Genomic DNA, 144,179 nt, shown 5'->3' on the forward strand with positions numbered 1-144,179 from the left:
GATTTTCTTAGTAAACGCTCATTACTAGACGACCTTACCAAAAATTATACAAAATTTCACAAGAACTGCCATGCAAAATATACATCTTATAAACTGAGTAGATTACTAGAGGCCAGAAGCAGTCAAACAAGTACTGAACAAGCATGTGCAGCTGACCATTTTACTAAAGGTCTAAAGGTGAGACTATGAACTATGCTTCTTTTGTGAAGGTGAAGAAGGTACACTTCATGCAATTGCAACCAAGCCTTTGAGTGGCAATATTGCATCATTTGCTCCTCATAACTGGCCTCCCTGACAATTAACTCTCTCCACTCCAATCTATCCTCAATGCAGCAGTCTTCCTCACCAAACGCACTATGTCCACCTCCCCTCTCCTACAAGCCCTTCACTGGCTTCCCTTCCCTTTCAGAATCCAATTTAAACTTCTCACACTGGCTTACAAAGCCCTCACCCACTCCTCTACCATTTACATCTCTGACCTTATCCCCCTCTACACTCCCACCCATTCTCTTTGCTCTGCTACCTTCTGATTACTTCCTCCCACTACTACCTCCAAGATTTTCCACGTGCTGCTACCTTACTCTGGAATTCTTTACCTCTCCCCCTCAGACTCTCCACCTCTCTACAAAACTTCAAATGGGCTCTTAAGACCCACATCTTTACCAAACCCAGCCAAATCTCATCCTAACCCTCTGTTCCATTCTCACTGTCTACTCCATATGTGTCAACCCTGTCTTTCTGCCCCTCCCATTTAGAATGTAAGCTCTCATGAGTAGGGCCCTCCTCCCTCATGTGCTTATCCTTTTCTTACTTTAATAATCCTCAACTGCCCCAAATCCTGCAGTTATCGGCCACCCTGATACTTATCTCAGCGTCATCTGCTGATGTAAATGTGTTTAGTTACCCGGTACTTGCCTTATATTGTCTTCAACTGTAAGTTGCTGTTTTCCTGTTTTGATCATTTGCTTATGTATTCTGTAATTGGGTGCTGCGGAACCCTTGTGGAGCCATATAAAGAAAATATAATAATAATAATAATAATAATAATTATGCATTTGCAACCATTCTTCAAGATCAGCACATTTTGGCTAAAATGAGTGAAGGAGACTTAATTGCAATTGAAGCAAAATACCACAAGGAATGCTTGAAAAGGTTCCGTAACAGAAAGCGTTCTTTAGAAAGACACAAGCAAATCAATTTAATAGTAACCAAGAAATGTTTGCAATTGCATTAGTTGAACTTACATCATATGTTCAGGATGCAATTATAGACAGTGAGGTGATTCTAGTATTTAAATTAGGAAGCGTGATTGAACTAATTGAAAATAGCTTGAAACAACTTACTGGAGAAAAGACAAAAGCACACTTGACTCATGTCAAAGACAGACTACTTGAGGACATACCCTAAGTGACAGCTTTTAAAAAAGGCTGAGATGTTTTGATCACTATGAGGGAAGGTATGGGTGAAGAAGTGCAGAAATCTTGCGAGTTTGATGCAGAAGTTGACATCATGAATGCAGCAAAATTGATCAGAAAAATATGTTATTGTCATTGGTAAAAAAATGCTTTTGTATGGCCCGAATAGTCAACAGCAGTTTGATAACTGTCGAAGTCAAAAATATTACATAAAAAGAACATACAAACAACACACATATAAGTCGCTATACTTGCAAATACGCGCAGCGAGCACAGCAATATATGGTAACACACGCATTTACATGGACATGCCACAGAGATGGATTCAACACTTATTTTCATACAGTACATAATTATAATACTATCAAGCGCCAGACATCATGATGATTTAAAATTATATAATGAAGTAATGTCATGTATGTGTATTATTTGAAAGAAGCAAGATAGACCTGTCATATTTACTATTAAAGCAACCAGATTAATGTGTAGATTCATTTGATACTTGTTATTAAGTTGTAGGACATTGCAACAAATAATTATGATTAAATGTATAAAAGCTAAAATCACTTTTATTAGAACAATAGATATTCCAAACAGGTAGTGGACAGGAAGCTCAGGCCAGTGCTTTGGATGTCTACAAGGCTGAACCTGATTAGCATGTATAAAGAGACTAGTGACTCATCATGAATGAGTAAGTTCCCTCCCCCAAACTAGATAACACATTACTGATCACACAGGAAGGCAGTTGCTGTTTTGGACTAGACGATGATGGAGTTATTGCCAGATCAGTTCCTGTATTTATTTGCTGTGAGAGAGATATTAAGAGGAGGATGCATGAAAGATATGGTAATTGTATCGCTGGCCTGTAACTGTAACTGTATGTAACTGTATGTAACTGTATGTTTTAACTGCTTACTGTGTGAGTGTAACCATGTAACTATAGGTATACTGTACATTGTAATATATATTGAATCCATATCCTTTTAATAACAAATATATACATCAATGAGCTTTGGAACTCAGATAATGTGTGGGTGTATTGTTTTCTCTTATGGGATGCAGTGTTTTGCGATGTACAGCGCACTTTTATCGTATATGGTAATAAGATGCACCTGGTGTCTGCAGTATATATTAGAGTGGGCATTTTAAATATTTGTGAGAAAGCAATTTGGTATTCACATAACAGTGGTTGATAAGAGGCGGTAACAATAGCACAACTTATCAGCTACAACATGAGCAAGAATGTTCTAACGGGTGATAGAGTGCGTCATTAATGCTGCAGAGAAACACCTTTTCCCATGTACATATCCATGTTCTTACATTCTTAAACAAGAAAAAAGAATCTAGTTGTCAAGTTACATATGTTTGGAGTAGGAATATCATATAATAGGGTTTTGCAAATTTCATCTGATCTGAGTCATTCTGCTTGTGAGTATTATGAAGAAGTAGGCATTTTCTGTCCTCCGCCACTTCAAAGAGGGATATTTACCACAATAGCAGTTGCCAACATATACCATAACCCTTTTTCCATAACGTGAATCAGTTCATTTCACGGAACAGCAATAACTCTCTAACAGCTTTTTTATATTGGGTGAAGGTGAAATAGAAAGGTCACAAGAGGTCTCCCTGAAGAAAATGTCGATCAGCACATAACGAAATGTGCATTGGTACCCATGTACAATGCTTTGTCAATGTACTAACTGTCAAAATTAAAATTAAAGCTCTAAAGTTAAAACCAGTGTTGATAGTGGTGATGATTATGCTGATGGCACTGAAAACGTACTGTTTGTTTTGTTGCATTGTGACAACTCTTGTTGTAATCATAGAGGTTTTTTACTCCTAAATCATTTTAGTATATGTACTTTACTACCATAAAAATACAATTAGAAGCAATTGGTATTTAACTTGTAATAGTGTAAGCATAGCAAAATTGTTTTGACAAAAAAAATTCAATCAGTAGCTCTCATAATCCTTATTTTCACACTATTTTAACGAAATAACCACCATTTTCAAAAAGGCGATCATGATCTTTGGGCCCTATCTAAAAATGTATTTGTAAACAAGTGTAGAAGAAGTAGGGAAAGTATCATGCTTTCTTCCAGAAATGCACAATTGTAAAAGTTTTACCCACTTAATCACTGTACTACTGGCATACTTGACTACATCATGATCAATCATCACAATATTTCATCCATACAAGTATATTAAAAGTTAAGTTATAACGATGTGGTCCTTAATCTGACACTGACGCACAAACTTTACATTCCTCTTCCTTAGAGGGAGCTGATCCCAGATGACTATAGGCAATTCTGCTGAGAAACAACTCCTCTCACCACAAGATACAGTATATATATATATATATATATATATATATATATTTATTCACACACACAAACATGTGCACACACCCCATATATGTTTTCACTTTCATTAGGGGTTCACCAAACTCCAACTTGCCTCTGGGTGAGAGGGATGAACTTACACCCCTGAGCACATCTATGAAAACATTGCCCCACAGCAGTTTATTAAGCTATATGGCCCCATAGAAACTGAGAATGTTTTCTTTTGTCAAGAACTAGAACAGAGGCACGAGGGCAGTACAGGGAATATGAGGTTGAGTACAGTATGTATGTAGTGGAAGGCAGGTAAATGAAGGAAGGATTTATTTTTCAATGTAATTGTTTGATTGACTAAGAAAATGTATGAGGGAGAAGGGGGTAGTATGGCCAGCAGGCCAGCCTCCTAATATTTGTGTTTTCATTCTTTAACCCTTGTCAGGAATCCTTGACTATTACCACTGCTTTTTAGCTGTTGTCGTGAATCCTTTGTTTTTAACATCGCTCATTACCCCTTGTTCAGAATCCTTAGCTACTAATATTACTTTTTAACCCTTTTCAGGAATCCTTAAATAATAATAATGTTCTTCAACACTTGTCAGAAATCTTTGGCTATTAACATTGCTCTTCAATCATTTTTAGGAATCCTTGGCTATTGTATTAACATTATATTCCTTTCTGGTTAAAAATGTGTTTCAAATTTGTCATGTGATATAGCAATACCCAATAAAATATTTTTCTATGCAAAATGGCCATCCCAAAAGCCCCCAAAATACAGCCCATTATGAAAAGGAAAGTGGTGCAAGATGGAAAGATTCTTGGGCCTTCCCACACACCTGTATTTTGTATATTAAAAAGGACATGCACAGTTTAACAAACCAAGCACTTCAGTGAAAGGGACTGCCACTTCTGTGACTGAAGTGCTTGGTTTGTTTGGCCCCAACAAAATATTTTTTGGAAGAACTAACCCCCAATCATTAATGAGGAGGTTGATGATGAGGGTGTTGGCAGTGGAGATTGCATGTGCTGGTCCAAATTGCTGGTAGCTGATACTGGACTGTATGTTATTATTTTACAAATTATAATTTTGTAAATTTATTAATGAAGTACAGTGCCTGAACAACAACACACATCATTTCTTTTAACACTGAAGTAAGTGGCAGTGGTACCTACTGAACATTTTAAGTACAGTGCCTGAATTTTTTCTGAACACACATTTAATTTTTTATGATGCCCTTAATCACAGTCACAGTATTATTAACAGGTACAGTAGCCCTTAATCACACTGCAGCCCACACAGAGGCATCACCAGGTCTGGTAACACCTGGTTCAAACTCTGTTGCCCCCCTCATTGCCAAAAAGTGACATGAACTAAATTAAAGGGGTGTGGCCTCAGCAGCAATACTGGTGACATCAGTCAGGGGGCACCCCAGCATTCCACGGAGATGCTGGGCAGCCCCCATAGATCAGCACCTGCAGTGTCGGCTCCACCTCTATGGCAGGAGCCAAACGGTGAAGGAGAATGTCACACTGTAGCACCCAGTTCCTGTCACTATGGCAAAGCTGGCTTTTTGGTGTCACCATCAGAGGTGTACCCCCTTCTGATGCCATTGAGCCCACAACCATTCACTGATGACACAAAGGAGTCTATTTACTAAGCTTTGGATGGAGATACAGTTAATGGAGATAAAGTATCAGCCAATTGGCTCCTAATTGCCATGTCAAAGGTTGTGTTTGAAAAATTAGTTAGGGGCTGATTGGCTGGTACTTTATGTCTGTCCACTTTATCTCCATCCAAGGCTTACTAAATAGACCTCTGAGTCCAAGGGTGACAGTTTCCCTCTGCCCTTAATCACAGAAACAGTTCAGTAGCTCTAAGTAAACCCTCACATTATCCCTTAATCATGCTGCAGCCCACCCCACACCCTCTGCCTCTAGTGTTCTGTGTGAAATGGCACATAAACCAAGAGTAAGGGACTTTTATTGAATCCAAACCACGCACGAGATCCGACGCTGGAAGAATAAAGTTTTGCTTCATTTTCTCATACCTCCTAGAGGATGTTGGGGTCCACTTTAGTACCATGAGGTATTGACGGTTCCACAGGAGCCAAGGGCACTTTAAGACTTTTCAAGGGTGTGAACTGGCTCCTCCCTCTATGCCCCTCCTCCAGACCTCAGTTTACAAAATGTGCCCAGGCAGACTGGTCACATTCCAGTTTCTCTGAAAGCCTTTATATTAGGTTTTTTATTTTCAGGGAGAACTGCTGGGAACAGTCTCCCTGCTTTGTGGGACTTAGGAACCAACTTCCTGAATAGTTCCATGGCTCTGCTTCTGGCTGACAGGACACCATTAGCTCCTGAAGGGTACTGAACTGTAGCTGCTCACTCCTACAGTCCGCCGTCACCCCCCTTACTGAGCCAGAAGTCAAAAGACAGGTGAGTGTTTAAGAAGAAGGATCTTCATTGTGACGGCTGAAAGGTACCGCGCAGTGGGTGGGAACGCTGCGCGCCATGCTACCCGGTAACAGAGGCACAGCAGGGCGCGGGAGGGGGGGTGCGGGGTGCGGGGGGCTCTCTGGGCAGCATGAAACCTACTAATAACTGGCAGACACAAGGACATAAGTTGCTGAGGCACAGTCCTACCCCCGCCAGTATAAATATTGCTATTGAAAAATCTGAGGGGAAACGCACCATTACGGGGGAGGGGCTTCCCCCTCAGGAAGCCAGCACACTGCTCAGCGCCATTTTCTCTCATTCCAGGCTGCAGAGAAGAACACTGGTCCTCCTCCACTTCTGAACCAAGTATCAGGGTGTAAAACCGGGAGGGGGGGGGGGGGGGGGGGGGCACAGTGTAATTTGTGCTATAGTGTGAAATTATCATTTTAAAAGTGCTGCAGGTCTGTGGGCATATTGTGTTTCACAGAATATTTATCGCTGGCGCTGGGTTGTGAACTGGCAAATCCTATCTGTGTCCTTCTGACAGATTTTACTGTGGGTCTGTCCCCTATAAGTCCCGGAGTGTCTGTGGTGTGGTTGTGCATGTGTGTGACATGTCTGAGGCAGGGATCTCTTCCACTGAGGGAGCCATTTTAGGGACACAGAGTTGTAATGTGGTGGCACTGCTGGCACACCATGAGCCTAAATAGGTGAAAGAATTACGTGATAGTGTGAATCATATCAGTAAGACATTAGATAACTCTGAGTTTCATGCAGACAATTGGAGAAAATCATTGGAAGATGTGGTTTTTAGTGGTTCTGCTTTTTCATCCGTAGGCGACCCCTCTGGGTCACATAAAAAACCATTTGCACAAATAGTACAAACTGATACCGAAACGGACTGGCATTCAATACATGATTGTTGCTATAAGAGAGGTTTTGGAAGTTACGGAAGCCTCTCCTGTACCTCAGGAGAAGGTTTATTTTTATAAAGAAAAGAAAATTAATGTAATTTTCCCTCCTTCTCACAAGCTAAATACTCTCTTTGAGGGAATTTGGGTAAACCCTGAAAAGAAATGTCAGATTCCCAAAAGGATTGAGGTTGCTTATCCTTTCCCGGCAGAGGACAGGAAAAGGTGGGAGTCACCCCCAGTTTTAGACAGTGCCCTGTCACGGTTAACAAAAAGGGTGATTCTCCCTGCACCTGGGATGGCTTCACTAAAGGAGCCGGCAGACCGCAAGTTGGAGACTACGTTAAAATCTATTTATGTGGCCAATGGTATGCTACTCAGGCCCACCATTGCTTGCGTGTGGGTGAGTAGTGCTATCGAAAATGGTCAGATAACTTGTCATCTGAAATTGACATGATAGATAGAGACGAGAGTCTCCTAAAGTTAGGTCATATCAAAGACGCTGCTGCATACATGCTAGAAGCCATGATGGATATTGGGCTTTTAGGATCAAAACAGCTACCATGGCGGTCTCGGCACGGAGGGCATTGTGGATTCGCCAGTGGAATGCTGATGCAGATTCTAAAAGAAATATGGAGGCTCTCCCGTATAAATCTGAGGCCTTGTCTGGAGATGGGCTGGATGCGTTGGTCTCTGCGGATACCGCAGGTAAGTCGACATTCTTGGCTAATGCTCCTGCACCGGCGAAAAAGACACATCACTCTCAGATGCAGTCCTATCGGCCCAACAAATACAAAAAGGCCAAAGGTTCCCCCTTCTTTGCAGGTAGAGGGAGAGGAAGAGGAAAAAAGTCTGCAGCGTCTTCAGGATCACAGGAGCAGAAGTCCACCCCTGCTTCTGCCAAATCGGTAGCATGACGCTGGGGCTCCCTTGCGGGAGTCTGCTCGGGTGGGAGCACGTCTGAAACTTTTCAGTCAGATCTGGGCTCAATCTGGCCTGGACCCATGGGTTTTGCAAATAGTGTCCCATGGATACAAGCTGGAGTTTCAAGACGTCCCCCCATGCCGATTTTTCAACTCAACCTTACCAGCTTCTCTTCCAGACATAGAAGTAGTAAACAAAAAATACAAATTTGTGCTGCGCTCAATCCTGGTGATTGTAATGTGCTTACCCCTCAATTTGTTATCACTAATTGTCTGTATGGTTTTAGGTACAATATAACCTACGCAGGAAGGTGATATATGAGACAATAGCTTTTATAGTTGACCAGTGTAATTTATAAAGTATAGTGTATACCAGATCGTGGATGAAATAATTATGTGTCAACTGTATTTTTTAAATGCTGAGCTCCGTTTATTTATGAAATTTAGTCCAGTATTGTCCATATCATTTCTTAATGTCACCCTTTCTTAATGCGGCGTCCCGCATGCAAGTTTCACCAGATTCTACTTGGTACAGTCTTTTGAGTACTCAATTGCTTCTGCAGTAATACTGTAAAAAGTACTTGAGTCTTCACGGTGTGGAGCACTCAATGTTCATTCATATGGTACACAGACACAGTGGTTTCCTCCGGACTGGCTTCCTCCTCTCACCCTGGCTGTCCGTGGTACGTCCTGCTTCGGACGTTCCCCGTGCGCCAGTCGGTTCGATTGAGCAGCCTGTCTGAGGCAAGGGAGTCCGGGGGGCGCTCTACAGAGCTGCTCACCAGGCTAACCCCGCCTCATACGGACACTCACCTGTTGTCTTTTCCCGATGATGACCCGAGTTCCGACACCGACTTCTTCCGAAACGCTTATCTCTAACAACAATTAAAGGCAATGTAAATACTTAATGTGTGCAGTACAGAAAAAAAGAGAGCACGAATCGCAGAAAGTCTTATTTCTGCAACACATTACTATTATTAGATTACACCAGAGCTGAAATCAGCACAATAGTTTCATGCCAACGACATTTACATCCATGATATCAGAGGCTGCTCTATGTGTAGTATAGAAGCCTCAAAGCAGTCACAGCTACTTGCTCAACATAGCCCATCTTTCTGTGTCCAGCATAGCCCACAAAGTTCTATACATTCCCCCCCCCACACACACACACACGCACACGCACACACACATACACACACATACAGCCTAATATGCTTCATCTCAATCACAGTCCAATGCCCTGTGGTTATGAATGAATATTACTGCAAATCAGCTGATTTCCAGATTACGTTAAATTCCTTTCACCAATACTCACATCTAACACTATTCTTTTTAAATGCAAATCAGATCCTAGTGGTTTTTAGGACTTTCAGAAGATGCCATAAAAAAAAACTAAGTATTTATCTTAAAAACAAGCATAAAACTTGTTACAAGTTGCCACTCTGAAAAGTCTTGATAGTTTAAAAATTAATTTGTAACAATTTTAATATGATAAGATCTGACTTCAGGATACAATACTAACCATATACTGTACAGTATTAAATATTTAGTTTCTTTAAACTTCATAGATAAAAATGAATGAATTACTTACATTTTTTTACCCCTCTGTCTCTGTGGACGTTATTTTGCATAAATAAAGAACATCAGTTAAAATGGCCATATATTGTATTTCAGGGAAGTGATCTGCACTTTTACTTTCTAAAATAAGCAACATCCTGTTTTGTAAATTGTGAAAAACAGTTCGTAGTCATTAGTTTTCACAGGAATTAGATTGCTAACCATCTTTGTCACACAGTCCTAGCTAGCTGAGAAATAATTTCCAGATTTATGGTTTAGACCAGCGGTTCTCAAACTGTGAGCTGTGGCACCCTGGGGTGCCTCCAGTAGCGGATCTTGCCATGGGCAAGCAGGACCTGGCATTTTAATGTAAAAGAGGTATCAGTGTGCATGGGAATTGTCAGATCCGAGTATTTGTCAGATCTGCAGAATATATCTGTCACGATTTTATGCACATTGGGGCAGATGTATTTAGCCTGGAGAAGTGATAAAGCAGTGATAAGTGCAAGATGATAATGCACCAGCCAATCAGCTGCAATATGTAAACTGACAGATGCTGATTGGCTGGTGCGTTATTATCTTCCACTTATTACTGCTTTATCACTTCTCCAGGCTTAATACATTTGCCCCAATGTTACCTGTTTCAGGTAATGGCTGGAGTCCACCGTCTCAACTTGTGGCTGGAATGGAGAAGGCATTAATATTTGATGTTACTATTACTGGTTTTTTAAGTCTATTGACATTATGTACTAATGCCTTTGATTATCTTGTATTAGGACATCCAGTGTTAGGATCTGTGTTATTTTCATGTAAAGAATACTTTTTCCTGTCGCGTCTCTGTTACCATGGTGATAGGTTCACACCGGCGATACGCTCGTACGGGGTGACGTCATCGGCATGAGACACTGAACGGGAGTGTAGTCGCGGAATTCGGTGAGGCCACACGCAGGGAGATGGTAGAAAGGTTGTTTTGATTATCCTGACGATAGTGTTAAATAACACCGAAACGTTGATATACTGTACCTGTCGTTTCTCTGATAGTTTTCTGTGTTGAGTGCCGTACCTCTGGATGTATATGCTTTACTTGTGTAGGCACCACTAAAGGTATCTACTTGTGCCGGACCTATGGTGAATATATATATATATATATATATACACTCACACATCGGCTGTGATATATTTAATGCAATATTGCATATGTGGTATAATACTATAACCTATTAAACACAAGATCATTTTCTGATTCATCCAGAAGTGTCCTCTGCTCCTCTCTGCCATATTAATTCAATAAGACAACTCTATTAAGCACAAATCCCCTCCGTTTCTTGGTATTGATGTTTGGTTTCTTTAATAAGATTCGTCATAAAACAGAACACATGCAAATATTCACGTCATGTTATACACCGAGAAGAAACAGAATACATTAGGGTAGCCAATCCAGTGCATTTTTTCAACCCCCCTCCCGCGCTGCCTAGTCCGCATAATTTACCTTCATCCGGATGGGAGGAAAGGTGAATCCACCTCCTGCAAGGAGGTGAGGTGCGGGCGAGTGCAAGTCTGGGCGGCTGGCTGCGCAGCGTGACCTCTGACTTCATGTCACACTACGCACAGCCGGGAGCAGGTATACAGGGAGCCGGGAAGCGTCCGAGTCTCCGGAGGATGCTTAAAGACGCCCGGCATTGAAAAAACAAAGGGGTTTACTAATCCCGAAATCCCCGGAATGAGAAACCCCAATCCCGGGAGAATGAATTACGGACAATTTTTTACCCCTCCGTCTCTGTGGACGTTATTTTGCATAAATAAAGAACATCAGTTAAAATGGCCATATATTGTATTTCAGGGAAGTGATCTGCACTTTTACTTTCTAAAATAAGCAACATCCTGTTTTGTAAATTGTGAAAAACAGTTCGTAGTCATTAGTTTTCACAGGAATTAGATTGCTAACCATCTTTGTCACACAGTCCTAGCTAGCTGAGAAATAATTTCCAGATTTATGGTTTAGACCAGCGGTTCTCAAACTGTGAGCTGTGGCACCCTGGGGTGCCTCCAGTAGCGGATCTTGCCACGGGCAAGCAGGACCTGGCATTTTAATGTAAAAGAGGTATCAGTGTGCATGGGAATTGTCAGATCCGAGTATTTGTCAGATCTGCAGAATATATCTGTCACGATTTTATGCACATTGGGGCAGATGTATTTAGCCTGGAGAAGTGATAAAGCAGTGATAAGTGCAAGATGATAATGCACCAGCCAATCAGCTGCAATATGTAAACTGACAGTTAGATGCTGATTGGCTGGTGCGTTATTATCTTCCACTTATTACTGCTTTATCACTTCTCCAGGCTTAATACATTTGCCCCAATGTTACCTGTTTCAGGTAATGGCTGGAGTCCACCGTCTCAACTTGTGGCTGGAATGGAGAAGGCATTAATATTTGATGTTACTATTACTGGTTTTTTAAGTCTATTGACATTATGTACTAATGCCTTTGATTATCTTGTATTAGGACATCCAGTGTTAGGATCTGTGTTATTTTCATGTAAAGAATACTTTTTCCTGTCGCGTCTCTGTTACCATGGTGATAGGTTCACACCGGCGATACGCTCGTACGGGGTGACGTCATCGGCATGAGACACTGAACGGGAGTGTAGTCGCGGAATTCGGTGAGGCCACACGCAGGGAGATGGTAGAAAGGTTGTTTTGATTATCCTGACGATAGTGTTAAATAACACCGAAACGTTGATATACTGTACCTGTCGTTTCTCTGATAGTTTTCTGTGTTGAGTGCCGTACCTCTGGATGTATATGCTTTACTTGTGTAGGCACCACTAAAGGTATCTACTTGTGCCGGACCTATGGTGAATATATATATATATATATATATATACACTCACACATCGGCTGTGATATATTTAATGCAATATTGCATATGTGGTATAATACTATAACCTATTAAACACAAGATCATTTTCTGATTCATCCAGAAGTGTCCTCTGCTCCTCTCTGCCATATTAATTCAATAAGACAACTCTATTAAGCACAAATCCCCTCCGTTTCTTGGTATTGATGTTTGGTTTCTTTAATAAGATTCGTCATAAAACAGAACACATGCAAATATTCACGTCATGTTATACACCGAGAAGAAACAGAATACATTAGGGTAGCCAATCCTGTGCATTTTTTCAACCCCCCTCCCGCGCTGCCTAGTCCGCATAATTTACCTTCATCCGGATGGGAGGAAAGGTGAATCCACCTCCTGCAAGGAGGTGAGGTGCGGGCGAGTGCAAGTCTGGGCGGCTGGCTGCGCAGCGTGACCTCTGACTTCATGTCACACTACGCACAGCCGGGAGCAGGTATACAGGGAGCCGGGAAGCGTCCGAGTCTCCGGAGGATGCTTAAAGACGCCCGGCATTGAAAAAACAAAGGGGTTTACTAATCCCGAAATCCCCGGAATGAGAAACCCCAATCCCGGGAGAATGAATTACGGACAATTTTTGCACAAAATGCTGGGATTCCGCCAATCCTGATTCCGGGATTGGCCACCATAGTTCAAATGACTGAATTCATCAAAATTACAAACAGTATGGTTTCCCAATAATTATATCTGCTTTGTATTTTAGATCAAAAAGCAAATTAAAAATCTATAGTATGTATCAAATTATGCAAAAAGACAAAACATTGCGCTAATGTAAGGGTATAAAGGAAAGACGAGACTGTAATGACATTTTCCTATCATACAATGTATTAGTTCCGGTGTGAGGTCCTCAAGTATATATGGCAGGTGATAGACAACCTGTCCTCAGTAGACTGTAGTTGTACGAAACGTAAGTGTATTATTTATTTTTCAAACGTTGACATTTTCATATTCTGGAATTGCGGCTCCGATCCTTCCTGTGACTGTGATTACAGACTGTAAGAAAACATTAGAAATGTTGAACTGTACGGTATTTTTACTGCACGATGATGTGAGATAGAAAAACATTTACGGAACCATTTCTTGTGTAATTTTTAGTTTTATATATAGATGTTACAGCACCTACAATGGTCCTCTATACCCACTGCTGGGTTACGCTAACACAATCTTGGCGAAGTGTTAGCTTACAGTGAAAATCTAAGCTTGGCAAACTAATGTCACCTAACAGAAAGAAGTCTGTGGAGATGGCGGTAGTAAGTGTTGTAATATGAGGTACTGCAGGAGAAATCAGTGATGTATTTGTGGTAAACCTCATGCTAAATTATACCAAGCACTGATGTACGGCCTGTTTCAGGTGTAGACAGTACTGCAATGGCAATAGGAGACGTCAGTGGAGCAGCAGGAGCGATAATATCCAAATGCTTTTCTTAGCCTTTTCTTTGTGAAACAGATAATAAGGGGCATATTTACTAATGTGTGATTTACAAATGTGGGGATGTTTCCCACAGCAATAAATCAGATTATAGCTATTATCTTCTAGAAGGTGCTAGATAAGGCAGAATCTGATTGGTTGCTATGGTCACCTTTTTTTTTGTAAACCCACACTTTAGTAAATATACCCCTACAAGTGATTCAATATGAGGTACTACAGGATAAATTAGTGCTTGATTGTGGTAAACCTCACGCTAAACTATACAAAGCACTGAAATATGGCCTGATTCAAAGGTGGAGAGTACTGTGATGGCAATAGCAGTACTGCTATCCTGCTGTGATCAACTTGGAATTACCCCCATTATAAATACTATAGATTTTTGGGGGTAATTCCAAGTTGATCGCAGCAGGATTTTTTTTAGCAATTGGCCAAAACCATGTGCACTGCAGGGGAGGCAGATATAACATGTGCAGAGAGAGATAGATTTGGGTGTGGTGTGTTCAATCTGCAATCTAATTTGCAGTGTAAAAATAAAGCAGCCAGTATTTACCCTGCACAGAAACAAAATAACCCACCCAAATCTAACTCTATCTGCACATGTTATATCTGCCCCCCCTGCAGTGCACATGGTTTTGCTCAATTGCTATCAAAAATCCTGCTGCGATCAACTTGGAATTACCCCCCATGTGCACTGCAGGGGAGGCAGATTTAACATGTGCAGAGAGAGTTAGATTTGGGTGGGGTGTGTTCAATCTGCAATCTAATTTTCAGTGTAAAAATAAAGCAGCCAGTATTTACCCTGCACAGAAATAAAATAACCCACCCAAATCTAACTCTCTCTGCACATGTTAGATCTGCCCCCCCTGCAGTGCACATGGTTTTGCTCAATTGCTAAAATAAATTCCTGCTGCGATCAACTTGGAATTACCCCCAATATGCATATCCTTATCTTAGCCTTTTCCTTGTGTGTCAGTGTGCAACAGGGAGTACAAGGGCCGAGATGTCCATTATTAATATCCATCAACACTATCAACAGCCTATGGGCTCCCAAATAATGGGTACCTACTTTGTACCTGCAAAAGCAAACATATTTTTAGGGTTCTAGGAAGAACATACTATTTGGAAGGAAAATAGATTTATTAATAATATCGTAATGTGGTATAGGTTTATAGATGATATTTTATTTATATGGGAAGGAGAAAATACAGAGTTATACCGCTTTTAGACCTACTGAAGTGGCGCAGTTGGGAGCCTGATATGGGATCTACCCAGCTGCGACCCTCGTCACCCCCCATTTAGACCGGAGTTACCAACCTGACATATTGCCGGGTTGGTGACGTTGCCGTTGACGCAATGGGGGCGGTGCTTGGAGGTCACATGATCTCCAAGCACCGCCCACTCATACACTGTAAACGGGAAGCCGGGTCATGCGATAAGGCTCCCGCTTACACTGAACAGTTTGCCGGGTTGAACACTTGTTCGACCCTGCAAACTACCCGAGTTGGAATACAGGGTCACTCGACCCGGATTATTCCAGCTCTGCCCTTTTACACAGAGCAGCAACACGGGTTATGCACGTTCATGTGCAATAACCCGTGTTATATGCTGCCGGTGTAAAAGGGGTTTTATGCACATTTTGTGAAGCATTAAATGATTTTAACATATATCTTACTTTGAATATTAGTCAAAAAGAAGTTACCGTCCAAGATCTGATCTTACAAAGAGATTTTAATCATCTACACACAAAAATTTTCAATAAACCCACTGACAGTAATGTATATATTACAGAAAAGAGCAATCATTACCCTACATGGGAAAAGAATATTTCAAAAAGACAAATGAGAAGAATTTGAAGAAATTGTGCAGATTTGGAGGATTTTAAAGAACAAGTAGGAGACCTATAATTAAAAAGGTTAAAGGTGGCAATAGGATATTCAGAAAATATATCGGATGACCCAATAAAAGAAATGATGGAGATAGATAGAGACATGCTGCTATTACCTAGAGATAACAAAACTGAAGAGAATAGAAATATCTCCCTTTTATTGCGACTTATAACGCACAGTATAAACAGAGAAAATAATTAATAAACATTGGTATTTATAAGAAAAAGACTCTGGTTCAGAAGACTATCATCTCCCATAAAAACAAATAAATTTATAAAAAAGCAAAAAATGTAAAAATTAGATTGGTTAAGATTATAATACTCCCAAAGAGAGAAGAAACGATTAAAACAAAAAGTTTCATCACTGTGGATTGTGCATTACGTGCAGGAACCATCAAGGATGTAGAATGTAAGCTCTCACGAGCAGGGCCCTCTTCCCTCGTGCTTATCCTTATTCTTACTTTAATAATCTTCAGCTGCACCAAATCCAGCAGTCTTCTACCACCTGATACTTATTCCAGTGTCATCTGCTGATGTAACTATGTTTATTTACCCTGTACTTGTCCTATACTGTCATCAACTGTAAGTGGCTGTTTTCCTGTTTGATTATTTGTTTATGTACTCTGTAATTGGGCGCTGCGGAACCCTTGTGGCGCCATATAAATAAAGGATAATAATAATAATAATAAAAGGACAAGCGAATAAAACAGTACAGTATGATTCCACAGTAAAGAGTTTAAAATGCAATATAACCAGTTCTATCACATATCACAGTAGCAACTGTATATATTTAACCAAATTCTAGACCACTCAGAGGTAGATGAAGTGAACATCTTAATATAAAAAAACAGTTTGAAAAACACTCACTGTCCCTTCATTTCAAAAAGCATCATTCAATCAATCTCAGGTAAAAATATTAAAAAAGTGATGAGAATTAAATTAGTTAAAAACATAGGAGAAAAGGAACATAGATACTAGCCTAGCACAGATAGAAATTAAAACTGTCTTTTAAATGAAAACATTACATACTATTGTTATGAATATGGATTTTGAGTTAGAATATTTTTTTAATAGTTTTTTGCAATTGAATTATGAACCTGATTTTTATGTATATTTTTCTTATATATCTTTATATTACATAGTATATGGCTGTTGTATTGTCTCTGCTCCTTATACGTTTTAAGAAACCCTCATTTAAGAGGAAGATTTCTATGAATTTCTAAGAATTTTTACAGCAATCACATATTCTTACACATCTGTTTTAACCAATAATAAATGTATATACTATATATTTATTTTATATTATTTTATAAAGTTTTATATATTAACGTTAGATTTTAAATCCTCTTTTAAGAAGAATGTCTAATAATATGAAGCTCTTGCATCACTGAGTTATTTTAAATACATCCATTTATATACAATGAGTTCCGAATTGTGTTGTACCATTGGGGAACGCATGAGCAGAAGTTGAGTGATGCACTCAGAGTAAAGTAAAGGAAGTGCATTGCAGATGCTGGAACACATAGTACAGCAAATGATGGGAAGTGGGATGAGACACTTCCTGTCCTGGAATATAGAGCACACGAACCTGTGCGTTCCAGGGCAAAGGAAGGCACAGAGTAAAAATATAAAGGGAAATAATAACGGTGATCCACTTCCAGTCAAGGAATCTGGAAGTAACCAGCTTGGAACACATTTAAGATTAAAGCCAAAGAATAAATATGTTTTGATTGATTACGGTATTAGAATATTACTGCGTAGAGCTAGTCCTAAATGTCTATATATCGGATGTATTTAACATGTTGATTTTGTTAAGTTCAATCCCTTGATGGGTCCACCAATTACAAGCCAGGAAAGGGGATAAATAGAACGCTAAACTCAGTAGCCCAGTACATATTGATAAAAGCTCCAAGGAGTTGAAATGTGCTGGTGAATTGAAGGAGGAGAGCAACCAACCCAGAGCAAGACAATTATGGTGGATTTCCATTCCCAGAAAGTACCTGATTATTATCCAAAAGCTTGTATTAGTGTCCATTATACACCATTTTATCTTGTACGCTGAATTGCCTGTAGATTTTAATTCTTTCTTGAATGAACGGTGTTACACTATCTTTAGAATTCCTGTCTCCCTCTATATAAACCTGAGTGGAAGGAATATTACTACAAGATGGAGAATAAATCAAAAACACATTGTAATTGGATGTACAGTATTCTTGGGACTTCTTATGTGGAGAATATGGGCTATCTGAGATTCTAGGGTTCAAAGAAGGAGACTGATATTCCTTTTATTTGTGGATGAGGAACTATTTTGAATTATATTGTACTGTATTATCAGATAATGTGGTGGGGATCATTCGTCACCAAACTACCGTTTCTCTTTATATAGATTCATTGTAGTGTTTTCAGGTGAATGCCAGGTTTACAGCCAGACCTCATTTTGAAGCGTATTGCTTATATGTTTATTTAATACCATAATTAAATGCATTGAAAACTTTCTGGATATATATTGGAGTTGGCCCCAGGTGGAGTTGACAGAGTGACTGCTATTGCAATCTGGTGAGATTGTTATTGTTTACTCACTATCATTTTATATGCGATCTTAGTTACCCATTTCAATTGAATTATTCAATTATTCTATCTTCCGTGTTTTTAGACCTTTTCAATTAACATTTTTAGATAATCAATTATCCATTTTTTCTGGTCCAGTGAAATCAGTCATATAGTTATATCTCATATAGTTTACAAAGCTATATTTGCATTGTTTATTTACAATTTGATTTCTTTATATTCTTTAATTATTTCTGTTTTTTATGTTTATATTTTATTGCCCACCAAAAGATATTTTATCTACTAGCAACCATTTCTTTCTAATTTGTAGTACGTTTCCAATCTGATGACACAAGCTGCGACACACTAAACGCTAGTGCATGCAATATGGCTGGAAGTCACAAAAGTTTGAGAGATATTTTTAGAGAACATTTAAACCAGTGTTTCCAAACCTCGGTCCTCAAGGCACACTAGCAGTCCAGGTTTTAAGGCTATTCATGCTGAAGAACAGGTGCTTAAATCAAGTAAATGAGGTACAAATTAGTTCACAAGAGTTGAAGTGTGGCTAAACATAAAACCTGGTCTTATAGTGTGCCTTAAGGACTGAGGATAGGAAACACTGATTTAAATGCTATCTTGAAATCTCCCTCTTAAACTTGTGTGACTTCCGCCCATAGAGCTCAGAGGGGTGCACCCTTGCTGGTGTATCAATGGGCTGAGGTTGAAGAGACACTGATTTGAAGACTTGAAGTGTGAGGTAGGATCTGTCATGCACGGCAAGCAGAGCCGTAACTAGGTGTGTGCCGATGGTGCCTTGCCCATAGCGCAAATGCACTGAGGGTGCACCATCGGGCATCACACCTGCTAGCTCTGAGCCCAGACTGCTGAAGGCGGCGCTGCCTGTGTCCCACTGACGACAGTGCCGTCCGCCCGTGTACCTCTGAAACCACCGCCCGCCCGGACACAACCGTGTCCCACTGAAGCCACCGCCACCCGCCTACCTGTGTTCCGCAACTTCCTCTGAACTTGAAGCCACCACCGCCCACCCGCCCGCCTGTGTCCAGCTGAAGCTGGCGGCTTCAAGTTCAGAGGAAGTTTTCAAGCCGCTGCGGCGTCTGTGTGACAGGTAGCCTTCTCAATGGCCCAGCGGCAGCCCGGCCCCCCTCCCCAGCAATTTGTAAGCCGCTGCCGACCACAAGACCCCTGTGGCTGAAGCTGCCTACGCCCGCACTCCCGCAGCAGCACATAAGTGACTACACTACACTACACTTTATTACACTATACTTCACTACAGTACACTACACTATACCACAGTACACTTCACTACACTACACTACACCCTAAGGGTAGGAGGAGGGGGTGTAAGGGGGGTGGTCTGCCTGCCTTTCTGTGTTAAAGGGGGACTCTGCCTGCCATAATGTGTAAAAGGAGGACTCTGTCTGCCATAATTTCTAAAAAGGGGACGGTGTCTGCCGTAACGTGTAAAAAGGGGACGCTCTCTGCCGTAATGTGTAAAAAAGGGGACGTTCTCTGCCGTAATGTGTAAAAAAGGAGACACTGTTGCCGTAACGTGTAAAAGGGCGATGCTGTCTGCCTTAATGTGTAAAAAAGGGGATGCTGTCTGCTGTAATGTGTAAAAATTGGGACACTGTCTACCGTAATGTGTAAAAAAGGGGACTGTGTCTGCTGTAATGTGTAAAAAGGTGGACGCTGTCTGCCGTAATGTGTAAAAAAAGGGGACTCTGTCTGCCAGAATGTGTAAAAAAGAGGACGCTGTCTGCCGTAATGTGTAAAAAGAGGCTGCTCTTTGCAGTAATATGTAAAAAGGGAACGCTGTCTGCCGTAAGGTGTAAAAGGGCAGTACGGATGGTGTAATGGTTAGCATTACTGCCTCACAGCACTGAGGTCATGCGTTCGATTCCCAGCATGGCCCTAACTGTGCGGAGTTTGTATATTCTCCCCGTACTTGCGTGGGTTTCCTCCGGGTACTCCGGTTTCCTCCCACAATCCCAAAAATATACTGGCAGGTTAATTGGCTCCCAACAAAATTAACCTTAGCGTGAATGTGTCTGTACGTGTGGTAGGGAATATAGATTGTAAGCTCCACTGGGGCAGGGACCTGATGTGAATGGGCAAATTTTCTCTGTAAAGCACTGCGGAATATGTGTGAGCTATACAAATAACTGGTAATAAATAATAAATACATAAAAGGGGCTCTACCTGGTGTAGTGGTGCTACTGTGTGGCGTAATTTGAATAATGGAGACTACTGTGCACCATTATATGAATTGGTATTATTTTGTGGCCACACCCCTTTCCCATTAAGCCACTCCCATATATTTTTTGCACTGCCACCGGTTTAGGGGGTGGGGTCGCCGGTGCCGTTTCTTGCACACAGCGCTAAAATGTCTAGTTACGGCACTGATGGCAGGAATAACAGGTTATCAGAGAAGTGGCAAAAGTTTTGTAAGCAGCAAAGCGCAGATCTCAGGCACATCTAAGGGGGCACTTAGACAAGTATTTTTAGATGAGGGTAATGATGTATGATTAATTATGAAATCACTTTTTTAATTTGGGGATAGTATAGCTTGGTATGCAGTCAATTTACCTACGCTCAAAATCCCGACAACCATTGACCAACAGTCAAAATACTGTCATGGTCAAAATACCAACATGGTCAAAATTCTAACATTAAAAATGTCGACATGGTCAAAATACCGACATTTAAAATGTCAACAGGTTAAAAAGACAACATGATTTTTTCATTGAAACCGATTTGTTCATACTTTACCATCCCAGTGGACCTGAAGGGAGAATATAATAGTGTGCTGAGCGCAGCGAGGGGATGCGATACACTTATACGGTGTCCAGGTCAACCTATGTCGACCTACACACCAATTTATTTATTTTTTAAATCGTGTCTACTTTTTGACCTGTCAACATTTTAAATGTTAGAGCTCTAACAAAGAGCGAAATGTGCATAGGTTTAGCCATGCCCGCTAATGTTTATGTGTAGAACTCTAAGCTCCTAATCTAATTACCAATGTACCGCACATTAATGTATTAGTTACATACCTGAGAGGACACATGTATACAGAGGAAGTGTCACCCGAGATTGCTATGCAGAGTGATATGTGATTGTGGGTGGAGGGCAGCAGTGGCAGATGATTACATCTAGGCTGTCAGAAATGTGTATCGTGATGTTAAATATACAAATCATGCAGAGTATGCCAGTTGGTGGGCTTCATATATAAGAGAGCAAATCCACCTCTACACTGACTGTAATTTACTTTCTGACATAGCCAGCTCTTCAATAACCCAAGAGTGCTGGGGTGATTTAACAGGGATTAACGGCTGATTACAACCCTCATCCCCATAGATATATACAGAATACAACTGCAAAATCATTGAATTTATATATAAAAAGTGTGAGATGAGGGGATCTGCAAATTTTATCCCCCAGTACTCATCCTGTATATAAGAAGCAGTCATATATTATATCACTGGAGGGGGGACACTTCCATATTATTTTCATGTTTTAAAGAGCAGGAAGCAATCACTATTTATTTATGTGCAGCATAGGAAGAAGAATTTATACTGACACATAACAGCAACAATTGTTGCCAGTCACAGCATGTAAAGCAACATGTGATTGAAATTCACTACTGCCAGAGGAACTTATTGACACAGTGTTAACAATATATACAGAGCAATGGGAGATTGAAACACAATACTGTCTATAAATAAATGAATATAAGCAGATATAGTAACAACATTGAAACCTGGACAGAAAGTGTTATTTATCATATTCATTTCTTTTCACATTGCTACATGTAATTGGAGTGCGGTACATTTGGAAGGAACACATTGTTCAGATATAATTTAGTATTAGGATAGCACACAGATATTTATCGGGTGCAGACACATAAATAATTGGAGCCTAGAATCTTTATACTCATTATAAGAGTGACATCAAAGATATTAAATACAATAGGCGGCACACAATTTGGTTTTAAGAAATGTAATTTATTTTTATTTTCACACGAGACAGAAATCTGTCTAATAAACAATTCTTCTTTTCACGTTTTTCTATTTCTATATAAACATTTTTTTAATATTTTGCTTTGTGTGGCCTAATGTTTAGGCCATTATAATACTATATGGGATATTATGAATAAAGGATGACATTCCATGTGGGTATTGGTACTTTATGTTTGTAATAAAACAAAAACACAAATTTTTAATTATTAAAATAAGAATATCATAAAATAGATCTATAAAAAAAAAAAAGTGGGGGAGAGTGCACCTAGGTAAACTGATCTCTGCCACAATTTTTCTTCATTGTATACATTTTCAGATCAGTAGGTAGCACCAGCACTAAAATATCAATATTTGAATGGAAATTTAACGTTTAACCCCTTGTAGCAATATTCACTCATCTAATATTGGTTCTGGTGCAGGATTTTTTCTTTGTTATATCATTAATGTGTTTTAACCTTCCTCTTTTTCTGTACAATATATTGGTAGCCACACTCACATTCCAGGAGGTAGTTTTCACCTTCCATTCACATGAGATGTGGTGCTCAATTTGATAAATCTTATTTGTTTGACTTGATTTAAATTCAGTTGTTAGTTTGGAACTTTTCTTCCTAAGTTTTTGCAGGCTGCAGACAATAATGGCGCCCTTTTGTTATGCCTGTTTTTTCGTGTTTTCATTGGTAATGTAACGTCTTACTAATTCTTGTTGAAGATTCTTGCCTTTTTTTATAAATAATGTTTGGCTTATTTGGAATGAACGTTTTGAGTTTATCATCCATTAATATTATGTCCCAATTTTTATTGTACGATTGGGTAGAAGTTTTTGTTTTATGTACAGATACTGTATATTGTAATCTCCTTAATTGCCTTTCAGGTATGTTTGCTACCCATTTTCTATGGTGGTTACTAGTTGTTTGTAATATGTTGTTCCCATCTACCTCTTTAATATAAGTTATTGTGTGTATTTTACCTTTATTGATGATTATCTCTAGATCAAGAAATAAGACTTATTCTTTGTTATTTTTCAAATTTAAATTACTACTTGTTTGTTTTTGTTTTGTTTTCTCTCCAACTCACAAGTGCTTATACTGCCTTTTATCTACTAGAAATATAGCTTTTATATTTTAACTGGACATTAACAATATTTTTATTTCTATTTTATATTTTTGCCCATATATACACGGTTGACTCACATTATTATAACCACCTCCTACATTTGTTGTTGGTAGGCGATGAAGTAACACCTGCTGTGATTAAGTTTAATGCAATATTATAGTGTAGACTTGATAAAATACTATAACCTATTAAATACGAGATATTTTTCTGATTCATCCAGAAGCGTCCTCTGCTCCTTTCTGCCATATTAATCCAATAAAACTACACTATTAAGCGCAGATTCCCTCAGTTTCTTAAATTGAAGTTTGGTTTCTTTAATAAGATTTGGTAAAAAAAAAGAACACATGCAAATAATTATGTCATGTCATAGACAGAGAAGAAACAGAATACAGTGACGTTCAAATGATTGAATACATCAAAATTACATATTCCCAATAATTATATTTGCTTTGTATTCTAGAACAAACAACAAATGAAAAATCTATAGTATGTATCAAATAATGCAAAAAGGAAAAACAGGTGTATTGCACTAATGTAAGAGTATAAGGGAAAGAAGAGAATATAATGACATTTTTAATATCAGACAATGTGTTAGTTCTGGTGTGAGGGTTTCAAGTATATATGGATTGTGATAGACAACCTGTCCTCAGTATACTGTAGTTGTACGAAACGTGTTTTATTTATTAATTTATTTTTCAAACATTGACATTTTCATATTCAGGAATTGCGGCTCTCATCCTTCCTGTGACTGTGATTACAGGCTGTAAGAGAAAATGAGAAATATTGAACAATATAGTGTTTTTACTGCATCATGATGTCAGGTAGTAAAACATTTAAAGAATCATTTTTGTGTCATTTTGACGTTCATCTACAGATGTTACAGCACCTCACCTACAATGGTCCTCTATGCCCACTGCTGGTTTCAGCTAACACCATCCTGGGGAAATATTCGCTTATGGTGAAATTCTAAACTTCATAAACTAAGGCCACCTAACACAGAAGTCTATGGAGATGGCGGTAAGTGGTGTAATATGAGGTAGTGCAGAAAGAAAGAAATCAGTGATTGATTTGTGGTATACCTTATGTAATATTATATCACGCTCTGACATAGGGCCTGATTCAGAGCTGACATTACTGCGATGGCAGTAGTAGTGGGAGCGATAAAATGTGAATGCTAATCTTAGTCTTTTCCTTGTGCACTAGCATGCGGCAGAGAGTTATTGGCATATTTGCTAACGTACATGTTTATAACAGTGGAGATGTTTGCCATGGCAACCAATCAGATTATAGCTATTATCTTCTAGATAGAAGGTGCTAGATAAATGCTAAGTATAATATGATTGGTTGCTATGGACAACACCTCCTCTTTAGTACACTCACGCTTTACTAAATTTACCACTACAAGTGCTGAGATGCCCATTTTTAGTGTCCATCATCACTTGCAACAGCCTATAGGATGCCAGACCCTTGATAAAGGTGGTTACACACCAAAACAGCTGTTGCGATGGGGATCTGACTACATGCGGTTCCCACTGCCTGTGCCTTGATGCTGATACATATTGTAATGATATGTTGTTATTGGATGGTGAAAGAGACAGCATTATGTTAAATCAGCCATTTTGTATAATGGCAGCCATTCAAGATGTATTTCAAGCTATTTTTTATAGGTTTATAAGTAATGCTGACATTAATATGATATATGCATGAGACCCTTAGCCCTAGCAACCTGTATAAGAAATATGCACTCCAACATATTGATAATGGTCAAAGATCAGCTCAGGTGCATATATGGGTTATTAATCCTACCTATCCTAGTTTATTAAGTGAATTTTTGTACTTGCATAAACAAAACTTATTGATAAGAAATAGTAGCTTGTTAGAAAGATAATTTTTAAGGGCAAGCAACTCCCTATTAGCTTGTTAGGCTAATAAGCCTAAAGAAATTCACTCATGCAGATTTATAGTTGCTAGATAGTATTTTTTTGGGGCAAGATTCCCAGATATTGGCAAGACACCCAGAAAAAGACCTTCAAGAGTTTTGAAGGAATTAGAACAGTTTTAAATATAAAATCATCTTTATAACTGTTGTAAGCTTTGTATTTAATAACTAAAAGCATGTATAATGCTATATAATAAGTTTCAACCCAATAAGCAGTTATGTGATTTTACGTTTCATAATTTGGTATTGATATTTGGTATAATTAATGAACAGAGCCAGCTATATGTTAGTATATGTAATTTCCTTAAATTAATTACATAGATATTTCTGTGAGAAACTATTTGTTAAGAGCAATATGATTTCTCCAGCTGCAGTCACAAGGACATTTAGTTAACTCCCAGGCTAAGATAAAACTTTAATTGCATGATGAGAACATTAAAGGAGTATGTTTTGGAATGTCCCGGTGACAATGGAAAGAAGGCTTTCAAGATTAATGTCCAGATGACGATAAGAGAAAGGCCTTCTCATTAAATGAATGAGCAAACAGTGATGAGAATATATATACAGGAATGCTATAATTGGTTTCATTAAATCATTGTTTATCTTTGCACATGGTGTACTTTGATTGGCTAACACACTGCCATGCCGTTATTCCTTGTTCATTTGTGTATAAATAAAGGCTCCTAAAGCAATGAGTCAGATCAGAAATGATTTGCTGAGCTTCTATCTCCTGTGTGTTGTCCAATTATTTCTGGTCTCCAGCCGGCTGCTAAGTACAGAACCACTGACTGATGTTCAAGGGTATTAAACAGACGACCAAAGGATGTTGATATACGGAGTCTATCTCCCACAATGGCTTTGCTTGCCCATAATTAAAGGCATTGATAAGTTTTGGGATATATATTGGAGTGACAGTTTTTGCTTTCTCATGGGCCTCTGGTGGTGTTGATATTTTATTGGCCACCAAAAGATATTTTATCTACTGGAAACCATTTCTTTGTCATTTTTGTAAGTTTCCAATCTGATGACGCAGGCTGTGACCCACAAAACACATAATTTAGCTTAGTTCCATGTAAACTGTCAATTTTATGATCTGATACCAGTGCAAAATTGGAGAAATGCATACAGTATTTCAGCATTGATCAGAGACTGATACATCAGCAAGGCTGTACCGGTGTGATCAGTTTGGGAGGAAGTCACATAAGTTTTAGAGAGATTTTCGGAGAGTATTTAAAACCGTGTTTCCCAATATCAGTCCTCAAAGCACGCTAACCTGGAGCGTCACTTACCCCTATGACACCTGCTGCAGCGGTCAGTGATCTATGCGCGTGCCTGTAAAAAGGGTGTGTGGCTTCATGGGAGGGGGCATGGCTTCTCAGGCTGGGGCACGGCTTTAGATCCTGAACCCCTTTTTTATCACTCCGGGTATCCAGAAGATGTGGGTTGACTAAGGAGACTGCTGTGGCTGCAGTACCAGCTCCTACACAGTGACAGAAGCCGGGTGCTGCACGTAATGTGACAGTCACAGAGCAGGAGCTGGCATTTCGGTGTCAGCCCTTGGCAAGTGACAACTGGTTGCGGCCTGCACCCTCATAGTGATGCCACTGACACTAGCACTCCATGTTTTAAGGATACTCATGCTTAAGTACAGATGCGTAAATCAAAATAAATGAGGTACAAATTAATTCACGTGTTCAAGTGTGGGTAAACTTAAAACCTGGCCTTATAGTGTCCCTTGAAGCTACACGCCCTGTTTGCATGTGCACGCATAGATCACTTACAGCTGCACCAGGTGTCATAGGGGTAAGTGACGCCGCTAGTTAGTGTGCCTTGAGGACTGAGGTTCGGAAACACGGATTTAAATGCTATATGAAAATCTCCCTCTTAAACTTATGTAACTTCCTCCCATACTGCTCACACTGGTGCAGCCATACTGATGTATCAATGGGCAGAGGTTGAGAAGCACTGATTTAAAGACTTGAAGAGTGAAGTAGGATCTGCCACGCATGACAGGAATAACATGTTATCAGAGAATTGGCAGAAATGTTGTAGAAGCCAAAGCGCAGGCACATCTAAGGGAGCACTACGACAAGAATGTTTAGATGAGGTTAATGATATATGATTATGTCCATGTATTACTATTAATTTTAATTAAATCGGTTTTCATTTGGAGATAATATAGTTTACCATTCAGCCAGCAAAACAAATAAGTATTACATATTTCCTGTACAATCATACAGTATCTAATGGTGTAATTACCTTTAAAGTGTCATAAGGAGTTGACATACCACTTTTCACTAGATCCGTGTATGTGGCTTCTTGGAGTTCTGTGGTCTAAAAAAATATTTAAATGTCAGAATTAAGTATTGGGAGAATTTGTTCTCAAAAGTACTGTAAATGAGCTAAAGAGCAAAGTAGGGGGGTAATTCCAAGTTTGTTCGCAGCAGGATTTTTGTTAGCAGTTGGGCAAAACCATGTGCACTGCAGGTGGGGCAGATGTTTGCAGAGAGAGATAGATTTGGGTGGGGTGTGTTCAATCTGCAATCTAAATTGCTGTGTAAAAATAAAGCAGCCAGTATTTACCCTGCACAGAAACCTATAATCCACCCAAATCTAACTCTCTCTGCACATGTTATATCTGCCCCCCCCCCCCCCCCCCCCTCCATCCTGCAGTGCACATGGTTTTGCCCAACAGCTAAAACATTTCCTGCTGCGATCAACTCGGAATTAGCCCCTATGTACGGTACAATGCAAAAGGGACCTTTCAAGGTGATTGGTATTGGCCGACAGCAATATGTTCAAATCAATCTAAATAAAGTACCCTTTGCTATGCATGGAATACATTCACACCTCTCCACTTGCACAGAGCACTACTGTAATGACGAACCATTAACCAGAACTTATAGACACAATGGCCCAGATTTCTCAAGCCTTGGAGAGTGATAAATTGCATTGTAATAAAGTACCAGCCAATCAGCTCCTAACTGCCATGTGACAGGCTGTAATTGAAAAATTATTGGTTGGTGCTTTATCACCATGCAATTTATCACTCTCCAAAGCTTGATAAATCTGGGCCAATGAATGGTCCACAATGTCCTCGGTTACCTACGGAAAATAATGACGAACTAAAGGTATAAACTGCATGGGAACATTGCTGCTGGGATTCTATTGTATTCCAAGCCTGACAAAAGTTGAACACATTCTGTAAGACCATTGACTAAGTTGGTCTGTTAAAGGCCTATAAGCAAGATAGTACAGTGACCAACCAGATTACAGGAAAGAAACATATAATAAAACATACATATAATAAAACAATGGTGCGTGGAGGTATGGAAATAAACTGAAACAAAAAGAAGAGAAGGAAAAGGAGTGAAGGGGAGGAGGAGGAAGTGATTATAGCCGCTACAAGTAAAACTCCTTGGTAGGCCTGCAGAGATCCAGGGAGGATTGAGAACATCTGTCACACAATTTGTGACATTTAGGCAGAGCCTTTCGGCTAGTGTAAATATATCGCTCATGGTGCTCGCTATTTATAAATATCTGGCGGATCAGAAGCACACCATGAGCAAGCAATATATAAAACTTTGGCTACACTGCACATGCCCAGGACATAGCGGTAGACAGAAGCATTGAATCATTCCTTAATATCCACGCTGAATAAGCACAATTTAACCTCTGCAGGTAGAAGCCTCAGGAGATAGGTTGTATAACCAACCGAACCAGCAGCTAGAAATCGTGAACCCCCTGCACACTCTGTACTCCCCCCTGCACACTTTGGACGGCGCTGGTAATTTATCACGCGATCTTGGGCTGTGTACAATATAAGCTTAACAGTTTGATGGTGCCAGCACCCGATTGGTCACAGGCATTTATTGCTTTGCTGCCAATAAATCAGATTTGAATGACTGAATGAGACACACTACTGTTGTATTCATTGCTTCACAATTGTTTCATTATATCACAATAATGTATAAATGTTTGCTATCAGTAAGTACATACCTCATTGCTTGGTGACTGCTGACATTTGTTCTTTCTGTTAAAAAATATAACACGGTAAGTAAGGGAACATTGTATTGCATCTCATTAGGATAAATGTTTACCTGTCACCTACATACAGGGGTAACAGTCAGATTGTGGGGCAAATCAGTATCATGGAAGCAGCATATATAGTCAATATAAATTAATAACAGCAATTAGACATGAACTCTGCAATCCTCTAACTATAAGTTTAGGCTACAAAATTCTGCTTCCTCCATGTTCAGTCAATGAATAAATAGTATGAATGGTCAAACAAGAATCTCCTACTGTATGATCATTCCTTTAGAATGTAAGCTCTCACAAGCAGGGCCCTCTTCCCTCATTTGCTTATCCTATTCTTACTTTAATAATCCTCAACTGCCTGCAAATTCTGCAGTTTTCGGCCACCTTGATACTTATCTCAGTGTCATCTGCTGATGAAGTTATATTTAGTTACCCTGTACTTGTCCTGTATTGTCTTCAACTGTGAGTCACTGTTTTCCTGTTTTGATTATGTGCATACAGTATGTACTCTGCAATTGGGTGCTGCGGAACCCTTGTGGTGCCATATAAATGAAGGATAATAATAATAATAACAATAATCAACACTTCACAAAAATTACCAGACCTGTGAGGGCCACACATCAGGGTACCAATCACTGACCAATTGTCAGCCAACAATGATTGGCATTCCATTGGGCACTGTATAAAATCCCAGATTTGCCTACTGTGACCATTATTTAGTCTGGATTGTCTAATCGTAGAATTCCAACATGCTGGTTGTAGTATGTACTGGTTCAGGACAAGAGAGGACAGTATCACTTTAATCACGTTAGCACAGGCAGCAGAACCTTGGCCCTCATTCCGAGTTGATCGCTCGTTCTTTTTCATCGCATCGCAGTGAAAATCCGCTTAGTACGCATGCGCAATGTTCGCACTGCGACTGCGCCAAGTAATTTTGCTAAGAAGATAGGATTTTTACTCACGGCTTTTTCTTCGCTCCGGCGATCGTAGTGTGATTGACAGGAAATGGGTGTTACTGGGCGGAAACACGGCGTTTTAGGGGCGTGTGGATGGAAACGCTACCGTTTCCGGAAAAAACGCAGGAGTGGCCGGAGAAACGGGGGAGTGTCTGAGCGAACGCTGGGTGTGTTTATGACGTCAAACCAGGAACGACAAGCACTGAACTGATCGCACAGGCAGAGTAAGTGTGGAGCTACTCTAAAACTGCTAAGTAATTTGTGATCGCAATATTGCGAATACTTCGGTCGCAATTTTAAGATGCTAAGATACACTCCCAGTAGGCGGTGGCTTAGCGTGTGTAACTCTGCTAAATTCGCCTTGCGACCGATCAACTCGGAATGAGGGCCCTTGTTCCTTGTATGAATGTTCTAGCAGAGTATACACCACAGGGGGACACTCTCACCCTACAACTTCTCATTTCCAGAACCTGTGTCACATTCATTTGACATTCTGTTCGGGAAGTTTAAAATCTATGTTACAACTGGATAAATCTGTCAATTCATATTATATCATATTATAATTAAAAAGAAAAAACTTTTTTACCTCAAACAAAAGTAGATAATGAGAAAAAACAGAAGAAGACATATTATTCCAGATATTGCCAAATAAACAACAATGTTTGTCTGTTCTTCAGCCTTTCCTGTTGGAAATATAAACGGAGATTAAATGATTCAATATAAATTTGAAATGTGATACTAAAAGAGCTGTTCCAATATAAAGGAGGCATAGTAAGATATGTTATTTTCTCATCAATGCTGGAAACATGAACAAAACTATTCCTGGGGGGGGGAGAAGGGGGATAAGCCCTTGTGTGATTTTCCCACACACACTTAGCAGTTAGTGTTGGGTAAATAATAATAATAATAATAATAATAATAATAACGCGGCATACCAAAATGTTGCATACCACAACAACAATCTATGAGGACACATCTGTAGTAATAGTTGCAGTATTGATCTTTACTGGCACACTACCGGTGAGTGCAAGCCATGTGATGATCATGTTGTAGTTTAATTGGAAGATCTTACCTACTGTAGGGGCTGGCAGACAGGTTAGTATTAGAGATGTGCACTTGAAATTTTTCGGGTTTTGTGTTTTGGTTTTGGGTTCGGTTCCGCGGCCGTGTTTTGGGTTCAACCGCGTTTTGGCAAAACCTCACCAAATTTTTTTTGTCGGATTCGGGTGTGTTTTGGATTCGGGTGTTTTTTTCAAAAAACACTAAAAAACAGCTTAAATCATAGAATTTGGGGGTCATTTTGATCCCAAAGTATTATTAACTTCAAAAACCATAATTTCCACTCATTTTCAGTCTATTCTGAATACCTCACACCTCACAATATTATTTTTAGTCCTAAAATTTGCACCTAGGTCGCTGGATGACTAAGCTAAGCGACCCTAGTGGCCGACACAAACACCTGGCCCATCTAGGAGTGGCACTGCAGTGTCACGCAGGATGGCCCTTCCAAAAAACACTCCCCAAACAGCACATGACGCAAAGAAAAAAAGAGGCGCAATGAGGTAGCTGTGTGAGTAAGATAAGCGACCCTAGTGGCCGACACAAACACCGGGCCCATCTAGGAGTGGCACTGCAGTGTCACGCAGGATGGCCCTTCCAAAAAACACTCCCCAAACAGCACATGACGCAAAGAAAAAAAGAGGCGCAATGAGGTAGCTGTGTGAGTAAGATAAGCGACCCTAGTGGCCGACACAAACACCGGGCCCATCTAGGAGTGGCACTGCAGTGTCACGCAGGATGGCCCTTCCAAAAAACACTCCCCAAACAGCACATGACGCAAAGAAAAAAAGAGGCGCAATGAGGTAGCTGTGTGAGTAAGATAAGCGACCCTAGTGGCCGACACAAACACCTGGCCCATCTAGGAGTGGCACTGCAGTGTCACGCAGGATGGCCCTTCCAAAAAACACTCCCCAAACAGCACATGACGCAAAGAAAAAAAGAGGCGCAATGAGGTAGCTGTGTGAGTAAGATAAGCGACCCTAGTGGCCGACACAAACACCGGGCCCATCTAGGAGTGGCACTGCAGTGTCACGCAGGATGGCCCTTCCAAAAAACACTCCCCAAACAGCACATGACGCAAAGAAAAAAAGAGGCGCAATGAGGTAGCTGTGTGAGTAAGATAAGCGACCCTAGTGGCCGACACAAACACCGGGCCCATCTAGGAGTGGCACTGCAGTGTCACGCAGGATGGCCCTTCCAAAAAACACTCCCCAAACAGCACATGACGCAAAGAAAAAAAGAGGCGCAATGAGGTAGCTGTGTGAGTAAGATAAGCGACCCTAGTGGCCGACACAAACACCTGGCCCATCTAGGAGTGGCACTGCAGTGTCACGCAGGATGGCCCTTCCAAAAAACACTCCCCAAACAGCACATGACGCAAAGAAAAAAAGAGGCGCAATGAGGTAGCTGTGTGAGTAAGATAAGCGACCCTAGTGGCCGACACAAACACCGGGCCCATCTAGGAGTGGCACTGCAGTGTCACGCAGGATGGCCCTTCCAAAAAACACTCCCCAAACAGCACATGACGCAAAGAAAAAAAGAGACGCAATGAGGTAGCTGTGTGAGTAAGATAAGCGACCCTAGTGGCCGACACAAACACCGGGCCCATCTAGGAGTGGCACTGCAGAGTCACGCAGGATGGCCCTTCCAAAAAACACTCCCCAAACAGCACATGACGCAAAGAAAAATTAAAGAAAAAAGAGGTGCAAGATGGAATTGTCCTTAGGCCCTCCCACCCACCCTTATGTTGTATAAACAGGACATGCACACTTTAACCAACCCATCATTTCAGTGACAGGGTCTGCCACACGACTGTGACTGAAATGACGGGTTGGTTTGGACCCCACCAAAAAAGAAGCAATTAATCTCTCCTTGCACAAACTGGCTCTACAGAGGCACGATGTCCACCTCATCATCATCCTCTGATATATCACCGTGTACATCCCCCTCCTCACAGATTATCAATTCGTCCCCACTGGAATCCACCATCTCAGCTCCCTGTGTACTTTGTGGAGGCAATTGCTGCTGGTCAATGTCTCCACGGAGGAATTGATTATAATTCATTTTAATGAACATCATCTTCTCCACATTTTCTGGAAGTAACCTCGTACGCCGATTGCTGACAAGGTGAGCGGCGGCACTAAACACTCTTTCGGAGTACACACTTGTGGGAGGGCAACTTAGGTAGAATAAAGCCAGTTTGTGCAAGGGCCTCCAAATTGCCTCTTTTTTCTGCCAGTATAAGTACGGACTGTGTGACGTGCCTACTTGGATGCGGTCACTCATATAATCCTCCACCATTCTTTCAATGGGGAGAGAATCATATGCAGTGACAGTAGACGACATGTCCGTAATCGTTGTCAGGTCCTTCAGTCCGGACCAGATGTCAGCATCAGCAGTCGCTCCAGACTGCCCTGCATCACCGCCAGCGGGTGGGCTCGGAATTCTGAGCCTTTTCCTCGCACCCCCAGTTGCGGGAGAATGTGAAGGAGGAGATGTTGACAGGTCGCGTTCCGCTTGACTTGACAATTTTCTCACCAGCAGGTCTTTGAACCCCAGCAGACTTGTGTCTGCCGGAAAGAGAGATCCAAGGTAGGTTTTAAATCTAGGATCGAGCATGGTGGCCAAAATGTAGTGCTCTGATTTCAACAGATTGACCACCCGTGAATCCTTGTTAAGCGAATTAAGGGCTCCATCCACAAGTCCCACATGCCTAGCGGAATCGCTCCGTGTTAGCTCCTCCTTCAATGTCTCCAGCTTCTTCTGCAAAAGCCTGATGAGGGGAATGACCTGACTCAGGCTGGCAGTGTCTGAACTGACTTCACGTGTGGCAAGTTCAAAGGGCATCAGAACCTTGCACAACGTTGAAATCATTCTCCACTGCGCTTGAGACAGGTGCATTCCACCTCCTATATCGTGCTGAATTGTATAGGCTTGAATGGCCTTTTGCTGCTCCTCCAACCTCTGAAGCATATATAGGGTTGAATTCCACCTCGTTACCACTTCTTGCTTCAGATGATGGCAGGGCAGGTTCAGGCGTTTTTGGTGTTGCTCCAGTCTTCTGTACGTGGTGCCTGTACGCCGAAAGTGTCCCGCAATTCTTCTGGCCACCGACAGCATCTCTTGCACGCCCCTGTCGTTTTTAAAAAAATTCTGCACCACCAAATTCAAGGTATGTGCAAAACATGGGACGTGCTGGAATTTGCCCATATTTAATGCACACACAATATTGCTGGCGTTGTCCGATGCCACAAATCCACAGGAGAGTCCAATTTGGGTAAGCCATTCCGCGATGATCTTCCTCAGTTGCCGTAAGAGGTTTTCAGCTGTGTGCGTATTCTGGAAACCGGTGATACAAAGCGTAGCCTGCCTAGGAAAGAGTTGGCGTTTGCGAGATGCTGCTACTGGTGCCGCCGCTGCTGTTCTTGCGGCGGGAGTCCATACATCTACCCAGTGGGCTGTCACAGTCATATAGTCCTGACCCTGCCCTGCTCCACTTGTCCACATGTCCGTGGTTAAGTGGACATTGGGTACAACTGCATTTTTTAGGACACTGGTGAGTCTTTTTCTGACGTCCGTGTACATTCTCGGTATCGCCTGCCTAGAGAAGTGGAACCTAGATGGTATTTGGTAACGGGGGCACACTACCTCAAGAAATTGTCTAGTTCCCTGTGAACTAACGGCGGATACCGGACGCACGTCTAACACCAACATAGTTGTCAAGGCCTCAGTTATCCGCTTTGCAACAGGATGACTGCTGTGATATTTCATCTTCCTCACAAAGGACTGTTGGACAGTCAATTGCTTACTGGAAGTAGTACAAGTGGGCTTACGACTTCCCCTCTGGGATGACCATCGACTCCCAGCAGCAACAACAGCAGCGCCAGCAGCAGTAGGCGTTACACGCAAGGATGCATCAGAGGAATCCCAGCCAGGAGAGGAATCGTCAGAATTGCCAGTGACATGGCCTGCAGGACTATTGGCATTCCTGGGGAAGGAGGAAATTGACACTGAGGGAGTTGGTGGGGTGGTTTGCGTGAGCTTGGTTACAAGAGGAAGGGATTTACTGGTCAGTGGACTGCTTCCGCTGTCACCCAAAGTTTTTGAACTTATCACTGACTTATTATGAATGCGCTGCAGGTGACGTATAAGGGAGGATGTTCCGAGGTGGTTAACGTCCTTACCCCTACTTATTACAGCTTGACAAAGGCAACACACGGCTTGACACCTGTTGTCCGCATTTCTGTTGAAATACTTCCACACCGAAGAGCTGATTTTTTTGGTATTTTCACCAGGCATGTCAATGGCCATATTCCTCCCACGGACAACAGGTGTCTCCCCGGGTGCCTGACTTAAACAAACCACCTCACCATCAGAATCCTCCTGGTCAATTTCCTCCCCAGCGCCAGCAACACCCATATCCTCCTCATCCTGGTGTACTTCAACACTGACATCTTCAATCTGACTATCAGGAACTGGACTGCGGGTGCTCCTTCCAGCACTTGCAGGGGGCGTGCAAATGGTGGAAGGCGCATGCTCTTCATGTCCAGTGTTGGGAAGGTCAGGCATCGCAACCGACACAATTGGAGTCGGACTCTCCTTGTGGATTTGGGATTTCGAAGAACGCACAGTTCTTTGCGGTGCTACTGCTTTTGCCAGCTTGAGTCTTTTAATTTTTCTAGCGAGAGGCTGAGTGCTTCCATCCTCATGTGAAGCTGAACCACTAGCCATGAACATAGGCCAGGGCCTCAGCCGTTCCTTGCCACTCCGTGTGGTAAATGGCATATTGGCAAGTTTACGCTTCTCCTCCGACAATTTTATTTTAGATTTTGGAGTCCTTTTTTTACTGATATTTGGTGTTTTGGATTTTACATGCTCTGTACTATGACATTGGGCATCGGCCTTGGCAGACGACGTTGCTGGCATTTCATCGTCTCGGCCATGACTAGTGGCAGCAGCTTCAGCACGAGGTGGAAGTGGATCTTGATCTTTCCCTAATTTTGGAACCTCAACATTTTTGTTCTCCATATTTTAATAGGCACAACTAAAAGGCACCTCAGGTAAACAATGGAGATGGATGGATACTAGTATACTTATGGATGGACGAGCGACTGCCGACACAGAGGTTGCTACAGCCGTGGACTACCGTACTGTGTCTGCTGCTAAGATAGACTGGATGATAATGAGATGAAATCAATATATATTATATCACACTAGTACTGCAGCCGGACAGGTAGATACATTTATTATGTAATGACTGATGACGGACCTGCTGGACACTGTCAGCTCAGCAGCACCGCAGACTGCTACAGTAAGCTACTATAGTAGTATGTATAAAGAAGAAAGAAAAAAAAACCCACGGGTAGGTGGTATACAATTATGGATGGACGAGCGACTGCCGACACAGAGGTAGCTACAGCCGTGGACTACCATACTGTGTCTGCTGCTAATATAGACTGGATGATAATGAGATGAAATCAATATATATTATATCACACTAGTACTGCAGCCGGACAGGTAGATATATTTATTATGTAATGACTGATGACGGACCTGCTGGACACTGTCAGCTCAGCAGCACCGCAGACTGCTACAGTAAGCTACTATAGTAGTATGTATAAAGAAGAAAGAAAAAAAAAACCACGGGTAGGTGGTATACAATTATGGATGGACGAGCGACTGCCGACACAGAGGTAGCTATAGCCGTGGACTACCGTACTGTGTCTGCTGCTAATATAGACTGGATGATAATGAGATGAAATCAATATATATTATATCACACTAGTACTGCAGCCGGACAGGTAGATATATTTATTATGTAATGACTGATGACGGACCTGCTGGACACTGTCAGCTCAGCAGCACCGCAGACTGCTACAGTAAGCTACTATAGTAGTATGTATAAAGAAGAAAGAAAAAAAAACCACGGGTAGGTGGTATACAATATTATATATATATTATATACAATTATATATATATATATATATATTAAACTGGTGATGATTATTAAACTGGTGGTCAGGTCACTGGTCACACTATCAGCAACTTGCAAGTAGTACTCCTAAGCAGACAATCACAATATATATTATACTGGTGGTCAGTGTGGTCACAATGGCAGTGTGGCACTCTGGCAGCAAAAGTGTGCACTGTACGTTATATGTACTCCTGAGTCCTGCTCTCAGACTCTAACTGCTCCCCACTGTCAGTGTCTCCCCCACAAGTCAGATAATACAGTCACACTATCTATCACTTCAGCAAGTAGTAGTACTCCTCCTAATGCTCCCCAAAATTACTACTGTGTCTCTCTCTACTGTCTCACTCTCTTCTCTATAAACGGAGAGGACGCCAGCCACGTCCTCTCCCTATGAATCTCAATGCACGTGTGAAAATGGCGGCGACGCGCGGCTCCTTATATAGAATCCGAGTCTCGCGATAGAATCCGAGCCTCGCGAGAATCCGACAGCGTGATGATGACGTTCGGGCGCGCTCGGGTTAACCGAGCAAGGCGGGAAGATCCGAGTCGCTCGGCCCCGTGTAAAAAAAACTTAAGTTCGGGCGGGTTCGGATTCCGAGGAACCGAACCCGCTCATCTCTAGTTAGTATGTGACTGAACATTGGAGGCACTTTCTGCTAATCAAGCACTGGATAGGAAGATCTGGGAATGGAGTGTTTTCTTCTCCTGGGACTAATAGTCTGAACCCCCGATTAGTAGAAAGCACTTCCATTGACTTTAGTGTTATCTGATGGCTTTCCTGTCAGAGTTAGTGCATGCCTCACGTTTACTGAGTGATAATACATTCTATAAGTCCTATAGTGTTTTGGAGATTAAATACATTGCATTATAATACTTTCTGATGCATATGTTGTTTGTCTTTTTGGGAGTATTTATCTCTACTGAACTAAAGTCCTGTGAGGAGTGTTACTGTAATGCATATTATTGCAATGTTTTGTTACATACTGTATATTTATAGTATCTTTATCCTACAATAATAAAGCTGCACTGATTTTACAGATATCCTGGCTGCAATTTAATTACCAACATTTGTTTTATATACCACCTGAATCATGTATCTTTGTGTCTGTCGAAGGTACTGTTCTTACCTCTCTGCTGGGGTGTGGTACAAAACTAGTGAATCTCAGATGAGAAGCAGACCAAGGGGGTCATTCCGAGTTGTTCGCTCGTTATTTTTTTCTCGCAACGGAGCGATTAGTCGCTAATGCGCATGCGCAATGTCCGCAGTGCGACTTCGCCAAGTAAATTTGCTATGCAGTTAGGTATTTTACTCACGGCATTACAAGGTTTTTTCTTTGTTCTGGTGATAGTAATGTGATTGACAGGAAGTGGGTGTTTCTGGGCGGAAACTGGCCGTTTTATGGGAGTGTTGGAGAAAACGCTACCGTTTCTGGGAAAAACGCGGGAGTGGCTGGAGAAACGGAGGAGTGCCTGGGCGAACGCTGGGTGTGTTTGTGACGTGAAACCAGGAACGACAAGCACTGAACTGATCGCAGATGCCGAGTAAGTCTGGAGCTACTCAGAAACTGCACAGAGAAGTCTTTTCGCAATTTTGAGAACCTTTCGTTCACAATTTTGATAAGCTAAGATTCACTCCCAGTAGGCGGCGGCTTAGCGTGTGCAAAGCTGCTAAAAGCGGCTTGCGAGCGAACAACTCGGAATGAGGGCCCAAAAACCAGGTATTACCAAGTTGTATGCAAGGCACCCACTACAGTACACCCTCACCACACTGGGGTGCCACATACAGTATACATAAAGTGTTATAGCTAAAACATTAGTTGATTGCATCTTTGTGGTTTTAGTTTGCTTGATTTCTCTCTGGTTGAGTCAACTTGTATTATTTTAATAATTTTGGTTTAATAGATTTATTTTTAGTGCTTTTGCGGTTTTTTTTTTTAATTATTATTAATTTCATGTTTCTTTACTTATAAAGTGTACCTGGCTGCTGTACTGTATATAGGGGGTAATTCCAAGTTGATCGCAGCAGCAAGTTTGTTAGCAGTTGGGCAATACCATGTACAGTGCAGGGGGTGCAAATGTAACGTGTGCAGAGAGAGTTAGATCTGGGTGGGTTATTTTGTTTCTGTGCAGGGTAAATACTGGCTGCTTTATTTTTACACTGCAATTTAGATTTCAGTTTGAATACACCCCACCCAAATCTAACTCTCTCTGCACATGTTACATCTGTCCCACCTGCAGTGCACATAGGCCCTCATTCCGAGTTGTTCGCTCGCTAGCTGCTTTTAGCAGCATTGCACACGCTAGGCCGCCGCCCTCTGGGAGTGTATCTTAGCTTAGCAGAATAGCGAATGAAAGAGTAGCAGAACTGCTAATAAATCATTCTTTGCAGTTTCTGAGTAGCTCCGGACCTACTCACAGATTGCGATCAGCTCAGTCCGTTTAGTTCCTGGTTTGACGTCACAAACACGCCCTGCGTTCGGCCAGCCACTCCCCCGTTTCTCCATACACTCCCGCGTTTTTCCCTGACACGCCAGCGTTTTTTAGCACACTCCCGGAAAACGTTCAATTACCTCCCAGAAACGCCCCTTTCCTGTCAATCATTCACCGATCAGCAGTGCGACTGAAAAGCGCCGCAGGATCCACAGCAAAACTGCTAAGTTTTAAGTTAAATAACTAAGCGCATGCGCCCTGCGTGCCTTGCGCATGCACAATTAGCAACAAATCGCAGCATAGCGAAAATCGTCAACGAGCGAACAACTCGGAATGACCCTCATGGTTCTGCCCAACTGCTAACAAATTTGCTGCTGCAATCAACTCAAAATTAGGCCCATAGTACAAAAGGCATCTTATTGGAATTATTGACTAACATCTGATCTACACCACCTCTAGGGATGAGGAAAATCAGATCATACAGTTAGTCTAAAAATAATATGGTTTCATTTAAATCACATTTTTTATGTTTAATCTTCATTTTGCGTTGGCTTTTCAATTTCTCTGGCTCTTTTGCCTCTTCCTAATAAACATTTTGGGGTTCATTTACTACAAGTGGACACTTTTTGGCATGTTTAAGCCCCAAATATAAAACACAATGATTTTAAAATCCAAGAAGTTTTGAATTTAACAAACCACTTCTTGGCATTTAATCCCCTCCGGGGTCTAACAAAATGCTTTTGGATTTACTAGGCTAAATTGTGTCCATAAAATGTGTAACTTGCTTTCAGAACAACTATGTTAGTTAAAAGCTTGAATTGATTTAAATCTTTCAACTCATTAGTATGGTGTGGTATATAATATACACACTGTCTAGATAGACAGTAATGAATTTAACCAAATATGATTGACATGCATTAGGTCAGCAGGGTCCATCAGGCAACCGGAAAGAAAACTGGAAGAAAGAAGGCAGGAGGACAGGGGCAGGAAAAGTTCTGAAAAAACTAATTGAGGTGGGCACAGGAGCTGACATGGGTGTGCCACTCTGGGACTTTCCCCCTTCACTGGGTCACAGACTATCTCCTCCACCCCTTGATGTGGGATGTAGACTGTTCACCTGGGCCACCCAGGTAAGCAGCCTATGTCCTGGGGTGAGGGGGAGAAGCCTATAATGCGGTGGAGGGGGGAAGCCCCAGAGTGGCAGCCCAGTAGCGGTTCCTGCGCATGCCTATGTGCACAGATTGTCATTTACGCCCTAAAAAGAGCAGTAGAATATAACTTTTTCATGTTATTAGTCACGATTTGTTGTAGTTTTCTGCTAAAATGCAGTAGGCGAGGTGGATAATGTGCATTTTGCAACAACAATATCCTATGATGATAGTTAGGTAAAGTGAGGGATCCTTGCTGATATACTTCCACTTCAGTGTGAATAATGTATAAATTAATTTTGAACAGTAAGAGATAAACAACATAATGGGCCAATGAGAGCTGAGAGGGGCTTGGGTTACTGGTGGGGAGGTGTGGCCAAACCCCGGAGGCATGTCCATGACCCCTCCAAGAAGAAAAGAAAAAAAATACTATGAGGCAGCTCTGCGCAACATTTGTCCCCCTCAGCAGCTGACTATGGGGGTCATTCATATCTGATTGCTGCTGTGCGTTTTTGCACATCGGGCGATCGGATCCGAACCGCACATGCATCTGAGCCGCAATGCGCACGCGTGTCGGGCAGCTATAATGGGCATCAGCTGTCAGCGACGGTACGGTGCGAAGGACCCATTTGCACAGGTGTTTACAAGGGGATCGACAGGAAGAGGCCGTTTGTGAGTGGAAACTGTCTGTTTTCCGGAAAAACGCAGCCGGGCTCAAGTGTTTTCAGGGAGGGTGTCTGGCATCAGCTTTGACCCCAATCAGTAGTATTCAATTGCACTGGAAGAGTAAGTCCGGGGCTGCGCAGAGACTGCACAAACTGATTTTGAGCAGCTCTGCTACACATAGGATCGCACACTTGCACAGCGATAATACACTCCCCCTGGACTATCTGATCGCAGGACTGCAAAAAACGCAGCCCAGCGTTCAGATCTGAATTAGGCCCTATGTCTCCTCCTGCAAGTATGAGTTTAGTGAATCAGTAGTACCCCAGCATTCCATCCCTCTTGGTGCCCGTGCTTGATACTAACCTTGAATGTAGAAATCTGCAGATGAGGAACTCCCTACATTGTTTTGTGCAATGCAGGAGAACATTCTATAGTTCTCCTCAGCTTTGATTACAAATGTGCTTTGTCCAGTTTTAATTAGTAACAAAGTTTTGTCCTTCATCCAGTAGTGTCACTCCCTTAATGCTTAGTGTTACAGTGCTGCCAATCACCTGCTCCCAAACACTTCTAAGGTGAGAATTGTGGGAACGGCGGCTTTGTGGCTAACCACAAGGTTAATAGAGGTCAATCACAAGATTGAGCAAATCCTTCTGCACCGATTGTTGGGAGGAGTTGGTTAAATCAAGAGTTTCTTACTACTGAAATTTTACATTTTGTAAACCTCTAGTACACGTTCTTTCAACGAATCAGCTTTGAGATAACATTTATCAATTGCATTCTATAAAATGTTAGGTACAAGCTGGTTAGTTGCTATGAGCAACTTCTTCACTTGTCCGCTTTTACTTTATTTACTTTTATTTTTTTTTTATTTTTTTAATTCACTCCTGATACATCAGCCCCTTATTTTTTATGTTTTTTACAGTTGGTTCAAGCAATAGACATTCTCTGCATGCTCCTGGATTACTGACCTTCAATGTAGACCTCTTCAGAGGGGGAACTCCCAGCCCTGTTGTGTGCGATACAAGAGTAGATTCCATTATTCTTTTCCGTTTTGATTACCAGTAGGATCTGTCCGGTTTCATTTGGTAGCAAAGAGTTATTCTTCATCCAGCTGTAGTGCGTCACGTTGGGTCTGCTGCTCAGGAAATCACACTTCAGCTCAGTGACTCCGTCTTTGGGTTCAGATTGAATAATGTGAACTTTGATAGGAGCATCTACAGAGCAGAAACAGAGTTAAGGATATCACAACACACAATCTAATTTAGAATACACAGAAGTTTTTAGTTGAAGATTTCTAATCTACATCAAGATACTGTAGAATTAAATTGTCCTGTTTCTACTTTATCATTATTTTTTATTTCACGTCTGCTGTCATCTCACCATGGGGGTCATTCCGAGTTGATTGCTAGCTGCATTTGTTCGCAGCGCAGCGATCAGGCTAAAAAACGTCAGTTCTGTGCATGCGTATGCGTCGCAATACGCACGAGCGACGTACTATTACAACGAACTATGTAGTTTTGCACAGGGTCTAGCGATGCTTTTCAGTCGAACTGCTGGCTGCAGAGTAATTGACATGAAGTGGGCGTTTCTGGGTGTCAACTGACCATTTTCAGGGATTAAAAAACAGAAACTGGAACTGCGCTTATCATTCAAGTAAAGATTTTATTCATTCCCACAATAAAAAAAAATATATAAAATATATATACTTATGCAATCACCGGCCGGATTCCATATATTGCACGGATCAAGAATATAAAATTTAATGCCTCTATATCACATAGCTATTATGCAAAGAGAAAATTTCTCCTAAAAACATACATTAAAAAATTAGTGCACATATGGTCGTTCCACTGACTATAATAACTGCCCTTGGGTGACTCCTATAACATTACAGGCGTCCCTGCAATGTGAGGTATTTCGTCTACTGTCCGTTTGTTTCTATGACAGAAAAGAATTAGCAAAGTGTTGCTTCAGTCACTGGTTATGAACTGTCCCAAAGATCATAAGTCAGCAAAGCAGTATTGTTAGTGCAATTATGACAAGCTTGTAATATGTCGTTCCCTTTAGCACTAGGGTGTCACTGCTACCTCTGATTGAGATGTAATAAAACTCAGGTATGAAAGCGTACTCCCTATTCCCCCTTAGCACTGGGGTCCGGATGTCCGGGTACTGGGTACGTTAGTAAGTTAGTGAGACAGCATGCAAAGAATGACTGGCTGTCACTTGATGAAATGATTTAGCAGGCCGGCTATAAACTCACTTGTCCACATGCGCGTTTCTCCGCCTTGGTATGCCTTCGGCGGCTTCCTCAGTGTGTTTTCATGGAGTGTTCGGAAAAACGCAGGTGTGCCAGGGAAAATGCAGACGTGGCTGGGCGAACGCTGGGCGTGTTTGTGACGTCAAATCCGGAACTGAATAGTTTGAATTGATCGCAAGCGCTGAGTAGGTTTTGAGCTACTCTGAAATTACACAAAAATTTTTTGCAGGCGCTCTGCGATACAACTGTTCGCACTTCTGCTAAGCTAAAATACACTCCCAGTGGACGGCGGCATCGCGTTTGCACGGCTGCTAAAAACTGGTAGTGAGCGATCAACTCGGAATGACCCCACATGTATGTTGTAAAAAGTGACCACCCCCTGAATGCCTGATGTCATGATGATGCACAAATGACATCATTATGTTACATAAAGGGGGCAAGGCAGGCAGTACTGGTAAGGGCAGCACCGACCGGGGTGTCTGCTGTATAGGCTGCAGCGTGCCTCTCTGGAGGGTCTAAAGGATGTTCTTGTGCTGCTGTAGCAGCAATCCTGGCTGCTGCATGCCTTTTTAGGCAACCTGCTAGCCAGAAACAAGGGCTGTGGGTGGCAACAGTGCCGCGAACAGAGCACTGCACTATTTGTGTTGAGATACTGGTCTCACACCCTAGTTATCGCCCTGATTGTAGAATGTGTTAATTAACAGAATACCAGCAGAGTTTTCATGCCACTAAGGATGCTTGTAGAGGATATCCTGTAAAACAGTACAAGGCCTACTTATCAAGAGTGACTGATTTAAAAAAATAAAGTTCTATCATGGCTTATCACAACTTATTACATCTATAGAACATTTTTTTTCAGCCCAATGCATTGATAGTCCTACCTGCCAGTCACAGACACTACAGGCAGTCCCATTGGGAGGTGTTTCCTCCCGCCGGGACTGCACGACCAGGCAGCGAATAGCAGACAGCTGGCTTCCTGCTGAAAGCCACTCCCTGCCTTTTGTGAAGCCCAATCCGGCTTCTATGGGCTACAGCTGATGCAGACCACAGAAGCTGGGGTTTTGCGCATGCACAGTTGCACTGCAGCTTCTGCACATGCACACATCCCGGCACCTGCTAAATCCATTGAAATTCTTTCCTCACCGGGCACATGGGTTGCGACTATTAAAAGTAAACAGGAACTGCGTCTGGTAACTGACACAGCCAAACAACTTCATGACTGGTGCAGGCTGCTCAAATGTCTTCAGCATCTGTTGATAAAACAACTGACATTTGCTTTTATACTGGACCATGAGTTTGGATTTTCCCAAGTTTAAACAAGTAGCCGGTTGTTGATTTGTGGTTTATTTTTACACTGCAATTTTTAGATTTCAGTTTTGAATACATCCCACCCAAATCTAACTCTCTCTGCACATGTTATATCTGCCCCTGCAGTGCACATGGTTTTGCCCAACTGCTAACAAATTTGCTGCTGCGATCAACTCAGAATTCGGCCCAATGTTTGAGTCTAGAACTTCTTAATGGGCAAAAATCAAATAATTCACATACAAAAACAGATACATTTATTGCCGTTGCTCAAACTTTGAGTATAGGCATGGATCAGCTTTTCTTCTTATAACTTTTTTCCCCCCAATAAAGCTTCCTTCATTTTACAATTCTGGGCTGTTGCCAATTGCTTAAGACCAAAGAGGGATTTTTTTGTCATTTGCAAACAAGGAATCTGACTTTTAATTACAATTATAATCATAATGATAAGTGCTATCATGGTGAGACTTCAAAAAGAAAGAATAATGCTGATGCACACTCTGTAGTACCAATCACTGCTATTATAATTATATATATAATGACCTCTACAATCTAGGTGCTTGGCATACTTTTTGGCCAAAAAATATGGGCCCACCAACCAGCATCCAAGTGACCTCATCTGTTGGGTCCCTAACACTAAGTTTAATGCCATGGTCTCGGACCCCACCAATCACTGGCATATCTATAATGGGTGCACACGGGACCCTGGGTCCAGAGGGGGCCCACACCCCACACACTGCACCCATTTCTTCTATACTTACCTTTACGGCATCCATCAGAGACTGTGTGTGGGCCCCCTCCACTCCCGTAGTCGTCACTGTCGCTGCTAGCACACTGAGCGCTAGAGACTTTGGCATAGTTCCAGAGTCTACAGCGCATGCGCAGGACTCCGTAAAAATGGCGCAGATCCATTTTTTGGAGTCCTGCGCATGCGCTGGAGACTCACGGTGACGGCTACGGGAGAGGAGGGGGCCCACACACGGAGTCTGCACACGGGTCCCTTACTCTCTAGAAATGCCGCTGCCACCAATCCAGCAAAACCAAACTTCCCCAAGATACCACACTAGTAATAGGCTAAGGTGTTAGCTTTTTCTTCTTTCTTATTAATACTTACTATGTGTTAAGGCAGGGCTGGCCAAACCAGTCCTCGAGATCTACCAACAGTTCACATTTTCCAGACCACCTAGCTGGTGCACAGGTGTAGTCATTACTGATTAAGTTGTGCTGCATTCATTCCTAACTGACCATTCTACAGATCTCCAGGAGGCCTGGAAAACATGAACTGTTGGTAGATCTCGAGGACCGGTTTGGCCTGCCCTGTGTTAAGGAGTGTTACATAGGTTAGAGGTATTAATTTGAATGCTAATAAGTGTTATATTATAAAAAAAAAAAAAAAAAGGGTGCTGAACCAAGTGTTACAATGTGACTCCCAAAAGTGGCCCAGCCACACAAACTCAGGGGGTCCTGTGCCCCAAACTCATCCATAAAACTGTCAAATTGTATACATTTATTCAGGACATACCAACATGTTGCCTTTCCCAATCTGCAGTCTGTGAATGTTAGTGATCGTTACTAATTAAAACACCTAGGACAGGTGGTCGGGGTGCCAATCCAAGCTGAAGGAGTCTCGGCCTTCAAATGTACTATGGTGGTGATCGCAGCAGGAAATTTTTTAGCAGTTGGGCAAAACCATGTGCACTGCAGGGGAGGCAGATATAACATGTGCAGAGAGAGTTAGATTTGGGTGAGTTATATTTTTTCTGTGCAGGGTAAATACTGGCTGCTTTATTTTACACTGCAAATTAGAGTGCAGATTGAACACACCCCACCCAAATCTAACTCTCTCTGCACATGTTATATCTGCCTCCCCTGCAGTGCACATGGTTTTGCTCAACTGCTAAAAAATGTCCTGCTGCGATCAACTTGGAATTACCCCCTATGTACACTATATAGAATATATGAGGGAGGGAGACATTGGGCTATACACCCTAACTGCAAACATAATGAAAGGTGCTATAATGCTGAGACTTGTAGTTCCACACAGACAGAAATAATAATGCAGATGTACACTCTACAGTACCAAGCATTGCTAATCAGAATAATTATAATGAACTCTGCAATCCAACATAGAGCAAATTTGAGGTGTTTGGCATACTGTACTTTAATTAATACATCTTTTTCGAATCTGCATATGCTTTTTGCGCAAACATGCCCTTCCTCAGCTTGGTATACATTGCATCGGCCCTGTCCCACGACATAGCTAAGGGGTCTATTGACATTTTCCCGTACTTTTGTAGAAATTATGTATCAAGGCCATTCATTATAAAGGTAATACAGTGTCACGACTGAGGTTATTTGTGAACCCGGACTAGTACTGGACACTGGGTTTGGTCTTGAGCACAGTAGACAGAATTGGTCCGGCTTAGTGAATGATCCGCTCATCCAGACGTGGCAGTACTTTATGGGAAAGGTGACCAGCTATGGGTACTGGAACACTGGTGGTGGAAGCCACCAGTGCAATGGGTAGCTGGGTAGTCACCTAATGGAGAGTCACGTGACAACTGGTGAGTTGACGGAATGCTGGGAGGATCAGCAATGTAGGAAAGTCACAGATCGCTGGCTGGAACCAACGTGATAGCTGTCAATGAGGCTGAGGACAACAGCAGTACTTGAAGATGAAGCTGAGGATGTCAGTGATACTTGTACACAAAGCCGAGAATGTCGGTAATGCTTGTAGCAGAAGCTGAGGACGTCAGCATTACTTTAACCAAAGCTGAGAATGTCAGCAACATAGTTTTCCAGATGCTGGGGAGCTGAGGTAGTGCAATGGGGATTCCGTATGCTGTGCATTGCAGTGTCGGCACGGCTGGTTTCCCAGTAGCTGTGATGTGGTGGTTCTGCACAATGGATACTGCAATGTTGTAGACAGCAGCGGCAGGTTTTCCAGATACTATGGTGCGCTACATTGCGCAGCAGAGAACTGGAACCTGGCAAGAACCAGCAAAGTCTCTAAGGCTGCTAGGGATATAGGACTGTCCCTCTGGTTCTCTGGAGGACTTCCAGTGAGTCTGGAGATGCCAGAATGTAGTGGCAGCAATGGCCCTTTAAATCATCCAGGGAGTCAGGCAGTGCACGACATGACAATTACAAATGTTACTAGGGATATAGGATAGTCCCTCTGGATCACTGGAGGACTTCCAGTGAATCTGGAGCTGCCGGGATATAGTGGCAGCGATGGCACTTTAAATCATCCAGGAAGTCCGGCAGTGCGGGGGATGGTAACTTGCACAGAGTCTATTACCAGCAGGAGATTCTGGAGCTCACTCCAGGCTGAGAGACACCAAAGCACTGACAGCTTGCTAGTGCTTGAGACCTGGAACTTATACCCAGTGTTTACAGCTGAGTGGATGAGCGGCTCACTTGATGCGGAAGTGAATCCAGATTGGACCCTAGAAGGTCAGCTGACCAGAAACTGTCATGGCGACGTCCATAGCTAGTTTTGGAGGGAACTCTGGCATGGTGTGTGCATAGACAGGCAATAATGACCACAGGTCCTGAGAGCACAGGAAGGCATATCTGGTAACCACGGGACTTGTAGATGCTGGCACGGAAGTATAGGACAGCATGAGAATCCTCAATAATTGCTATGCAGGCACACCATGCAGAGACTTGCTGAGTTCTGAATTCACACAGAAGGTTAATCAATACAGATGCACTCGTTAGCAGAGAGTGAGCTCAGCACACAAAGAACTCATCCTACTGGTGAGCTGTTTATCCCAGACAGCAGAAAACATGCAGGTTACAGGACAGATGGCAGCGGTAAGTCACCAAATGATATGATTTTAGTCAGGATTGTGACATACAGGAGATATCATGGATATCTCCTGCTTACCTTTTTGGACAGTTCTGACCCAGTGCCCCCCATACTATTGTACGAGGACCTACATTTTCAGATCTCTCCACCCCTGTTTGGTTCCCTCTGATGACCATCAGGAGCTTAGTGTGCATACATAAACCCTAGTTCACACATGTATTAGCACTGCTGAGTCAGACTCAGCAGTGTAAACATTCACTGCTATGGAATTAGTAGAAGTGATAGGGATCGTAGGGGCGGCTTATGTTTGGATCAACTGACTCAGCACCAGAGCAATGTTGAGTTGTTCCAGCGTTTTAGTATCCACCGATGCTATTTGCAGCAAGTTGGATTCTAAATTAGCATGTTAGTGCTTAATGATAGGCCCCAAAATTATGTACTACTCCCCATAGTTGCAAAAATAGATAGCTGCATAAAAAAATCAAAAACAGTACAATAAATGATTAAATGCAAAGATGCCAACTGCTAAAAAAAAGTATTAATACCTACAACAGAATTACACAAAATTATGTCTGCTGTAAAAATAGAGTATATATACTGAATATGTATGTAAGTGCTGATTTTGTATACGTACATTGCACAGGAATCTCTGTTAGCGCAGACTCTCCACTACCCACTTCATTTATTGCAGTACAGGAATAGGGCTCCGTGTCCCATGTCACATTCTTCACTATGAGTATTTGTTGCCGGACTTGTAATTTAGCTTTATTCTTCCCTCTGTACCATTCATATTTAGATACGGCTGGCTTAGAGTTTCTGCTTCCGCATGATAAATGCGCATCACCTCCTGGTGTTAGAACAGATGTGACAGTCACACCTTTTGGTGGGACTGTGAACAAAAAAAGAAACACCTTAAACTGTGCTATCACAACAGTAACAAAGTCATTATGATGTTACATGAATTTAAGAATTATCCTCACAATATCAATTTAATATTTGTCCTTTATTTTTCATAAAACATCTTCTACCACAAATACTGCAGGTCTATTTCTGACAGAGAACAGGGGGTTATGGGTCGATGTAGATGGACATATGATTTATTTATTTTTATTATTTCTATTGATAAATGGATTTATGTAGCACATAAATTATTAATTAATCCTGCTCATTGCAGAAGGGAACAAGTCAGGCCCTCTCACTTATTGCAGACATGCAGCAGCCACATATCAATATTCCTAGGACACACCCATTTTTAATAGAACTCCACACACCGCAAAGGACAGCTCTTATAGGGAGAGATGTCCTCTGCTGGCATCTTCATGCATACAGCAATTAATAAATGCTGATATACATGCGATGAGTGGCGGGATCCATTGCTTTGATACTTTGATGCATCCCACCCAAGAAGAGATACAGAACACAATTTCTGTGCTGCGCCCAACTTCAAAAACAGCACTCTCCTTTCTCCTGCCATTTACCATCATCTTCTCTTCGTCAACATGTCCTACTACCCATGCTATTCACATATCCCCTAAGGCCTCTCTTGCTAATTATAAGCCTTCAGCACTTGACTCTCCCAGTTTCTCCTCTTTGTTCACCATTGCCACCATCTCCTGCCTTCCCATTGTCTACCTCTACAATTGTGCTCTCACCACTTCCCTGGTTTTTGCTGCACTATACAGTAAGTCACCATTAGATAAAGAAGGTCCCCTCCTCAACCTTGGCACCCAACCCTGACCCACTTTCTCCAAAATATCTAATACACAACTGAGTGTCTCTGGAAAAAGTGTCACTCCCTCACTACTTTAAGTCTCTCATCTTGTCATAGCACATCAGACACTGGCATTCACTTACCGGGTCTGGCAGTGCTAGGGTCCTGGGTGGTGGCAAGCAGTGGACAGGAAGTCCCTGATGCCCACTGCTGAGGTCTCTGATCCCGGATCCCCTCCTCTGGCTTATTTTCCCGTATGCGGCAATGCCTCCCACAGGGACACGCGCGTGTCGCTGTACCAGATTTAATGGGATAGGCGCGCCAAATGTCACATTGTGCTTGGTTCGAATTTTGAGTCTCTGAGCACTGAACAGTGCCAGAGTGTAGGCTCTAATACCTTGCTCCAATGTTGTCTTGTGCTACCCAGCGTTCTACCTTCCTGTGCTCCATTCCTGCCTCCTTAGTGCCTTGTTCCAAGTATCTGCCTTCCTTCCCTCTGCTCAGTTCTCAGTTCCTGCCATCCTAGTGTCTGCTACTGATCTACCCATCCAGCATTGACCATGGCTGTGTCAGTTATCTTCATGTTTAACAACTCACAGCAAATTATTATACAAGCTCCATACTTGGGAAACCAGGCAGAGTTCTGCATCCTGTGTTTTGGTGCAGCAAAGCTGAAATTACTTTGCGGGGGTCCCTGGTGAACATCACTAGCATGTTAGACTCCGCACCTCTGTATTGGGTCTCTGCCAATACCTAAAGTATGGGTTGCATCCTCAAACCACCAGAGAGTTTGTGACACATCTCCACCCAATCATCCAACCTAGTCCACCTTTGTTTGCCACCTTCACCTCCCTCCCGATTCCATGTACCCTCTCTACACTTGACTTTTCCACCCACATAACCACCAAAATAGATTCCATTCACTGTGGCATCTCCACTTCTGCCTCCCACCCCCTCAATAACAGCAATCCTTATCTACATTTTCTTCTTCAAGCTCTTCTCCTCTCCTTCCACCTGCCTTCTTGACTGTAAGCCCTCTCACCAGATCCTCACTCTCGATGCCTGCTCATCCATCACCCACCAGCTTACTCTATCCCTCACATATGGAACATTATCCTCTTCTTTCAAACATGGCCCAGTCTCTCCCATCCTCTCCCTTTTTTTTAAATACTGCCCATCTCTCTTCTCCACTACACCTCCAAACTTCTTGAGTAGGGTTATATATAAATGACTCACTTTGTTCCTCTCATTCCATTGCTTCCTTGGCCCTCTTCAATCAAGTTTTTGAACTATGTATTCAACCAATACTGCCATCACTATTACTGCATTTGAATCCCCTCCTATTACAAATACTTCACTCTGTTGGTCTTCATGAGTCAATACTTTCATTGTTCACCTCCAACTTGGTCAAATGCTCCTTCTCTGTCTCCACACCCGCCTCCACCTCCTCTGCTCTTCCAGTAGTATCCCCAAATCTCTGTGCTTGACCCCTTTCTCTTCTTTCTCTACAAATGTTTCCTCTGTGAGCGTCTCAGTTCTTTATTAAAAAACAGTAATGCAAATACATTCTAAAAGTTTGGGAATCATATAAATAATCACAAAATTACTTGATCCAGAACTATATATTATCCAAAACAATAGATCCTAATATTTTTATATTGGGCCTGATATAGGGGTAATTCAGAACTGATCGTAGATGTGCTAAATTTAGCACATCTATGATCAGTTTCTCTGACATGCGGTGGGACACCAAGCACAGGGCTAGTCCGCCCCGCATGTCAGGTCATACCCCCCCCCCCACAAGGGTGCAAAAGCATCGCACATCGGCTACGCTTTTGGCCCCGACGAGTAGCTCCCTGCCTGCGCAGCATAGCTGTGCTGTCAGGCGGCTACCCAGCATGTGCCGGGCCCGCCCCCACAATGGTTTGGACATACCTGCGTTGCTCGGACCGCGCCCCCGTAGCTCTTCCGTTGGCATGCCCCCTCCCACCCCGCGGCCGCCTTTGCCTGTGAATCAGGCAGAGGCGATCGCAGCCCTGAGATGCTGTTAGCACTCCACAAAGGGCTTCAGACTGCGGCCGCTGCAGTGATCCAGTCTGAACTACTCACTTAGAGGTGTGGGCAATTCCAATGCTGGGCATTCCTGGGTAGTGACTGGGAGGTGGCTAAATGATACTAGTTTTGCTGACAGATAACCTTCACCTACCATAGAGCAGCTCTGATAGTGTGAATGTTGGTGGCATCTAAAGACGTACCAGGCCATAGTATGGACAGTCCTTGCATATTCATTTGCACAGATGTACACAAGAGAAGGACTTTGTAGCTGCAATTTCATAAAGTCACAGACGGATGACTGCTATAAGATGCGCCCATATCTTCCTTCACCTCTGTGAATCAGGCCCAGCATGTTCAAACTGTGTTTTTGTCATAATTTACCCATAATACGTGCATTTTATGTTCAATATGATTTTTGCCTGGGATCTGCTATCACTGAGTAAATATACAGAACCCCATCATGTTTAAAATGTCAATTATCTTAATTTAGCCATAAAATACCTACATTTGATGATCATTAGAGCTTCATTCTGGATTCTTAGTCCATTATGATGGGTGGCTCTGCATTGAATGATTGTCCCATCATCCACATATGAAGGAATAAAAGTAAGTTCTGATACTTCTCTCCAGTTCCCTCCAGATAATGGTATTGATTGTCTATTGATCTGTCCAGGTTTGTTCCATTCTAGAGAAGGAGGGTTGCTGGCACACGTGTGATCTGCATAGCAACGGATAATGGTGGCAATTCCTTCCGTCATATCGCCAGACCCGCGTAGTACAGGCTTTGCTGGGGAATCTGAGAAATATTAATATAAATGTTAGAGCTAATTTCTCACAACTATTTATTTTTTAATTTTATTTAAATAAAAAAAAATGTAATCCTCTGTTACCAATAGTAACTCTTTTCTCCAGGGAACCCACCATATGATGTACATATTCATCATTATACTGACTAGCATACTGTATAGCCTGAACCTTTGCTGTTCTCTTCCAGTGTTGTGTGTTGTCACTATAGTAGGAAAGAATGAATGCTGGAGTTCTGGCTGAAAGATTGGAGCTATGTCAGCTATCCCCTTCCAGCCAATTAAGTATGACGGCTTCACTTGTGCCATAGCCAGATTATAAGGGGGATGCAGGGCATACTGTACCCCGGGCCCCCCTTTGTCAGGGGCCCCCCATCCAAAGCACACTGATATCACTAGCTTTCCCGCTTAGTGTGAGAGATGTGAGACAGAATGAGAGCAGGACAGTATGCATTGCAGGAAGAGACACAAGAATATCATGTTTCATGAGCTACCGACAGAGCTTTCTGACCAGAGGAGAGATGTGAGGGTGGAGAGAGCTGGGACACAGGGATCCCAGCTTCTCCTCCTCTCTGCCCGGGTGTCTGAGTACTGTGTAAACTTTTATTCAACTAAACCATTTGGATCTAAAGAAAGAGACACACACACAAAGGGGTACATTTACTAAGGTGGAAGATTTTTAGAACTGGTGATGTTGCCCATAGCAACCAATCAGATTATATCTATTATCTGCTAGAAGCAGCTAGATAAATGGTAAGTAGAATCTGATTGGTTCCCATGGGCAACATCACCAGTTCTAAAAATCTCCCACCTTAGTAAATTTACCCCAGAGAGTCCTCCTGGGTCCTGTCCCAGTGTGTAAGTAATACAGAGGCTGATGCTATTCTTGCATGTGACAAGATACCTTTTATTTTTCTATGTGTATTTTAAGGTTAAGTTGTCTTTGTTCCACTACAAGAACATTTTATAAAATAGTTATCTTTCAATTAGGTGGAGCTACTGTATAAACAGTACCCAGGTATTATTAAACTATTGTTTTAAAACTAATATACACCATTGGTTTAAATGTAATATACACAGTCTCCAGGGATCGGCAGCGCTGTGTCTATCACAGGTGTCGTGCAGCACACTGGACTCAGCATTCAGCATATCTCTCCTTTTAAGTCCACCCCCAGACTCCCATTGGCTAGGTTTCAATAGAGTCTGGGGGCGGGCATTGAAGGAGAGTGAAGTCGAATGCTGTGTCCCGGGGCAGTGGCGACTGTGATAGACACAGCGATTCTGCTCCCTGGGGAACTGCCGCCACTAACTGGATCCCTCCCTGCATTATGTAGTTGGCGCTGGAGCCACCGCGGAATATAACCACCTCTGAACCCAATTGAATAATAACACAACACACCATAGCTGGCAGAAAGAAGGTCCAGATTGTATTTATCACTTCCACATTGCTGGAGGCCCAAGAAAAACAATTGCAAACATACTATTCAGTTTGGTAATTGGGGTGTGGTACACCTACCCATCCCGTCCACTGGTAGCCACCGATGGGCACACCCAATTCAATGGACTGGGTTCTCCAATCCTACTCATCATGAAGTCACATGCGGTCACTCCTCACTCTCTAGCAATTCATCCTCCCATCACAGTGTTAACAAGGCGATTTGGGTATGTCTAGTTTGCAAAATGCATTTCCTGCTACAGCTAGGACCTTCCCCAGGACCCAGCCCACCACCAACTAGCTCATACTGCCCAACCTACGTAATAAGTCCTCAACAAACCAAAACAACATTCATTACAAAGAGAAAGCACATTCCTGAGCATTACAGTTTCTTTTCACAAGTCGTCCCCTTCCAGGTCTCCTCCTCTTTGGACCTCCTGTCTCTTTTGAGTAACTTTTAAACCTGCACTGTCTAGTCCATGCCCCCCTGCTCCTGCAGTAACACACGTCCTTGCTGTGACAAAAGCTATTCCTCAGACTCACCCAAGTCTACCCCCATTAATACAGTGCATATCTACATTGAGACCAGATAGCAGGTCCTCATCTCACAATATCTACAGACGAAAGGCAACAATAAAGGCAAGGATCTTTGCTATGTACTCAGTGGCGCTGAGAGAGGACGGGAGAGGGTACAAATTACCTGGGCCCAGGTCTGATGGAGGGGCCCAGTGGGGGCTCCTGGCCCCTTACCTGGAAACAGCATCTGCAGCTTCTCTGCTCAGCCCCAGGGACGTGCAGTCAGGGGAGGCAGTGCCTCATCTGTCATGCTCCCTATCATGCTTAGGGTTCTCATAATAAAAATGATTGGTAGAACACAAAGAAGATATGTATAACTTATAAGCATCTTCTTAGTATTAATGCAATATAGGTACAAATTACCAGAGTTTTAGGGCTCCTTCATTTGCAGGGAGAGATAGAGATGAGGCAGTGGCAGCTCAGCCTCATCTCTCACACTGTCAGACACTGCCTGTACAGATGGCCGGGGCTATACAGCGGCCAATCAGACCGCATAGAACAGAGAAATGTGAGGCATGACCCACAGTTGGGGAGTGTGTGAGCTCTAATGGGCAGCTCAGGTTGGTCATGTGACCAATGCAGGAAGGGAAGGAAGACAGACCCCGGGCTGAGCAGTGTAGCAGGGGAGGAGGGAAATGGAGACCCGCCGTGTCAGCAGCAGCCATCCGTGCGCAGTGACTGGGGTACGTAGCTGCCAGAACCTGGATTCTGTGTGTGTGTGTGTGTGTGTGTGTGTGTGTCATCTGTAGTGAGTGTAGGGACAGGACTCTATATGTGGGGCACCTGTAGTGAGTGTGGGGACAGTGTGTGTGTCATCTGTAGTGAGTGAGGGGACAGGTGTGTGTGAATGTGGCATCTGCAGTGAGTGTGGGGACAGGTGTGTGTGTGTGTGGCATCTGTAGTGAGTGAGGGAGGGGACAGGACTCTGTTTGTGTGTGTGTGTGTGTGTGTGTGTGTGTGTGTGTGGCATCTGTAGTGAGTACGGGGACAGGTGTTTGTGAGTGTGGCATCTGTAGTGAGTGCGGGGACAGGTGTTTGTGAGTGTGGCATCTGTAGTGAGTGCGGGGACAGGTGTTTGTGAGTGTGGCATCTGTAGTGAGTGTGGGGACAGGTGTGTGTATGTGGCATCTGTAGTGAGTGAGGGGACATGACTGTGTGTGTGTGTGTGTGTGTGTGTGTGAAGGAGAGGGGGCTGCTTCAGCGGCGCCTCCACCAATTACATAGCGCTGCTGCGGCTCCAGTACCCCTCCCTCCTCCACCTTCGCTGCTGCCCGGGAATGGATCTGCCTGCACGAGGAGCCTGACAGCCAGAGGGGAGAGATGGTAAGTCTCTCTCTCTCTCTCTTTCTCTCTCTCTCTCTTTCTCTCTCTCTCTTCTGTCTGCCACAATGTGTAAAAAGCGGGGTTGGCTGCCGTAATGTGTATAAAGGGGGACGCTGTCTGCCGTAATGTGTAAAAGGGGCACGCTGGCTGCCGTAATGTGTAAAAAGGGGGACGCTGGCTGCCGTAATGTGTAAAAAGGGGGACGCTGTCTGCCGTAATGTGTAAAAAGGGGGACTGTCTACCGTAATGTGTAAAAAGGGGACGCTGCCTGCTGTAATGTGTAAAAAGGGGACTCTGCCTGCTGTAATGTGTAAAAAGGGGGACTGTCTGCCGTAATGTGTAATAGGGGCTCTACCTGGTGTAGTGGCACTACTGTGCAGCATCATTTGAATAATGGAGACTACTGTGCACCGTAGTACGAATTGGTATTATTTTGTGGCCATGCCCCTTCCCCATGAAGCCACGCCCCTATATATTTTCCAGGCACCTGTGGCGTGCACTGCCCCTATCTTGTATATTCTCCCTGTGTTTGCATGGATTTAGTGCAGGGACGTAAGAGTTTAATTGTGTAGGGGTGAGACAGGCTCCTGGCACTGAAAGCCACCCCCATTTGTGTCTTTCCAGCCTCTGACATCACCGCACGTCACTGCTCAGCCCAGCACACGCTGCTGTGTGCTGGGCTGCAGTGTGGCCAGGGAAGTGCTTTTTTCTGAGGATGCATGGCCACACCTCCTGTGATTAGGCCATGCCCCCCCCTGAAAAGTACCTGGGCCCAGCCAGGCTTTCTACTGCCCTGGCTGGGAGGCATGCCATGCTCCTGTGAGTGCGTGCTTCTCATGTGCTAGACACCCTCCCAAAGAGGTGTGGCTATGCCCCCAGCATGCTGTGGTCACACCCCCTCCAGTGGGGGCACGGGTGCCCAGGAAGTTGTTGTACCGAGGCCCATGATTTCTCTTGGCAGCCCTGTATGTACTGTATAAGAGTGGGTACCTGCTTACAGGGCCGACAACAGAAATCTTGGGGCCCAGTACAGTGATATCACCGGGGCCCCCTCAGATTAATATATATATATATATATATATATATATATATATATATATATATTAAAGCACAACGGAATTTGCTGAGCTATAAGAAACTTTTAATAAATATATTTATTTATCTATACACATATATAAATATGTATATCTCTCCTTTCTCCCCCACACACACCAGTGTCTCCCTCTCTTCTTCTTCCCACAGACCCATGGCCGGACTGCCCATCTGGCACTTCTGGCAAATGGCAGATGGGCAGATGGGTCGATGGGCTTGTGGGCCAGATCTCCTCTCTGGCTGCTCCCTCGCCTACCCTCCCGTCTGACTCACGGCACACCTCTGACTTTAGTGCCCACACGCCTCAATACACCGTGCACGTCCTTGGCACACAACCTACACCGCCTACACTGCACTGCCCTATTTGGACAAGATGGCACACATCCTTGCCGGGCACTAGGTGGCATTTCCTTGGGGCCCCTCTGATCCTTGGGGCCAGGTACAGGTGTCCCTTTGACCCGCCCTCTCGCCAGCCCTGGCTGCTTAATAGCGGATGTAGTCACCATCCCTGCGGTCGGAATCTCGGAGGTGGGCATATTAACGTCGGGATCTTGGCGGCAGGGGGCCCATGACTATTCCCACTCATGGGTGTCCACAACAAACATAGAGAGGGCATAGAACCTGTGGCGAGTGTAGCGATCCACTGAGCCCAAAAGAGGCTTTATTGCGCTCGCCCCCCCCCCCCCCCCGCGCGCCACCATTCCGGCGGCCAGGATACAAACGTCAGTATGCTGACCGTCGGGATCCCGGCTGCCAGTCACACATACACAGCGCCTTAATAGAGTGTATGTGGAATTCCCACTAGAAGGCCCAGCACCAAAGTAGTATTGTTGTTAGTGTAGAGTATTTAGTATAAGGGGCCTAATTCAGACCTGACCAAAACTTTTCTCTAATCTGCAAAACCATGTGCACTGCAGGGGAGGCAGATGTAACATGTGCAGAGAGAGTTAGATTTGGGTGGGGTGTGTTCAAACTGAAATCTAAATTGCAGTGTAAAAATAAAGCAGCCAGTATTTACCCTGCACAGAAATAATATAACCCACCCAAATCTAACTCTCTCTGCACATGTTACATCTGCCCCACCTGCAGTGCACATGGTTTTGCCCATTAGAGAAAGATTTTGATTTTGCGATCAGGGGGTAAATTTACTAAGATGGGAGTTCTATTTAAGATGGGATGTTGCCCATAGCAACCAATCAGCCTCTACTTCTCATTTATCTAGCACCTTCTAGAAGATAATACCTGGGCCAGTATTTACTAAAAATCAGAGTTTGGCCGATTTGTGTGGTTTTTTTTTAAATCTAAGTCCCAATCCGGGAATTCACTAAGCACCAATCTCGCCAGTGTCTGGTCTATGCGTAATGGTTTGAATGACGTTCCGAAATACGAATGAATAGACCATCGTTCAAACGCGGCTGTTATTTCATAGAATACGGGAATTCACTATTCATTCGTATTTGGGTGTTAGTCTCTGATAGCTCAAATGCGGTCGTATTTTTTTGCGATTCGTTAAAAAAAGCGGCCAAAAAAATAGACCTGGGCCAATATTTACTAATATTCGTGTTTGAGTTTGTTTGTGTAGCGTTTAAACTCGTTTTGTATCGGGTGCATTTTTATGCAACTTTTTGAATCCATATACACAAAGTTACGAAGCAGTCGACTTTATGGTTTTCGTGTTTTCAGATGTCGATGCCAGTCGGTTTTTTTTGGGCACATTTACGGCCGTCATTGTCGTTTGCGTACGTGTTTTTGTTGTATATGCTGTTTTTCTTCCTAAGTTAAACGCGGCAGGGTTTTTATTTCCAGCGGCTGCATTTTCACTTTCAGTTTCGATTTTCATCCCCGTTCGTGATTGGTTGTGTTTCAGATGGTAGGAGTGTCTGTGCGCAACCATATCAATACGCCCCAAACCGTCCGCACCTCGTGGGTTTAGTTAGTGGTGAGGAGGAGGGAGGTTGTGCTGTGGAGGTAGGTGAATTTGTGGTTTGGTGAGGAGTGTTGGTAGCGATTTCTGAGTGTGGTATTGTGTTTGAAAGTCGTCTTGTCATTCTTGTTGTCTTGTGTTTTGTGGTTTTGTCTCATTTTTAGTCCAAGATATTTTTATTTAAAGTCCCTTGTCAGTGTTTGTGTGTGTGTGTGGGTGTGTGTGTGAGTTGTGTAGTGGTAGTGGAGGAGTGTGTTGTTTGTCTTTTTTTTTTTCCTGTGTTAACTGTTTAGACACACAATTATGTGTGACTCAGAGGTGGAGGGTTTGAGTGAGGGGGAGGAGGTCGGTCAGGTGGAGGAGGTGAGTGTTAGTGAGGTTAGTGAGGTGGAGGAGGTGGGTGAGGTTGCTGCAGCAGCCTCAAGTGATAGTGACAGTCAGAGTGCTCCGCAGCCATGTACCACTACTAAGACTGGTCGGAATGTAAAGTTTAGGTTTGATGAAAATGTGGCATTGGTGCGTGAGCTGATGAAGTATCAGAGGCAGCTATTTGGCCCTGAGTCCGCCAAGGTGCCAACACGGAGGAAGACGGTGTTGTGGGCGAAAGTTGTTGCTGCTGTCAATAGTGAGGGGGTGGTCAAGCGGACGGAGGACACGTGCCGCAAACGGTACTATGACATAAAGCGACGTGTCAAGTCCAAAATGGCCAAGGAGGCCAAGTCGGCTCGGAAAACCGGTGATGGGCAGTCTTATATTGCAAGATATCTGGAGTATGAGGAGCCCATGTGGAGTGTAATCCCTCCAGAAGTTGTCTCTGCAACCCATTTCCGGGATTCAGGTAGGCCCAGGAAGAATGGTGAGCATGAGTATTTGCCTTAACATTCTATGCTTTTTTTTCTTCTTTTTTTAAATGTGTGTCTTGTGACATTGCATATTACTCCCATCTTCAAGTGTGTGTCAGCCAATACATTGTTTTGGTTAATGTTTTATACAAAAGCCAATGTAACATCTTACTTTACTGTATGTCATGTGTTTTTCTGACAGATATTTTGCATGTGTAGTTTGGACTTGGTGTGTCTCTGAATTGTCCTGCAATAATTTTTTCCTTTTTGGCTTTTTTTTTTTAAATAAAATGTGACTATGTTTTATATTTAAGTGATCCATGTGCAATTTTTTAAAAACAGTGGTTGTCATGTTAGAGGCTGGTGTACTGGAAAGTGGTTTGGAAACCACTTACATGTGTAATGTCATCTTTAGATAATGTTAATTATTTCTTTTTTAAAACAGTTTTTTTTTTTTTACTTGTATTTGTACCGTGACACCACACTGCAGTGTAATTTTTATATAAATTGCGCAATTTTCTTTTTACTCATATAGTGGTAATGTGTCTTTGGATTGCCACATCACAGAGCAAATTATATATTGCATCTGTTATAAAAAGAAAATTGCACACTTTAAAAAAGATTTAAAAAAAAAACACATACAACTTCATTTTGTATTGGTTGGAAAAATATTTTCTTTTTGCTCATATAGTGCTAATGTGTCTTTGGATTGCCACATCACAGAGCAAATTATATATTGCATCTGTAATATTTTCCCAACCAATACAAAATGAAGTTGTGTGTGTTTTTTTTTAAAACTTTTCTTGAACTTGTGGCCTATGTCAGTGTCCTGTACATGTTTTCCTGTGTTGATGTTGCCATAGTGCATATGTGTTTTGGTCATTTAAAAAAATATATATATTTTCTGGTCCTTATGTTTGTTTTAAATAAAAAACAAGCATTTCTAAAAGAATAAATGTTTATAAGTATAATGGGTGGATGTATACACAATAGCATGATTTTTTTTTTTTATACAGTGTCTGAAAAAAGCAGCACTACTCGTCGGCCAGTAACTACTATCACATCTGATGATGATGATGCTGCGGAAGCAGGTAAAGTGTCCATTGTAGTATAGGGTATGCTTGTAAAGGAATGGGCATAACAAAATTGAACTTTCATTAAAAGGTCCGTCAAAAGAAGTATGGAGCAGCAGAAGTGGCACTTCTGTAAAACATCACCACAAAAAACCTGTGGCCGAAAAGAAAGCAAGGTGGTATGTCCCGGCACAAACACAGCAGGCTACCCCGTCACAAAGATTATCGTCCGTATGTTCTGTACCCCCACTCCAAATTTTGGACACACCTCCAAGACGTCATCCACACTCCCCTCATCTTGATTGTGAGTATCAAACTGAAAAAAATGTGTTCAATGTCAGAACATAATCCAAATCAGTCATAACCGCATTAAGTCAAAACACATCAAAAACTAAAATACTTACCGCAGTAAGAAAAAGCTGAAATTGAATCCAAGCTAAATGGCCTTGTCCACATCCAGTAATGATATGTATGTCCTCTTGAGCCATACAGTATGACATTGGGTGTAAGATGCTGCAACAAAAAAGCATGTTGGTTTGTTTGCAAAAAGTAAGTTTTTTTTCTCCATATTTCACATGTGTGCTTGAGGTAACATTGCCAAATACATATAAAAACATTACTATGTTTGTTTGTACAAAGCTATAAGATAACACATTATGTTTTCAAATGTGTTTTTATGGTGGAGTATGTGTGCGCTACAATAAAAATAAAGTGTTTGCTTTCCCAATTAAGTAACCAGACACACTTGCCTCAAACAGGCATATGTATGTATTTAAGCTATGAGTGATGATGTTGCTAGCCAGAATAGTTGAAAGCAACAGTGAATGACATGTGTTCCATGTGTAGTGTTTTTTAAACAGTTCACAAACATTTGGATAGTTAAAGGAGATTTGTTTAACATTTCAGCTTCAAGTCCTGGGAACAGCATCCCTCTGCAACAACACCAACACAGTGACATGGAGGAGACAAACATCTTAGAAATGCAGCCATTAATGCAAGGAATGAGCCCCCCAGCACCTGTGAGTACACCACCACAGCAAAGCACACCACCACCACAACACAGTCCAACAACACCAGGAACACAAGGCCCTGATCAGGTGTTTTGGACTATTTGGGCTAGATAGCAGGCCACTAATGAAGATTGCCTGCGTAAGCAGACACAAATGTTTGCAAGCCTACCATCTCACCTCAGAAGAATATCAAGAAATCAGAGTAGACAAAATGAACAAACAACCAGAATAGGAAATACCATGGAACTCATGCGTACAGACATTACACAGGTCATGGGCAACTTACAGCGCATAATGGAAGAACAGCACAGACAACAGCAAAGTTATATGAGCATTTTTCAAAACAATCAAAAGATTAATGAAAGTTTATTCCGAATAGTAGACAATCAAAATGCTGCTACACCTGAACTCAATGCCACCCTCACTAACCTGAATGAAACACTCAGATGCATGCACCAACAGCAAACAAGCAGCAGTTCTGGTACGACTACTCCAAATATCACGCCAGTCTCATCACCACCAAGACGGTCCACCAGAGCACGACAACATGACAGTGCTAATGGCAAAGGGCAGGACAAGCAGCCACCCAAAAAAACGTGAAAAATAACAAGTTAGACATTTGTGATAAGTAACTCAAAATAGTTAGCAAGTGATTTTGTTGCTAAAATAATATAACACTAAGCTCCTTGACCCTTTTTTCAACATCATTAATTATAAGTGGGCAACAAAAAACATAAATTTAGTATGGACATTTATTCATTACAATTTTGTTTTTGGTATTGGAGGAGGGAAATGTTGATGGAGCCACACATACATGTTATCAGGAAGTAAACTGACCACTTGATTTTTTTTCTAATCATTACTCTTTCTAGACTCCAATCATTCTCTTTGCCTGCAGACAATCCAAATTACAATGTTAGTGATAAATATCTTAGCAATTTTATCTATACAACATTACAAGAAGAACACAATTGAGTTGCGAAAAAAGCTTGTAATATGTTGCTTTTGTTTTGTTTGAAAAACATTGTCCAAATAAATGTCAGTATTGTTGGGACATGTTTGTGTGTTACAAATTATTAAGAATGTTTTTACACGTGATGCTGAAACAAATATTTAATTTTACAACAAAAAACACAAACTGTGTATAATAATGTATATGTGTGGCAAACTGTGTATTTACTTACACATCATCAAGTTTACAGCATCAAACATTAGGAAATAAATTATTCCTGATTACAGTAAGTTTGTGAGTCTTAAATATCATGGTGCATCACACATAGGGACACATGTATTCCTCAAGGCTAACATATTATATGTTGAGGAGTGATTTTTGGGAACACAGGTTCTCAAACTCGGCCCTCAGGAACCCACACAGTGCATGTTTTGCAGGTCTCCTCACAGAATCACAAGTGACATAATTAGCTCCACCTGTGAACCTTTTAACATATGTCTGTGAGTAATTCATACACCTGTGCTTCTACTGGGTTACGTGAAAAACATGCACTGTGTGTGGTCCTGAGGTCCGAGTTTGTGAACCTGTGCATTAGGACGTTACAAATAATGATAAAGTGATATGCTAAATGGATGATGTGGGCTTGTAAGAAATTAGCACTGCAAGTTTATGATCACTTATTTAGACTTAACGCATGCCACTCATAATCTGTTGTTTTGAGATTAAAAATACACACAATACACATGCGACATTTGTTTTTCATATAGCGAGGGTATGTTTGTATGTGTCAAGGAGACAGACACATTCTGAGTAATGGTTTTTGGTTAAAAAGCCAAAACATCTATTTATGATTACACAACAAATGAAATAAGCAAAACAAGCTTACCTTAGAAATAGCGATTGATGATCTGTTGCCTAACCTGCCTCTCTACATCAGTACTCCAAGTATCACCAGATGTCTCTAATTCCTCTGCTTGCTGGCTAATTCCTCCTCCTCCTCCTCCTCCTCCTCCTCCTCAACATGTGGCAGATGTTGTTGCAAACACATGTAATGAAGAAAGCAGCAGCAGAACACAATTTGAGTCACCTTGGAGGGACTATACAACAAAAGGCCACCAGACTTATCCAGACACCGAAACCTAGATTTCAGCACACCAAAACATCTTTCTATCACATTCCGTGTGGACTTATGTGCATGATTGTAATTGTGTTCAGCAGGGGTATCAGGTCGGGACAATGGAGTTAGAAGCCAAGAGAAACAGCCATATCCTCCATCACCTAAAAGACAGATATAGTAACGAGATTCATGTTAAGATACAGCAACACATAAGTAACACACTGTGGGGCAGATGTATTAACCTGTAGAAGGCATAAGGAAGTGAAAAACCAGTGATATGTGCAATGTAATAAAGGCAGCAGACAATCTGTTCCTAAATGTTCATTTACATATTGGAGTTGATTGGCTGGTGCCTTTATCACCTTGCACAGATCACTGGTTTCTCACTTCCTTATGCCTTCTACAGGTTAATACATCTGCACCTATATTTGGACAAAGTATACGCAGGCCTACACATATCAAATTACATACCCAGCAGCCATCCATCTGGCATTTGTCCATCCTCAAACTTATCAAAGAGGGATGACTGACTGAGGATGAAGGAGTCATGGCAGCCCCCAGGGTAACCAGAAACAACACTCATTATTTTGATATTTGCATCACAAACCACCTGCACATTTGTGGAGTGTTCGAAATGGCGGTTTGTATATATGTGCAGCCTGCCCCTAGGTGATCTTAGCTGAATGAATGAAAAGCAGGTCTATTTTTTTGCCGCTTTTTTAACGAATCCCAAAAAAATACGACCGCATTTGATCACTCAGAGACTAACACCCAAATACGAATGAATAGTGAATTCCTGTATTCTATGAAATAACAGCCGCGTTTGACCGATGGTCTATTCATTCGTATTTCGGAACATTGTCATTCAAACCATTACGCATAGTCCAAACACTGCTGAGATTGGTGCTTAGTGAATTCCCGGATTGGGACTTAGAAAACAAAACACAAATCGGCCAAACTCTGATTTTTAGTAAATACTGGCCCTGCTCTTTTCAGTCGTGTTTACATGTGTTGCAAATAAAAAAAATCACTCACACCTGAATTAGGATGCCTATAAAAGTATGTTAGGCCCATTTCAATACACCTGCACTCAGAAATGGCAGCAGGACTGTGGGCCAGTGATCTTTTGTGTGCTGTGGGATTCCTCAGACTCAGATATCAGCCTGTAAGTACCCAGGGCCAAGAAACTGAACATGGTCAGCAGGTTGTACAGGTTCCGCAGAGGCTGCACAGGCCTCGTTTTTTAAGGGGGCGTTTAAACTTGAACGCATTATCCGATGATCAGGTCATACAGATGTTCCGTCTAAATCGTAACAACATTTTCCATCTGTATGACCTTGTCAAACTGGGCCTAGACCCTGAGAAAGCACGCTCTCGCCCTGTCTCAGGCCTGCACAAACTCCTGGATGTGTTGCACTTTCTGGCTACTGGCAGCTTTCAGGCTGTGTCCGGGGATGTCATAGGAATCTCACAGCCCTCATTTTCAAGAATCTTAACACAGGTGATGTATACCTAATGACCTCTTCTGTTTTGTGTTTGTTTTAATTTCTCGGTGGCCAGTTCTGTCATAAAATCTCATGTTTATTGATCTGTAAAATGTACACACAGGTGTTGGCTGTTTTGCAGCCCCACATCGAGGCCTCAATCTGCTTCCCTACCCAGGAGTCTCAGTGGCATGCCGTCAGGGTAGATTTCTATGAGCTGGCTGGCATACCCAATGTGCTTGGAGCCATAGATTGCACGCACATTCAGCTGAGACAACCTAGGGGAAGGCAGCACATATATACAAACCGCCATTTCGAACACTCCATAAATGTGCAGGTGGTTTGTGATGCAAATATCAAAATAATGAGTGTTGTTGCTGGTTACCCTGGGGGCTGCCATGACTCCTTCATCCTCAGTCAGTCATCTCTCTTTGATCAGTTTCAGGACGTACAAATGGCAGATGGATGGCTGCTGGGTATGTAATTTGATATGTGTAGGGCTGTGTATACTTTGTCCAAATACAGGTGCAGATGTATTAACCTGTAGAAGGCATAAGGAAGTGAGAAACCAGTGATCTGTGCAAGGTGATAAAGGCACCAGCCAATCTGCTCCAATATGTAAATGAACATTTAGGAACAGATTGTCTGCTGCCTTTATTACCTTGCACATATCACTGGTTTTTCTCTTCCTTATGCCTTCTACAGGTTAATACATCTGCCCCACAGTGTGTTACTTATGTGTTGCTGTATCTTAACATGAATCTCATTACTATATCTGTCTTTTAGGTGATGGAGGATATGGCTGTTTCTCTTGGCTTCAAACTCCATTGTCCCGACCTGATACCCCTGCTGAACACAATTACAATCATGCACATAAGTCCACGTGGAATGTGATAGAAAGATGTTTTGGTGTGCTGAAATCTAGGTTTCGGTGTCTGGATAAGTCTGGTGGCCTTTTGTTGTATAGTCCCTCCAAGGTGACTCAAATTGTGTTCTGCTGCTGCTTTCTTCATAACATGTGTTTGCAACAACATCTGCCACATGTTGAGGAGGAGGAGGAGGAGGACGAGGAGGAGGAATTAGCCAGCAAGCAGAAGAATTAGAGACATCTGGTGATACTTGGAGTACTGATGTAGGGAGGCAGGTTAGGCAACAGATCATCAATCGCTATTTCTAAGGTAAGCTTGTTTTGCTTATTTCATTTGTTGTGTAATCATAAATAGATGTTTTGGCTTTTTAACCAAAAACCATTACTCAGAATGTGTCTGTCTCCTTGACACATACAAACATACCCTCGCTATATGAAAAACAAATGTCGCATGTGTATTGTGTGTATTTTTAATCTCAAAACAACAGATTATGAGTGGCATGCATTAAGTCTGGATAAGTGATCGTAAACTTGCAGTGCTAATTTCTTACAAGCCCACATCATCCATTTAGTATTTCACTTTATCATTGTGTGTAACGTCCTAATGCACAGGTTAACAAACTCGGCCCTCAGGACCACACACAGTGCATGTTTTTCACGTAACCCAGTAGAAGCACAGGTGTATGAATTACTCACAGACATATGTTAAAATGTTCACAGGTGGAGCTAATTATGTCACTTGTGATTTTGTGAGGAGACCTGCAAAACATGCACTGTGGGTTCCTGAGGGCCGAGTTTGAGAACCTGTGTTCCCAAAAAACACTCCTCAACATATAATATGTTAGCCTTGAGGAATACATGTGTCCCTATGTGTGATGCACCATCATATTTAAGACTCACAAACTTACTGTAATCAGGAATAATTTATTTCCTAATGTTTGATGTTGTAAACTTGATGATGTGTAAGTAAATACACAGTTTGCCACACATATACATTATTATACAAAGTTTGTGTTTTTTGTTGTAAAACTACATATTTGTTTGTTTCAGCATCACGTGTAAAAACATTCTAAGTCACAACTCAATTGTGTTCTTTTTGTAATGTTGTATAGATAAGATAGCTAAGATATGTATCACTAACATTGTAATTTGGATTGTCTGCAGGCAAAGAGAATGATTGGAATCTAGAAAGAGTAATGATTAGAAAAAATCCAGAGGTCAGTTTACTTCCTGCTAAAGACATTCTGCCTGGCTGGCAATTATTGTATCTGCAGGCAAAGGGAATGATTGGAATCTAGAAAGAGGAATGATTAGATAAAAATCAAGTGGTCAGTTTACTTCCTGGTAAAGACATTCTGCCTGGCTGGCAATTATTGTATCTGCAGGCAAAGCTAATGATTGGAATCTAGAAGGAGTAATGATTAGAAAAAAATCAAGTGGTCAGTTTACTTCCTGATAACATGTATGTGTGGCTCCAGCAACATTTCCCTCCTCCAATACCAAAAAAAAATGGTAATGAATAAATGTGAGTACTAAATTTATGTTTTTTGTAGGCCCACTTATAATTAATGATGTTGAAAAAAGGGTCAAGGAGCTAAGTGTTATATTATTTTAGCAACAAAAACACTTGCTAACTATTTTGAGTTACTTATCACAAATGTCTAACTTGTAATTTTTCACGTTTTTTTGGGTGGCTGCTTGTCCTGCTCTTTGCCTTTAGCACTGTCATGTTGTCATGCTCTGGTGGACCGTCTTGGTGGTGATGAGACTGGCGTGATATTTGGAGTAGTCATACCAGAACTGCTGCTTGTTTGCTGTTGGTGCATGCATCTGAGTGTTTCATTCAGGTTAGTGAGGGTGGCATTGAGTTCAGGTGTAGCAGCATTTTGATTGTCTACTATTCGGAATAAACTTTCATTAATCTTTTGATTGTTTTGAAAAATGCTCATATAACTTTGCTGTTGTCTGTGCTGTTCTTCCATTATGCGCTGTAAGTTGCCCATGACCTGTGTAATGTCTGTACACATGAGTTCCATGGTATTGCCTATTCTAGTTGTTTGTTAATTTTGTCTACTCTGATTTCTTTATATTCTTCTGAGGTGAGATGCTAGGCTTGCAAACATTTGTGTCTGCTTACGCAGGCAATCTTCATTAGTGGCCTGCTGTCTAGCCCAAATAGTCCAAAACACCTGATCAGGGCCTTGTGTTCCTGGTGTTGTTGGACTGTGTTGTGGTGGTGGTGGTGTGCTTTGCTGTGGTGGTGTACTCACAGGTGCTGGGGGACTCATTCCTTGCATTAATGGATGCATTTCTAAGATTTTTGTCTCCTCCATGTCACTGTGTCGGTGTTGTTGCGGAGGGATGCTGTTCCCAGGACTCGAAGCTGAAATGTTAAACAAATCTCCTTTAACTATCCATATGTTTGTGAACTGTTTAAAAAACACTACACATGGAACACATGTCATTCACTGTTGCTTTCAACTATTCTGGCTAGCAACATCATCACTCATAGCTTAAATACATACATATGCCTGTTTGAGGCAAATGTGTCTGGTTACTTAATTGGGTAAGCAAACAATTTATTTTTATTGTAGCGCACACATACTCCACCATAAAAACACATTGGAATACATAATATGCTACCTTATAGCTTTGTAGAAACAAACATAGTAATGTTTTTATATGTATTTTGCAATGTTACCTCAAGCACACATGTGAAATATGAAAAAAAAACTTACTTTTTGCAAACAAACCAACATGCTTTTTTGTTGCAGCATCTTACACCCAATGTCATACTGTATGGCTCAAGAGGACATACATATCTTTACTGGATGTGGACAAGGCCATTTAGCTTGGATTCAATTTCAGCTTTTACTTACTGCGGTAAGTATTTTAGTTTTTGATGTGTTTTGACTTAATGCGGTTATGACTGATTTGGATTATGTTCTGACATTGAACACATTTTTTTTCAGTTTGATACTCACAATCAAGATGAGGGGAGTGTGGATGACGTCTTGGAGGTGTGTCCAAAATTTGGAGTGGGGGTACAGAACATATGGACGATAATCTTTGTGGCAGGGTAGCCTGCTGTGTTTGTGCCGGGACATACGACCTTGCTTTCTTTTCGGCCACAGGTTTTTTGTGGTGATGTTTTACAGAAGTGCCACTTCTGCTGCTCCATACTTCTTTTGATGCACCTTTTAATGAAAGTTCAATTTTGTTATGCCCATTCCTTTACAAGCATACCCTATACTACAATGGACACTTTACCTGCTTCCGCAGCGTCATCATCATCAGATGTGATCGGAGTTACTGGCCGACGAGTAGTACTGCTTTTTTCAAACACTACATAAAAAAAAAAAAAAATAATCATGCTTTTGTGTATACATCCACCCATTATGCTTATAAACATTTATTCTTTTAGAAATGCTTGGTTTTTATTTAAAACAAACATAAGGACCAGAAAATAAAAAAAAAGAAAAAATGACCAAAACACATATGCACTATGGCAACATCAACACAGGAAAACATGTACAGGACACTGACATAGGCCACAAGTTCAAGAAAAGTTTAAAAAAAAAACACACACACAACTTCATTTTGTATTGGTTGGAAAAATATTACAGATGCAATATATAATTTGCTCTGTGATGTGGCAATCCAAAGACACATTACCACTATATGAGCAAAAAGAAAATATTTTTCCAACCAATACAAAATGAAGTTGTGTGTGTTTTTTTTAAAATCTTTTTTAAATTGCGCAATTTTCTTTTTATAACAGATGCAATATATAATTTGGTCTGTGATGTGGCAATCCAAAGACACATTACCACTATATGAGTATAAAGAAAATTGTGCAAATTATATAAAAATTACACTTCAGTGTGGTGTCACGGTACAAATACAAGCAAAAATAAAATAAAAAAAATGATTTAAAAATGAATAATAAACATTATCTAAAGATGACATTACACATGTAAGTAGTTTCCAAACCACTTTCCAGTACACCAGCCTCTAACATGACAACCACTGTTTTTAAAAAATTGCACATGGATCACTTAAATATAAAACATAGGCCCTCATTCCGAGTCGTTCGCTCTGTAAATTTCATCGCATCACAGCGATTTTCCGCTTAGTGCGCATGCGCAATGTCCGCACTGCGACTGCGCCAAGTAATTTTGCTATGAAGTTAGGATTTTTACTCATGGCTTTTTCATCGCTCCGGCGATCGTAATGTGATTGACAGGAAATGGGTGTTTCTGGACGGAAACTGGCCATTTTATGGGTGTGTGGGGAAAAACGCTACAGTTTCCGGAAAAAACGCAGGAGTGGCCGGAGAAACGGGGGAGTGTCTGGGCGAACGCTTGGTGTGTTTGTGACGTCAAACCAGGAACGACAAGCACTGAACTGATCGCAGATGCCGAGTAAGTCTGAAGCTACTCTGAAACTGCTAAGAGGTGTGCTAATCGCAATATTGCGAATACGTCGTTCGCAATTTTAAGATGCTAAGATACACTCCCAGTAGGCGGCGGCTTAGCGTGAGCAACTCTGCTAAAATCGCCTTGCGAGCGAACAACTCGGAATGAGGGCCATAGTCACAATTTATTTAAAAAAAAAGACAAAAAGGAAAAAATTATTGCAGGACAATTCAGAGACACACCAAGTCCAAACTACACATGCAAAATATCTGTCATAAAAACACATGACATACAGTAAAGTAAGATGTTACATTGGCTTTTGTATAAAACATTAACCAAAACAATGTATTTGCTGACACACACTTGAAGATGGGAGTAATATGCAACGTCACATGACACACATTTAAAAAAAAAAAAGCATAGAATGTAAATGCAAATACACATGCTCACCATTCTTCCTGGGCCTATCTGAATCCCAGACATGGGTTGCAGAGACAACTTCTGGAGGGATTACACTCCGCATGGGCTCCTCATACTCCAGATAACTTGCAATATAAGACTGCCCATCACCGGTTTTCCGAGCCGACTTGGCCTCCTTGGCCATTTTGGACTTGACACGTCGCTTTATGTCATAGTACCGTTTGCGGCACGTGTCCTCCGTCCGCTTGACCACCCCCTCACTATTGACAGCAGCAACAACTTTCGCCCACAATACCGTCTTCCTCCGTGTTGGCACCTTGGCGGACTCAGGGCCAATTAGCTGCCTCTGATACTTCATCAGCTCACGCACCAATGCCACATTTTCAGCAAAACTAAACTTTACATTCCGCTCCGTCTTAGTAGTGGTGCGTGGCTGCGGAGCTCTCTGACTGTCACTATCACTTGAGGCTGCTGCAGCAACCTCACCCACCTCCTCCACCTCACTAACCTCACTAACACTCACCTCCTCCACCTGACCGACCTCCTCCCCCTCACCCACACCCTCCACCTCTGAGTCACACATAATTGTGTGTCTAAACAGTTAACACAGGGGGAAAAAAAGACAAACAACACACTCCTCCACTACCACTACACAACTCACACACACACACACACACACACACACACACACACACACACACACACACACACAACACTGACAAGGGACTATAAAGACAAATAACTTAGACTAAAAATGAAACAAAACCACAAAATACAAGAAATGACAAGACGACTTTCAAATACAATACCACACTCAGAAATCGCTACCAACACTCCTCACCAAACCACAAATTCACCTACCTCCACAGCACAACCTCCCTCCTCCTCACCACTAACTAAATCCACGAGGTGCGGACGGTTTGGGGCGTATTTATATGGTTGCGCACAGACACTCCTACCATCTGAAACACAACCAATCACGAAGGGGGATGAAAATTGAAACTGAAAATGAAAATGCGGCCGTGGGAAAAAATAAACCCTGCCGCGTTTAACTTAGGAAAAAAAACAGCAAATACAACAAAGACACGTACGCAAACGACAATGACGGCAGTAAATGTGCCCCAAAAAAATGACTGGCCTCGACATCGGAAAACACGAAAACCATAAAGTCGACTGCTTCGTAACTTTGCGTATATGGGTTAAAAAAGTTGCATGCAAATGCACCCGATACAAAACGAGTTTAAACACTACACAAACCGACTCAAACACAAATATTAGTAAATATTGGCCCAGGTCTCCTCAGCTCCCCCCATCCCATCCCATGTCACCCCCTCCCCCTGCTTTTTATACTTTCCACCTGTCCCCAGTCCTCTTCCCTCGGTGATCTGTTTTGTTGCTGTGCTGGGCGCTGTTAAAAGGTTGAGTGCCTACAGTATGTCAGAGATGGGATAGATATTAGCCAATTATTCTATTGATATTTGATCATTTTTTAAATGCATTAAGAAAATGATAGTTGGGATCAGGGTCGGCTCCAGGCATGTTCCAATAGAGCGGCCGAACAGGGCGCCACACTTTATGGGCGCCGCTAGCTCTGGACACCATATTGGAGCCGTCGCTACAGCTGCAGTCCGCTCCCCTCCCCTCCCTGCTAACCGGCGCCGGCCCGTGAGCCAACTAGAGCTCGCGGTCCGGCAGCTGAGGCTGATTGGCTGCCAGACCACGAGCTTTGATTGGCTTGCGGATTGGCGCCTAACTGAACCTGTACATTGCCGCTGCCGCTGGAGGTTGAGGGCTCCTAGGAGAGGCTCAGGCTGCGCTCTCCTCCCTGCCCTCAGCCAAAGAACAGCAACCTCAGCAACAGACGCGCTGACCGGTGAGCTGCACGGGAGCAGGTGAGGGAGGGAGGGGGTGGATATCTGGCACTGGGGACATGTCTGGCACTGGGGCCTGGTGGCATGGGACATGTGTATCTGGCATTGGGGGCATATCTGGCACGGTGGGGGCATTTTTATATTTGGCACTGTGGGGACATATCTGGCACTGTGGGGGCATATGTGCACTGTGGGGGCACTTATGTATCTGGCACTGTGGTGGCACTTATGTATCTGGCACTGTGGGGGCATATGTGCACTGTGGGGGCACTTATGTATCTGGCACTGTGGAGGCATATCTGCACTGCGGGGGCATTTATGTATCTGGCACTGTGGGGTAATTTATGTATCTGGCACTGTGGGGGCATATCTGCACTGTGGGGGCACTTATGTATCTGGCACTGTGGAGGCATTTATGTATCTGGCACTGTGGGGGCATATCTGCACTGTGGGGACATTTATGTATCTGGCACTGTGGGGGCATATCTGCACTGTGGGGGAATTTATGCATCTGGTACTGTGGGGGCATTTATGCATCTGGCACTGTGGGGGCATATCTGCACTGTGGGGGCATTTATGCATCTGGCACTGTGGGATCACTTATGTATCTGGCACTGTGGGGGCATTTCTGCACTGTGGGAGCATTTATGTATCTGGCACTGAGGAGGCATATCTGCACTGTGGGGGCATTTATGTATCTGGCACTGAGGAGGCATATCTGCACTGTGGGGGCATTTATGTATCTGGCACTGTGGGGGCATATCTGCACTGTGGGGGCACTTATGTATTTGGCACTGTGGGAGCATATTTGGCACTGTGGGGGCATTTATCTGGCACTGTGGGAGCATATCTGCACTGTGGGGGCATTTATCTGGCACTGTGGGGGGTGGAGACATCTGGCACTGTGGGGGCATTTATGTATCTGGCACTGTGGGGGCATTTATGTATCTGGCACTGTGGGGGCATTTATGTATCTGGCACTGCTGGGGGGCATGTAATGTGTAGCTGGCACGGCTGGGGAGCATATCATGTAGTGTTCCCGCTAGGCGTCTGTGGCTAGGCAATGAGTCTCAGTGCTCTGCCTGGCGCAAAGTGTCTAACGTGCTCTGCCTGGCGCAAAGTGTCTAACGTGCTCTGCCTGGCGCAAAGTGTCTAGGAGGTTCTACCTGGTGCAGTGTGTATTAACTGCACTACTGTGTGGTGTAATGCGAATTGCCACTATTATGTGGCCACGCACTTTTCCCACGAAGCAACGCCCCTAAATGTTTGCTGCGCGCCGAAGGCGCGCACTGTCCATGCTTTACCACGTAGGTAGATGAGCACCAAGCATTACAGTATGTACATCATTTTGCCCTCCTAACTTAAAAATGTGCCCTCCCTGTGATCAGCACCCTGCCCTAAAAAGTGAACACTATCATGTGTAGCTGGCACTGCTGGGGGGCATACTGTGTGTAGCTGGCACTGCTGGGGGGTATATTGTGTGTAGCTGGCACTGCTGGGGGCATGTCATGTCTATCTGGCACTGCTGGGGGGTATATTGTGTGTAGCTGGCACTGCTGGGGGGCATGTCATGTCTATCTGGCACTGCACATTATGTGTATCTGACACTGTACAGGAGACATTGTGTGTAAGGAACACTACTGTGGCTGTTATGTGTAAGGCTGCTAATTGTGTGCGTAGAGGGGGTGTGAAAATATTTTTATTGATAGTCTAATAATATAAAGTTATGGGACCACGCCCACTTTTCCAGAGGCCACACCCACTTTTCCTGGAGAGCGCGCGCAAATGGGAAGGGGTGGAGGCGCTTTTACATGTTCTCGCTCAGGGTACTAGTAAGCCTGGAGCTGGCCCTGGTTGGGATCTACATTATAATTAGTTGCTATGGGCACCACTATTTATTTCCTGTACCAATGTTTAAACATATCACGACAAGCTGCCAGATATGGATTATGCAAATAAATGTTTACCTGCGACAGCGAGGTAAATTGTACTACCATTCAAGCTCTCCGCATTCCTGATGTGACTTCCTGCTACTCCTGGATAATAGTAACCTTCATCTTCTCTTCTCACTGGGTCTATCCTCAGAGTGCAGCTTCCTCCGGGTACCAATGAGGTTCGGTGTATGTAGTCATTTCTTACTAACGAGGATGTTCTGCTGTTAAATATCTCTATGTAATGTAGTCTATCATATAAATACCATACAATACTGGATCTCTCAGACTCCTTGGTAGGAAAATAAGAGCAGGGGATCTCCACACAGGAACCAATCAGAGCGACCATATTGGAAGGGAACTCCCATCTCTGACACAAGGAAACCGAGTAGAAGCCTGAAAGATACAATTTCCTTATAAGTAGATATTCATCATTATATATTTGGTGTGGTATATTACAGTATATCATTGTTGAAAACATCAACTTTCATTAGGTTGACATAACAATGTTGACATGGCCGTGATGTTTACAATGAAAGTCTCGACATTTTCATATTTTAGACATTGATCATGTCAGCATTCTGCATACTGACACTTATTTACATTAGGGATGAGCAGGTTCGGTTCCCTGAGAAACGAACCCTACCGAACATTACGACCTGAGCCTGGTTCCAAGGCCCGGCTCGGGACTTCACGCCAGACTCGGAAACCAGAACGAGGCAAAACTTCATCATCCCACTGTCGGTTTCTCACGGGTTTTGGAATCCATATAAGGAGCCGCGCATCGCCGCCATCTTCACTCCAGTCCTGGAGAGTGTAGCGAGAGGACGTGTCTCCTCAGTGTCTGTGCAGAAAAGTGGTGTGGTGCGTGGGGTTGCAACCTGCTCTTATGTGTCATTCCAGTGCTGTCTTGTGCTGCATCAGTCCAGTGGTGGTGTCGTGTGCTGCATCAGTCCAGTCACAGTGGTGGTGTACTGTGCTGCCATAAGTCCAGTGGTGCTGCTGTATAAGTCCAGCCCAGTGGTGCTGTGTTGTGCTGCATCAGTCCAGTGGTGGTGTCTTGTGCTGCATCAGTCCAATCACAGTGGTGGTGTCCTGTGCTGCCATATGTCCAGTGGTACTGCCGTATAAGTTCAGGGGTACTGCCGTATAAGTTCTGGGGTACTGCCTTATAAGTCCAGTCCAGTGGTGCAAGCCCGCCGCACGGGCGAAACGCGTCTTCTGTCCCGCTCGTCTGCTAACACGGACTGATCCCTTTGCCGCCTCCCGCAGCCTATACGTCTGAGCCGCCCGAGATGGTCACACTCTCCAGGGAAACAGGATCCGCATCGCGCTGGATTCCAGCCTCCGCTGTGGCACACTATTTATCGGTAATTAAAACTTTCCTGCACTTTACTTCAGAGACCACCGCAACAGGACATTAATACTTACATATCTTATCCTCATTTTCTAATTATCCATCAACGGTGTACCATGTCTCCCTTATATCAATGAAAGTGATCCAAACTTGAGTTTATTTACTTGTACAGCAACTTTGTTGCAAGATCAATATGTGGTAACAATGTTCACATTTTGATTAGGCATCTGTTCTCTTAGTTTATTTATAGCATTTTGCAACAGTATTTCATTGCAGTTTCAATTGGCATTTGTTATACTCAGTAACAACACAAAACCTTTTTTTCTTTATCTCTGTACCAATTGATACATTATATTTCTGTGCAATATCGGGAGTCCATTTAGTGTTGTTTATATACAACCCCAGGGGATCATTCACACCCTATCCATATATAATCTTTCTGCTCGCCATCTTTCTAGTCTTTTTTCTATCAGCCCCAGTTCTTATAGCTACCAATTAATAATCTAGTATCTTCTTTATTCTATTACTATAAACTGCAGTCTTGCTTGTAATCCCAGCAACGCACATTGGCCCTCATTCTGAGTAAATTGCTCGCTGACGTTTTTCGCTGCACAGCGATCAAGTGAAAAAGCGGCAATCAACTCGGAATGAGGGCCTTAGCCCTTATCCATACTTTTTGGGCACCCAGCAACAAAGTTGCTTTTTGTGAGTTCACCTATACTGGTAAAATTTACAGTATTCTTTGTGTGCTATAATCAGGACTTTTGCATCTCCAGTCTAGGACTCCTTAGTCACCATTACTCTCTTTCATGTCTTTCCTATCTTTCCGGACTCTCACCAATGATTTAGAGTTTCCCATCTCTGTCTAACGCTGGCAGCAGATCCATCTATCCTCTTCCCTCTCTACTCCCCTGTTGCCACTTTTTTCATTTTCTATGAGTTTGTGAACTCTAATCAGTTACTCCAGAGCGACAAAAAATCATCTGCGTACCACTCTACTATCATACCACACTGGAAACACCCGAATCCATCTGTTCTTGGAAGCTAATCAGTGTCGGGCTGAATCAGTACTCGGGTAGGAGACTCCTGAGGAAGATCCGGTTTAGTAGAGTATCTTCATGATCACCATGCCCAGTGTTTAACACTGACAGCAGATTCACACTTTCCTATTTTTTCTACTCTTATCCTACTTACTTAGGCGCTATATATATTCTTTTGATCATCAAATTTGTTAAAATTATGTATTGTGATCAATCTGTGAACATATTATATGCAGGATAATCCTCAACTAACTATTAAATCATGGCAGACAGCAGTTATCTGTAAACTAATACCAATCTTTATTGTTATTATTGTTGTTATCATTAATTTTGTTATCTTTAAACAATCAATCAAACTACTGATATATTTTACTATGAATTTAATAAAACTGAATTAGTTTTATATCCTTTTCATTATTCATCACTTCTATTGATTTTTCTATGATACAAAGAGTCACAAGAGTCTTCTTTTTCTCCTTCTGTGTCTGTACTGCCGTATAAGTCCAGTCCAGTGGTGCAGCCGTATAAGTTCAGGTATCCGGACTCCAGGTCAACAGCACAAAGGTTGACACACTTTAGGTCGACACCAATTGGTCGACACACCTTAGGTCGACATGGACAAAAGGTCGACATGAGTTTTTCACGATTTTTCCTTTTTTTGAACCTTTTCATACTTATCGATCCACGTGGACTACGATTGGAACGGTAAAGTGTGCCGAGCGAAGCGGTAGCGGAGCGAAGGCACCATGCCCGAAGAATGGCGAGTGAAGCGAGCCATGCGAGGGGAGAGGGGACGCGGTCACTAATTGGGGTTCCCGGTCACTCTACAAAGAAAACAACACCAAAAAAACATAAAAAACTCATGTCAACATTTTTCCATGTCGACCTTGTTCATGTCGACCTTATGCCCATGTCGACCTTTTGCCCATGTCGACCTAAGGTGTGTCAACCAATTGGTGTCGACCTTTGTGCTGTCGACCCTCAGTCCCAGACCCATAAGTTCAGGGATACTGCCGTATAAGTCCAGTCCAGTGGTGCAGCCGTATAAGTCCAGGGGTACTGTTGTATAAGTCCAGCCCAGTGGTGCAGCCATATAAGTTAAGGGTACTGCCGGATAAGTACAAGGGTACTGCCGTATAAGTCCATTGGTACTGCCGCTTAAGTTCAGGGGTACTGCCGTATATATGTCCAGTCCAGTGGTGCAGCCGTATAAATTCAGGGATACTGCCATATAAGTCCAGTCCAGTGGTGCAGCCGTATAAGTTCAGGGGTACTGCCATATAAGTCCAGTTGAGTAGTGCAGCCATAAAAGTCCAGTGGTACTGCCGTATAGGTCCAGTGGTACTGCCGTGTAAGTTCAGGGTTACTGGCGTATAAGTCCAGTGGTACTGCTGTATAAGTTCAGGGGTACTGCCGTATAAGTCCAGTCCAGTGGTGCAGCCGTATATGTCCAGGGGTACTGCCATATAAGTCCAGTCCAGTGGTGCAGCCGTATAAGTTCAGGAGTACTCCCGTATTAGTCCAGTCCAGTGTTGCAGCCGTATAAGTCAAGTGGTACTGCCGTATAAGTCCAGTGGTACTGCCGTTTAAGTTCAGGGGTACTGCCGTATAAGTCTAGTGGTACTTCCGTATAAGTTCAGTGGTACTGCTGTATAAGTTCAGGGGTACTGCCATATAAGTCCAGTGGTGCAGCCGTATAAGTTCAGGGGTACTGCCGTATAAGTTCAGTGGTGCTGTCCTGTGCTGTATATTATTTACTCCGAATAAAGGGGTTATTAATATTTAATCCAAATAATTTTTGCAGGGTTTGCCCTGTGTGATTTAGGGGTAAGCCCTTCTATGCCGCATATTGTTATATAACTCCGTTCAAATAAAAGGGTTATTTTCCAAATTATTTTTACTGGCTTTGCTGTGTGTGTGTGTGTGTGTGTGTGTGTGTGTGTGTGTGTGTGTGTGTGTGTGTGTGTGTGTGTATGGTTTAGGGGCACACTCTCCTGTGCCACCAATATTGTTATATAATTCCGTCCAAATAAAAGGGTTATTATTATCCAAATTATTTTTACAGGCTTTGCCGTGTGTGTGTGGTTTAGGGGTATGCTCTTCTGTGCCGCATATTGGTGGTCGTTCCGAGTTGTTTGCTCGTTGCCGTTTTTCGCAATGGAGCGTTTAGGTAGAAAATGCGCATGCGCATGGTACACAGTGCGCATGCGCTTAATTATCTAACACAAAACTTAGTAGATTTACACAAGCTTGAGCGACGTTTTTTAAACGCTCGAGTGATCGTAGTGTGATTGATAGGAAGTGGGTGTTTCTGGGCGGCAACATGACGTTTTCAGGGAGTGTGCTAAAAAACGCAGGCGTGCCAGGTAAAAACGCAGGAGTGGATGGAGAAATGGGGGAGTGGCTGGCCGAACGCAGGGCGTGTTTGTGACGTCAAACCAGGAACTAAACGGACCGAGATGATCGCAATCTAGGAGTAGGTCTGGAGCTACTCAGAAACTGCAAGGAATTATTTAGTAGTAGTTCTGCTAACCTTTCACTCGCTATTCTGCTAAGCTAAGATACACTCCCAGAGGGCGGCGGCCTAGCGTTTGCAATGCTGCTAAAAGCAGCTAGCGAGCGAACAACTCGGAATGAGGGCCTTTATTATATAACTCAGTCCAAATAAAGGGGTTATTATTATCCAAATTATTTTTACAGGTTTTGCCATGTGTGTGTGGTTTAGGGGTACGCTCTTCTGTGCCACCAAAATTGTGCCTGTATTACATCTGGGCAAATTCCAGCACGTCCCATGTTCTGCACATACAATTAATTTGGTGGTGCAGAATTTTTTGAGAAATTACAGGGGCGTGCAGGAGATGCTGACGGTGGCCCAAAAAATTGTGGGCCACTTGCGACATTCAGCCACTGCGTGCCACTCCTAGATGGGCCAGGTGTTTGTACTGCACACTTGGGTCACTTAGCTTAGTCCATACAGCAACCTCGGTGCACCTCTTTTTCTTCTTTGCATCATGTGCTGTTTGGAGACTAGTTTTTTTTAAGTTTCATCCTGTCTGACACTGCAGTGCCACTCCTAGATGGGCCAGGTGTTTGTGCCGCCCACTTGGTTCACTTAGCTTAGTCATCCAGTGACATCGGTGCAACCTTTTGGCCTAATAACAATATTGTGAGGTGTGAGGTGTTCAGAATAGACTGGAAATTAGTGGAAATTAATGTTATTGAGGTTGATAATACCGTAGAATCAAAATTAGCCCCACATTCTGTGATTTTAGATGTTTTTGTGTGCTTTTTTAAAAATCATCCAGATCCAAAACCAAAACCCGAAAGGGTGGTTTTGGCAAAACCAATCCAGATCTAAAACACTAGCGAAGATCCAGATCCAAAACACAAAACACGAAAATTGCCCGCCGCTCATCTCTTATTTACAGTAAAGTCAAAAAATTTTAAAAGTCTTTTAGTCTTCTCTCCCTGGGTGGGGTGTACGAAAGGAAAAATGCAGTAAACTGGGGGATTTACCGCCTGTTCAAATCTACTAACCCCCGGCCGCCCCCGTATTGATGCTGAGGGTATTGCCATCAGGGCCGGCTCCAGGGTTTTGAGCGCCCCGGGCAGGCGATGGGGGCGTGGCTTCATACAGGGGGCATTGTCACTTACGCCCCCTGTACAGTAGTAGCGCTGATGAAAGATGTGCGGTGCGCGATGACGTCATCGTGCACCGCACAGCAAAGGTCCTCTCCACGAAGGGGAACTAGACGCTTCGTGTCTAGTTCCCTTCGTGGAGAGGACCTTTGCTGTGCAGTGCGCGATGACGTCATCGCGCACCACACAGTAAACGTCCTCTCCACGAAGGGAAACTAGACGCTACGTGTCTAGTTCCCTTCACGGCGGGGGACAGCGGCGGGGGACAGCGGGCGGCAGCGGGGGGCACACGGCAAATCTGCAGCGGATCTTGCCCTGGTGCGGCGCCCTCCGGATGGCGCCGGCGCCCTCCGGAAGGCGGCGCCCCGGGCAAAAGTCCTGCTTGCCCGTGGCAAGATCCGCTACTGATTGCCATCTTTATATGGCGATGCGCTATAAAAGCCTATGGGCTTCTTTCCTCATCCCATCGTACCCCCCCCCCCCTGCCCAGTGCTGCCTCCGCTGCCCTACGGCGCTCATGCTGACCTCCCTTACCTGTGCCCTGTCAGCCTCCGGTGCAGCTCCATGATGCCCCAACCTCCTCCTGCACAACACAGCCATTTCTCCTTCCGGCTGCAGGGAGGAGGAGCCCAGGGACTCCCTGCACACGTCCCTCCTTATCCACAGCATGATTGAAATGCTTTGGCACTTGGGGAGAGGAGTGGGCGTCGCGAGCTTTGACCATCAAAACTGATGGTTGTAATGATGATCCGATACTGCATCCACGGACGCAGCAATCAGATCACAGATGCTGCCGGAAGGCTTAGTTTTCCTGCAGATACTTCCTGCTGCATTTGCATTTTAGTTGAACCGCCTGCCTCGGGCTGTGCAATACCTAACAGATCGGAATCAGGCCCTTAGTGACTGCCTGCCAAATATACTGTACATAGGGGGTAATTCCAAGTTGATCGCAGCAGGAATTTTTTTTAGCAGTTGGGCAAAACCATGTGCACTGCAGGTGGGGCAGATACAACATTTGCAGAGAGAGTTAGATTTGGGTGGGTTATATTGTTTCTGTGCAGGGTAAATACTGGCTGCTTTATTTTTACACTGCAATTTAGATTGCAGATTGAACTCACCACACCCAAATCTATCTCTCTCTGCACATGTTATATCTGCCTCCCCTGCAGAGCACATGGTTTTGCCCAACTGCTAACAAAGTTCCTGCTGCGATCAACTCAGAATTACCCCCATAGTTATTCTAACACATTAATCGGTTTTACCTTGGAAAAGGGTGAAGAGAAAAGCCTTCGTAACGCTCATCTTTTGCTATGCTTGTCAATGGCTTACACTGCAACTTTTGACCTACATACATTTCCTGTTTGTAAGAAAACACAAACAATTATTATAATTTTTTTGCACAATAATATCTTCATTCAACTAATTTATTTGTGCTGACATCTGCTATTTTCTTTAACCACTTAACTGCTGATTATTTTCTCTAAAAACCGCTCAGAAATTGTTGGGGGTTTTTTATGAGTGATTTAGGTGTGGAAACATGAATTTAACTTTATCCAAAATGATTTTAGTTAAAAAAAAAGCTACAAAAAATTGTTTTGAATTTTATTAAAATAAATATTTTTTCTCCGACATTGGAACATCGGTCAGGAAGATTGGTAACATCGGTAGCATCGCAACCATCACAACATTACTTTTTACACCCAAGACCAGGTACACAGAAGGGAAGAGGGTGGGGGGGGCTTTGGGGGTTGTTTTACACTTTCCCAGCGGCAGCTATTGTCTGCAGCCGCTGGTGATGAGGCATCCTGCCGTGCTGACCGGTCAGCAATGATCGAAAGCACGGCAACACTGATGGAGGGTGCGGCAAGGTCCCTCTGGCAGCAGCAGCGAAGGGAAGTTTCCCTTCCCGGCAGCTGCTAACACTGTTTATCTGATTGACTCATTGTAAGGGAGCTTGTATTTCAAAGTGTAGCTTGAATTTGTAAGTATATGTGAGTTGGAATTAAGCAGAAGCAGGAGCTGGAAGCTGAGTGAAAAGGAGGTGCAGTGAGCTGGAACAATTGCAACTGCTAAGTGGAGTATCGGTGACGCAGGAGAGGTCCCACTCAGAGGTGGCACTGGAGTACTACGGCTGCATAAAAGCGAAGGACCAAGGACTGCACAAAGATAGATAAGTATAAGTCAGCTTAATTATTGTATAAGTGAGTGTTTGCCCAGATTGTTTGTCTTCTACTTTTTCTTTTTGCTTCATTTTCTTTGAGAGTAACAGGGAGTTAGACCTTACAAACGGATGGTCTTCAGTATGCCGGCGGTCGGGCTCCCGGCGACCAGCATACCGGTGCTGGGAGCCCGACCGCCGGCATACCGACACTTATTCTCCTTCGTGGGGGTCCACGACCCCCCTGGAGGGAGAATAAAATAGTGTGGCGTGCGTAGCAAGCCCGCAAGGGGCTCATTTGTGCTCGCCACACTGTCGGTCTGCTGGTCGTCGGGAGGCCGGCCGCCGGCAGATCGTAGTGAACCCCTTACAAACAATATGGAAGGGGCTGTGATTGGGGACCTCACTCAGTGCATGTCATGGAGCTACCGGCCCAGTGTGATTACATCTGCACGAGGTGTATGCGAACGGTTGCCCTGGAAGCCCAGGCAACTGATCTAGAGCAAACCGTTACGCGACTGAGGGAGATTTACAATCTCGAGCAAAGTTTAGACAGAACGGTGGAGGAGTTGCAGGAGGGGTCACTGGTAGAAGAGGATGATCAGGTAGCTAGCTGGGTCACAGTTAGAAGGAAGAAAAATAGGGGGAGGCTCGACATCTCCAAACTATCAAACCCGAACAAATTTGCCCGACTGGACGAGGAATCGGAGGATGATAGTGAAGAAATTACGGTGCCGGAGGAGACTGCTCCCTCTAGCATCCAGAGGTGCGGTCTCTCTGGTGCAGATGGGATAAAAGATAGTGAGGTACCTAGTCAGATTGTGGTGGTAGGGGATTCTATCATCAGGAAGGCAGATAGGGCAATCTGCTGCCGGGACCGTGATCGCCATACAGTCTGTTGTCTCCCGGGTGCTTGAGTACAGCACATCGCAGACCGGGTAGATAGATTGTTGGGAGGGGCTGGGAAAGACGTTGGCACCAATGACAAAGTTAGCGGAAGGTGGGATGTCCTTAAGAAAGACTATAGGGACTTAGGAAATAAACTTAAGGCAAGGACATCTAAGGTAATATTCTCGGAATTATTACCCGTGCCACGCGCTAGTCCAGGGAGGCAGAGGGAGATTAGGGAGGTAAATGTGTGGCTTAGGGATTGGAGCAGGAAAGAGGGGTTTGTGTTCCTGGAACACTGGGCGGACTTCTCAGTCAGGCGCCATCTCTTTTGTCATGAAGGAGTGCACCTGACTGAGGAGGGGGCAGTAGTGCTGGGGGGAAGGATGGTTAGAAGGTTGGAGGAGATTTTAAACTAGGAGCCTGGGGGGAGGGTTTAGCTAGAAACTACGGGTCTTGCAGTGAGAATAGTGGGGATGGCGGTAGTAAATGAAATGGGGGAGAAGTTGGGGGGAGGGTGAGAGCAGGCCGTAAGATTACTAACATGGGTACTAAAATAGATTTTATCAAAGCCCTAACCAATGACGATTACAGGTCATCATTGCTACATAAGGTGAAAGATGTCCCTAACGCAAGGGAAAATACTTTTCTTAGTTGTATGTATGTAAACGCTAGAAGCATTACTGGTAAAAAGGGCGAGCAAGCAAACAGTATGATATTATAGACATTACTGAAACTTGGTGGGATGAATCTCATGATTGGACAGTCAATCTAGAGGGCTGTACACGGTTTAGGAGAGACAGACTAAATAAAAAGGGTGGAGGGTGTGTCTGTACGTAAAGCCATTTTTAAAACCTGATATGCGGGAAGATATTCAGGAGGAGACTAAATAAAAAGGGTGGAGGGGTGTGCCTTTACGTAAAGCCATTTTTAAAACCTGATATGCAGGAAGATATTCAGAAGGAGACTGTAGACACTGTCGAGACATTATGGGTAGAAATTGCATGCGGGGAAAAAGGAATAAAAAAGTTAGTATTGGGTGTATGCTATAGGCCGCCTGGTATTAACATATCTGATGAGGAATTGTTACTAAAGTAAATTGAAAGAGCAGCAGGAATAGGAGACATAGTAGTGATGGGAGATTTTAACTATACAGAGATAAACTGGAAAAACGATTCATGTGATGCTGCTAGGGGCAATATGTTTTTAAACACACTTAATGATAACTACTTAGTTCAACTAATTGAGGAACCAACTAGGTACAAAGCAATCTTAGACCTGGTATTAACAAATAATGGGTATTTGGTATAAGGTATTACAGTAGGGGAACCCATAGGAAACAGCGACCACAATATGGTCACATTCAATATCAGTTTTCATAAGCAGCCCTATACTGGCTCAACTAGGACTCTAAACTTTAGGCAAGCGAATTTTGAAAAGATGAGGGTATTTTTCAGGGATATTGAATGGGAAATACTACGGAGAAATGGGAGGTACTAAAATTCCTACTAGCTAAAAAGACTCTCAAAGTTATTCCTATGAGCAGCAAAAAAAGGAATAAAAATCATTAACCGATGTGGCTTAACAAAAAGATAAAGGAATTTATGGACAAGAAGAGGCGAGCATTTAAAAAATACAGATCTGACGGGGAAACAGAGTCATTTCAGCTATATTAAGGAATGTAACAAAATATGCAAAAAGGAAATAAGAGCGGCTAAAGTAGAAAAGGAAAAACTAGTAGCAAAGGAAAGCAAAGCGAATCCCAAAAAATTATTTAAATACATTAATAGCAAGAGATTAAAGAAGGAGAGTATAGGCCCTTTAAAAGACAAGTTGGGAGTCATAAACAAAAATAATAATGACATAGCGGACACACTAAATGAGTTTTTTTCAACAGTATTTACTAGAGAGGACCCAATTCAGGGACTAACACATGATCTCAATAATCAAAATATCCCACTGATAGGTACTTATTTAAGCGAGGAAGTAGTCTGTGACCGATTAAAACATTTAAAGATTAATAAGTCACCAGGTCCAGATGGTACTATTAACGCAAGGGTTCTAATGGAGCTTCACTCTGAACTTGCAAAACCGCTATTTTTGATCTTTAAGGATTCAGTAATATCAGGTATGGTTCCCAAAGACTGGCGTATAGTGGAAGTAGTGCCTATATTCAGAAAGGAAAGTAAAGCTGAACCAGGTTATTTATAGACCAGTTAGTCTTGGTTCCGGTATGAAAGATAGATAGGGGTATATTTACTAAGATCCCGATATTGACCGAGATGCCGTTTTTTCTTCAAAGTGTCATCTCTGTAATTTACTAAACTCAAATCACGGCAGTGATGAGGGCATTCGTATTTTTTTGGAAGTCAAACTAAAAAAATACGAATGAATACACCATCGGTCAAAACGCGGCTGTTTAAGTATGAATCTCGGTAATTTACTAAGAAGTGCAAAGCAGAAAAAAAAAAACACTGCCGTGAAAAATTACAACTCGTAAAAAAGTGCTAAAAAAAAACAGACCTGCTTTTTTGAGCCGTGATTGGATAGGCATGCACGGATCCATGAGATCCGTGCATGTATATCAGTGGGAAGGGGTGGGAAAGTGTTAATTTAACACAGTCCTGTAGTATTACTACTAAAAAAATACCCAAAAAAAGACATTACACACACACCTTGATAGTAAAACTTTAATGCATCCATCCACACCAACATACATACATACTTACCTATGTCCCCACGCAGGTCGGTCCTCTTGTCCAGTAGAATCCATGGTGTACCTGTTGAATAAATTATACCCCCCTACGCTTTTTGTCCCCCGTATTTTTGGAACCAGGACCAGGTGCAGAGCCCGATGCTGGTTGCTTAAATATGGGGGAACCCCTGTCATTTTTCCCCCCATATTTCTGCAACCTGGATCGGCTCAAAGAGCCCGAGGCTGGTTATGCTTAGGAGGGGGGACCTCAAGCAATTTTTTTTTTGTTTTACAGTGCTTATTTAAAAAAAAAAAAAATGAACCCCAGCATGGATCACACAGATCCGGCCGCGATTCATTGTGATAAAGTCGGCAGTGTTTTGCTAATCACTGCCGTAAAAAACGGGAAAAAAACACGAATGACATCGACATCGGAAAAAACGAAAATGCAGAATACGACAGCTTAGTAAATTAGTCGTAATAAATTCAAAAAGTTGCAATTTTACACTTTCGATGTCAATCGTGATTGAACTTTGACCTCAAACGGAAAATTACGAATGTTAGTAAATATACCCCATAGTGTCTAGTTAGACAGTCAATAGATAGACACCATGGGGGAAATTTACTAAGATTCGTATTTTCCAGATTCAGGTCAAAGTTCAATCACGAATGACATCGACAGTGTAAAATTGCAACTTTTTGAATTGATTACGACTAATTTACTAAGCTGTCGTATTCGTGTTTTTCTTTTGATCCGATGTCGATGTCATTCGTGGTTTTCTGCTGTAGAATGCAGCCGCGTTTGTTGTTTTGCGGCCGTGTTTTTGGTTTTTATTACGACTGCGTCACATGTCTGTTACGGCAGTGATTTTGAAATTGCGGACGCGTTTTTAGTCCTAAGTTTCGTTTTTGTCACGCGTCCGTGATTGGTTGTATTCGTGAAGGAGGAGTGTCTGTGCATATTACTATAAAACCGCCCCAAACACACCGCACCTCGTGGGTTTAGCTAGTGGAGAGGAGAGAGGAAGGTGTATTTGGAGTTGGTGAGTTTGGTGGAGTTTTTGGTGGATTTGGAGAGGAGTTTTGTGATTGTTGAGTGCTGTACTGTGTGTGTAAGTAGTCTTGTCATATTTGTAGTATTGTTTTTTCTCAGTTTGTCAACTTTTTTGTCCTTGTTATTTTTTTATTGTCTTTTGTCATTGTTTGTGAGTGAGTGAGTGAGTGAGTGAGTGAGTGAGCGTGTGTGTTGGCTGTGTGGTGTGTAGTAGTAGTAGTAGTGGAGGAGTGTGTTTTGTGTTTTGATTTTTCATTGTTTTTTGTCGTTTGTCCTCATGTCAGACTCAGAGGTCAGTGTGGTGGCGGAGGTTAGTGAGGTGGAGGCTGGTAGTGAGGTGGAGGCTGTTAGTGAGGTGGAGGCTGTTAGTGAGGTGGAGGGGGGTAGTGAGAGGGAGGAGGTTAGTTAGGAGGAGGAGGAGGGGGTGCCTGTTGCTGCATTCTCCAGTGATAGTGATGGTGTTGTGGCTCCGCAGCCACGCACCACTACCAAGACTGGCAGGAATATTAAGTTCAGCTATGCTGAAAATATGGCGTTGGTGCGTGAGCTGATGAAGCACCATCGCCAATTGTTTGGTCAGGATGCTGGCAAGGTGTCCTCCCGCAGGAAGTCTGTCCTGTGGGGGCAAGTAATAGTTGCCGTCAATAGTGAGGGTGTGGTGAGGCGGACTGAGGACACGTGTCGCAAGAGGTTCTATGACATAAAGCGGCGTGTCAAGGCCAAGATGGCCAAAGAGGCAAAATCTGCCCGAAAAACCGGAGGAGGCCCCCCTTTCCGGGCAACCTATCGGGAGTGGGAGGAGCCTGTGCGGGCATTGATTCCTGCAGAAGTGGTGTCTGCTACTCATGTCCGGGATTCGGACCGACCCACGCAGGATGGTGAGTTGGATTTGTTAAATTTATTTTTAAATGTCCTCTAAATGTTTTTTTTTTCAAATTTTTAAGGTTAAATGATGCAAAAATTGTTGGTCAGATATTGCAGGCCTATGCACCCTTAAGGTGTGTTTGTGTTTAGAAATTGCATTTTCCATCTTGGCTTGGCTGTATTTTTTGTTTAATTTTGCGCAAAAACAGGTGCAATGCCTGCTGGTATGTGTATTTGCAATAATAATTTTGCGATATTGCTTGGACATCGGTGTTGTATCTAATTGTATTTTTTAATATTTGATTTATTTACTTCCAAAAAAAGGTTCTAAAAAGTCCATTAAAAATTTTGATTACATTTGCAAGTAGTCAATCTATGCAATATCTGACGCATAATTCTCAAATGTAACAGATTTATTTGGTGCAACACCATGTACATTTTGATATACACCACAAATTAAGGAAGCACGAAGATCTTAAGCAGAAATTAGTTTAATTTAGAATACCTAATAGATGGTTACAGTACACTAAGGCTTTGCAGTTATAATTTTGACACAAAGCATGGTAATAATGTTTGCTCCACTTATTCAACAGTCCGACAGACCAGCCGGCCAGACAGGCCTCAGACAACTCAGGATGATGCTGGGATTGCAGGTAAGACTTCACTGTAGTCACATATTCTGCAAACACATAGAAGTACCAAATATTAATGTTTATATATTCTCATAGGTTCTGCTTCTGTAAGCCGACCTCCTGTAAGGCGCCCATCACAGGGCTCGGGCCACTTACCCAGGAGGCCAAGTAAGACAGTGCGTCTTGGCACGGAATCTGCGGCTCCAGCTTCCCCACCCAGGCGGCGCATTTCTGCAGTGTCACCCCAGCCACCACTGGCACTATTGGCGAGTCCACAGAGTGATGAGCCCCGATCACCTCAGTTATCTGGTGAGTCAAAACAGAAACTAAACACATAGCAAATAATCTACACAGTACAGTTACTATGTTGTGAGTTGTAGTTGAGATTACATGTTTGCCATAACAAGCAATATGATGTTACGTCTTCAATTGGTAAAGGTGCAAATGCTTAATTTTACAATGTCTTAGTGTTTGATATCGCCAACATCATTTTTAAAAACTAACATACATTTTGATAAATTTGGCCCACACACGTGCACATTAAAATAAATAAAAAAACAAACAAAAAACATTAAAAAAAAACACTCCACAACATTAGAGTGTTCACACATCTCCCCTGTCCGGTATGTAGACTGCTTACTTGCTCCGCTCCTCTGGACTATCCAGGTAAGCAGTCTATATCGTGGACAGGGGAGGTGACATAACACTGTAATGCTGTGGAGGGGAGGTAGTTAGGTGAGGATTACGCAAGTCTGTCTATGTGCACGCCTGTAATGGTATAGATGTTTTTTGCAAAAAAAATAATAATAAGTTTTGAAAAACATCTCTAAAAACTTGACAAAAGGAGTATTATGAATGTAGTAATGTGTAGAACTAGCAAATAATTTTTAAGAAAAATAAACATTGCATGTTGGCCACGCCATACAGAGCCCAGCTTGATGGCCGACGTGGACCAGCAGGGACAAGACCAACAGGCAACTTTCACACTGCAACTAACACCTGTTGACCCGAGCCAGCCAATACAGCTGCAGGATATACCCCAAGCCTCCATGAGTCCACAACTGGCACAAGCTCCACCCCAGCCACAAATACCAGATGACTTTTGGGCCAGTTGGACAAGCCAACAGGCCCAAAGCAATGGGTAGAACAAGGGGGGGGGGGGGGGAGGGTCGCACAGACCTATATAAATATTAATCAGTGATTATCAATAAGTCACACAGGGTCCTTTCCCATATATTTAAATCTTATTATATGTCTATCAATCAAATTCTATGGGAGGTGCTCCTGGGAATAAGTTATACACATGTAGAGACCAAAAGGAGAAAGGTATTCCCTATCATGGGCACACTCGGACCTTGTGACACAAAACTCAAAGTCAAATATCAAACTGACATTTGACCACTGATATTTAAAATATAACTTTTATTTAATATCTTAAAACATCTGCGAAAATATTGTGCATGTGAACTCAGGTGCAAAAGTGGTAAACAAAATGTGAAATAAAGTTAAAAGTTCAGTCACTGCTGCCTTTTCATATTTCACTCTCTCAAGTGTTTAAAATGTATCCATTTTTGTTGCAAAATAATCTTTTCTTTACTATGCTGTTGGAAACAAATTATCCTTTGAAGGTACCTCTGTGAGACTTATGAAGGACTAAATTGTCGTTCTTAGCTGACAGTCTCTCATTTATGGTAGTGTGCGCACCACTTTGACCATAGATTCTAATCACGTATTTTTGCCCTATGTGATATCTATAATAGATCCTTTATTGTGATTGTCTATCTCACAGAATATCCCAAGTAGCCCTCTATCATCCGCTTTCTGATTCCTAATGCAATATGATATGATGTGATTATCTTCTCCTATATTCGACTTTGCTGAGATCGTCAAATTGTAAATTTAATAACGTAGGTCATATACTTTATAGTGAGACTGAAATTGATTGCTGCAAATAATACTGCTGAATCAGTGGTCTCAGCGTAATGTGTGTTATGCTTATGATGATTTTAATTGTGTCACATGTATTTCTATCTCACCCACTGTGAGGATATAGCGATGATCTGTTATTAATGTGTTATATCATATACTATTATACCCCTTTTACACTCGCAGAAAAATCCCGGGATATTGCACGTGAACGCGCATCATCCCGGGATTCTTCTCAGTGTAAATGGGTACAGGGACAATTTCCCGGGACGAGCATCCCGGGATTTCATCCCAGGTCAAAAGCAGGGTTGGTCCCGGGACCGTCCCGGGAAGCTGGGTAGTGTGAAAGGGTCCGTCCCGGGATTCACTATCCCGGGACTGTTAAAAGGACTCGGATTGGAGCTTTCTTGGGCTCAGAAAAGCTGATGTCATCTTTTCTGAGCCCAAGGCCATTTCTAATGACATACTAATGCATTTGCAGGGATATCCCGGGATCAGTGTAAATGGGGCTGTCCCGGGTCGATCCCAGGTCTTAGTGCAGTGTGAAAGGGGTCAGTCCCGGGAAGGCATCCTGGGACGCATCCCGGGAAGCAACCCGGGAGTGACCCGGGAGTGCGAGTGTAAAAGTGGTATTATTTGATTATCCTTCTCTTGCATACCCCAGCTTATACCTGTTGGTTGTGGTGATAGTATGTTATTGGTACGTTATGTCATATAGTACTGTTAAAACTGGCTGGTATTTCAACCTTCTATAACATATTCCAGCTTGTACCTGCTGGTTATTGTTTGTATCTATAATACTATGTTCAACATCAAGAGTCCATATAGCAATCCCCTACAGGGTAGTGACACTATGCCCCACGCAGTTGTTAATGTTTTATACTCAAGCTAAGTTCCTAATAGGAACCAAAATGTTAGATAAGACGGCTACTTGTTTGTGACACGTTACACATTATCCATTGTATCATATATTACTATATGACATAACGTACCAATAACATACTATCACCACGACCAGCAGGTATAAGCTGGGGTATGCAAGAGAAGGATAATCAAATAATAGTATATGATATAACACATTAATAACAGATCATCGCTATATCCTCACAGTGGGTGAGATAGAAATACATGTGACACAATTAAAATCATCATAAGCATAACACACATTACGCTGAGACCACTGATTCAGCAGTATTATTTGCAGCAATCAATTTCAGTCTCACTATAAAGTATATGACCTACGTTATTAAATTTACAATTTGACGATCTCAGCAAAGTCGAATATAGGAGAAGATAATCACATCATATCATATTGCATTAGGAATCAGAAAGCGGATGATAGAGGGCTACTTGGGATATTCTGTGAGATAGACAATCACAATAAAGGATCTATTATAGATATCACATAGGGCAAAAATACGTGATTAGAATCTATGGTCAAAGTGGTGCGCACACTACCATAAATGAGAGACTGTCAGCTAAGAACGACAATTTAGTCCTTCATAAGTCTCACAGAGGTACCTTCAAAGGATAATTTGTTTCCAACAGCATAGTAAAGAAAAGATTATTTTGCAACAAAAATGGATACATTTTAAACACTTGAGAGAGTGAAATATGAAAAGGCAGCAGTGACTGAACTTTTAACTTTATTTCACATTTTGTTTACCACTTTTGCACCTGAGTTCACATGCACAATATTTTCGCAGATGTTTTAAGATATTAAATAAAAGTTATATTTTAAATATCAGTGGTCAAATGTCAGTTTGATATTTGACTTTGAGTTTTGTGTCACAAGGTCCGAGTGTGCCCATGATAGGGAATACCTTTCTCCTTTTGGTCTCTACAGGCCCAAAGCAATGCCAGCCTGACCGCACATACCCAACACCTTGCCAGTCTGCCCCATCATCTACCGCGCATTAGTCGCAACTCGGGCAGACTGATTGTCCAAGTAGGCCGAATCGCAACATCGATGGAGCAAATACGGGCTGACAACAACCAAATGCTGGCTCATTTAACGCGCATCATTGATGAGCAACAGCGCCATCAGCAGGCACTCGTACAACTCATTCAGCACAACCAGGTTGTGAATGAGTCTTTATCCCGGATTGTAGCCAGCCACACTGCAACCAACACACAACTTAATGCTAGCATAAATAATTTGAGCAACAACATAACATTGATGGCAGCTCAACAAGTTACCTCCAGCTCTGGAACCACGACCCCTATCCAAACGCCAGTAACCTCCCCTGTTCGGCGTTCCTCCAGAGCACGTGGCAGTGAGCCAGCACAAAGCACAGCACCCAGCACACACAAGCGGAAAAAATAAGACTTTTGACAAATGTGATTTACGCAATAAAAATTTAGATTTGCCAAACAAAAAACTTCCTGTGTCCGTCTCAAACATTGTATAAGCTGCTATGTATGTATGTATGTTTTTCATGGGTAATGACTGAAATAGTATTTATAACATAAACTAAGTACAATGTACACACCACTATAAACAACAAACAGTAAGTAACAAAACACACAATTGAAAGTATTGCAAAGTGTTTAGGCAAGGATAATTACATCCTACAAAAACTTACCAGAAAAATACCGCTGGATCACTTCTTGCCGTACCTGCCTCCCTACATATGTACTCACACTGTCACCAGATGGTTCTAACTCCTCTGCTTGCTGACTGCTTTCTCCCTCATCATGTGCCAGATGTTGACTTAAACACAGATTATGGAGAAAACAGCAGCAGAACACAATTCTAGTCACCTTTGAGGGACTATACAACAAAAGGCCTGCAGATTTATCCAGACACCGAAACCGTGACTTCAGCACACCAAAACATCTTTCTATCACATTCCGCGTAACCTTATGTGCATGATTGTAACTGTGTTCAGCAGGAGAATCAGGTTGGGACAATGGAGTAAGGAGCCAAGAGTAGCAGCCGTAACCCCCATCACCTGAAAAACAGATATAGTCAACATTAGTACATGTGTTAGATTATTCTTTACCCTACTCAAAACTAGAGTTTTTGGTTAAAAGACATACACACAAAACATTTTAAACATACCCAACAGCCAGCCATCAGGCATTTGTCCGGCCTCAAATTTATCAAAGAGCGATGACTGACTGAGGATGAAGGAGTCATGGCAGGCACCAGGGTAACCGGCAACAACACTCATAATTTTAAAGTTTGCATCACAGACCACCTGGACATTAGTTGATTGGGCCAGATGTCTATTCGTATATATGTATTGGTGGCCCCTAGGTGATCTCAGCTGAACGTGTGTGCAATCTATGGCCCCCAGCACATTGGGCATGCCAGCAAGCTCATAGAAAGCTACCCTGACAGCACGCCACTCCGACTCCTCGGTAGGGAAGCAGATTGAGGCATTAATATGTGGATCCAAGACATCCAAAACCTGAGTGGACATTAAACAAGCTAAGGTGAGTGTCATGTTAGGTATTCTATACAATACTGTGTAGTTTGTACTTACAGAAGCAACACTTAGACATAACCGCCTATGTATTTTTAGACTCACCTGATTCAAATATCTAGAAAAGGTGGGCTGTGAGATACCAATCACGTCGCCTGCCACAGCCTGGAAGCTCCCAGTAGCCATAAAGTGTAACACAGCCAGGAGTTTGTGTAGGCCTGAGACAGAGCGAGAGCGTGCTGTCTCAGGGTCTAGGCCCAGTTTGACAAGGTCATACAGGTGGAAAATGTTGGTTCTATTTAGGCGGAACATCTGTATGACCCTATCATCGGACAATGCGTTTAAGTTTAAACGCCCTCTAAAAAAACGAGGCTGGCGCAGCCTCCGCGGCACCTGGACAACCTGTTGACCATGTTCACTTACCTGGGCCTGATTCCTGGAAGCCTCATGGAGCAGTCTAAGGTATCCCACAGCAAACATAAATTCATTGGCACACACCACAGCCGCCATTTCAGAGTGAGAGAAATTCAAAATGTGCCTGGAACACTTTTATAGGGCCAAACATTCAGGTGTGAGTAATGGATAATTGAGTACACATGTAAACACGCTTTTCAAATGCTGGCGCGTTTTTTTTTAGGAATTTTTTACGATTTGTATTTTTTCGCGGCCGCAAATGCATTTTCACGGCAGAAATTACAATTACGAATGGTTAGTAAATGACCGAGATTCATATCTAAACAGGCGTATTTTGACCGATGGTGTATTCATTCGTGATTTTTACCTTGAACTTCAAAAATATTACGAATGACCACATCACTGCCGTGATTTGAGTTTAGTAAATTACCGAGATGACACTTTGATGAAAAAACGGCATCTCGGTCAAAATCGGGTGCTTAGTAAATTTACCCCCATATGTTAGATGGACATTAGGTCGACAGGTCAAAAGGTCGACAGGCCAAAAGGTCGACACGTCAAAAGGTCGACGTGGTCAAAAGGATGACATGGAAAAGGTCGACATGAAAAAGGTAGACACCATGTTTTTTGCATTTTTGTGGTTCGTGTGGATAGTTTTGTCATCTAGGACCCCCAATTGTAGAAAGGCATACCCTCGCGGGGCTCACTACACTCACCACGCTTCGGGCACGGTGGCTCGCTGCGCTCGCCACAAGGTTTATAACCAACTCTATGCCGACATGGATAGAGAAAGTATGAAATAATCCAAAAACATGTTACATTTAAAAAAAAACATTTGTCTATCTTTTTTATGTCGACCATTTTCATGTCGGCCTTTTGACCCTGCCGACCTTTTTACTTGTCGACCTTTTGACCATGTCGACATTTTGACCCTGTCGACCTAATGTCCATCTAACATATGGTGTTTATCTATTGACTGTCTAACTAGACACTGTCTATCTATCAAACGGATAGGGTTAGTCTTACTTCTATAGTGGGGAAAGTATTGGAAGGTATTATAAGAGATAGTATTCAGAAGTTCCTTGAAGTCAATAAGGTCATTAAAATAAATCAACATGGGTTTATGAAGGACAGATCCTTTCTAACCAACTTACTTGGCTTTTATGAAACAGTAAGCGCAAACCTAGATCAGGGTAAAGACGTGGATGTAATCTTTTTAGATTTTGCCAAAGCATTCGACACTGTACCACACATGAGACTTATCTACAAGCTACAAGAATCAGGGCTAGGATGCACTTGGGTCAAAAACTGGTTAGATAATAGGGAGCAGCGCGTTGTGGTTAATGGATCTTTTTCAAATTGGACTAAAGTGCTAAGTGGCGTGCCGCAAGGCTCAGTATTAGGTTGTTCAATATTTTCATTAACAACCTAACAGAAGGTCTAGAGAGCATGGTGTCAATTTTTGCAAATGATACCAAATTGTGTAAAGTTATAAATGCGGAGGGGGATAATGAGTTGCTTCAGAATGACTTAGTTAAATTAGAAGCTTGGGCAGCGAAATGGAGAATGCGCTTTAATACAGACAAGTGCAAGGTAATGCACTGTGGTAACAAGAACAAAAATAACACCTACCTACTAAATGGGGTAAAATTAGGGGATTCTGTACTGGAAAGGGACTTAGGTGTCCTCATAGATAGCAATCTAAGCAGTAGTACCCAAAGTAGGACTGCAGCAAAGGAGGTTAATAAGATATTAGCATGCATAAAACAGGGAATTGATGCTAGGGACGAGAGTATTACACTCCCGTTATATAAATCACTTGTGAGGCCACACCTTGAATACTGTGTGCAATTCTGGGCACCATACTACAAAAAGGATATCCTGGAGCTAGAAAAGGTTCGGAGGCGGGCAACCAAACTAATTAAGGGTATGAAGACGCTGGAATACGAGGAAAGGCTTGCAAGACTAGGCATGTTTACACTGGAAAAAAGGAGATTAAGAGGGGACATGATCAACATATACAAAAAAGGGGACAATATACAGATCTTGCACAGGACCTGTTTTTGGTTAGGTCAACACAGAGAACTCGTGGACACTCGCTCAGATTAGATGAGAGGAGATTACGCACAATACGGCGTAAAGGCTTTTTTACGGTAAGGACGATACGTGTTTGGAATTCTCTGCCTGAGGGAGTTGTAATGGCCGACTCAGTCAACACCTTTAAGAATGGGTTAGATAAATTCCTATGGATAAGGATATCCAGGGTTATGGGGCATAGTCACGCACTATGGTTATTATAATAAAGAGGGGTAAAATGTAACGGCAGTCATCAACATCAGACAAAATTTTATACAAAATAATCCTTCATAGGAGACCACAAATAGGTTGAACTCGATGGACAATTGTCTTTTTTCAACCTTAGATATTATGTTACTATATTACACACAGGGCTGGAAATATGTGTATATTGAATCATACTGATACAGGGGTGTATCTATAATGGGTGCAGGCCACTAGGTCCAGGGGTGCCTACATCGCAAACCTTTAGCTCATATTTTCAATACTGACATCTCCAGAGTCCCATGCCAGCAGCAGTGTGGCCAATCCCGGAATTGGGATCGGCTGCATACCGGTATTTACACCTAAAATTGTCCGGGATCTAATCCCGGGAATGTAGCGTCCAATCACGGACCTTTTTTTAGGCATTTTGGGGGCATGCCCAGCTCTCCCTGAGCAGCCCCCTGATTCCCTCCCAGCATTGAATAGATGTCGTGCACGTGCTCATGGCATCTATTCAGAGATCAGCGGCTGCTTTGCAGAGCAGCAGGTGATCAAAGAATCCCGAACTGCCCCCCCCCCCCTGCCCGCAGGACAGTGCGTCCCACAGGAGGGACAGCGGGACAGTGTCCAAACAGCGGGACTGTCCCGCTGAATTTCGGGACAGTTGGGAGGTATGCAATACCAGGACTGATAATTTTTCAATCCCGTTGCCCGGGGTTGGAAAAAAAAGGCCTGGGTTTGGCCTCTCCAGCCTGTATGTAGTGTAAGCTCCCCCATCCTGTACTGTGCTGTATGTAGTGTGTGCTCCCCCTCGCTATACTGTGCTGTATGCAGTGTGTGCTCCCTCCCTGTACTGTGCTGTATGTAGTGTGTGCTCACTCCCTGTACTGTGCTGTATGTAGTGTGTTCTCCCTCCCTGTACTGCGCTGTATGTAGTGTGTGCTCCCTCCCTGTACTGTGCTGTATGTAGTGCGTGCTCCCTCCCTTTACTGTGCTGTATGTAGTGTGTGCTCCCCCTCCCTGTACTGTGCTGTATGTAGTGTTTGCTCACCCTCCCTGTACTGTGCTGTATGTAGTGTGCTCCCCCTCCCTGTATTGTGCTGTATGTAGTGTATGCTCCCCCTCCGTGTATTGTGCTGTATGTAGTGTGTGCTCCCTCCCTGTACTATGCTGTATGTAGTGTGTGCTCCCCCTCCCTGTAATGTGCTGTATGTAGTGTGTGCTTCCTCCCTGTACTGTGCTGTATGTAGTGTGTGCTCCCTCCCTGTACTGTGCTGTATGTAGTGTGTGCTCCCTCCCTGTACTGTGCTGTATGTAGTGTGTGCTCCCTCCCTGTACTGCGCTGTATGTAGTGTGTGCTCCCTCCCTGTACTGCGCTGTATGTAGTGTGTGCTCCCTCCCTGTACTGTGCTGTATGTAGTGTGTGCTCCCTCCCTGTACTGTGCTGTATGTAGTGTGTGCTCCCTCCCTGTACTGTGCTGTATGTAGTGTGTGCTCCCTCCCTGTACTGTGCTGTATGTAGTGTGTGCTCCCTCCCTGTACTGCGCTGTATGTAGTGTGTGCTCACTCCCTGTACTGCGCTGTATGTAGTGTGTGCTCCCTCCCTGTACTGTGCTGTATGTAGTGTGTGCTCCCTCCCTGTACTGTGCTGTATGTAGTGTGTGCTCCCTCCCTGTGCTGTGCAGTATGTAGTGTGTGCTCCCTCCCTGCACTGTGCTGTATGTAGTGTGTGTTCCCTCCCTGTACTGTGCTGTATGTAGTGTGTGCTCCCTCCCTGTACTGTGCTGTATGTAGTGTGTGCTCCCTCCCTGTACTGTGCTGTATGTAGTGTGTGCTCCCTCCATGTACTGTGCTGTATGTAGTGTATGATCCCCCTCAATGTACTGTGCTGTATGTAGTGTGTGCTCCCTCCATGTACTGTGCTGTATGTAGTGTGTGCTCCCTCCATGTACTGTGCTGTATGTAGTGTATGATCCCCCTCAATGTACTGTGCTGTATGTAGTGTGTACTCCCTCCCTGTACTGTGCTGTATGTAGTTTGTGCTCCCTCCCTGTACTGTGCTGTATGTAGTGTGTGTTCCCCCTCCCTGTACTTTGCTGTATGTAGTGTATGATCCCCCACCCTGTACTGTGCTGTATGTAGTGTATGCTCCCTCCCTGTACTATACTGTATGTAGTGTGTGCTCCCCCTCCCTGTTCTGTGCTGTATGTAGTGTGTGCTCCCCCTCCCTGTACTGTGCTGTATGTAGTTTGTGCTCCCTCCCTGTACTGTGCTGTATGTGGTTTGTGTTCTCTCCCTGTACTGTGCTGTATGTAGTGTGTGCTCCCTCTGTACTGTGCTGTATGTAGTGTGTGCTTTCTCCCTGTACTGTGCTGTATGTAGTGTGCGCTCCCTCCCTGTACTGTGCTGTATGTAGTGTATGCTCCCTCCCTGTACTGCGCTGTATGTAGTGTATGCCCCTCCCTGTACTGTGCTGTATGTAGTGTGTGCTCCCTCCCTGTACTGTGCTGTATGTAGTGTTTGCTCCCTCCCTGTACTGTACTGTATGTAGTGTGTGCTCCCTCCCTGTACTGTGCTGTATGTAGTGTGTGCTCCCTCCATGTACTGTGCTGTATGTAGTGTGTGCTCCCTCCCTGTACTGTGCTGTATGTAGTGTGTGCTCCCTCCCTGTACTGTACTGTATGTAGTGTGTGCTCCCCTCCCTGTAATGTGCTGTATGTAGTGTGTGCTCCCTCCCTGTACTGTGCTGTATGTAGTGTGTCCTCCCTCCCTGTACTGTGCTGTATGTAGTGTATGCTCCCTCCCTGTACTGTGCTGTATGTAGTGTGTGCTCCCTCCCTGTATTGTGCTATATGTAGTATGTGCTCCCTCCCTGTTCTGTGCTGTATGTAGTGTGTGTTCTCTCCCTGTACTGTGCTGTATGTAGTGTGTGCTCCCTCCCTGTACTGTGCTGTATGTAGTATGTGCTCCTCCTCCCTGTTCTGTGCTGTATGTAGTGTGTGCTCCCCCTCCCTGTACTGTGCTGTATGTAGTGTGTGCTCCCTCCCTGTACTGTGCTGTATGTAGTATGTGCTCCTCCTCCCTGTTCTGTGCTGTATGTAGTGTGTGCTCCCCCTCCCTGTACTGTGCTGTATGTAGTGTGTGCTCCCCTCCCTGTACTGTGCTGTATGTAGTGTGTGCTCACTCCCTGTACTGTGCTGTATGTAGTGTGTGCTCCCTCCCTGTACTGTGCTGTATGTAGTGTGTGCTCCCTCCCTGTGCTGTGCAGTATGTAGTGTGTGCTCCCTCCCTGCACTGTGCTGTATGTAGTGTGTGTTCCCTCCCTGTACTGTGCTGTATGTAGTGTGTGCTCTCTCCCTGTACTGTGCTGTATGTAGTGTGTGCTCCCTCCCTGTACTGTGCTGTATGTAGTGTGTGCTCCCTCCATGTACTGTGCTGTATGTAGTGTATGATCCCCCTCAATGTACTGTGCTGTATGTAGTGTGTGCTCCCCCCATGTACTGTGCTGTATGTAGTGTGTGCTCCCTCCATGTACTGTGCTGTATGTAGTGTATGATCCCCCTCAATGTACTGTGCTGTATGTAGTGTGTACTCCCTCCCTGTACTGTGCTGTATGTAGTTTGTGCTCCCTCCCTGTACTGTGCTGTATGTAGTGTGTGTTCACCCTCCCTGTACTTTGCTGTATGTAGTGTATGATCCCCCACCCTGTACTGTGCTGTATGTAGTGTATGCTCCCTCCCTGTACTATACTGTATGTAGTGTGTGCTCCCCCTCCCTGTTCTGTGCTGTATGTAGTGTGTGCTCCCCCTCCCTGTACTGTGCTGTATGTAGTTTGTGCTCCCTCCCTGTACTGTGCTGTATGTGGTTTGTGTTCTCTCCCTGTACTGTGCTGTATGTAGTGTGTGCTCCCTCTGTACTGTGCTGTATGTAGTGTGTGCTCCCTCCCTGTACTGTGCTGTATGTAGTGTGCGCTCCCTCCCTGTACTGTGCTGTATGTTGTGTGTGCTCCCTCCCTGTACTGCGCTGTATGTAGTGTATGCCCCTCCCTGTACTGTGCTGTATGTAGTGTGTGCTCCCTCCCTGTACTGTGCTGTATGTAGTGTTTGCTCCCTCCCTGTACTGTACTGTATGTAGTGTGTGCTCCCTCCCTGTACTGTGCTGTATGTAGTGTGTGCTCCCTCCATGTACTGTGCTGTATGTAGTGTGTGCTCCCTCCCTGTACTGTGCTGTATGTAGTGTGTGCTCCCTCCCTGTACTGTACTGTATGTAGTGTGTGCTCCCCCTCCCTGTATTGTGCTGTATGTAGTGTGTGCTCCCTCCCTGTACTGTGTTGTATGTAGTATGTGCTACCCCTCCCTGTATTGTGCTGTATGTAGTGTGTGCACCCTCCCTGTACTGTGCTGTATGTAGTGTGTGCTCCCCTCCCTGTAATGTGCTGTATGTAGTGTGTGCTCCCTCCCTGTACTGTGCTGTATGTAGTGTGTCCTCCCTCCCTGTACTGTGCTGTATGTAGTGTATGCTCCCTCCCTGTACTGTGCTGTATGTAGTGTGTGCTCCCTCCCTGTATTGTGCTATATGTAGTATGTGCTCCCTCCCTGTTCTGTGCTGTATGTAGTGTGTGTTCTCTCCCTGTACTGTGCTGTATGTAGTGTGTGCTCCCTCCCTGTACTGTGCTGTATGTAGTATGTGCTCCTCCTCCCTGTTCTGTGCTGTATGTAGTGTGTGCTCCCCCTCCCTGTACTGTGCTGTATGTAGTGTGTGCTCCCTCCCTGTACTGTGCTGTATGTAGTATGTGCTCCTCCTCCCTGTTCTGTGCTGTATGTAGTGTGTGCTCCCCCTCCCTGTACTGTGCTGTATGTAGTGTGTGCTCCCCTCCCTGTACTGTGCTGTATGTAGTGTGTGCTCACTCCCTGTACTGTGCTGTATGTAGTGTATGATCCCCCACCCTATACTGTGCTGTATGTAGTGTATGATCCCCCTCCATGTACTGTGCTGTATTTAGTGTGTGTTCCCTCCCTGTACTGTGCTGTATGTAGTGTGTGCTCCCTCCCTGTACTGTGCTGTATGTAGTATGTGCTCCCTCCCTGTACTGTGCTGTATGTAGTGTGTGTTCTCTCCCTGTACTGTGCTGCATGTAGTGTGTGCTCCCTCCCTGTACTGTGCTGTATGTAGTGTGTGCTCCCTCCCTGTACTATGCTGTATGTAGTGTGTGCTCCCCCTCCCTGTACTGTGCTGTATGTAGTGTGCTCCCCTCCCTGTACTGTGCTGTATGTAGTGTGTGTGCTCCCTCCCTGTACTGTGCTGTATGTAGTGTGTGCTCCCCCTCCCTGTACTGTGCTGTATGTAGTGTATGCTCCCTCCCTGTACTATGCTGTATGTAGTGTGTGCTCCCCCTCCCAGTTCTGTGTTGTATGTAGTGTGTGCTCCCCCTCCCTGTACTGTGCTGTATGTAGTTTGTGCTACCTCCCTGTACTGTGCTGTATGTGGTGTGTGTTCCCTCCCTGTACTGTGCTGTATGTAGTGTGTGATCCCCCTCCCTGTATTGTGCTGTATGTAGTGTGTGCACCCTCCCTGTACTGTGCTGTATGTAGTGTGTGCTCCCCCTCCCTGTACTGTGCTGTATGTAGTGTGTGCTCCCTCCCTGTACTGTGCTGTATGTAGTGTGCGCTCCCTCCCTGTACTGTGCTGTATGTAGTGTGTGCTCCCTCCCTGTACTGCGCTGTATGTAGTGTATGCCCCTCCCTGTACTGTGCTATATGTAGTGTGTGCCCCCTCCCTGTACTGTGCTGTATGTAGTGTGTGCTACCCCTCCCTGTACTGTGCTGTATGTAGTGTGTGCTCCCTCCCTGTACTGTGCTGTATGTAGTGTTTGCTCCCTCCCTGTACTGTACTGTATGTAGTGTGTGCTCCCTCCCTATACTGTGCTGTATGTAGTGTGTGCTCCCTCCATGTACTGTGCTGTATGTAGTGTGTGCTCCCTCCCTGTACTGTGCTGTATGTAGTTTGTGCTCCCCCTCCCTGTATTGTGCTGTATGTAGTGTGTGCTCCCTCCCTGTACTGTGTTGTATGTAGTATGTGCTACCCCTCCCTGTATTGTGCTGTATGTAGTGTGTGCACCCTCCCTGTACTGTGCTGTATGTAGTGTGTGCTCCCCCTCTCTGTACTGTGCTGTATGTAGTGTGTGATCCCTCCCTGTACTGTGCTGTATGTAGTGTGTCCTCCCTCCCTGTACTGTGCTGTATGTAGTGTATGCTCCCTCCCTGTACTGTGCTGTATGTAGTGTGTGCTTTCTCCCTGTATTGTGCTATATGTAGTATGTGCTCCCTCCCTGTTCTGTGCTGTATGTAGTGTGTGTTCTCTCTCTGTACTGTGCTGTATGTAGTGTGTGCTCCCTCCCTGTACTGTGCTGTATGTAGTGTGTGCTCCTCCTCCCTGTTCTGTGCTGTATGTAGTGTGTGCTCCCCCTCCCTGTACTGTGCTGTATGTAGTGTGTGCTCCCCTCCCTGTACTGTGCTTTATGTAGTGTGCGCTCACTCCCTGTACTGTGCTGTATGTAGTGTGTCCCCCCCCCTCCCTGTACTGTAGTGTATGATCCCCCACCCTGTACTGTGCTGTATGTAGTGTATGATCCCCCTCCCTGTACTGTGCTGTATTTAGTGTGTGCTCCCTCCCTGTACTGTGCTGTATGTAGTGTGTGCTCCCTCCCTGTACTGTGCTGTATGTAGTATGTGCTCCCTCCCTGTACTGTGCTGTATGTAGTGTGTGTTCTCTCCCTGTACTGTGCTGCATGTAGTGTGTGCTCCCTCCCTGTACTGTGCTGTATGTAGTGTGTGCTCCCTCCCTGTACTATTCTGTATGTAGTGTGTGCTCCCCCTCCCTGTACTGTGCTGTATGTAGTGTGCTCCCCTCCCTGTACTGTGCTGTATGTAGTGTGTGCTCCCTCCCTGTACTGTGCTGTATGTAGTGTGTGTTCCCCCTCCCTGTACTGTGCTGTATGTAGTGTATGATCCAGACCTGTACTGTGCTGTAAGTATTATGTGCTCCATCCCTGTACTGTGCTGTATGTAGTGTGTGCTCCCCCTCCCTGTACTGTGCTGTATGTAGTGTGTGCTCCCCCTCCCTGTACTGTGCTGTATGTAGTGTGTGCTCCCTCCATGTACTGTGCTGTATGTAGTGTGTGCTCCCTCCCTGTACTGTGCTATATGTAGTGTGTGCTCCCTCCATGTAATGTGCTGTATGTAGTGTGTGCTCCCTCCCTGTACTGTGCTGTATGTAGTGTGTGCTCCCCCTCCCTGTATTGTGCTGTATGTAGTGTGTGCTCCCTCCCTGTACTGTGCTGTATGTAGTGTGTGCTCTCCCTCCATGTACTGTGCTGTATGTAGTGTGTGCTCCCTCCCTGTACTGTGCTGTATGTAGTGTGTGCTCCCCCTCCCTGTATTGTGCTGTATGTAGTGTGTGCTCCCTCCCTGTACTGTGCTGTATGTAGTGTGTGCTCCCCCTCCCTGTATTGTGCTGTATGTAGTGTGTGCACCCTCCCTGTACTGTGCTGTATGTAGTGTGTGCTCCCCCTCTCTGTACTGTGCTGTATGTAGTGTGTGCTCCCTCCCTGTACTGTGCTGTATGTAGTGTGTGCTCCCTCCCTGTATTGTGCTATATGTAGTATGTGCTCCCTCCCTGTACTGTGCTGTATTTAGTGTGTGCTCCCTCCCTGTACTGTGCTGTATGTAGTGTGTGCTCCCTCCCTGTACTGTGCTGTATGTAGTATGTGCTCCCTCCCTTTACTGTGCTGTATGTAGTGTGTGTTCTCTCCCTGTACTGTGCTGCATGTAGTGTGTGCTCCCTCCCTGTACTGTGCTGTATGTAGTGTGTGCTCCCTCCCTGTACTATTCTGTATGTAGTGTGTGCTCCCCCTCCCTGTACTGTGCTGTATGTAGTGTGCTCCCCTCCCTGTACTGTGCTGTATGTAGTGTGTGCTCCCTCCCTGTACTGTGCTGTATGTAGTGTGTGTTCCCCCTCCCAGTACTGTGCTGTATGTAGTGTATGATCCAGACCTGTACTGTGCTGTAAGTATTATGTGCTCCATCCCTGTACTGTGCTGTATGTAGTGTGTGCTCCCCCTCCCTGTACTGTGCTGTATGTAGTGTGTGCTCCCCCTCCCTGTACTGTGCTGTATGTAGTGTGTGCTCCCTCCCTGTACTGTGCTGTACGTAGTGTGTGCTCCCTCCATGTACTGTGCTGTATGTAGTGTGTGCTCCCTCCCTGTACTGTGCTGTATGTAGTGTGTGCTCCCTCCATGTACTGTGCTGTATGTAGTGTGTGCTCCCTCCCTGTACTGTGCTGTATGTAGTGTGTGCTCCCCCTCCCTGTATTGTGCTGTATGTAGTGTGTGCTCCCTCCCTGTACTGTGCTGTATGTAGTGTGTGCTCTCCCTCCATGTACTGTGCTGTATGTAGTGTGTGCTCCCTCCCTGTACTGTGCTGTATGTAGTGTGTGCTCCCCCTCCCTGTATTGTGCTGTATGTAGTGTGTGCTCCCTCCCTGTACTGTGCTGTATGTAGTGTGTGCTCCCCCTCCCTGTATTGTGCTGTATGTAGTGTGTGCACCCTCCCTGTACTGTGCTTTATGTAGTGTGTGCTCCCCCTCTCTGTACTGTGCTGTATGTAGTGTGTGCTCCCTCCCTGTACTGTGCTGTATGTAGTGTGTGCTCCCTCCCTGTATTGTGCTATATGTAGTATGTGCTCCCTCCCTGTTCTGTGCTGTATGTAGTGTGTGTTCTCTCCCTGTACTGTGCTGTATGTAGTGTGTGCTCTCCCTCCATGTACTGTGCTGTATGTAGTGTGTGCTCCCTCCCTGTACTGTGCTGTATGTAGTGTGTGCTCCCCCTCCCTGTATTGTGCTGTATGTAGTGTGTGTTCTCTCCCTGTACTGTGCTGTATGTAGTGTGTGCTCACTCCCTGTACTGTGCTGTATGTAGTGTGTGCTCCTCCTCCCTGTTCTGTGCTGTATGTAGTGTGTGCTCCCCTCCCTGTACTGTGCTGTATGTAGTGTGTCCTCCCTCCCTGTACTGTGCTGTATGTAGTGTGTGCTCCCTCCCTGTATTGTGCTATATGTAGTATGTGCTCCCTCCCTGTTCTGTGCTGTATGTAGTGTGTGTTCTCTCCCTGTACTGTGCTGTATGTAGTGTGTGCTCCCTCCCTGTACTGTGCTGTATGTAGTGTGTGCTCCTCCTCCCTGTTCTGTGCTGTATGTAATGTGTGCTCCCCCTCCCTGTACTGTGCTGTATGTAGTGTGTGCTCCCTCCCTGTACTGTGCTGTATGTAGTGTGTCCTCCCTCCCTGTACTGTGCTGTATGTAGTGTGTGCTCCCTCCCTGTATTGTGCTATATGTTGTATGTGCTCCCTCCCTGTTCTGTGCTGTATGCAGTGTGTGTTCTCTCCCTGTATTGTGCTGTATGTAGTGTGTGCTCCCTCCCTGTACTGTGCTGTATGTAGTGTGTGCTCCTCCTCCCTGTTCTGTGCTGTATGTAGTGTGTGCTCCCCCTCCCTGTACTGTGCTGTATGTAGTGTGTGCTCCCTCCCTGTACTGTGCTGTATGTAGTGTGTGCTCACTCCCTGTACTGTGCTGTATGTAGTGTGTGTGTCCCCTCCCTGTACTGTGCTGTATGTAGTGTATGATCCCCCACCCTGTACTGTGCTGTATGTAGTGTATGATCCCCCTCCCTGTACTGTGCTGTATTTAGTGTGTGCTCCCTCCCTGTACTGTGCTGTATGTAGTGTGTGCTCTCTCCCTGTACTATGCTGTATGTAGTGTGTGCTCCCCTCCCTGTACTGTGCTGTATGTAGTGTGTGCTCCCTCCCTGTACTGTGCTGTATGTAGTGTATGATCCCTCTCCCTGTACTGTGCTATATGTAGTGTATGCTCCAGACCTGTACTGTGCTGTATGTATTATGTGCTCCATCCCTGTACTGTGCTGTATGTAGTGTGTGCTCCCCCTCCCTGTACTGTGCTGTATGTAGTGTGTGCTCCCCCTCCCTGTACTGTGCTGTATGTAGTGTGTGCTCACTGTCTGTACTGTGCTGTATGTAGTGTGTGCTCCCTCCCTGTACTGTACTGTATGTAGTGTGTGCTCCCCCTCCCTGTATTGTGCTGTATGTAGTGTGTCCTCCCTCCCTGTACTGTGCTGTATGTAGTGTGTGCTCCCTCCCCGTACTGTGCTGTATGTAGTGTGTACTCCCTCCCTGTACTGTGCTGTATGTAGTGTGTGTCCCCCTCCCTGTACTGTGCTGTATGTAGTGTATGATCCCCCACCCTGTACTGTGCTGTATGTAGTGTATGATCCCCCTCCCTGTACTGTGCTGTATGTAGTGTGTGCTCCCTCCCTGTACTGTGCTGTATGTAGTGTGTGTTCCCCCTCCCTGTACTGTGCTGTATGTAGTGTATGATCCCTCTCCCTATACTGTGCTGTATGTAGTGTATGCTCCAGACCTGTACTGTGCTGTATGTATTATGTGCTCCATCCCTGTACTGTGCTGTATGTAGTGTGTGCTCCCCCTCCCTGTACTGTGCTGTATGTAGTGTGTGCTCCCCCTCCCTGTACTGTGCTGTATGTAGTGTGTGCTCCCTCCCTGTACTGTACTGTATGTAGTGTGTGCTCCCTCCCCGTACTATGCTGCATGTAGTGTGTGCTCCCTCCATGTACTGTGCTGTATGTAGTGTGTGCTCACTCTCTGTACTGTGCTGTATGTAGTGTGTGCTCCCTCCCTGTACTGTGCTGTATGTAGTGTGTGCTCCCCCTCCCTGTATTGTGCTGTATGTAGTGTGTGCTCCCTCCCTGTACTGTGCTGTATGTAGGCCCTCATTCCGAGTTGATCGGTCGCAATGCGAATGTAGCAGAGTTACACACGCTAAGCCGCCGCCTACTGGGAGTGAATCTTAGCTTCTTAAAATTGCGACCGAAGTATGCGCAATATTGCGATCACTAACAACTTAGCAGTTTTAGAGTAGCTTCAGACTTACTCTGCCTGTGCGATCAGTTCAGTGCTTTTCGTTCCTGGTTGACGTCATAAACACACCCAGCGTTCGCCCAGGCACTCCCACCGTTTCCCCGGCCACTCCTGCGTTTTTACCGGAAACGGTAGCGTTTTCAGCCACACGCCCATAAAACGCCGTGTTTCCGCCCAGTAACACCCATTTCATGTCAATCACAATGCGATCGCCGGAGCGATGAAAAAGCCGTTAGTAAAATTACTTTCTTCAAAGCAAAGTTACTTGGCGCAGTCGCAGTGCGAACATTGCGCATGCGCACTAAGCGGAATTTCACTGCGATGCGATGAAAAACACAGAGCGAACAACTCGGAATGAGGGCCGTAGTGTGTGCTCCCTCCCCGTACTGTGCTGTATGTAGTGTGTTCTCCCTCCCTGTACTGTGCTGTATGTAGTGTTTGTCCCCCCTCCCTGTACTGTGCTGTATGTAGTGTATGATCCCCCACCCTGTACTGTGCTATATGTAGTGTGTGCTCCCTCCCTGTACTGTGCTGTATGTAGTATGTGCTCCATCCCTGTACTGTGCTGTATGTAGTGTGTGCTCCCCCTCCCTGTACTGTGCTATATGTAGTGTATGCTCCATACCTGTACTGTGCTGTATGTATTATGTGCTCCATCCCTGTACTGTGCTGTATGTAGTGTGTGCTCCCCCTCCCTGTACTGTGCTGTATGTAGTGTGTGCTCCCCCTCCCTGTACTGTGCTGTATGTAGTGTGTGCTCCCTCCCTGTACTGTGCTGTATGTAGTGTGTGCTCCCCCTCCCTGTATTGTGCTGTATGTAGTGTGTGCTCCCTCCCTGTACTGTGCTGTATGTAGTGTGTGTGATCCCCCTCCCTGTATTGTGCTGTATGTAGTGTGTGCACCCTCCCTGTACTGTGCTGTATGTAGTGTGTGCTCCCCCTCCCTGTACTGTGCTGTATGTAGTGTGTGCTCCCTCCCTGTACTGTGCTGTATGTAGCGTGTCCTCCCTCCCTGTACTGGGCTGTATGTAGTGTGTGCTCCCTCCCTGTACTGTGCTGTATGTAGTGCGTGCTCCCTCCCTGTATTGTGCTATATGTAGTATGTGCTCCTCCTCCCTGTACTGTGCTGTATGTAGTGTATGATCCCCCTCCCTGTACTGTGCTGTATGTAGTGTGTGTGCTCCCTCCCTGTACTGTGCTGTATGTAGTGTGTGCTCCCTCCCTGTACTGTGCTGTATGTAGTGTGTGCTCTCTCCCTGTACTGTGCTGTATTTAGTGTGTGTTCTCTCCCTGTACTGTGCTGTATGTAGTGTGTGCTCCCTCCCTGTACTGTGCTGTATGTAGTGTGTGCTCCCTCCCTGTACTATGCTGTATGTAGTGTGTGCTCACTCCCTGTACTGTGCTGTATGTAGTGTGTGTCCCCCCTCCCTGTACTGTGCTGTATGTAGTGTATGATCCCCCACCCTGTACTGTGCTGTATGTAGTGTATGATCCCCCTCCCTGTACTGTGCTGTATTTAGTGTGTGCTCCCTCCCTGTACTGTGTGCTCCCTCCCTGTACTGTGCTGTATGTAGTATGTGCTCCCTCCCTGTACTGTGCTGTATGTAGTGTGTGTTCTCTCCCTGTACTGTGCTGCATGTAGTGTGTGCTCCCTCCCTGTACTGTGCTGTATGTAGTGTGTGCTCCCTCCCTGTACTATTCTGTATGTAGTGTGTGCTCCCCCTCCCTGTACTGTGCTGTATGTAGTGTGCTCCCCTCCCTGTACTGTGCTGTATGTAGTGTGTGCTCCCTCCCTGTACTGTGCTGTATGTAGTGTGTGTTCCCCCTCCCTGTACTGTGCTGTATGTAGTGTGTGCTCCCCCTCCCTGTACTGTGCTGTATGTAGTGTGTGCTCCCCCTCCCTGTACTGTGCTGTATGTAGTGTGTGCTCCCTCCCTGTACTGTGCTGTATGTAGTGTGTGCTCCCTCCCTGTACTGTGCTGTATGTAGTGTGTGATCCCTCCATGTACTGTGCTGTATGTATTGTGTGTTCCCCCTCCATGTACTGTGCTGTATGTAGTGTATGATCCAGACCTGTACTGTGCTGTAAGTATTATGTGCTCCATCCCTGTACTGTGCTGTATGTAGTGTGTGCTCCCCCTCCCTGTACTGTGCTGTATGTAGTGTGTGCTCCCCCTCCCTGTACTGTGCTGTATGTAGTGTGTGCTCCCTCCCTGTACTGTGCTGTATGTAGTGTGTGCTCCCTCCCTGTACTGTGCTGTATGTAGTGTGTGATCCCTCTATGTACTGTGCTGTATGTAGTGTGTGCTCCCTCCCTGTACTGTGCTGTATGTAGTGTGTGCTCCCTCCATGTACTGTGCTGTATGTAGTGTGTGCTCCCTCCCTGTACTGTGCTGTATGTAGTGTATGCTCCCCCTCCCTGTATTGTGCTGTATGTAGTGTGTGCTCCCTCCCTGTACTGTGCTGTATGTAGTGTGTGCTCCCCCTCCCTGTATTGTGCTGTATGTAGTGTGTGCTCCCTCCCTGTACTGTGCTGTATGTAGTGTGTGCTCCCCCTCCCTGTATTGTGCTGTATGTAGTGTGTGCACCCTCCCTGTACTGTGCTGTATGTAATGTGTGCTCCCCCTCCCTGTACTGTGCTGTATGTAGTGTGTGCTCCCTCCCTGTACTGTGCTGTATGTAGCGTGTGCTCCCTCCCTGTACTGTGCTGTATGTAGTGTGTGCTCCCTCCCTGTACTGTGCTGTATGTAGTGTGTGATCCCTCCATGTACTGTGCTGTATGTAGTGTGTGTTCCCCCTCCCTGTACTGTGCTGTATGTAGTGTATGATCCAGACCTGTACTGTGCTGTAAGTATTATGTGCTCCATCCCTGTACTGTGCTGTATGTAGTGTGTGCTCCCCCTCCCTGTACTGTGCTGTATGTAGTGTGTGCTCCCCCTCCCTGTACTGTGCTGTATGTAGTGTGTGCTCCCTCCCTGTACTGTGCTGTATGTAGTGTGTGCTCCCTCCCTGTACTGTGCTGTATGTAGTGTGTGATCCCTCCATGTACTGTGCTGTATGTAGTGTGTGCTCCCTCCCTGTACTGTGCTGTATGTAGTGTGTGCTCCCTCCATGTACTGTGCTGTATGTAGTGTGTGCTCCCTCCCTGTACTGTGCTGTATGTAGTGTATGCTCCCCCTCCCTGTATTGTGCTGTATGTAGTGTGTGCTCCCTCCCTGTACTGTGCTGTATGTAGTGTGTGCTCCCCCTCCCTGTATTGTGCTGTATGTAGTGTGTGCTCCCTCCCTGTACTGTGCTGTATGTAGTGTGTGCTCCCCCTCCCTGTATTGTGCTGTATGTAGTGTGTGCACCCTCCCTGTACTGTGCTGTATGTAGTGTGTGCTCCCCCTCTCTGTACTGTGCTGTATGTAGTGTGTGCTCCCTCCCTGTACTGTGCTGTATGTAGTGTGTGCTCCCTCCCTGTATTGTGCTATATGTAGTGTGTGCTCCCTCCCTGTTCTGTGCTGTATGTAGTGTGTGTTCTCTCTCTGTACTGTGCTGTATGTAGTGTGTGCTCACTCCCTGTACTGTGCTGTATGTAGTGTGTGCTCCTCCTCCCTGTTCTGTGCTGTATGTAGTGTGTGCTCCTCCTCCCTGTTCTGTGCTGTATGTAGTGTGTGCTCCCCTCCCTGTACTGTGCTGTATGTAGTGTGTGCTCCCTCCCTGTATTGTGCTATATGTAGTATGTGCTCCCTCCCTGTTCTGTGCTGTATGTAGTGTGTGTTCTCTCCCTGTACTGTGCTGTATGTAGTGTGTGCTCCTCCTCCCTGTTCTGTGCTGTATGTAGTGTGTGTTCTCTCCCTGTACTATGCTGTATGTAGTGTGTGCTCCCCCTCCCTGTACTGTGCTGTATGTAGTGTGTGCTCCCTCCCTGTACTGTGCTGTATGTAGTGTGTCCTCCCTCCCTGTACTGTGCTGTATGTAGTGTGTGCCCCCTCCCTGTACTGTGCTGTATGTAGTGTGTCCTCCCTCCCTGTACTGTGCTGTATGTAGTGTGTGCTCCCTCCCTGTATTGTGCTATATGTTGTATGTGCTCCCTCCCTGTTCTGTGCTGTATGTAGTGTGTGTTCTCTCCCTGTATTGTGCTGTATGTAGTGTGCTCCCTCCCTGTACTGTGCTGTATGTAGTGTGTGCTCCTCCTCCCTGTTCTGTGCTGTATGTAGTGTGTGCTCCCCCTCCCTGTACTGTGCTGTATGTAGTGTGTGCTCCCCTCCCTGTACTGTGCTGTATGTAGTGTGTGCTCACTCCCTGTACTGTGCTGTATGTAGTGTGTGTGTCCCCTCCCTGTACTGTGCTGTATGTAGTGTATGATCCCCCACCCTGTACTGTGCTGTATGTAGTGTATGATCCCCCTCCCTGTACTGTGCTGTATTTAGTGTGTGCTCCCTCCCTGTACTGTGCTGTATGTAGTGTGTGCTCCCTCCCTGTACTATGCTGTATGTAGTGTGTGCTCCCCTCCCTGTACTGTGCTGTATGTAGTGTGTGCTCCCTCCCTGTACTGTGCTGTATGTAGTGTGTGTTCCCCCTCCCTGTACTGTGCTGTATGTAGTGTATGATCCCTCTCCCTGTACTGTGCTGTATGTAGTGTATGCTCCAGACCTGTACTGTGCTGTATGTATTATGTGCTCCATCCCTGTACTGTGCTGTATGTAGTGTGTGCTCCCCCTCCCTGTACTGTGCTGTATGTAGTGTGTGCTCCCCCTCCCTGTACTGTGCTGTATGTAGTGTGTGCTCACTCTCTGTACTGTGCTGTATGTAGTGTGTGCTCCCTCCCTGTACTGTACTGTATGTAGTGTGTGCTCCCCCTCCCTGTATTGTGCTGTATGTAGTGTGTCCTCCCTCCCTGTACTGTGCTGTATGTAGTGTGTGCTCCCTCCACGTACTGTGCTGTATGTAGTGTGTACTCCCTCCCTGTACTGTGCTGTATGTAGTGTGTGTCCCCCCTCCCTGTACTGTGCTGTATGTAGTGTATGATCCCCCACCCTGTACTGTGCTGTATGTAGTGTATGATCCCCCTCCCTGTACTGTGCTGTATGTAGTGTGTGCTCCCTCCCTGTACTGTGCTGTATGTAGTGTGTGTTCCCCCTCCCTGTACTGTGCTGTATGTAGTGTATGATCCCTCTCCCTATACTGTGCTGTATGTAGTGTATGCTCCAGACCTGTACTATGCTGTATGTATTATGTGCTCCATCCCTGTACTGTGCTGTATGTAGTGTGTGCTCCCCCTCCCTGTACTGTGCTGTATGTAGTGTGTGCTCCCCCTCCCTGTACTGTGCTGTATGTAGTGTGTGCTCCCTCCCTGTACTGTACTGTATGTAGTGTGTGCTCCCTCCCCGTACTATGCTGCATGTAGTGTGTGCTCCCTCCATGTACTGTGCTGTATGTAGTGTGTGCTCACTCTCTGTACTGTGCTGTATGTAGTGTGTGCTCCCTCCCTGTACTGTGCTGTATGTAGTGTGTGCTCCCTCCCTGTACTGTGCTGTATGTAGTGTGTGCTCCCCCTCCCTGTATTGTGCTGTATGTAGTGTGTGCTCCCTCCCTGTACTGTGCTGTATGTAGTGTGTGTGATCCCCCTCCCTGTATTGTGCTGTATGTAGTGTGTGCACCCTCCCTGTACTGTGCTGTATGTAGTGTGTGCTCCCCCTCCCTGTACTGTGCTGTATGTAGTGTGTGCTCCCTCCCTGTACTGTGCTGTATGTAGCGTGTCCTCCCTCCCTGTACTGGGCTGTATGTAGTGTGTGCTCCCTCCCTGTACTGGGCTGTATGTAGTGTGTGCTCCCTCCCTGTATTGTGCTATATGTAGTATGTGCTCCTCCTCCCTGTACTGTGCTGTATGTAGTGTATGATCCCCCTCCCTGTACTGTGCTGTATTTAGTGTGTGCTCCCTCCCTGTACTGTGCTGTATGTAGTGTGTGCTCCCTCCCTGTACTGTGCTGTATGTAGTGTGTGCTCTCTCCCTGTACTGTGCTGTATGTAGTGTGTGTTCTCTCCCTGTACTGTGCTGTATGTAGTGTGTGCTCCCTCCCTGTACTGTGCTGTATGTAGTGTGTGCTCCCTCCCTGTACTATGCTGTATGTAGTGTGTGCTCACTCCCTGTACTGTGCTGTATGTAGTGTGTGTCCCCCCTCCCTATACTGTGCTGTATGTAGTGTATGATCCCCCACCGTGTACTGTGCTGTATGTAGTGTATGATCCCCCTCCCTGTACTGTGCTGTATTTAGTGTGTGCTCCCTCCCTGTACTGTGCTGTATGTAGTGTGTGCTCCCTCCCTGTACTGTGCTGTATGTAGTATGTGCTCCCTCCCTGTACTGTGCTGTATGTAGTGTGTGTTCTCTCCCTGTACTGTGCTGCATGTAGTGTGTGCTCCCTCCCTGTACTGTGCTGTATGTAGTGTGTGCTCCCTCCCTGTACTATTCTGTATGTAGTGTGTGCTCCCCCTCCCTGTACTGTGCTGTATGTAGTGTGCTCCCCTCCCTGTACTGTGCTGTATGTAGTGTGTGCTCCCTCCCTGTACTGTGCTGTATGTAGTGTGTGTTCCCCCTCCCTGTACTGTGCTGTATGTAGTGTATGATCCAGACCTGTACTGTGCTGTAAGTATTATGTGCTCCATCCCTGTACTGTGCTGTATGTAGTGTGTGCTCCCCCTCCCTGTACTGTGCTGTATGTAGTGTGTGCTCCCCCTCCCTGTACTGTGCTGTATGTAGTGTGTGCTCCCTCCCTGTACTGTGCTGTATGTAGTGTGTGCTCCCTCCCTGTACTGTGCTGTATGTAGTGTGTGATCCCTCCATGTACTGTGCTGTATGTATTGTGTGTTCCCCCTCCCTGTACTGTGCTGTATGTAGTGTATGATCCAGACCTGTACTGTGCTGTAAGTATTATGTGCTCCATCCCTGTACTGTGCTGTATGTAGTGTGTGCTCCCCCTCCCTGTACTGTGCTGTATGTAGTGTGTGCTCCCCCTCCCTGTACTGTGCTGTATGTAGTGTGTGCTCCCTCCCTGTACTGTGCTGTATGTAGTGTGTGCTCCCTCCCTGTACTGTGCTGTATGTAGTGTGTGATCCCTCCATGTACTGTGCTGTATGTAGTGTGTGCTCCCTCCCTGTACTGTGCTGTATGTAGTGTGTGCTCCCTCCATGTACTGTGCTGTATGTAGTGTGTGCTCCCTCCCTGTACTGTGCTGTATGTAGTGTATGCTCCCCCACCCTGTATTGTGCTGTATGTAGTGTGTGCTCCCTCCCTGTACTGTGCTGTATGTAGTGTGTGCTCCCCCTCCCTGTATTGTGCTGTATGTAGTGTGTGCTCCCTCCCTGTACTGTGCTGTATGTAGTGTGTGCTCCCCCTCCCTATATTGTGCTGTATGTAGTGTGTGCACCCTCCCTGTACTGTGCTGTATGTAATGTGTGCTCCCCCTCCCTGTACTGTGCTGTATGTAGTGTGTGCTCCCTCCCTGTACTGTGCTGTATGTAGCGTGTGCTCCCTCCCTGTACTGTGCTGTATGTAGTGTGTGCTCCCTCCCTGTACTGTGCTGTATGTAGTGTGTGATCCCTCCATGTACTGTGCTGTATGTAGTGTGTGTTCCCCCTCCCTGTACTGTGCTGTATGTAGTGTATGATCCAGACCTGTACTGTGCTGTAAGTATTATGTGCTCCATCCCTGTACTGTGCTGTATGTAGTGTGTGCTCCCCCTCCCTGTACTGTGCTGTATGTAGTGTGTGCTCCCCCTCCCTGTACTGTGCTGTATGTAGTGTGTGCTCCCTCCCTGTACTGTGCTGTATGTAGTGTGTGCTCCCCCTCCCTATATTGTGCTGTATGTAGTGTGTGCACCCTCCCTGTACTGTGCTGTATGTAATGTGTGCTCCCCCTCCCTGTACTGTGCTGTATGTAGTGTGTGCTCCCTCCCTGTACTGTGCTGTATGTAGCGTGTGCTCCCTCCCTGTACTGTGCTGTATGTAGTGTGTGCTCCCTCCCTGTACTGTGCTGTATGTAGTGTGTGATCCCTCCATGTACTGTGCTGTATGTAGTGTGTGTTCCCCCTCCCTGTACTGTGCTGTATGTAGTGTATGATCCAGACCTGTACTGTGCTGTAAGTATTATGTGCTCCATCCCTGTACTGTGCTGTATGTAGTGTGTGCTCCCCCTCCCTGTACTGTGCTGTATGTAGTGTGTGCTCCCCCTCCCTGTACTGTGCTGTATGTAGTGTGTGCTCCCTCCCTGTACTGTGCTGTATGTAGTGTGTGCTCCCTCCCTGTACTGTGCTGTATGTAGTGTGTGATCCCTCCATGTACTGTGCTGTATGTAGTGTGTGCTCCCTCCCTGTACTGTGCTGTATGTAGTGTGTGCTCCCTCCATGTACTGTGCTGTATGTAGTGTGTGCTCCCCCTCCCTGTATTGTGCTGTATGTAGTGTGTGCTCCCTCCCTGTACTGTGCTGTATGTAGTGTGTGCTCCCCCTCCCTGTATTGTGCTGTATGTAGTGTGTGCTCCCTCCCTGTACTGTGCTGTATGTAGTGTGTGCTCCCCCTCCCTGTATTGTGCTGTATGTAGTGTGTGCACCCTCCCTGTACTGTGCTGTATGTAGTGTGTGCTCCCCCTCTCTGTACTGTGCTGTATGTAGTGTGTGCTCCCTCCCTGTACTGTGCTGTATGTAGTGTGTGCTCCCTCCCTGTATTGTGCTATATGTAGTATGTGCTCCCTCCCTGTTCTGTGCTGTATGTAGTGTGTGTTCTCTCCCTGTACTGTGCTGTATGTAGTGTGTGCTCACTCCCTGTACTGTGCTGTATGTAGTGTGTGCTCCTCCTCCCTGTTCTGTGCTATATGTAGTGTGTGCTCCCCTCCCTGTACTGTGCTGTATGTAGTGTGTCCTCCCTCCCTGTACTGTGCTGTATGTAGTGTGTGCTCCCTCCCTGTATTGTGCTATATGTAGTATGTGCTCCCTCCCTGTTCTGTGCTGTATGTAGTGTGTGTTCTCTCCCTGTACTGTGCTGTATGTAGTGTGTGCTCCTCCTCCCTGTTCTGTGCTGTATGTAGTGTGTGCTCCCCCTCCCTGTACTGTGCTGTATGTAGTGTGTGCTCCCTCCCTGTACTGTGCTGTATGTAGTGTCCTCCCTCCCTGTACTGTGCTGTATGTAGTGTGTGCTCCCTCCCTGTATTGTGCTATATGTTGTATGTGCTCCCTCCCTGTTCTGTGCTGTATGTAGTGTGTGTTCTCTCCCTGTATTGTGCTGTATGTAGTGTGTGCTCCCTCCCTGTACTGTGCTGTATGTAGTGTGTGCTCCTCCTCCCTGTTCTGTGCTGTATGTAGTGTGTGCTCCCCCTCCCTGTACTGTGCTGTATGTAGTGTGTGCTCCCCTCCCTGTACTGTGCTGTATGTAGTGTGTGCTCACTCCCTGTACTGTGCTGTATGTAGTGTGTGTGTCCCCTCCCTGTACTGTATGTAGTGTATGATCCCCCACCCTGTACTGTGCTGTATGTAGTGTATGATCGCCCTCCCTGTACTGTGCTGTATTTAGTGTGTGCTCCCTCCCTGTACTGTGCTGTATGTAGTGTGTGCTCCCTCCCTGTACTATGCTGTATGTAGTGTGTGCTCCCCTCCCTGTACTGTGCTGTATGTAGTGTGTGCTCCCTCCCTGTACTGTGCTGTATGTAGTGTGTGTTCCCCCTCCCTGTACTGTGCTGTATGTAGTGTATGATCCCTCTCCCTGTACTGTGCTGTATGTAGTGTATGCTCCAGACCTGTACTGTGCTGTATGTATTATGTGCTCCATCCCTGTACTGTGCTGTATGTAGTGTGTGCTCTCCCTCCCTGTACTGTGCTGTATGTAGTGTGTGCTCCCCCTCCCTGTACTGTGCTGTATGTAGTGTGTGCTCACTCTCTGTACTGTGCTGTATGTAGTGTGTGCTCCCTCCCTGTACTGTACTGTATGTAGTGTGTGCGCCCCCTCCCTGTATTGTGCTGTATGTAGTGTGTCCTCCCTCACTGTACTGTGCTGTATGTAGTGTGTGCTCCCTCCCCGTACTGTGCTGTATGTAGTGTGTACTCCCTCCCTGTACTGTGCTGTATGTAGTGTGTGTCCCCCCTCCCTGTACTGTGCTGTATGTAGTGTATGATCCCCCACCCTGTACTGTGCTGTATGTAGTGTATGATCCCCCTCCCTGTACTGTGCTGTATGTAGTGTGTGCTCCCTCCCTGTACTGTGCTGTATGTAGTGTGTGTTCCCCCTCCCTGTACTGTGCTGTATGTAGTGTATGATCCCTCTCCCTATACTGTGCTGTATGTAGTGTATGCTCCAGACCTGTACTATGCTGTATGTATTATGTGCTCCATCCCTGTACTGTGCTGTATGTAGTGTGTGCTCCCCCTCCCTGTACTGTGCTGTATGTAGTGTGTGCTCCCCCTCCCTGTACTGTGCTGTATGTAGTGTGTGCTCCCTCCCTGTACTGTACTGTATGTAGTGTGTGCTCCCTCCCCGTACTATGCTGCATGTAGTGTGTGCTCCCTCCATGTACTGTGCTGTATGTAGTGTGTGCTCACTCTCTGTACTGTGCTGTATGTAGTGTGTGCTCCCTCCCTGTACTGTGCTGTATGTAGTGTGTGCTCCCCCTCCCTGTATTGTGCTGTATGTAGTGTGTGCTCCCTCCCTGTACTGTGCTGTATGTAGGCCCTCATTCCGAGTTGATCGGTCGCAATGCGAATGTAGCAGAGTTACACACGCTAAGCCGCCGCCTACTGGGAGTGAATCTTAGCTTCTTAAAATTGCGACCGAAGTATGCGCAATATTGCGATCACAAACGACTTAGCAGTTTTAGAGTAGCTTCATACTTACTCTGCCTGTGCGATCAGTTCAGTGCTTTTCGTTCCTGGTTGACGTCATAAACACACCCAGCGTTCGCCCAGGCACTCCCACCGTTTCCCCGGCCACTCCTGCGTTTTTACCGGAAACGGTAGCGTTTTCAGCCACACGCCCATAAAACGCCGTGTTTCCGCCCAGTAACACCCATTTCCTGTCAATCACAATGCGATCGCCGGAGCGATGAAAAAGCCGTGAGTAAAATTACTTTCTTCAAAGCAAAGTTACTTGGCGCAGTCGCAGTGCGAACATTGCGCATGCGCACTAAGCGGAATTTCACTGCGATGCGATGAAAAACACCGAGCGAACAACTCGGAATGAGGGCAGTAGTGTGTGCTCCCTCCCCGTACTGTGCTGTATGTAGTGTGTGTCCCCCCTCCCTGTACTGTGCTGTATGTAGTGTATGATCCCCCACCCTGTACTGTGCTGTATGTAGTGTGTGCTCCCTCCCTGTACTGTGCTGTATGTAGTATGTGCTCCCTCCCTGTACTGTGCTGTATGTAGTGTGTGCTCCCTCCCTGTACTGTGCTGTATGTAGTGTGTGCTCCCTCCCTGTACTGTGCTGTATGTAGTATGTGCTCCCTCCCTGTACTGTGCTGTATGTAGTGTGTGCTCCCTCCCTGTACTGTGCTGTATGTAGTATGTGCTCCCTCCCTGTACTGTGCTGTATGTAGTGTATGTTCTCTCCCTGTACTGTGCTGTATGTAGTGTGTGCTCCCCCTCCCTGTACTGTGCTGTATGTAGTGTGTGTTCCCTCTCCATGTACTGTGCTGTATGTAGTGTGTGTTCCCTCTCCCTGTACTGTGCTGTATGTAGTGTATGATCCCTCTCCCTGTACTGTGCTGTATGTAGTGTATGCGCCAGACCTGTACTGTGCTGTATGTATTATGTGCTCCATCCCTGTACTGTGCTGTATGTAGTGTGTGCTCCCCCTCCCTGTACTGTGCTGTATGTAGTGTGTGCTCCCCCTCCCTGTACTGTGCTGTATGTAGTGTGTGCTCACTCCCTGTACTGTGCTGTATGTAGTGTGTGCTCCCTCCATGTACTGTGCTGTATGTAGTGTGTGCTCCCTCCCTGTACTGTGCTGTATGTAGTGTGTGCTCCCTCCCTGTACTGTGCTGTATGTAGTGTGTGATCCCCCTCCCTGTATTGTGCTGTATGTAGTGTGTGCACCCTCCCTGTACTGTGCTGTATGTAGTGTGTGCTCCCCCTCCCTGTACTGTGCTGTATGTAGTGTGTGCTCCCTCCCTGTACTGTGCTGTATGTAGCGTGTCCTCCCTCCCTGTACTGTGCTGTATGTAGTGTGTGCTCCCTCCCTGTACTGTGCTGTATGTAGTGTGTGCTCCCTCCCTGTATTGTGCTATATGTAGTATGTGCTCCTCCTCCCTGTACTGTGCTGTATGTAGTGTATGATCCCCCTCCCTGTACTGTGCTGTATTTAGTGTGTGCTCCCTCCCTGTACTGTGCTGTATGTAGTGTGTGCTCCCTCCCTGTACTGTGCTGTATGTAGTATGTGCTCTCTCCCTGTACTGTGCTGTATGTAGTGTGTGTTCTCTCCCTGTACTGTGCTGTATGTAGTGTGTGCTCCCTCCCTGTACTGTGCTGTATGTAGTGTGTGCTCCCTCCCTGTACTATGCTGTATGTAGTGTGTGCTCCCCTCCCTATACTGTGCTGTATGAAGTGTGTGTTCCCTCCATGTACTGTGCTGTATGTAGTGTGTGTTCCCCCTCCCTGTACTGTGCTGTATGTAGTGTATGATCCCTCTCCCTGTACTGTGCTGTATGTAGTGTGTGCTCCATCCATGTACTGTGCTGTATGTAGTATGTGCTCCCTCCCTGTACTCTGCTGTATGTAGTGTGTGTTCTCTCCCTGCACTGTGCTGTATGTAGTGTGTGTTCTCTCCCTGTACTGTGCTGTATGTAGTGTATGATCCCTCTCCCTGTACTGTGCTGTATGTAGTGTATGCTCCTGACCTATACTGTGCTGTATGTATTATGTGCTCCATCCCTGTACTGTGCTGTATGTAGTGTGTGCTCCCCCTCCCTGTACTGTGCTGTATGTAGTGTGTGCTCCCCCTCCCTGTACTGTGCTGTATGTAGTGTGTGCTCCCTCCCTGTACTGTGCTGTATGTAGTGTGTGCTCCCTCCCTGTACTGTGCTGTATGTAGTTTGTGCTCCCTCCATGTACTGTGCTGTATGTAGTGTGTGCACCCTCCCTGTACTGTGCTGTATGTAGTGTGTGCTCCCCCTCCCTGTACTGTGCTGTATGTAGTGTGTGCTCCCTCCCTGTACTGTGCTGTATGTAGTGTGTGCTCCCCCTCCCTGTATTGTGCTGTATGTAGTGTGTGACCCTCCCTGTACTGTGCTGTATGTAGTGTGTGCTCCCTCCCTGTACTGTGCTGTATGTAGTGTGTGCTCCCTCCCTGTACTGTGCTGTATGTAGTTTGTGCTCCCTCCATGTACTGTGCTGTATGTAGTGTGTGCACCCTCCCTGTACTGTGCTGTATGTAGTGTGTGCTCCCCCTCCCTGTACTGTGCTGTATGTAGTGTGTGCTCCCTCCCTGTACTGTGCTGTATGTAGTGTGTGCTCCCTCCATGTACTGTGCTGTATGTAGTGTGTGCTCCGTCCCTGTACTGTGCTGTATGTAGTGTGTGCTCCCCCTCCCTGTATTGTGCTGTATGTAGTGTGTCCACCCTCCCTGTACTGTGCTGTATGTAGTGTGTGCTCCCCCTCTCTGTACTGTGCTGTATGTAGTGTGTGCTCCCTCCCTGTACTGTGCTGTATGTAGTGTGTGCTCCCTCCCTGTATTGTGCTATATGTAGTATGTGCTCCCTCCCTGTTCTATGCTGTATGTAGTGTGTGTTCTCACCCTGTACTGTGCTGTATGTAGTGTGTGCTCACTCCCTGTACTGTGCTGTGTGTAGTGGATGCTCCTCCTCCCTGTTCTGTGCTGTATGTAGTGTGTGCTCCCCTCCCTGTACTGTGCTGTATGTAGTGTGTCCTCCCTCCCTGTACTGTGCTGTATGTAGTGTGTGCTCCCTCCCTGTATTGTGCTATATGTAGTATGTGCTCCCACCCTGTTCTGTGCTGTATGTAGTGTGTGTTCTCTCCCTGTACTGTGCTGTATGTAGTGTGTGCTCCCTCCCTGTACTGTGCTGTATGTAGTGTGTGCTTCTCCTCCCTGTTCTGTGCTGTATGTAGTGTGTGCTCTCCCTCCCTGTACTGTGCTGTATGTAGTGTGTGCTCCCTCCCTGTATTGTGCTATATGTAGTATGTGCTCCCTCCCTGTTCTGTGCTGTATGTAGTGTGTGTTCTCTCCCTGTACTGTGCAGTATGTAGTGTGTGATCCCTCCCTGTACTGTGCTGTATGTAGTGTGTGCTCTCCTCCCTGTACTGTGCTGTATGTATTGTATGTTCCCCCTCCCTGTACTGTGCTGTATGTAGTGTGTGCTCCCCCTCCCTGTACTGTGCTGTATGTAGTGTGTGCTCCCTCCCTGTACTGTGCTGTATGTAGTGTGTGCTCCCTCCATGTACTGTGCTGTATGTAGTGTGTGCTCCCCTCCCTGTACTGTGCTGTATGTATTGTGTGCTCCCCCTCCCTGTACTGTGCTGTATGTAGTGTGTGCTCCCCTCCCTGTACTGTGCTGTATGTAGTGTGTGCTCACTCCCTGTACTGTGCTGTATGTAGTGTGTGTCCCCCTCCCTGTACTGTGCTGTATGTAGTGTATGAACCCCCACCCTGTACTGTGCTGTATGTAGTGTATGATCCCCCTCCCTGTACTGTGCTGTATTTAGTGTGTGCTCCCTCCCTGTACTGTGCTGTATGTAGTGTGTGCTCCCTCCCTGTACTGTGCTGTATGTAGTATGTGCTCCCTCCCTGTACTGTGCTGTATGTAGTGTGTGTTCTCTCCCTGTACTGTGCTGCATGTAGTGTGTGCTCCCTCCCTGTACTGTGCTGTATGTAGTGTGTGCTCCCTCCATGTACTATGCTGTATGTAGTGTGTGCTCCCCCTCCCTGTACTGTGCTGTATGTAGTGTGCTCCCCTCCCTGTACCGTGCTGTATGTAGTGTTTGCTCCCTCCCTGTACTGTGCTGTATGTAGTGTGTGTTCCCCCTGTCTGTACTGTGCTGTATGTAGTGTATGATCCAGACCTGTACTGTGCTGTATGTATTATGTGCTCCATCCCTGTACTGTGCTGTATGTAATGTGTGCTCCCCCTCCCTGTACTGTGCTGTATGTAGTGTGTGCTCCCCCTCCCTGTACTGTGCTGTATGTAGTGTGTGCTCCCTCCCTGTACTGTGCTGTATGTAGTGTGTGCTCCCTCCATGTACTGTGCTGTAAGTAGTGTGTGCTCCCTCCCTGTACTGTGCTGTATGTAGTGTGTGCTCCCTCCCTGTACTGTGCTGTATGTAGTGTGTGCTCCTTCCCTGTACTGTGCTGTATGTAGTGTGTGCTCCCTCCATGTACTGTGCTGTATGTAGTATGTGCTCCCTCCCTGTACTGTGCTGTATGTAGTGTGTGTTCTCTCCCTGTACTGTGCTGTATGTAGTGTGTGCTCCCTCCCTGTACTGTGCTGTATGTAGTGTGTGCTCCCCTCCCTGTACTGTGCTGTATGTAGTTTGTGCTCCCCCTCCCTGTACTGTGCTGTATGTAGTGTGTGCTCTCCTCCCTGTACTGTGCTGTATGTATTGTATGTTCCCCCTCCCTGTACTGTGCTGTATGTAGTGTGCGCTCCCCCTCCCTGTACTGTGCTGTATGTAGTGTGTGCTCCCTCCCTGTACTGTGCTGTATGTAGTGTGTGCTCCCTCCATGTACTGTGCTGTATGTAGTGTGTGCTCCCCTCCCTGTACTGTGCTGTATGTATTGTGTGCTCCCCCTCCCTGTACTGTGCTGTATGTAGTGTGTGCTCCCCTCCCTGTACTGTGCTGTATGTAGTGTGTGCTCACTCCCTGTACTGTGCTGTATGTAGTGTGTGTCCCCCTCCCTGTACTGTGCTGTATGTAGTGTATGAACCCCCACCCTGTACTGTGCTGTATGTAGTGTATGATCCCCCTCCCTGTACTGTGCTGTATTTAGTGTGTGCTCCCTCCCTGTACTGTGCTGTATGTAGTGTGTGCTCCCTCCCTGTACTGTGCTGTATGTAGTATGTGCTCCCTCCCTGTACTGTGCTGTATGTAGTGTGTGTTCTCTCCCTGTACTGTGCTGCATGTAGTGTGTGCTCCCTCCCTGTACTGTGCTGTATGTAGTGTGTGCTCCCTCCATGTACTATGCTGTATGTAGTGTGTGCTCCCCCTCCCTGTACTGTGCTGTATGTAGTGTGCTCCCCTCCATGTACCGTGCTGTATGTAGTGTTTGCTCCCTCCCTGTACTGTGCTGTATGTAGTGTGTGTTCCCCCTCCCTGTACTGTGCTGTATGTAGTGTATGATCCAGACCTGTACTGTGCTGTATGTATTATGTGCTCCATCCCTGTACTGTGCTGTATGTAATGTGTGCTCCCCCTCCCTGTACTGTGCTGTATGTAGTGTGTGCTTCCCCTCCCTGTACTGTGCTGTATGTAGTGTGTGCTCCCTCCCTGTACTGTGCTGTATGTAGTTTGTGCTCCCTCCCTGTACTGTGCTGTATGTAGTGTGTGCTCCCTCCATGTACTGTGCTGTAAGTAGTGTGTGCTCCCTCCCTGTACTGTGCTGTATGTAGTGTGTGCTCCCTCCATGTACTGTGCTGTATGTAGTGTGTGCTCCCTCCCTGTACTGTGCTGTATGTAGTGTGTGCTCCCCCTCCCTGTATTGTGCTGTATGTAGTGTGTGCACCCTCCCTGTACTGTGCTGTATGTAGTGTGTGCTCCCCCTCTGTACTGTGCTGTATGTAGTGTATGCTCCCTCCCTGTACTGTGCTGTATGTAGTGTGTGCTCCCTCCCTGTATTGTGCTATATGTAGTATGTGCTCCCTCCCTGTTCTGTGCTGTATGTAGTGTGTGTTCGCACCCTGTACTGTGCTGTATGTAGTGTGTGCTCACTCACTGTACTGTGCTGTATGTAGTGGATGCTCCTCCTCCCTGTTCTGTGCTGTATGTAGTGTGTGCTCCCCTCCCTGTACTGTGCTGTATGTAGTGTGTCCTCCCTCCCTGTACTGTGCTGTATGTAGTGTGTGCTCCCTCCCTGTATTGTGCTATATGTAGTATGTGCTCCCACCCTGTTCTGTGCTGTATGTAGTGTGTGTTCTCTCCCTGTACTGTGCTGTATGTAGTGTGTGCTCCCTCCCTGTACTGTGCTGTATGTAGTGTGTGCTCCTCCTCCCTGTTCTGTGCTGTATGTAGTGTGTGCTCCCCCTCCCTGTACTGTGCTGTATGTAGTGTGTGCTCCCTCCCTGTACTGTGCTGTATGTAGTGTGTCCTCCCTCCCTGTACTGTGCTGTATGTAGTGTGTGCCCCCTCCCTGTACTGTGCTGTATGTAGTGTGTCCTCCCTCCCTGTACTGTGCTGTATGTAGTGTGTGCTCCCTCCCTGTATTGTGCTATATGTAGTATGTGCTCCCTCCCTGTTCTGTGCTGTATGTAGTGTGTGTTCTCTCCCTGTATTGTGCTGTATGTAGTGTGTGCTCCCTCCCTGTACTGTGCTGTATGTAGTGTTTGCTCCTCCTCCCTGTTCTGTGCTGTATGTAGTGTGTGCTCCCCCTCCCTGTACTGTGCTGTATGTAGTGTGTGCTCCCCTCCCTGTACTGTGCTGTATGTAGTGTGTGCTCACTCCCTGTACTGTGCTTTATGTAGTGTGTCCCCCCTCCCTGTACTGTGCTGTATGTAGTGTATGAACCCCCTCCCTGTTCTGTGCTGTATGTAGTGTATGATCCCCCTCCCTGTTCTGTGCTGTATGTAGTGTATGATCCCCCTCCCTGTACTGTGCTGTATTTAGTGTGTGCTCCCTCCCTGTACTGTGCTGTATGTAGTGTGTGCTCCCTCCCTGTACTGTGCTGTATGTAGTATGTGCTCTCTCCCTGTACTGTGCTGTATGTAGTGTGTGTTCTCTCCCTGTACTGTGCTGTATGTAGTGTGTGCTCCCTCCCTGTACTGTGCTGTATGTAGTGTGTGCTCCCTCCCTGTACTATGCTGCATGTAGTGTGTGCTCCCCTCCCTGTACTGTGCTGTATGAAGTGTGTGCTCCCTCCCTGTACTGTGCTGTATGTAGTGTGTGTTCCCCCTCCCTGTACTGTGCTGTATGTAGTGTATGATCCCTCTCCCTGTACTGTGCTGTATGTAGTGTATGCTCCAGACCTGTACTGTGCTGTGTGTATTATGTGCTCCATCCCTGTACTGTGCTGTATGTAGTGTGTGCTCCCCCTCCCTGTATTGTGCTGTATGTAGTGTGTGCTCCCCCTCCCTGTACTGTGCTGTATGTAGCGTGTGCTCCCTCCCTGTACTGTGCTGTATGTAGTGTGTGCTCCCTCCCTGTACTATGCTGCATGTAGTGTGTGCTCCCTCCCTGTACTGTGCTGTATGTAGTGTGTGCTCACTCTCTGTACTGTGCTGTATGTAGTGTGTGTTCCCCCTCCCTGTACTGTGCTGTATGTAGTGTATGACCCCTCTCCCTGTACTGTGCTGTATGTAGTGTATGCTCCAGACCTGTACTGTGCTGTATGTATTATGTGCTTCATCCCTGTACTGTGCTGTATGTAGTGTGTGCTCCCCCTCCCTGTACTGTGCTGTATGTAGTGTGTGCTACCCTCCCTGTACTGTGCTGTATGAAGTGTGTGCTCCCTCCCTGTACTGTGCTGTATGTAGTGTATGATCCCTCTCCCTGTACTGTGCTGTATGTAGTGTATGCTCCAGACCTGTACTGTGCTGTATGTATTATGTGCTACATCCCTGTACTGTGCTGTATGTAGTGTGTGCTCCCCCTCCCTGTACTGTGCTGTATGTAGTGTGTGCTCCCCCTCCCTGTACTGTGCTGTATGTAGTGTGTGCTTCCTCCCTGTACTGTGCTGTATGTAGTGTGTTCCCTCCCTGTACTATGCTGCATGTAGTGTGTGCTCCCTCCCTGTACTGTGCTGTATGTAGTGTGTGCTCACTCTCTGTACTGTGCTGTATGTAGTGTGTGCTCCCTCACTGTACTGTGCTGTATGTAGTGTGTGCTCCCCCTCCCTGTATTGTGCTGTATGTAGTGTGTGCTCCCTCCCTGTACTGTGCTGTATGTAGTGTGTGCTCCCTCCCCGTACTGTGCTGTATGTAGTGTGTGCTCCCTCCCTGTACTGTGCTGTATGTAGTGTGTGTTCCCCCTCCCTGTACTGTGCTGTATGTAGTGTATGATCCCCCACCCTGTACTGTGCTGTATGTAGTGTATGATCCCCCTCCCTGTACTGTGCTGTATGTAGTGTGTGCTCCCTCCCTGTACTGTGCTGTATGTAGTATGTGCTCCCTCCCTGTACAGTGCTGTATGTAGTGTGTGCTCCCTCCCTGTACTGTGCTGTATGTAGTATGTGCTCCCTCCCTGTACTGTGCTGTATGTAGTGTGTGTTCTCTCCCTGTACTGTGCTGTATGTAGTGTGTGCTCCCTCCCTGTACTGTGCTGTATGTAGTGTGTGCTCCCTCCCTGTACTGTGCTGTATGTAGTGTGTGTTCCCCCTCCCTGTACTGTGCTGTATGTAGTGTATGATCCCTCTCCCTGTACTGTGCTGTATGTAGTGTATGCTCCAGACCTATACTGTGCTGTATGTACTATGTGCTCCATCCCTGTACTGTGCTGTATGTAGTGTGTGCTCCCTCCCTGTACTGTGCTGTATATGTAGTGTGTGCTCCCTCCCTGTACTGTGCTGTATGTAGTGTGTGTCCCCCCTCCCTGTACTGTGCTGTATGTAGTGTATGATCCCCCACCCTGTACTGTGCTGTATGTAGTGTATGATCCCCCTCCCTGTACTCTGCTGTATGTAGTGTGTGCTCCCTCCCTGTACTGTGCTGTATGTAGTATGTGCTCCCTCCCTGTACAGTGCTGTATGTAGTGTGTGCTCCCTCCCTGTACTGTGCTGTATGTATTATGTGCTCCATCCCTGTACTGTGCTGTATGTAGTGTGTGCTCCCCCTCCCTGTACTGTGCTGTATGTAGTGTGTGCTCCCCCTCCCTGTACTGTGCTGTATGTAGTGTGTGCTCCCTCTCTGTACTGTGCTGTATGTAGTGTGTGCTCCCTCCCTGTACTGTGCTGTATGTAGTGTGTGCTCCCTCCACGTACTGTGCTGTATGTAGTGTGTGCTCCCTCCATGTACTGTGCTGTATGTAGTGTGTGCTCCCCCTCCCTGTATTGTGCTGTATGTAGTGTGTGCTCCCTCCCTGTACTGTGCTGTATGTAGTGTGTGCTCCCCCTCCCTGTACTGTGCTGTATGTAGTGTGTGCTCCCTCCCTGTATTGTGCTATATGTAGTATGTGCTCCCTCCCTGTTCTGTGCTGTATGTAGTGTGTGTTCTCTCCCTGTACTGTGCAGTATGTAGTGTGTGCTCCCTCCCTGTACTGTGCTGTATGTAGTGTTTGCTTCTCCTCCCTGTTCTGTGCTGTATGTAGTGTGTGCTCTCCCTCCCTGTACTGTGCTGTATGTAGTGTGTGCTCCCCTCCCTGTACTGTGCTGTATGTAGTGTGTGCTCACTCCCTGTACTGTGCTGTATGTAGTGTGTGTCCCCCCTCCCTGTACTGTGCTGTATGTAGTGTATGACCCCCCACCCTGTACTGTGCTGTATGTAGTGTATGATCCCCCTCCCTGTACTGTGCTGTATTTAGTGTGTGCTCCCTCCCTGTACTGTGCTGTATGTAGTGTGTGCTCCCTCCCTGTACTGTGCTGTATGTAGTATGTGCTCCCTCCCTGTACTGTGCTGTATGTAGTGTGTGTTCTCTCCCTGTACTGTGCTGTATGTAGTGTGTGCTCCCTCCCTGTACTGTGCTGTATGTAGTGTGTGCTCCCCTCCCTGTACTGTGCTGTGTGTAGTTTGTGCTCCCCCTCCCTGTACTGTGCTGTATGTATTGTATGTTCCCCCTCCCTGTACTGTGCTGTATGTAGTGTGTGCTCCCCCTCCCTGTACTGTGCTGTATGTAGTGTATGCTCCCTCCCTGTACTGTGCTGTATGTAGTGTATGATCCCCCACCCTGTACTGTGCTGTATGTAGTATGTGCTCTCTCCCTGTACTGTGCTGTATGTAGTGTGTGCTCCCTCCCTGTACTGTGCTGTATGTAGTGTTTGCTCCCTCCCTGTACTGTGCTGTATGTAGTGTGTGCTCCCTCCATGTACTGTGCTGTATGTAGTGTGTGCTCCCTCCCTGTACTGTGCTGTATGTAGTGTGTGCTCCCTCCATGTACTGTGCTGTATGTAGTGTGTGCTCCCTCCCTGTACTGTGCTGTATGTAGTGTGTGCTCCCCCTCCCTGTATTGTGCTGTATGTAGTGTGTGCACCCTCCCTGTACTGTGCTGTATGTAGTGTGTGCTCCCTCCCTGTACTGTGCTGTATGTAGTGTGTGCTCACTCTCTGTACTGTGCTGTATGTAGTGCGTGTTCCCCCTCCCTGTACTTTGCTGTATGTAGTGTATGATCCCTCTCCCTGTACTGTGCTGTATGTAGTGTATGCTCCAGACCTGTACTGTGCTGTATGTATTATGTGCTCCATCCCTGTACTGTGCTGTATGTAGTGTGTGCTCCCCCTCCCTGTACTGTGCTGTATGTAGTGTGTGCTACCCTCCCTGTACTGTGCTGTATGAAGTGTGTTCCCCCTCCCTGTACTGTGCTGTATGTAGTGTATGATCCCTCTCCCTGTACTGTGCTGTATGTAGTGTATGCTCCGAACCTGTACTGTGCTGTATGTATTATGTGCTACATCCCTGTACTGTGCTGTATGTAGTGTGTGCTCCCCCTCCCTGTACTGTGCTGTATGTAGTGTGTGCTCCCCCTCCCTGTACTGTGCTGTATGTAGTGTGTGCTCCCTCCCTGTACTGTGCTGTATGTAGTGTGTGTTCCCTCCCTGTACTGTGCTGTATGTAGTGTGTGCTCACTCTCTGTACTGTGCTGTATGTAGTGTGTGCTCCCTCACTGTACTGTGCTGTATGTAGTGTGTGCTCCCCCTCCCTGTATTGTGCTGTATGTAGTGTGTGCTCCCTCCCTGTACTGTGCTGTATGTAGTGTGTGTCCCTCTCCCTGTACTGTGCTGTATGTAGTGTATGATCCCCCACCCTGTACTGTGCTGTATGTAGTGTATGATCCCCCTCCCTGTACTGTGCTGTATGTAGTGTGTGCTCCCTCCCTGTACTGTGCTGTATGTAGTATGTGCTCCCTCCCTGTACAGTGCTGTATGTAGTGTGTGCTCCCTCCCTGTACTGTGCTGTATGTAGTATGTGCTCCCTCCCTGTACTGTGCTGTATGTAGTGTGTGTTATCTCCCTGTACTGTGCTGTATGTAGTGTGTGCTCCCTCCCTGTACTGTGCTGTATGTAGTGTGTGCTCCCTCCCTGTACTGTGCTGTATGTAGTGTGTGTTCCCCCTCCCTGTACTGTGCTGTATGTAGTGTATGATCCCTCTCCCTGTACTGTGCTGTATGTAGTGTATGCTCCAGACCTATACTGTGCTGTATGTATTATGTCCTCCATCCCTGTACTGTGCTGTATGTAGTGTGTGCTCCCTCCCTGTACTGTGCTGTATGTAGTGTGTGCTCCCTCCCTGTACTGTGCTGTATGTAGTGTGTGTCCCCCCTCCCAGTACTGTGCTGTATGTAGTGTATGATCCCCCACCCTGTACTGTGCTGTATGTAGTGTATGATCCCCCTCCCTGTACTGTGCTGTATGTAGTGTGTGCTCCCTCCCTGTACTGTGCTGTATGTAGTATGTGCTCCCTCCCTGTACAGTGCTGTATGTAGTGTGTGCTCCCTCCCTGTACTGTGCTGTATGTAGTATGTGCTCCCTCCCTGTACAGTGCTGTATGTAGTGTGTGCTCCCTCCCTGTACTGTGCTGTATGTAGTATGTGCTCCCTCCCTGTACTGTGCTGTATGTAGTGTGTGTTCTCTCCCTGTACTGTGCTGTATGTAGTGTGTGCTCCCTCCCTGTACTGTGCTGTATGTAGTGTGTGCTCCCTCCCTGTACTGTGCTGTATGTAGTGTGTGTTCCCCCTCCCTGTACTGTGCTGTATGTAGTGTATGATCCCTCTCCCTGTACTGTGCTGTATGTAGTGTATGCTCCAGACCTATACTGTGCTGTATGTATTATGTGCTCCATCCCTGTACTGTGCTGTATGTAGTGTGTGCTCCCCCTCCCTGTACTGTGCTGTATGTAGTGTGTGCTCCCCCTCCCTGTACTGTGCTGTATGTAGTGTGTGCTCCCTCTCTGTACTGTGCTGTATGTAGTGTGTGCTCCCTCCCTGTACTGTGCTGTATGTAGTGTGTGCTCCCTCCACGTACTGTGCTGTATGTAGTGTGTGCTCCCTCCATGTACTGTGCTGTATGTAGTGTGTGCTCCCCCTCCCTGTATTGTGCTGTATGTAGTGTGTGCTCCCTCCCTGTACTGTGCTGTATGTAGTGTGTGCTCCCCCTCCCTGTACTGTGCTGTATGTAGTGTGTGCTCCCTCCCTGTATTGTGCTATATGTAGTATGTGCTCCCTCCCTGTTCTGTGCTGTATGTAGTGTGTGTTCTCTCCCTGTACTGTGCAGTATATAGTGTGTGCTCCCTCCCTGTACTGTGCTGTATGTAGTGTGTGCTTCTCCTCCCTGTTCTGTGCTGTATGTAGTGTGTGCTCTCCCTCCCTGTACTGTGCTGTATGTAGTGTGTGCTCCCCTCCCTGTACTGTGCTGTATGTAGTGTGTGCTCACTCCCTGTACTGTGCTGTATGTAGTGTGTGTCCCCCCTCCCTGTACTGTGCTGTATGTAGTGTATGACCCCCCACCCTGTACTGTGCTGTATGTAGTGTATGATCCCCCTCCCTGTACTGTGCTGTATTTATTGTGTGCTCCCTCCCTGTACTGTGCTGTATGTAGTGTGTGCTCCCTCCCTGTACTGTGCTGTATGTAGTATGTGCTCCCTCCCTGTACTGTGCTGTATGTAGTGTGTGTTCTCTCCCTGTACTGTGCTGTATGTAGTGTGTGCTCCCTCCCTGTACTGTGCTGTATGTAGTGTGTGCTCCCTTCCCTGTACTGTGCTGTATGTAGTTTGTGCTCCCCCTCCCTGTACTGTGCTGTATGTATTGTATGTTCCCCCTCCCTGTACTGTGCTGTATGTAGTGTGTGCTCCCCCTCCCTGTACTGTGCTGTATGTAGTGTGTGCTCCCTCCCTGTACTGTGCTGTATGTAGTATGTGCTCCCTCCCTGTACTGTGCTGTATGTAGTGTGGGCTCCCTCCCTGTACTGTGCTGTATGTAGTGTGTGCTCCCTCCCTGTACTATGCTGTATGTAGTGTGTGCTCCCCTCCCTGTACTGTGCTGTATGAAGTGTGTGCTCCCTCCCTGTACTGTGCTGTATGTAGTGTGTGTTCCCCCTCCCTGTACTGTGCTGTATGTAGTGTATGATCCCTCTCCCTGTACTGTGCTGTATGTAGTGTATGCTCCAGACCTGTACTGTGCTGTATGTATTATGTGCTCCATCCCTGTACTGTGCTGTATGTAGTGTGTGCTCCCTCCCTGTACTGTGCTGTATGTAGTATGTGCTCCCTCCCTGTACAGTGCTGTATGTAGTGTGTGCTCCCTCCCTGTACTGTGCTGTATGTAGTATGTGCTCCCTCCCTGTACTGTGCTGTATGTAGTGTGTGTTCTCTCCCTGTACTGTGCTGTATGTAGTGCGTGCTCCCTCCCTGTACTGTGCTGTATGTAGTGTGTGCTCCCTCCCTGTAGTGTGCTGTATGTAGTGTGTGTTCCCCCTCCCTGTACTGTGCTGTATGTAGTGTATGATCCCTCTCCCTGTACTGTGCTGTATGTAGTGTATGCTCCAGACCTATACTGTGCTGTATGTATTATGTGCTCCATCCCTGTTCTGTGCTGTATGTAGTGTGTGCTCCCCCTCCCTGTACTGTGCTGTATGTAGTGTGTGCTCCCCCTCCCTGTACTGTGCTGTATGTAGTGTGTGCTCCCTCTCTGTACTGTGCTGTATGTAGTGTGTGCTCCCTCCCTGTACTGTGCTGTAAGTAGTGTGTGCTCCCTCCACGTACTGTGCTGTATGTAGTGTGTGCTCCCTCCATGTACTGTGCTGTATGTAGTGTGTGCTCCCCCTCCCTGTATTGTGCTGTATGTAGTGTGTGCTCCCTCCCTGTACTGTGCTGTATGTAGTGTGTGCTCCCCCTCCCTGTACTGTGCTGTATGTAGTGTGTGCTCCCTCCCTGTATTGTGCTATATGTAGTATGTGCTCCCTCCCTGTTCTGTGCTGTATGTAGTGTGTGTTCTCTCCCTGTACTGTGCAGTATATAGTGTGTGCTCCCTCCCTGTACTGTGCTGTATGTAGTGTGTGCTTCTCCTCCCTGTTTTGTGCTGTATGTAGTGTGTGCTCTCCCTCCCTGTACTGTGCTGTATGTAGTGTGTGCTCCCCTCCCTGTACTATGCTGTATGTAGTGTGTGCTCACTCCCTGTACTGTGCTGTATGTAGTGTGTGTCCCCCCTCCCTGTACTGTGCTGTATGTAGTGTATGACCCCCCACCCTGTACTGTGCTGTATGTAGTGTATGATCCCCCTCCCTGTACTGTGCTGTATTTAGTGTGTGCTCCCTCCCTGTACTGTGCTGTATGTAGTGTGTGCTCCCTCCCTGTACTGTGTTGTATGTAGTATGTGCTCCCTCCCTGTACTGTGCTGTATGTAGTGTGTGTTCTCTCCCTGTACTGTGCTGTATGTAGTGTGTGCTCCCTCCCTGTACTGTGCTGTATGTAGTGTGTGCTCCCTTCCCTGTACTGTGCTGTATGTAGTTTGTGCTCCCCCTCCCTGTACTGTGCTGTATGTATTGTATGTTCCCCCTCCCTGTACTGTGCTGTATGTAGTGTGTGCTCCCCCTCCATGTACTGTGCTGTATGTAGTGTGTGCTCCCTCCCTGTACTGTGCTGTATGTAGTATGTGCTCCCTCCCTGTACTGTGCTGTATGTAGTGTGTGCTCCCTCCCTGTACTGTGCTGTATGTAGTATGTGCTCCCTCCCTGTACTGTGCTGTATGTAGTGTGTGCTCCCTCCCTGTACTATGCTGTATGTAGTGTGTGCTCCCTCCCTGTACTGTGCTGTATGTAGTGTGTGTTCCCCCTCCCTGTACTGTGCTGTATGTAGTGTATGATCCCTCTCCCTGTACTGTGCTGTATGTAGTGTATGCTCCAGACCTGTACTGTGCTGTATGTATTATGTGCTCCATCCCTGTACTGTGCTGTATGTAGTGTGTGCTCCCCCTCCCTGTATTGTGCTGTATGTAGTGTGTGCTCCCCCTCCCTGTACTGTGCTGTATGTAGTGTGTGCTCCCTCCCTGTACTGTGCTGTATGTAGTGTGTGCTCCCTCCCTGTACTATGCTGCATGTAGTGTGTGCTCCCTCCCTGTACTGTGCTGTATGTAGTGTGTGCTCACTCTCTGTACTGTGCTGTATGTAGTGTTTTCCCCCTCCCTGTACTGTGCTGTATGTAGTGTATGATCCCTCTCCCTGTACTGTGCTGTATGTAGTGTATGCTCCAGACCTGTACTGTGCTTTATGTATTATGTGCTCCATCCCTGTACTGTGCTGTATGTAGTGTGTGCTCCCCCTCCCTGTACTGTGCTGTATGTAGTGTGTGCTCCCCCTCCCTGTACTGTGCTGTATGTAGTGTGTGCTCCCTCCCTGTACTGTGCTGTATGTAGTGTGTGCTCCCTCCATGTACTGTGCTGTATGTAGTGTGTGCTCCCTCCCTGTACTGTGCTGTATGTAGTGTGTGCTCCCCCTCCCTGTATTGTGCTGTATGTAGTGTGTGCTCCCTCCCTGTACTGTGCTGTATGTAGTGTGTGCTCCCCCTCCCTGTACTGTGCTGTATGTAGTGTGTGCTACCCTCCCTGTACTGTGCTATATGAAGTGTGTGCTCCCTCCCTGTACTGTGCTGTATGTAGTGTGTGTTCCCCCTCCCTGTACTGTGCTGTATGTAGTGTATGATCCCTCTCCCTGTACTGTGCTGTATGTAGTGTATGCTCCGAACCTGTACTGTGCTGTATGTATTATGTGCTACATCCCTGTACTGTGCTGTATGTAGTGTGTGCTCCCCCTCCCTGTACTGTGCTGTATGTAGTGTGTGCTCCCCCTCCCTGTACTGTGCTGTATGTAGTGTGTGCTCCCTCCCTGTACTGTGCTGTATGTAGTGTGTGTTCCCTCCCTGTACTATGCTGCATGTAGTGTGTGCTCCCTCCCTGTACTGTGCTGTATGTAGTGTGTGCTCACTCTCTGTACTGTGCTGTATGTAGTGTGTGCTCCCTCACTGTACTGTGCTGTATGTAGTGTGTGCTCCCCCTCCCTGTATTGTGCTGTATGTAGTATGTGCTCCCTCCCTGTACTGTGCTGTATGTAGTGTGTGCTCCCTCCCTGTACTGTGCTGTATGTAGTGTGTGTCCCCCCTCCCTGTACTGTGCTGTATGTAGTGTATGATCCCCCACCCTGTACTGTGCTGTATGTAGTGTATGATCCCCCTCCCTGTACTGTGCTGTATGTAGTGTGTGCTCCCTCCCTGTACTGTGCTGTATGTAGTATGTGCTCCCTCCCTGTACAGTGCTGTATGTAGTGTGTGCTCCCTCCCTGTACTGTGCTGTATGTAGTATGTGCTCCCTCCCTGTACTGTGCTGTATGTAGTGTGTGCTCTCTCCCTGTACTGTGCTGTATGTAGTGTGTGCTCCCTCCCTGTACTGTGCTGTATGTAGTGTGTGCTCCCTCCCTGTACTGTGCTGTATGTAGTGTGTGCTCCCTCCCTGTACTGTGCAGTATGTAGTGTGTGCTCCCCCCCTGTACTGTGCTGTATGTAGTGTGTGCTTCTCCTCCCTGTTCTGTGCTGTATGTAGTGTGTGCTCTCCCTCCCTGTACTGTGCTGTATGTAGTGTGTGCTCCCCTCCCTGTACTGTGCTGTATGTAGTGTGTGCTCCCTCCCTGTACTGTGCTGTATGTAGTGTGTGCTCCCTCCCTGTACTGTGCTGTATGTAGTGTGTGTTCCCCCTCCCTGTACTGTGCTGTATGTAGTGTATGATCCCTCTCCCTGTACTGTGCTGTATGTAGTGTATGCTCCAGACCTATACATTGCTGTATGTATTATGTGCTCCATCCCTGTACTGTGCTGTATGTAGTGTGTGCTCCCTCCCTGTACTGTGCTGTATGTAGTGTGTGCTACCCTCCCTGTACTGTGCTATATGAAGTGTGTGCTCCCTCCCTGTACTGTGCTGTATGTAGTGTGTGTTCCCCCTCCCTGTACTGTGCTGTATGTAGTGTATGATCCCTCTCCCTGTACTGTGCTGTATGTAGTGTATGCTCCGAACCTGTACTGTGCTGTATGTATTATGTGCTACATCCCTGTACTGTGCTGTATGTAGTGTGTGCTCCCCCTCCCTGTACTGTGCTGTATGTAGTGTGTGCTCCCCCTCCCTGTACTGTGCTGTATGTAGTGTGTGCTCCCTCCCTGTACTGTGCTGTATGTAGTGTGTGTCCCCCCTCCCTGTACTGTGCTGTATGTAGTGTATGATCCCCCACCCTGTACTGTGCTGTATGTAGTGTATGATCCCCCTCCCTGTACTGTGCTGTATGTAGTGTGTGCTCCCTCCCTGTACTGTGCTGTATGTAGTATGTGCTCCCTCCCTATACAGTGCTGTATGTAGTGTGTGCTCCCTCCCTGTACTGTGCTGTATGTAGTATGTGCTCCCTCCCTGTACTGTGCTGTATGTAGTGTGTGTTCTCTCCCTGTACTGTGCTGTATGTAGTGTGTGCTCCCTCCCTGTACTGTGCTGTATGTAGTGTGTGCTCCCTCCCTGTACTGTGCTGTATGTAGTGTGTTCCCCCTCCCTGTACTGTGCTGTATGTAGTGTATGATCCCTCTCCCTGTACTGTGCTGTATGTAGTGTATGCTCCAGACCTATACTGTGCTGTATGTATTATGTGCTCCATCCCTGTACTGTGCTGTATGTAGTGTGTGCTCCCCCTCCCTTTACTGTGCTGTATGTAGTGTGTGCTCCCCCTCCCTGTACTGTGCTGTATGTAGTGTGTGCTCCCTCTCTGTACTGTGCTGTATGTAGTGTGTGCTCCCTCCCTGTACTGTGCTGTATGTAGTGTGTGCTCCCTCCACGTACTGTGCTGTATGTAGTGTGTGCTCCCCCTCCCTGTATTGTGCTGTATGTAGTGTGTGCTCCCTCCCTGTACTGTGCTGTATGTAGTGTGTGCTCCCCCTCCCTGTACTGTGCTGTATGTAGTGTGTGCTCCCTCCCTGTATTGTGCTATATGTAGTATGTGCTCCCTCCCTGTTCTGTGCTGTATGTAGTGTGTGTTCTCTCCCTGTACTGTGCAGTATGTAGTGTGTGCTCCCTCCCTGTACTGTGCTGTATGTAGTGTGTGCTTCTCCTCCCTGTTCTGTGCTGTATGTAGTGTGTGCTCTCCCTCCCTGTACTGTGCTGTATGTAGTGTGTGCTCCCCTCCCTGTACTGTGCTGTATGTAGTGTGTGCTCACTCCCTGTACTGTGCTGTATGTAGTGTGTGTCCCCCCTCCCTGTACTGTGCTGTATGTAGTGTATGACCCCCCACCCTGTACTGTGCTGTATGTGGTGTATGATCCCCCTCCCTGTACTGTTCTGTATTTAGTGTGTTCTCCCTCCCTGTACTGTGCTGTATGTAGTGTGTGCTCCCTCCCTGTACTGTGCTGTATGTAGTATGTGCTCCCTCCCTGTACTGTGCTGTATGTAGTGTGTGTTCTCTCCCTGTACTGTGCTGTATGTAGTGTGTGCTCCCTCCCTGTACTGTGCTGTATGTAGTGTGTGCTCCCCTCCCTGTACTGTGCTGTATGTAGTTTGTGCTCCCCCTCCCTGTACTGTGCTGTATGTATTGTATGTTCCCCCTCCCTGTACTGTGCTGTATGTAGTGTGTGCTCCCCCTCCCTGTACTGTGCTGTATGTAGTGTGTGCTCCCTCCCTGTACTGTGCTGTATGTAGTATGTGCTCCCTCCCTGTACTGTGCTGTATGTAGTGTGTGCTCCCTCCCTGTACTGTGCTGTATGTAGTATGTGCTCCCTCCCTGTACTGTGCTGTATGTAGTGTGCGCTCCCTCCCTGTACTATGCTGTATGTAGTGTGTGCTCCCCTCCCTGTACTGTGCTGTATGTAGTGTGCTCACTCTCTGTACTGTGCTGTATGTAGTGTGTTTTCCCCCTCCCTGTACTGTGCTGTATGTAGTGTATGATCCCTCTCCCTGTACTGTGCTGTATGTAGTGTATGCTCCAGACCTGTACTGTGCTGTATGTATTATGTGCTCCATCCCTGTACTGTGCTGTATGTAGTGTGTGCTCCCCCTCCCTGTACTGTGCTGTATGTAGTGTGTGCTCCCCCTCCCTGTACTGTGCTGTATGTAGTGTGTGCTCCCTCCCTGTACTGTGCTGTATGTAGTGTGTGCTCCCTCCATGTACTGTGCTGTATGTAGTGTGTGCTCCCTCCCTGTACTGTGCTGTATGTAGTGTGTGCTCCCCCTCCCTGTATTGTGCTGTATGTAGTGTGTGCTCCCTCCCTGTACTGTGCTGTATGTAGTGTGTGCTCCCCCTCCCTGTACTGTGCTGTATGTAGTGTGTGCTACCCTCCCTGTACTGTGCTGTATGAAGTGTGTGCTCCCTCCCTGTACTGTGCTGTATGTAGTGTGTGTTCCCCCTCCCTGTACTGTGCTGTATGTAGTGTATGATCCCTCTCCCTGTACTGTGCTGTATGTAGTGTATGCTCCGAACCTGTACTGTGCTGTATGTAGTGTGTGCTCCCCCTCCCTGTATTGTGCTGTATGTAGTGTGTGCTCCCTCCCTGTACTGTGCTGTATGTAGTGTGTGCTCCCCCTCCCTGTACTGTGCTGTATGTAGTGTGTGCTCCCCCTCCCTGTACTGTGCTGTATGTAGTGTGTGCTCCCTCCCTGTACTGTGCTGTATGTAGTGTGTGTTCCCTCCCTGTACTATGCTGCATGTAGTGTGTGCTCCCTCCCTGTAATGTGCTGTATGTAGTGTGTGCTCACTCTCTGTACTGTGCTGTATGTAGTGTGTGCTCCCTCACTGTACTGTGCTGTATGTAGTGTGTGCTCCCCCTCCCTGTATTGTGCTGTATGTAGTATGTGCTCCCTCCCTGTACTGTGCTGTATGTAGTGTGTGCTCCCTCCCTGTACTGTGCTGTATGTAGTGTGTGTCCCCCCTCCCTGTACTGTGCTGTATGTAGTGTATGATCCCCCACCCTGTACTGTGCTGTATGTAGTGTATGATCCCCCTCCCTGTACTGTGCTGTATGTAGTGTGTGCTCCCTCCCTGTACTGTGCTGTATGTAGTATGTGCTCCCTCCCTGTACAGTGCTGTATGTAGTGTGTGCTCCCTCCCTGTACTGTGCTGTATGTAGTATGTGCTCCCTCCCTGTACTGTGCTGTATGTAGTGTGTGTTCTCTCCCTGTACTGTGCTGTATGTAGTGTGTGCTCCCTCCCTGTACTGTGCTGTATGTAGTGTGTGCTCCCTCCCTGTACTGTGCTGTATGTAGTGTGTGTTCCCCCTCCCTGTACTGTGCTGTATGTAGTGTATGATCCCTCTCCCTGTACTGTGCTGTATGTAGTGTATGCTCCAGACCTATACTGTGCTGTATGTATTATGTGCTCCATCCCTGTACTGTGCTGTATGTAGTGTGTGCTCCCTCCCTGTACTGTGCTGTATGTAGTGTGTGTCCCCCCTCCCTGTACTGTGCTGTATGTAGTGTATGATCCCCCACCCTGTACTGTGCTGTATGTAGTGTATGATCCCCCTCCCTGTACTGTGCTGTATGTAGTGTGTGCTCCCTCCCTGTACTGTGCTGTATGTAGTATGTGCTCCCTCCCTATACAGTGCTGTATGTAGTGTGTGCTCCCTCCCTGTACTGTGCTGTATGTAGTATGTGCTCCCTCCCTGTACTGTGCTGTATGTAGTGTGTGTTCTCTCCCTGTACTGTGCTGTATGTAGTGTGTGCTCCCTCCCTGTACTGTGCTGTATGTAGTGTGTGCTCCCTCCCTGTACTGTGCTGTATGTAGTGTGTGTTCCCCCTCCCTGTACTGTGCTGTATGTAGTGTATGATCCCTCTCCCTGTACTGTGCTGTATGTAGTGTATGCTCCAGACCTATACTGTGCTGTATGTATTATGTGCTCCATCCCTGTACTGTGCTGTATGTAGTGTGTGCTCCCCCTCCCTTTACTGTGCTGTATGTAGTGTGTGCTCCCCCTCCCTGTACTGTGCTGTATGTAGTGTGTGCTCCCTCTCTGTACTGTGCTGTATGTAGTGTGTGCTCCCTCCCTGTACTGTGCTGTATGTAGTGTGTGCTCCCTCCACGTACTGTGCTGTATGTAGTGTGTGCTCCCTCCATGTTCTGTGCTGTATGTAGTGTGTGCTCCCCCTCCCTGTTTTGTGCTGTATGTAGTGTGTGCTCCCTCCCTGTACTGTGCTGTATGTAGTGTGTGCTCCCCCTCCCTGTACTGTGCTGTATGTAGTGTGTGCTCCCTCCCTGTATTGTGCTATATGTAGTATGTGCTCCCTCCCTGTTCTGTGCTGTATGTAGTGTGTGTTCTCTCCCTGTACTGTGCAGTTTGTAGTGTGTGCTCCCTCCCTGTACTGTGCTGTATGTAGTGTGTGCTTCTCCTCCCTGTTCTGTGCTGTATGTAGTGTGTGCTCTCCCTCCCTGTACTGTGCTGTATGTAGTGTGTGCTCCCCTCCCTGTACAGTGCTGTATGTAGTGTGTGCTCACTCCCTGTACTGTGCTGTATGTAGTGTGTGTCCCCCCTCCCTGTACTGTGCTGTATGTAGTGTATGACCCCCCACCCTGTACTGTGCTGTATGTAGTGTATGATCCCCCTCCCTGTACTGTTCTGTATTTAGTGTGTGCTCCCTCCCTGTACTGTGCTGTATGTAGTGTGTGCTCCCTCCCTGTACTGTGCTGTATGTAGTATGTGCTCCCTCCCTGTACTGTGCTGTGTGTAGTGTGTGTTCTCTCCCTGTACTGTGCTGTATGTAGTGTGTGCTCCCTCCCTGTACTGTGCTGTATGTAGTGTGTGCTCCCCTCCCTGTACTGTGCTGTATGTAGTTTGTGCTCCCCCTCCCTGTACTGTGCTGTATGTATTGTATGTTCCCCCTCCCTGTACTGTGCTGTATGTAGTGTGTGCTCCCCCTCCCTGTACTGTGCTGTATGTAGTGTATGCTCCAGACCTATACTGTGCTGTATGTATTATGTGCTCCATCCCTGTACTGTGCTGTATGTAGTGTGTGCTCCCCCTCCCTTTACTGTGCTGTATGTAGTGTGTGCTCCCCCTCCCTGTACTGTGCTGTATGTAGTGTGTGCTCCCTCCCTGTACTGTATGTAGTGTGTGCTCCCTCCACGTACTGTGCTGTATGTAGTGTGTGCTCCCTCCATGTTCTGTGCTGTATGTAGTGTGTGCTCCCCCTCCCTGTATTGTGCTGTATGTAGTGTGTGCTCCCTCCCTGTACTGTGCTGTATGTAGTGTGTGCTCCCCCTCCCTGTACTGTGCTGTATGTAGTGTGTGCTCCCTCCCTGTATTGTGCTATATGTAGTATGTGCTCCCTCCCTGTTCTGTGCTGTATGTAGTGTGTGTTCTCTCCCTGTACTGTGCAGTTTGTAGTGTGTGCTCCCTCCCTGTACTGTGCTGTATGTAGTGTGTGCTTCTCCTCCCTGTTCTGTGCTGTATGTAGTGTGTGCTCTCCCTCCCTGTACTGTGCTGTATGTAGTGTGTGCTCCCCTCCCTGTACTGTGCTGTATGTAGTGTGTGCTCACTCCCTGTACTGTGCTGTATGTAGTGTGTGTCCCCCCTCCATGTACTGTGCTATATGTAGTGTATGACCCCCCACCCTGTACTGTGCTGTGTGTAGTGTATGATCCCCCTCCCTGTACTGTTCTGTATTTAGTGTGTGCTCCCTCCCTGTACTGTGCTGTATGTAGTGTGTGCTCCCTCCCTGTACTGTGCTGTATGTAGTATGTGCTCCCTCCCTGTACTGTGCTGTATGTAGTGTGTGTTCTCTCCCTGTACTGTGCTGTATGTAGTGTGTGCTCCCTCCCTGTACTGTGCTGTATGTAGTGTGTGCTCCCCTCCCTGTACTGTGCTGTATGTAGTTTGTGCTCCCCCTCCCTGTACTGTGCTGTATGTATTGTATGTTCCCCCTCCCTGTACTGTGCTGTATGTAGTGTGTGCTCCCCCTCCCTGTACTGTGCTGTATGTAGTGTGTGCTCCCTCCCTGTACTGTGCTGTATGTAGTGTGTGCTCCCTCCCTGTACTGTGCTGTATGTAGTGTGTGCTCCCTCCCTGTACTGTGCTGTATGCAGTATGTGCTCCCTCCCTGTACTGTGCTGTATGTAGTGTGTGCTCCCTCCCTGTACTATGCTGTATGTAGTGTGTGCTCCCCTCCCTGTACTGTGCTGTATGTAGTGTGTGTTCCCCCTCCCTGTACTGTGCTGTATGTAGTGTATGATCCCTCTCCCTGTACTGTGCTGTATGTAGTGTATGCTCCAGACCTGTACTGTGCTGTATGTATTATGTGCTCCATCCCTGTACTGTGCTGTATGTAGTGTGTGCTCCCCCTCCCTGTATTGTGCTGTATGTAGTGTGTGCTTCCCCTCCCTGTACTGTGCTGTATGTAGTGTGTGCTCCCTCCCTGTACTGTGCTGTATGTAGTGTGTGCTCCCTCCCTGTACTATGCTGCATGTAGTGTGTGCTCCCTCCCTGTACTGTGCTGTATGTAGTGTGTGCTCACTCTCTGTACTGTGCTGTATGT

At 45.3% G+C, this 144,179-nt stretch overlaps 1 protein-coding gene, 1 long non-coding RNA gene and 1 pseudogene across 2 annotated transcripts; 1 reads left to right on the top strand and 2 right to left on the bottom strand.

Annotated features, from left to right (window-relative positions):
- Positions 1-22,401: 22,401 nt before the first annotated feature.
- LOC134966970 (B-cell receptor CD22-like) lies at positions 22,402-83,387 on the bottom strand. Its single transcript, XM_063943980.1, has 9 exons — positions 83,299-83,387; positions 76,037-76,396; positions 53,367-53,657; positions 49,730-49,984; positions 42,688-42,933; positions 31,029-31,125; positions 29,445-29,478; positions 27,705-27,779; positions 22,402-24,267 (listed from the first exon to the last, which is right to left on the bottom strand). Exons 1-9 carry the CDS (start codon positions 83,336-83,338, stop codon positions 24,202-24,204), a joined length of 1,464 nt encoding a protein of 487 aa, XP_063800050.1. The 5' UTR covers positions 83,339-83,387; the 3' UTR covers positions 22,402-24,201.
- Positions 78,351-78,469, top strand: LOC134968037 (5S ribosomal RNA; annotated as a pseudogene).
- Positions 83,388-90,290: 6,903 nt separating the features above from the next.
- On the bottom strand, positions 90,291-94,941 carry LOC134966971 (uncharacterized). Its single transcript, XR_010188754.1, has 3 exons — positions 94,839-94,941; positions 90,484-90,633; positions 90,291-90,374 (listed from the first exon to the last, which is right to left on the bottom strand). It is a non-coding gene; the product is annotated as an uncharacterized LOC134966971 (long non-coding RNA).
- Between the last annotated feature and the right edge of the window lie 49,238 nt (positions 94,942-144,179).

Source organism: Pseudophryne corroboree, chromosome 10 (assembly GCF_028390025.1).
Source record: "Pseudophryne corroboree isolate aPseCor3 chromosome 10, aPseCor3.hap2, whole genome shotgun sequence".
NCBI lineage: Eukaryota > Metazoa > Chordata > Amphibia > Anura > Myobatrachidae > Pseudophryne > Pseudophryne corroboree.

Coding starts and splice junctions, on each gene's coding strand:
- LOC134966970 (XM_063943980.1), bottom strand. CDS start 83,338: ATGAGCGTTACGAAGGCTTTTCTCTTCACCCTTTTCCAAG. Junction 53,658..76,036: donor AATTTACCTCGCTGTCGCAG/GTAAACATTTAT, acceptor AATATTTCTCAG/ATTCCCCAGCAAAGCCTGTA. Junction 27,780..29,444: donor AGCAGTCACCAAGCAATGAG/GTATGTACTTAC, acceptor ATATTTTTTTAG/ACCACAGAACTCCAAGAAGC.